This window comes from Neopelma chrysocephalum, unplaced genomic scaffold (assembly GCF_003984885.1).
Source record: "Neopelma chrysocephalum unplaced genomic scaffold, ASM398488v2 Primary Assembly neopelma1_25, whole genome shotgun sequence".
NCBI classification, from domain to species: domain Eukaryota; kingdom Metazoa; phylum Chordata; class Aves; order Passeriformes; family Pipridae; genus Neopelma; species Neopelma chrysocephalum.
In genome coordinates this window covers 10799054-10933497 of record NW_020897694.1, presented here as the reverse complement: position 1 = coordinate 10933497, position 134444 = coordinate 10799054, and the positions used below count along the sequence as shown (strand labels likewise).

Here is a 134444-nt window from a genome sequence, read left to right as displayed (position 1 = left end):
AAGAAGCAGCTCATTTGTTAACAGGTCATCAGAAAGGCTGACAAAAGTCAGTACACTGAGCATTAATGTATTTGTAATAGTGCTACAGGACAGTATCTGGATAAACAGCTTTAAACCTATCCTTGTAGTGCCTTTTTTCCTAAAAATAAATTAAAACTGTCTCCTTCAGTAACTAAAAATAGGTGCTTTCTAGGGTTTAAAAATCTAGTATTGACCTAGACAGTCCAAACACAAGAAAAAGTCAATACTGAGAGGGTCCCAGAGCAAAATCTCAAAGGTAAATAACTCCAGTTTTAAGGAAGTTCTAACTCTGGTTCATACAGATGTGTCACATAAGAGGGAGGTGCTCTCTGAGCTTCCTTTGTCCTGAGGACTTTGATAGTCCTGCCAACAATGACATGCAGGTTGCACTTATATAACAGGGAACTTTCCCAGGCACGGAATCTCAATCACCTACACCACAAGGATGGTTTCTGGCTTGCTTTTAACTCAGTATCCAGCCCTCAGGCTGGCTCAAGAGCTGTCTGTGTTGTGAAGGTCCCTTAATAGGAAAGAAGAGTACTGCTCCTAGGGGTGACCTTGCATGGCATGCACCTGTGTGTGTCCCCCACCCATCTGTCACTGCAGAAAAGAGCTCCATGATGTGAAGACTTGCTCAGACCTCCCAATCACTTGCAGCCTCAATGCTCATTTCAGCCTCCATCATCTCCTGTTGTTGCTGCTGCTTCTTTGGAGGAGTGTGGAAGATGTCAACACTCATGTATGAAAACAAAACTTACTTTATGTTGCATAGTAGCCTATTGACATGGAACAGCACAGTAAGCTTTCTTGCTGATAAATAAAAATCATTGGTTTAACTGATTGTTGTATATTCATCATTCTTGATACCTGGCAAACATTCTGGTTGTCAAGCAGGTAATATCTGATGCATCTGCCTTGTTGTTTATCTCTCAGGCTATACTAACTCAAGCACTTCATCCTTGTCTTCATTCTTTGCCCACTCTCTCAAAAGGCCTGATTTAAAGTATGGCTATATTTGCATATTTTTGAATGTACTTTTTAAAATTCTGACAGTACTAGGCTAATAGTGGACTTTTGAAAGTTTATAAAAACTGCAGCGTACACTTAGTACCATTGTTAAATCCAACCATTTGCTACCTGCTAATATTATGAACACTCGCTTAGGGCTATTTTCAAACTACTCAAAATAGCCCCTAACACTCTAACTGTGAAGCCAAAGCTCAGGGGAACAGGAATAGTTTGGCTTGGCTTCCCACAGAGCCTGTGGAGACAAATAGTCACAGTGTCCACATTAGGCACTTCATAAGTACTGGTTAGAAAACACAACCCCTACATCTCTGTTGGCTGGACAAAAAGCCAGCCCTGTAGCCCTGGGTAGCAAGCAGCTTGTTCAGCTCCCTGCTATCTTGAACTTACAATTTGTAATTGACACGTAAGCACAATTTGTGTGAGCCTCTCTAAAAGGCAGACAGGATGCTGCTTGAAGGGTCACATTCAGACAGAGTAGAAGTTTAGGCAATTTTGTGTCTAGAATCAGTGAAGTAAGTCAGGCACTCACAAAACGTTTTCAGAGCAATTTAGAGAACTTACTCAAGGTGCTGAGGGCAATCTTGCTATGTTACTGACATAGATTCAGAACGTAAACAGTTCTTGCATCATCATGACCACTTCTGATCGATTAAACTATATTCTTTACGTCTAAAAGTAAGTGAAACCTGCCTCTGATCCCAGCTTTCAGTTTTCACAATCAACAAGGACAAAACTGTGGTTCTTCACCCTTCAATCAGGATTTAATAAATTTTCTTTTGGAACTATTAAAAGCAAGAACAGCAACTGAAATATCAACCCTATAAGAAGATCGGTTTACCCTAATTACTTTAGCAGCAACTGTAAAGAACACATACAAAACCAGAGATCTTTCATTCTGGGGCTCAGAGTCCCAAAATTGATGCAATACCACATAATTTTTCCTGGGATCATTAGTTTTCCCTGATCTTTCCTCAAAATTGGCACAACGTATAACATTACCCCAACCTAAATATGGAAAGAAAGAGACAGAGGAGAATCCTGACATTTTTGAGTGATGAGTTGCATCAATCCACAAGCAGCAGGGCTGCAGGATAGGCAAGAATAGAGTAGACAGGGTTGTAGGACCAAGTGGAGATAGATAGCCCATGCTTCTCCCTGCAGAGGGAAGGCTTTGGGTAATGGTGCAGGAGAAACAGTATTGCAAATTTCATTACATAAGTAGCAACTCTTGTGCTATGCGATGCTTCACTGACCATGTAGCCCCTGCCTCTGACATGGATGATTTCTGCCAGCAGAAAACATACAGATGTGCATCCCTTTGCAACCAAAGGGATTGTTCATGTCAGGCAGCTGTTCTGCACAAACCTCACACTACACTGGGATCCTGGGTCCTTGCTTACAGCTTGGCCAGATGGGTACAGATCACAAGGAACCCAGGGAATCTGTGTAGCATTGGAACCCGTGCTTGGTGGGAAACCCTACCCCCTCAAGCAAAGGGGAGAATCGATTGTTTTCTCCACTGTAAAAAGTCCTGCTCTTTTCCTTGCAAGGCTATATCAAAAGTTCCCATGTCTTGATGACCGAAATGAACAAGATCAAGACACAGTACCTAGAAGTGTGTAGAAAAATAGGAGGGACAAATGGGAAGAAGTGAATGACAAAAAAAGCCTGAGACTAGAGAAAGAGAGAGGGAAACCCCTCCTTTTTCACAGCTGACTATTAAATGGATGGCTGAAGGAAAGCCAATGAACAACCTGACAAAGACCCATGTTGCACATGAGAACTGGGCCTAACTGGGCAGATTCACACTGTGCAAAACTCTGACATCAGACAAGCAGTCCAGAAGGAGATCAGCCCATGGAGCTAATCTGGAGAGATGATCAGAATGACAGAAGGGAAGTACTCATCAGCAAAGAGAAACTGATAACAAAATGAAAGTGCTACAGTGCCAAGTGGGAATCATAGAATTGTTTGAGTTGGAAGGGACCTTAAAAATCATCTTGTTCCAACTCCCCTGCCATGAACAGGAATACCTTCCACTCCACCAGGTTGGTTCCAGTCAAAACCAACTGGGGAACTTGCAGTGAGAAGTCATTAGAGGACCTGCTGAATGAGGAAACTAGAATTTGACATAGGAGAGCTGAAGGTGCTGGAATGAAGCTGGCTGGTTGTGGAGAAAAAGATTGGAACAAGCAGCCAGATTTGGCACAAGATGAGGCAGAAGGATGTGTTGATCCTGTACACTGAAGTAAGCAATGCTTCGAAGCCCTCTATCAGGAAATTAAAGACTATGCCAGGAAATTGACATAGAAAATCATTATTAAGTTAACAATCCAGAAAGCGCCTTCACTCTTCGTCTAATTTGCAAGAGCTGAATTTTGCAGACTTGGAGTTCTTGGAACATGCTTTCTCCATGTATGTGTTTGTACTTTGGAGCAGAGGAGGGGTTCAGTCTATTCCATGCCAGAAGCCAAGAGTGAGAAAGTAGGGCTTTCCTTCTTTGTGATTTACCACTTCTGACTCTTCAGCTGGAAAAGCTCATTGGCCTGTCTTGTTTGTGCTTCACAATACAGTACCTAATCTAACATCCGATCAGTTGTCAGACAGGGTTCATCAGAGCTGTCTCATCTCCATTACATGTCCCCCATCCCAGTTTTTCAAGCTTACTAATCCACCAGCTTCTCCTTTCTGTGGGAGGAGAGACCTTACATCACCTCTAGAGGACTGGCTTATTTTTACCTACATTGAATTTCATTGTGCTATGTTTTCCACATATTTTAAACACTGATATATCTCCTACTTATTGTTTTTCTTTACTCAGATCATCAGTTTAATTTACTCTGGAGATGTCACCTTCAGTCATGAGTCATCATTCAGCAGAATTCTTAGCAGGCCACTGCTTGGGTGTGCAGCTCTCGGAGGCCACCGGATAGCCAGGTACTACTGAAGTGCCAGGATAACAGACCTGACAACAGTACTAAGAGGAGGGTAACGGCCCCAGCTTTCCAGTCCTGCTTCACAAGCAAGACCAAGCTTCTTGTACAGCACCCAGTGGCGTGCAGTCAAATCCCAGACTGAGCAGAGCACTTTCCCTGGGGCTCCAAGCAATTCCACACAGGCCTAGCTATGGATAAGGGGTAGCTGAGTAGACTCAATATTGCCATCAAAATGCTCATGGGATAACAGCCTTTTCTTCTCTCCTGCCTATTCCAGTGGAAGCCCTCTTCTTACCCTACTTCAAATGCCAACTCCCCAAGCCAAGATCCCCAGCCCATACCTAACAGGATTTCTGATTCCCTCATTTCCCAAACCACATACTGCTCCACACACAAGCCTCAGTGATTCAATTTCTGTTTCCCAGCTCTTCCTACAATTACTTCACAGGTGGAGCACTCACTGCGGCTTGCTTCCTTAATCCATGCCCATAGCGCCTTTTCCTTATTTTCTGAGCCCATCCCTCTCCCACATCTTCATCTGAAAACATTGGCTCCAACATTTTCTAAATTCCCCACCAAAGTTCTCCAAGGATGGTTACACAGATATCAGAGCCAAACCTGCCATGTTATACAAGATCAAACTGATCCTTGCTCAGCCATAAGAGCTCCTTCGCTCACCCACATCAATGAGGTACAAGAATTTCTTCTTTATTGTTACCTTAACGTTGCTAAAGTCCATGCAGTCCTAGGAGACTAGGCAGGAGCAGCTGATATCTCCCAGCCACCTCAAAACTAAGACATATGGAGAGAATTGCTGATGAATTTTGAGATCTATCATGTGACAGGTGCTTTTGGCTCTGATTGTCTGAAATGAGGGGGAAGAAGTGAAAAGGGTCTCAGATGGATAGTTTTCTAGTGGAGGTTTAAATATGCCTATCCATGAATCATTCTTGTCTGTGATGACCACAGAGCATCACATCTGTTGTTTTTATGGTCAAAAAAATAAAAAAAGAAAATGACTAATACATCCTTATATAGACAAGCCACTTGGGTCAAGCCTAAAGTGGAGTCTGCTAATTGGACAAAACTGTGGCTCATAATAGCATTTTAATATTTTTCCTGCTTAATGTTTGTCTTTTGGTTAGTTACTGAAGGGTGTTAACCTAGGAGTGATCACCATGAGGGTTTGAAGTTACAGTAACCCCCCATTAAGCAGTACATGGCAAATTCACTTCACACTTGGCTTGCCAGTGGTAGCATTTCACACTCAGAAGGCTTCCAGCCAAGCTAAACAGCAGCACAGGCATCCATGCAATGACTGACAGTTTTACAGCCAGGAAAGCAGGCAACATAGTTCCATCTTTTGAAAAAAGCATGGGGGGGTTAAGGCACAGACTGTAAATTGACCATGTCCATATCTGCAGCTTAGATAGGTCTTCTTTGTCGGCACTCACTGTACAGAAATATGCACACGTGCTCCACGGTGGGCATAGCTGGTGCATGTGACAAGAAAAGCATCTTCATACACTGTAAGGAGCTCAGTGCATAGAACCATATCCCAGAGGTGATAAAAACGCAGGATAAAAGCACACAGAACACTGAAGCTGCAGCAATAGATCAAGTGAAAGTGTTGGCTTGTAGGACTCAACCTTGCCTTCCTTTGCTTCCTTTGTCACCAAGTTAGAGTCTATGAGGTTTCAGTCATGCTCTAGGTAATGCTTCTGTGCACTCCAGAACAATCTTCATGGCTAGGACTTTAGTTTTCAGTCCTCTTTGCCCTTATTACCTACTGATACACTTGACAGATTAAACCACTCTGGCCTCAAATCTCCTCTGCTGTCATTCAACCAGTAAACATATAACAAGGGAGAAAAACATATTTCTGTACTCCTGTAGTTCCCCAGGCTATGCTCCCAAACTTCTTCTGAAATCATGCCAGTTGCTTTACATAGGTGCTATTCATGTTTTTATTTATGTATGAAAATTTATTTAACCTACAGGGTGGGGTTAGCTTCTTGTCCACCAAATAGTGCCATCTTCAAACATGCAAATTTGATCTGTTTGCAGCATCCAAAATAGAAATTGCACTAACAGTAATTAGACCAGAGTTTAAAAGGATCAGATCCTCATTAAGGCTTTTCCTCAAAGACTTTACAAGCTTAGAGCTTGAAGCTAAACTTCAGTGTCAGCTGAAAGGGAAGCTGGGGGGTTGACAGAGGGGAACAACAAACATAACTTGCATTGATTGCTGTTACTGAAAAGAAACAAGGGGTTAGTGCTGCAAATAGTTAAATCCATAAGATCCTTGAGGGAAAGCCACAGCCTGGAGACTCTCCTAAGAATCCTTGCTTTCAACAAGACCTTGGTGTACTGTAAGGAAAAAAGCTGTACTGCTGAGTGCCCTGACTTTCCCACCCTCCCTAATCCCTCCAAAGCAGCTGACACTGCTTGGGCATGTGGAATATCTTTGGGGAAAAATTTAATAATGAGGGTGCCAAACCAGCCAGATTTCCTCTGGCCTGCCTTAATTTAGTCTATCAGGATCTTCATTCGCTCTCTTTTTTCTCTCCGTTTAATCTTGGTTGTTTCTTCCCTTCTTCCTGCCACACTGGTGACCCTTCTTACACATCGTATTTCTAAATAGCACAAAGGAGTCACAAAATACCCTGGTGAGTTAGCAATTGTTTTATCATCCATGTTTTCTAGATAGAAAAGTGAGGGACAGAAATATTATGTACCTGACCAAATAATTTCTAAAAACTGTCGGGGCACAGACCCAACCTACCAAACCACCTTTCCTGTCTCTATCCATTCATTCACATACAACCCTTACACAATGTGTTTCTTGTTTGCTGTCCTTGCAACCAACTTTCTTTCCTCACCTCCCAGCAAAATCTTCAGTTTCATTACATCTCTGCTTCGTAATGTTCTTATTTACTTCTTGATCTTTTACTACAGTCCTCAGTTCCATAGGGCTTTATTGGTACCCCAAAACATCCTCTTAGCAGAGTTCAGTAGATTGTGTCAAAGCTTTGCACGTCCCAGAAAAGCCTTACATTTAAAAAGTATGAAAGGCAGCAAGAAACTTCATAGGCAATGGCAGATTTGTTTCAAACTATAGGGATGGATTTAGGATACAACTGATTCTTAGGGCCCGGCTTTTAATATGGAAGATGAGATGGAAGAATTAATCCTATTGATCTAAGCCTTAAATATGGCCCAGGTCTGCCTGTAAATTAAAAGCAATAATTATGCATAACCTATAAAAGCATTTGATTTCATTTTAATTGCCTTTGCAAATTGCATTACCGGATCATTTGTTTACAAAGGTAACAGATTTAAAAGATCTATCACCTCTTACTCCCATTATCACATTGAGTATGACAAGTTGTGCAGGATATAAAACTGAGTGGAAATATATTCATATGCTTGACAATTATGAACTTCAAATTTCCGTCACGTGCAAAGAATGTCTGTTACCTCTTTAGTACCCAAGATCTTGATGATCTAAATCTTCCAGTATTAAGAATTGCATTTGTACCAGAGGAATGATGTCAAAATGCTGGTTCACAATGAACTGATTATAAAGATTCATAAGATAAACTACAGTCTATAACTAGGGGACACTGGTCTACTATTGTCATGGTTTGAGAGCCCCAAAAATCCAATTCCCTAGTTCTAGCCCCCCTCCCACATCTCAACACAGTGTGAGATGGGTTTTCCAGACACCACACGAGACTCAGAATGGGGGGAAGGGTTATATTACAATGACTGTACAACAAATAAATATTATAATACATCACACACAATCTCAACTATCTCTACTAAGATAAAGCAGTATTTACAATGGATCAAATCTCTTCTCCCTCCAAAACAAAAGTCCAAGAGGGAAGAAGGAAGAGATCCTTTTCTCTCTTTGAGCAGCAATCCCTAGGGCAGCAGTTTCTCTCTGTCTTCCATGCAGCAGCTGTAGCTGGATCTCTACCAGTACACACGAGGGGAGTATCCAAGCCCCTCTCGGCCCCTCGACGCAGGCAAAGGGTCTTCTGTGGGCTGCATTCACCCAGACAAAGGTCACTCCACCGCGGTCATATCACAAAACGCAGGGGTCTTTGCAACGGTCTGTATCTTCAGGGGATTCAAGCCCTTTGCAGAGCTTTCCGTGCTTTGCCTCAAAACTGCCAGCTTGGCAGCAGCAGGGGGGAAAACCCTCCTCCGCATTCCATCAGCTGTCCCCATCCAGCTCCAGGACGCCTCGAGCTTCTCAGCTCTTCTCTTTGCAGTGCTGTAGCACTCAGACTCTTCTCAAGCAAGAGTCCATCTCCCTCCTCCTAGGAGGGGTCTCAAAGGGAGTTTGTGGCATTGGTTCAGTTCTTACCCAAAACTCTCTCTCTCGTCAGACAACTCTGTGTCTCTCTGCGTAGCTGTGTGCTTGTTTGCTGCTTCTTCGGTTCTTATCTGTTGGTTCTCTGCCACCTTCCTTGGTCAGTGCTGTTCTTGTTGCCGCTTCTGCTGCTCACGGTGGAGAAACATCCCCCAGCTCTCGGCTACAGGCACTTAGCCCAGTCTATCACTGTTCCAAGTCCCTGCAGCCCCCAGCCAAGGGGCTGGGGGGGGGCAGAGCCCCCAAGGGGCTCCTGCCCCTTCCTCGTGGCTTAGAACATGGCCACCTCTCCTCCAACAACTACTACAACTCCAACTACAACCCTTCTCTTCCAGTCTTAGTGATATGTTTATATTTTGCAGGAGCGTTCATTGGCTCGACCCCAAAGGGTCACCACCCCCTCGGGGGTTACCACTTTTCTTAGCTCCGGGGGGGGAAACCTGTTTCCCCCCACCACAACTATGAAGTCAGGATCAGAGCACTGTGCTAATGAGCCTGGAAGTACTTGTGATCTCACCCCTTGTCTTAGCTCTTGACACCCCTCAAATAAGAGGGAAGAATCTAAAATATTTTTTCAGTGTTGCAACAGTGCTTCTTCTGCATTACACTTTACTTCCATTTATTAAGATGGGTTATCCACTTCATGCTAAACTCTGACATCTGTTTAGTCACCAATCAGTTAAATTCCCACCGGACCTTCTGCTACACAGTTCTGAGATTTGTGTAATCAGTTAGGCCTGGCCTAATCAGAGTGGTTTCATTGTACAATCAGACCTCAAAGGTATAAAAACACATGAAAGGATAAGAAAGGAAAAATAGAGTGTTACCTCATATTGATTTCAGTGAGTCAATGGGATGTCTCAATAAAGACCGGGTAAGAGCCAAGGAAAGAACATGATACATCAGTACAATACAGAAGAAATTGTCAGTTTGTAGAAATTCTATTTCAATAAATAAAAAGAGGGCCACCAGCACTCTGAAGAAATATTTTAAGGTCCTCCAACTTAACAGAAGCAACAAATAAAAATATTATGCATTCTGTACAGAAAGCAAAACCACAGTGAAGAATTCTCTAGTTTAGTGGTCCTCATAATGGAGAAGAAGGGGAAAGAAGAGCAGATTATCCAGACCTCATTCCCCACCCCTCTTTCCCTCTCTCTGATAGCCCTCTGAGGATCATAGAATCATAGAATATCATGAGTTGGAAGAGACACATAAGGATCACTGAAGTTCAATTCCTGACCCTGAACAGGACAACCTGAAAAATCACATCATGTGCCTGAGAGCATTTTCATAATATCTAACCTAAACATCCCCTGATGCAGATTCTTGTTGTTCCCTCAAGTCCTGTTGCTGGCCACTGGAGAGAAGAGATCAGAATCTGCCCATCCACTTCCCCTCTGAAGGAAACTGTAGTCCAAATGAGGTCTCCCCTCAGCCTTCTCTTCTCCAGGCTGAACAGATCAAGTGACCTCAGCTGCTCCTCATATGGCTTCCCCTCAAGGCCCTTCACCATCTTCGTAGCTTTCCTGTGGATGGTCTCTAACAGCTTAATAAGTTTCCTATATTGTGGTGCCCCAAACTGCACACAGTATTCAAGGTGAGGCTGCACCAGTGCAGAGCAGAGCGGGACAATCCCCTCCCTTGACCAGCTGACAATGCTTTGCCTGATGCCCCCCAGGGTTGGGGACACGGTTGGCCCTCCTGGCTGCCAGGGCACCGCTGACTCATTTTCAATTTTCCATTGACCAGGATACCCAAGGTCCTTTTCCAAGATGCTACTCTCCAGATCTTGTTCCACATTCTGTTTGTACATCCATGTTTGGGCTGTCCCAGGTGCAGATTCAGTCACTTGCCCTTGTTAAACTTGATACAGTTGGTGATTGCTCAGCCCTCTAATTTGTCAGGGTCTCTCTGCTGGGCGTCTCTTTGAGGGAGACAAGAGCTCCTCCCAGTTTATTATCATCAGGATTACCTGAACCTTGGGGAGCCAGAGGCAAGCAGAATGTTCATGCTGCACCCAGACCATGTACCAATCCAATCTCCCACTTTCCTATGAGGTCTGGAGCCAGACCCACATAGAGGTTTGGGCCGAGGCCCTCATAGGGATTTGCCAGTGTCTCTGCAGTGGGAGAAGGCAGTGCATGTAGACAGTACTGACTGTTGCACTCAGAGAAAGATAGAAAGTTTAGAGGAGGGGTTAGTTAGGCAGAGTAGAGGTTATGTACCTGGGAAGATAGGGACTGTAGGGGGGTAAGAGGAAGGAGGAAAAAAATCACCGAAATGAAAATAATTATCCAATTAAACTATCACTGAATTGAAATAAATTCAGGTGGGTTGTTCTGTTGGGTTTTTTCAATTACTGAAATCTGTGTTGAGAAGCAGAAAAGAGGAAAACATGACTGGGAATTGCTGGTCTGCCTTACAGATGTGCCATTATACCTGCTGAGTGAAACCAAAGGGAATAGGACCATCACCACATTCAAGACAAAAAGATGCACCTGTTAAGTGAAATGTTCTGCTCACACATCTGAGCTAGGGCTCTAGGCTCAGATCCAACCAGAAACAGAAATAATAACTTCTGTTTTGCTTCTGAATTCTTATTTCACTTTTAAATTATGAACAAAGGTTTATGCCTTTGGTTTGGTCATGAATCTGGCCCCTCCAAAATGGGCCTTTTAGATTCAAAAACTTTTGAAATTTACACCAAAAGAAGAGAAAGCAGTGTTGTGAAAAAGGATGAAGAATCCATGCAGTGAGACACCATCATCTCAGAAATGCTAACAGAGAGCTTTTTGCCCATGCTAATGAGTAGCAAACCAGATTATGCTCCTATCTGCACTAGAATTGGGGTATTTTGTTCAAATCTTTTCTGCTTGTAAAAAAAAAAATAACAGCAGTAGGGATGAAAGAGGCAAAGAAGTCTCATAGGCCAATATCTGCTTTCTAAAGCAAACAATGGCTCACCTGGACTTCCATCAGACTCCTGAGAAACATCTTAACTCAGGCTGTGACTACAAGTGAGCACTGTACTCAACATAAATATATCATCCAGTTAGAATGAGAGAGAAACTTTTTGCATGGCAAAAAATATTTTGCAACTGAACAGAAATATACCGGTATCATGACCATCTTTCATTAATCATGCAGATCCCCTCGATGAGCATGAGAAGATGGTTGAAAGAAGTTGGATTTTACCTTTCTCTCCTCATGAAGTTTTGCCATCTTACTTCCCCACCCACAGACACAGAATTTCATCCCTATTCTGGTTTGCTTGAGTGCAGCCATCCTGACACCCAAACATCTCTTCAGCATCCTACTGCTGTGGCCTTCACACAAAACAAGCAACAACAGCAGCTACTTAAAAAAAAAATGAACAAATTTTCCTCCTGAATGATGAAGACGCATGTATTACACACACACCACAAACTAGTGTTTAGCAAATGACTGTCCTTCACTTTGTCTTCTCTTTACATCATTTACACCCATATGTTTCAACCCTGCTGCTGGATCAGCCTAGGAAGACATACACAAATGAGGAGCCCCAGGGACAAAAGTAAGGAGGCCTGGCTCAGGAATGGGAAAGCTGTCCTGAGAGTGTGCAACCTATTTCTAGCATCCTTGTGACATGTGGATTTGTGCTTTGCATTGGGGCAAAAGTCCTCCTGAGGTGAGTCAGGAAAAGGAGAGATGAGTGAGAAGAAGCAGGACAAAAACATTCTAGTCACAGCTAACAATTTTAGTGATGCAAGAAACATAACCATTTTTAACATCAGTTTTAAGTTTGAAAACCTTTTATGTAGAGTTTACAAAAACATACATTTACAGATGGTAGAACGTAGCAAAAGTGAAAAATCCCTAAGCCAGGGAGTGCTTTCTGCTTGTTCATGACAGAAAAGATCTGCACCTCCAAATTGCCTCAGTCTATTTTGGAGGTGTAACCTGCTCTGCAGGAGAGAAAGTGATGGGGATGGGCATACACCTATGCCTTCTCCACCTTTGTACTGCCATACACTCACTCCCGAGCACCCATACCATGCTGCCCCACTGGCAGGAGTCCACATGGCTCTGAGCTGGGTCAATTCTTGAGTTGCTCAGGACCCCCTTCCATTCAGGTGCTGCAATTTCCATTGGGCACTGTTTAAAAGGCAGACGGCCACACTTAGGACCAAGTGCCTTAAGTGTTCCATGACCCTCTGCTTGGGTGACCTGCAGGAGTGTGGTGAGTTGACCATGGCCAGCTGTCAAATATCCCCAGCCACTCTGTCACTCCCCTTCCACAATAGGATCAGGGGAGAAAATAAGATGAAAAGCTTGTGGATCAAGTGATCAAGACAGGGAGATTACTTATCAATTACCATCATGCACAAAACAGACTTGACTTGAGGAAAATTAATTCAATTTATTGCCATGTTAAAATAGTCTTGGGTGAGGAGAAACAAAGGCAAACACGGGAAAAAGAAAAAAAGAAAGATAGAAAGAGATGGAAAGGGGAAAGGAAGGAAAGATGAAAGGGAAAGGAGAAAGAAAGAAACAAAAGAAAATGGAAAATAGAGACAAAAGGAAAAGAGAAAAAATAAAAGAAGGAGGGTAAGGGAAGAAAATTATGAATCAAGACTAGCTGTTGTTCCCAAATACACTGCAGGTGGAGACAGGTCAGTCCAGGGAAGGACCAGGAGCTTAAGCTCATTTGGAGGTCTATTCCTCAGATAAGAGAAGAAATCTAATTCACTCTAAAGATTGTCATGCATTTTTTCTAGCATAAATGCAGTAATCTGTGAAGATCTTCACCAGTTAAACAACCAGCATCAATTCTGGCTGTAGTATTAGTCCAGTGGTTGATGTTTATTACAAAAAACACTTTATGAATATAGCATCCTGGAAACATGTTCACCATATTCCTGAACAAGACTTTAAGCACACTGTCAGATACCTTAGACATGCATGTGAGGGACACACATGGTCAGTCTGCAGTCAAAGCTCTGCTGCAACGAGGCAAAGTTAAGAGCCATCCTATGCCCTGGGACCTGGTGAGGAACATAGTCTATCACAAGCTCCCTGGTTTTCTGCACAAGGTGAATTTTACCTCAACTGCCACATAAACAATCTCAGTTCTATATTTTAATATCACACTTTGGTGCCCTTGGGTTGTCAGAGCCCCTTGGGATGCATTATGTTTTATTTTATTCACATGTTTTGAATAAAAAGCTCCTATATAGGAAGCTGTGAAATAAATTTCTGACTCCATCATGTTCTATCTTAAACCATGGGTCTAAGGCTCTGGAACATTTAGCCCTCTGTATCTGGAAGGTCTGGGTAAGAGGTGAAGGGCAGGTATCCTTGTGTAACCTAAATATACTTCAACAGACCATCTCGAAATACATTCTCCGAGACATATTTCTCCCTTAAGCCCTATAAATGAAATCTCTTAACAGTTATTAGGCTTTCTCCAGTTGGTTTTTTTGGGTTGTTTTCTTCTGGAATGAGGATTCTCCACATTTGCACCTAACTTCCTAGGTCTGTATCTTTATAGACATCTCTCTAATGATTTTTTTTTTTTTCCAAACAAAGTGTCATATACGAAGTGTGCTTTTTATTCTATTTGTACTTTTAATTCTTACACAAACAAAATATTTGTTCCAATTCCCTTGTAATTTCTTGTTGATTGGTTCATTGTTCAGCTATAAGATCACAGATCAAAATATTCAGAGGAGAGGGCTTTCAGGAGGTCATCTAGTGGTGCCCAAAGGCAGAGTTGACTATACATCAGCTGTTCTTGGCAGCGACTTGTCTAACCGGTTCTCAAAAACCTCCAGTGATGGAGATTTCATCATTTCCCTAGGCAACCTGTGCCAGAGCATAACTATCCTTATCATTAGAAAGTTTTTCTTCCCAGAAAGTAGGATCATCTACTGGAAGACATATCGATCACTGAGAAATGCTTTGAGATAATGTTGCGCTGTCATCCAAATCCACTAGGTGCTTACTTAGGCTTAGCGTTTGGTAAGGAGTATGCCATCCTTGAAAGATACAGAAATGTTTTTGAGCCACTCCCAAGACAACAACTGATAGCAACTGATTCAGATTCAATTAGCTGTTGGATCCTTAGTGGCAATAAATATCTCACTGTCTGCTCCTGGATGTCCTCCACACAATGAATGAGTGAACTGGGAACAACACTTCTCCAAAATACTTAATTCTTAAAGAATAGCCATTAAGGGAAAAAAACATTGCCTGGATCAAATACAGAGAGCATCCAGCCCATGATGAGATCCAGATGGCATTGTGAAACAGATCAGATTAGGCTGGATTAAGCCAAATATATATTCCAAGTTGTTTTGCCAACGAGCAAAAAGAAGAAGCTTCCAAGAACGCCTACCAAGTTTGCAATTTAAACTGGCACTCCATGCAACATAATCAAACCACTTTAGTGACAGGCAGCCTTGTGAATGTGTGGCTTATTTCATGTGTGGCTGTTCTAAAGAAAAATAGAGCAGTTGTTTAAGGGCATTTTCAATGGTGTTCTGATTAGCAGCTTTTATTTGCTCTGCACATTTCCAGAAGGAAAATGGAGGCCAGGAGGAATCAATCCATTTCGGCTAATTCAATTTTCCATGCCTGGGATTTTTGACTTTAAAAAGAAAGAGACAGAGATGCATCTTATTTCTTTATTAACTTTTGTAAGAAAAATACTGAAGCTGTTCTCCAGCTCTATTGAAAAAGCTTTCCATGGAAACAAGATAATGAAGGTTAAAATAGAAAAAGAAATAGATAAAAAAAACAAGCAGAAACTCCAAATCTCAATCACAAACCCTCCATTAAAATTTTATTTTATTCAGATCCTAGCATTCACTTGGTCCCCACCCAAATGATACCTGAGAGATGCTGCTGAGTCACCTACTTTTTTCCTCCATTATCTGTCAAGAAAATCAGCAAGCTCTGTGCTAGTGTGGAGGCTCAAACACATGCAGGGAGGCTATGTACAAGGAAATCCTACAACCCCAAGAATGAACCAGACAGCATATGAAACACTACAGGTGTGAAAGCAGATGAACATTATGGTGGTTTTCAGTGGCCCCATTCTGGACTTCCAGGGCACCTGTGCTTGAATTCACCCCCTCTAACTCAGGCATGTAATTGAAGTGCCTCTTCACCCTTGGTGACCTCATTAGTCAGTGGAGGGAGATAGAGATTTCCAGCCCACCCAAGCCTTGTGTTGCTCTCAGAGATCTCACTCTTACGTTATTGCTGACAGTAGAACTTTGGAGCATCCAGTTCCTAAATTAGATGCTTCCTTTAAGAGGCAAAAATTAGATAAGAATGCAACCAGAGTTTACAGCACAGTGGAATGCAACAGGGCATCTTAGCTAGGCAATTTCATGCCTTTTGCAACGTATGGTGGAATCTGGGGGACGCATGAACCTATGAAAGAGTGGGGATGCCTGTAAGCTGTTCTAAGAAATAACCTCTAGAAAGTTTAGAGCTTGACTCCAGAATGCAGAAAGGGCTTTTCACTCCTTTGAGATTCTCCAGGACATGGACAACATGACAATCCTGAGACTCAGTTGGAGAAAGGCAGTGCAAGAAACCCCTGACCAGACTACTCCTTGTTAACACCTAACAAGGACTCCATGGCAAGCCCTCCTCCTGCCTGAGGGCATTTCAGATCATTTCCCCTACAAAAACAGCTGTAATCACAAAGGCATGGAGCACCCAGAGGAGCTCCATTCGATTTTGGTCATGTAGCCCCCATCTTGGCAGGCAAGGTGATCATTTCTGTAGCTGTGATTAGAATATGTCAACAGGGTAGGTCCTAGAGCAAAGCTGAAGCAATACCTAGCTGAGGGTCTACTTTCTGACCCTCTGTGGATTTGCACACATAGGCATGTCTGCATTTCCCTGTGGATTCCTCACCAAGGACCTGAAAAGCTGAAGTTGAGACTGTCCCAAAATAACGTATCCTAGGTTTTAAATCAAACCTCTCATTTTCTGGCAGTAGGAACTTAGTCAGCATTCTGTTAGTGTTCACACATTGCAGACATGATCATTAAAAAAGGCTTAGGGTTGTCTGCAGTCAAGACTCCCTGTTAGACCCCTTCATCTTGCAGTACTGAGGTTGTGTCCTGGAGAGACTGGCAGCATCCCCTAATCCTTTAAACTCAACTGTTCCAGACCACCAAGGACAAACAGGAATGGCTATGGTTCAGCCTGTGCTTTTTCAGTTGCATGTTAGACTACCTTGTTTTCACTGTCCCCAGCCCAAGACTGATATTTTAGGCTGCAGCAGCTCTGGTGTTTATCTTGCAGAGGGGGCTGCCAGAAGGGCAGCCACTGTCTTGCCCTGGAGCAGTGTGGCCTGACAGGAAGCAGCAGAGCCACTCTCTCCTACAGCCCTGAAGGAGCAGTCCCTGCCTGTCTGGGGAGCAAGCACCTGACTGAGCCAAAGGGCTTTCACCCCTCAGGCACTGTGGTAGACCTGTTCCAGTAGGTCTGGGAGCACTTTACCTGTCATCTCCATCCTTCATCCCAAAACAGTCAACTTTTTGAAGCACAAAAAAGAATAGCAACTAGGCATGAACACAGGGAAAGCAGGGTGTCCTCACCTCTCCACAGATTTATTTTCCCCAAACTATACAGTCTGTAAGAAGAAGAAAAATCATAACAGTTCTTTAATCTTAGTTTGGGCATGACTAATAATGAAGATAAGTGTTTTATGACCAATCCTTACATTGTCACGAGATTTAATTTCTCGGTGATGAACAGAACTAGAAATTATGCTTCAAAGAGATATTGAATTTTATTGATGAAAATCTAACTAAATATAATATAACTAATATATAAGCCTAGAGTTGTCAATTGGCCTGTTTTCCATGTATTGAACAACAAAAACTGCCCTGGCACTAATGCCTGGGAAAAGAAGAAAAAGAAATTACTCACATTGTCTCTCTTTTTCCTTCCCACCATGAAGTCACCCAGAGCCAGTTCCTTATCCTAACATGGGCTAGTTAATAACTCACTTTGGAAAGAATAAGTATATACACTTTAATCTTGTGCCATGATTACTTGTTAATGATAAAAATAAATCTGATCAGGCAGGAACGTAGGAGAGTTTAGGGTGGCCAAAAAAGTCATAATTTCTTCAACTGAACAACGGACATTGAGGTATTTTCCTAAATCCTGTGTGAAAACCAGCCAGTTGCAGGTCTGACACTTTGAGGTGGTCCAAGCTCTGTGGTCCACTATGAGTTAAGACACATACAAATTATAAAAGGTACATCCAAAGGGAAGCCAGTCAAGTGGGAACTCAAAGATTAATTAACAGATCTGGTAACTCTTAGCCTCCAGATTCCTGTCCTGCAGATACAAAACCTGTACAAAGCAAAAATTCACCTCAGTATTTCATTCTCCCTTTGCTCCTCAATGAAGACAGTCAGTCCATATAAGACTGATTTCTTGTTTGATGTTATTTCAGTGACACTGAATCAGGGATTCGTATTAAACATTCATTGCCATGATGATCTTGACTCAAATCTGCAGGGGTAGTTTTTCTTTACAGTTCCAATTAAAAATTGAGGTGCCTTTATGAAAAGGATCTCTCAGCAATGAAATACAAATGTCATAAACTTTGATGAGTTGGGAACTTCCACCATTCTCTGCTCTGAAGTTTGAAAGGACAGTGGGTTCCTGACGAAAATATATTCAAGCAGGTACAGTATTCAAGCTAAGATTGGCTTTCGGGTACTATAAAAAGTTTTATTCCTTGGCGATCAAACTGTTGTTGTGATTGGCTGGAATTTGTGTGTTTCCAAAATAAATGACTGGCTACAGGAGATGCTCTAATGGGCAGAGGCTGGTATCCAATCATAACAGAGTATCCATTTTTACATAAAATTATATACTTGTAATTGCACTTTGGCTCTTATTCCCAATGGACCAAACCACAATAATTCTCAATAAGAAATTCAACTGTCAACTACTGAGCCTCCAAAACTTTGGATCTCCAACTAAATTTACCCTGAAGAATAAAGCTCAGGAGATCACTTCTGCTAAGACACAATTCTATTAAAATGTTTCAAAATACAAACACTGGGACATAAATTCAGCTTTGGGGCAATCTGACAAGCAGGCTTTACTTTCAAAGCCTCACTTCCACTTGCCAAGCCAGAGAGTGTCTGATTTGGTGTAGATGTCGCAGTTTATGCAACATCATCCAGCAGAAAACCAAAATGCACGTGCCCCAGACTGACTCAGCAGAACACTATTACAGGGATGTGGTCTGATGAGGAGGGATCATGCACAAGCTCAGGTCACTGGTTCCCCCTTCGTGGCCTTCCTCCTCCCAGGCAAACAGTCCGTGAGCTGGCAGCTACTCAGGGTGCCATGTAGCCTACAGACAGGGCAGCACAGCAGATGTATGGGTATTCAGTCACTACTGACCCCAAAATACATGCATAGGTGTGGGACCAACAGCCCAGACACCAGAAACCCTCTTTGTGAGCTCAGGGATGCTGATGCATGTGAATCATATCATTTTCCTTCCTTCTTTCTGGGTTATTCCTCCCCTCTTCCAAAACCACTGTCCCTCTGCTTTCCCCCTGCACCCTGCTCCCACCAGACCTACAGCAAGAATGGAATTTCTTAATCCTTTCTCATAGCCCCACTCCCTGCACTCTGAGCTATGAGCTGTAATGTGTGAGGGCCAACTTTGACATTTCTAGTGTGTTTTGAATTCATGCTTTTCTCTGCCTGAACTTGAGCTCAAAACTCAGCTGGTGGGGAAAATTGTCCTCTTTCTTTTTTCTTTTCAGTTACTTGCTGAGGGACCACGCTTCAAGTTTGACTCACCACTTCATAGAAAGACCCAGAAGGAGTGAACTTCCTTGTCACCCTGCTTTAAGGTTTCCTGCTTTGATACTGCAGAGATTCTTCATATCAAATGAATAAGAGAAGGCAGAGGGGGGTGAAGCCCTTCTAGTTGTAACACCTGGTCACAATCTGCTTGCATGAATAAAAATTACACTCCTCTCTCTTGACTTGAAAATAATCAGGACTATTTCCCTGCAACTAGAATTAAATAAGCATACAGCCAGGCTGAGAGGGGAATGAGGAACTGCACATCAGTCAGTGTCTGAAGTACAAGCTGCTATTGGCTTCAGCAGCTCTGCCTGTACGCTGCAGTGGGAGGGATGTACAGACCAGCCCACATTCACGATTCTTTGGGACTAACCCTTTGACGGCAGAGAGGTTATATCTGTATTATATAGCACATGGCCCTGGATCTCTGTCACTGTGGTCCCCTATAAGAGTACCAGACTCATAGAATCATAGAATATCTTGAGCTGGTAAGGAACCATAAGGATCATCGAGTCCAACTCCTTCCTCCTCACAAGACTACCTAAAGCTAAACCACATGACTAAAAGTGTCTTCCAGATGGTCCTTGAACTCTTGACAGGCTTGGTGCCATGCTGATTTCTCTGGGCAGCCCGCTCCAGTGATTATTATTATTTTTCATGCATTTCTTAACTAAAATTTTCTGAAGTAATGAGGACTTTGCTCCAGCCCAAGCGTACAGTGTCATGGCACCAAGAGTCCATGTTGCATACTCTTGGGGTGACAAGAAGGTGTGCAGGCATTTTTGAGGACACACAGCCCTCTGAGATAGCGCTGCATGTCTGCGCGGGGCATGCACACCTGGTGCCCTCCTGGTGGACAATATGAGCTGTTCCAAGTAATCTGCTGGGACTGTGTCTTGGACTCAGCTCACTGAAAGATTTCAAAAGAGAGCCAGAGAATGAGTTAAGCTGTAGAGTCAGCCACGACTTCAGTGCCCACAATTCTTTCTCTGCCTTTTCTACTTAACACTATGGACATACCTGATGTGGCTGAGGGTGTGGAGTGCTCATGCACAGACACACCTTTCTGGGAAAGTCCACAATGGCATGCCTGCAAGGCTTTTGTCACTGGGAAACTGGACCTAGCAAGGATATAGGATCCACTTAACTCAAATGAGCCAATCCACGTCTGTTAGGTATAAGTCTGCTGTCTGTCAATGCAAAAAGGGCCTGTTTAAACCACAGTAACAAGGGGTTAAACTGGGTCAGATTTCCTCCCATGTGCCAAAGAGTAGGAGCATGCACTCAGTTACTGCACCCCAGCTGCTAGTCAATGTATTTATTGTGCTACAATATGCTGATCATAAGTCTGAGCCTCAAGAAATGATTAACATTTCTGGTTTGATTAAGTGAAGGTCCCTTTTGAAGCTTCAAATGATGCCACTACAATCTATCAAGCAAATATGTATTTATGAATATTTAAAAATGCTAGTTATGTAAATGTGCACTTAGGGAATTTAAAAATACATGTAATTAATCTCTTTGGGGTTGCTGTGATCTGTTGAGTGAATATATATCCAAGGAGAATAATCAAGTCAATAAGCCAACAATGACTATTGCAGAAGGATATTCAGCTGTACCTCCCTTCTCCACAGACGATGGTAACACACAGTGGTTCTGGAGTAGATAGTTATGTCTTCAATCATTTCTCTGCTAGGCTAATGAAACAATCCCTGCCACAGCCATACTTAATCAGGGCATTAAGACTCTCAACAAAATCATTGATGCAAAAAAGAAAAAGGGTATAAATAATTTTTTCTAGACTAAATGTTTGTGTTCACATCCTTCATTCCACCATTCATTTCAGACAAAGTCCTCAAAGTATGCAATGCTTATTTTTGTGATATGTGACCCCACAACACCCCACTCTCTTGTGAAATCCTCATCCTCAAGCACATGCAACGCCCAAGGAGTGTGGATTGTCTAAAGGAAGAAATCCTGGAAAACCAGCCAGGTTGGGATTCACTTAAGCTAGCAAAGACATAAAGGAAAGAGATGGTGCTTAAAATATATAAGGGTTGTTTCCCTTATCTAATAGCTTACTTTCCATGCTTACTCCTGCATCTTGGTCCTCTTGCACCTATCCTCCATCTGTATTACTTCACACCTAGGATCTCTTTTGTAGAAGTCAACAAGATAAAACACCAATACAGTAATAGCAGGGTAGACTTAGCCTAAGAGGCTGAATGTATCAGCAGCGCCTGTCTCTGATCACCTAGCATTCCCACACACTAGCTGCCCAGCTGCTCTCTTATGACTCGCACCTAAGCCTATGACTCTGTCCTTGTGGAGCAAACAAACAGCTCTAGGAGCCACACATGGTCTCCGGGCTATACAGTGTAAAGGACCATTGGAGAAATTTTGTATCTTTGAGACTTCTTTCTGTTTGCTTAATTTGACTGAAATTAGATAAAGCATTTAAAATTTATTGGGGGCTGGGGCAGGGGGAAGAGCTAGCAAGAACATACGTGCAGAATGTATTCTCAGAAGACTTTCGTATCATTTTCTCAGAAGACAGCATTTTAAAAAGTATGTTTGCACATTAGTCTCCTTGGTTACTTACCCGGTGAGTAAATAAGAATCTGAGATTCTTCTACCTGAGTTGGAGTGGACCAAACACATCTCCTCTTAACTTTTCAGACATTCTGGGGTGAGCTTCCAGCTAGATCTATTTCACTTCTTCCCTTATCCATGTCAATTGGTAATTGGCTTCATATTCTGTTAAGTAAGGCTTTCATCTGAGGTACAAGAGATTGAGGATCAGATCCTTCTCATAAGCCATTTGAACAGTGTTCAACAGCCAAGATTAAGAAAGCCTCACACCATAAGTCTCCACAGACAACAGTTCACCTTGTTATTTAGATCAAAGAGAAGAATTTGAACCTGATAGAAGAAGCTTTTGACTGTCCATGTTCCATTCTTTCTGCCTGCTGGGCAAATAGCCTTCACTAAGACATGGTCTGAGCGCACACTTTAGGTTTGACTGGAGACCATCTGCCCCAATGACTGGAGCCAGCACAGCACCCATTCTGTGTGCATGCTCAGCATTTGATTTTCCAGATTTGGTAGCCATAATTTTCAAGACACCAAGAGAACTTCATTGAAATATCTTTAGATGAGGCAGTGCCTCATGCATAACGGCAGTAATGGTGGAAAAGTACTGTTCTCCTGCCTCCATGGTTTTCATGCCACGCTTTGCCTGCTTATTGAGTGATAGAGCTTAAGTCCTTATAGGTCTTGTCCTTGGAATAGTCTCACATGGAAACATATCCTTTCCACAGCTTGCAGAGAATTCAGTGTGCAGCAGGCCAGTATTGAATACTGGGGGGCACTGGCATCTACTGCTGGCCTGTCCTTGAAGCCCATCAGCCCGTACTGCCCACATGCTTGAGCAGTTAGGCTCCAGGACAGGAATCCAAGAAACAGAACAACTCTTTAGTCCTCACAGTCAGAGGATAACACTAAGCCCCAAATATTACACACTGACCGCTCTGTATAAGCAGCATAGATAATTTTTTATTTATTTCACATATCAAATAAGACAAGCAGTCAACTTCCACCTCCAGACTTGCCAGAGTAAACAGAAAGCATGAAAGAACCAGTTAAATTTTCAGTGACAAAAATAAGAATGAAGTAAAGGTATTTAAAAATAATTGCTTTGAAAACATGGGAGCTTGATCGATTCTTTCTGAAAGTGAAAGGTATATCAGGATCCTCCAAAAGGCATTGAACAGGCTACAGACCTGGGATACAGAGAGTAAGGGCAAAATTGACTCTTGTGAAGATGTCTGCAGTAAATTTGGGCTGTACTGAAGCCTACAGTCCACGTAGTCCTAAGTACCCTCCATCACACGCATCGTAACACAAACTTTCTGCACTTACAGTAGCCACCCGACACAGGAGCAGTGCTGGTCCCAGAGCAGGTTTAGGAAATGTAAGGGCAACTGGGTACTAATACAATGCAGCAGATGATACAGTGGATGGTTACATTGACTTAGCAATTCCTTTCCAAAAGCATGTAAAGGCAGCACAGTCTTTCACAAAACTGGTGGTGAAATCTAGACCTAGGGCCAGGCTTGTACAGAGAGGTGAAGTTCAGCCTTTAGGGAACAGCATTAGTTTAGTAGGTACCTTTATTAGTTACATCAGAATCCATCACTACCACACTCGTGACCAAAGGAGTAGCAAATGTACCTTTAAACCCTACATGGAAATCTGATCAGTGTGAAAGGGACCAATGAACCTCAGCACAGTTCAGCAGACTGACTGAAGTTTAAGAATTGACAGCCTGTTTCTAATTTCAGATGTCTGTGAGAAAAAGGCAAAATCAGGACCATCATATTCAGCAGTGCACAGACTGGCATTTTCATATGCTAAGTTTCAGTAACAAAACCACTTACCTCTAGTGGAAATATTGACACAAATACAAACAGTGACACCAAATACTTTTAGAAAGGCATTTTATTTCTGAGCTTATGACTTACTGTTTCAAGCGGCCATGACTAGTAGATCTCTTAAGCAAATTAAGTCCAATTAGCTGATGTCTAAATTAGAATCTTCTCCCTCCTCAGCTCCATTTGCAGTAATTTTTAGCACAAGAGCAATAACAGTTACACACACTTTCCTAATTATAGATAATGATCTTTATAAAGAGCTGCTAGAATATGCTAAGCATCTTAGCATAAACATACTCATTCATTCCTACAGGAAGATTATGGTAAAGCCTAGTGATTGCGGCACAGAGTATCCCCGTGGAAGCTCAGTACAAAATACTGTGTTAGTCAAATGACCTATATCCTCCCTTTCTTACATCCCATCAACTGCAGGTGATCATTCCCAGGTCAGAGAGAAGATCTCAGTCCTTCCCTCACGCCAACAGTTTTGTGGAAAGCATCTTTTATTGCTTCTGATTTGTGACACTGTCTCTTACTGCTGCCATGAGGCAGGCCAGTTTGAAGATCCTATTTTGTCCCAGACCCCACACTGCTCACACTGTTAGATAAAAATTAACGACTGAATTCTTCTACTAGGGCAGATTAAAGTCACCACTTGTCACAAAAGGGCCAAATTTCTACAGTATGATTGGGACAGTCAACATAATAGACCTCCATTTCTCTCTACTACTACTCCTTCCCTTCCTTAATCTTTGTAGTCTGATTCTGATGTCACATAAAAATAATATATGAAGAAATCTTTTGGCACCAAATGATTGTGGATGAAACTATAGCTGCACTGTATCCCATACACTGAAATTTAACCTGCACATTATAGATTTTTCCTCACTGAAGTGTTCTTTCTACTAGGTACAGTTCAAAGAAAGAGATCTCCTATCCACTTGTAAAACAGAAGCTTGAGCCCAAATGTGGCACTTGTGGACTTGTGGAAGGCTATGGTTACATGAGGAAAAGCCCTACCTCCAAGCAGCTCTTGTCCCAACAGTGATCAAGGCACAGCCCTATATCCCTGTGATGTCCAGGACCCCTCAGCTACTGCTGCTCTCCAACCCACAGCAACCCTGCAGGTAAAGCAAAAGACTCCTCAGCAATAGTAAGCTTTCCAGATAACTTCAGGGAGCTGGAAAGGGAGAGGATAAATACATTATAAATACAGATTCCCCAACACCTTGGCAGTGGAGCAACATCAAGATCATGCCTTTGCCTCTCCCGACATTGCATCCCAGGAGCTCGGGAGCAAATGCTGCTGATTGCTAAGATGGTCTGTGCCACACTTTCCAGCCCTCCCTGCATGACAAGACCAGTTTCATCTCACTGGAAAGACAACATCTCCTCCTGCCACCATGAACTCCCATTGTCACGTCTCTGAAAAACATATATGCTGCTAACAGAGAGCTAAAAGGAACTGAAACACAGCTCCTGTGTGAGCAGGAGCAGCTGCTGAGGTCCTGGGATAGTCCTTTGTGAGGTTTTGATGCACCCAGATCTTAACATGCTGTCTAGAGCACACACACATTTTTATGTCTGAGGACCACATCTGCAAGATCTAGGGAAGCAGGCAGAGCAGCAAGTGCATTTCCTCCCCTTGCTGCCAGTAGGCCTGAAAAACCACAAATCATGGGGCTGGGAGGGACTGTGGGAGCAACCTCTTCACCAGAAAGTGGTCTAGCATCTGCACCTGACACAAGGGCCTACCACAAAAGATTGTACTACTCAAAAAGTTTTGCCAGAGTGGTCTGTGCTCTTGTAGCTTTGATACCACTGGACTCACCTCCTTAAGAAATTATTCCTGCTTTGTATCCCAATGAAATAACAAAAGAGAAGAAGCCTAGTGCAGATCTTGGTTCACAGTTCTGTGCTCCCATTCAACAAACTGCCAGCAGCTGCCTCAGGGTTTTATGCAATGAGGGTATGACAGCAGCCTGCAGCAGAAAATTTTGCTACCCTCATCATCTAGTAGAAAGAGAAATTCCTGCACAGGACCTTGTGAGAAGCACCACGTGGGACACTTAAAAGATGTGTTTCCATGAGTTGTTGAGAACATAAATAACCCACTTGTGTCAGGAGAAATACGCAAGGAAAGCACCTTTGCTGCTGTCAGGAACAAGAAGAGATGCAGCAATAACAGAAAATTAGTAAATGACCCCATTAAGGCCTCAGTTGTTCAATGCTGCTAAATTATAAGGTCAACTCCGAGAACAGCATAATGCTGAAACAAAACTGCTTTGAGAGGCCAAACCCATGCTTGGGAGAAGCAGTAGAGATGAGGGTCTTACAAAAGAAGTATGTTTGGTGAAGGACCTGCTTCTACGTGTGGTACTCCGTCTGTGTGAATATCAGCTCCTATGCCAACTCGTATGACAAGTCACTGTGCAAAACCTTTCGTAACATAGAGGTGAGGTTGCAAGACTGCTAACCTCACCATCACAAACCTCAACACTGTGGGTAAACCCATCTCGTGGCTGTTCCTTGCAGCCTACAGCCAGACCTTCCCCACCATCTCTGTACAAAGCAACCGTGCAATGTGTTTTAGGAAACTCACACTAATAGTGTGCAGAACGGATGAGCGTGTAGCCGGTGTGCTGGGTTATGAAGACTTCCTGCCTCTTACCCAGGAAGGGCATGGTCTGCAGGTGTCATCTGGGGTGAAAAATAAAGTGCAGTGACTTATTCCTAGTTACTGCTTTGACTTTCAAGGTTTGCACTGAGAGAAACCTTGTGTTTATATGGAAATATAAATGTCTAGAGTAGATGCGATAGTAGGGAAAAGAAGTACCATACTATTTTGGGCAGACAGAGTGCAATTGCAGCTACACATACACAAAACTCCACTACTTGCAGTGATAGAAGAATGGACAGGCCTGTTTCCAGCACTTGAAGATGTGTCTGCAGTGCCTTTGCTGATCAAAAAGTAGAGATCCCACAATTCAGGGAGAGTTTCCAGCTAAGCCATCTGCACCATAGCAGCTCTGTTAGAATCACCCAAGAACAGCCTCAGCTGGGTGGATTTAACTGTCAAGAAAACAGGCATTTCCTGCTGGTATGAGCAACAGCACTAACTCTTTCCTGCTCAGAAATTTTTTTGTCCCATTTTACTTATTAAGAAATTAAGAAAAAGAAAAGGGCTGTGACTCACCTGGCCTAGAGTCAGGCCTAGGACTCATCTGCATTGGTGAAGAGATTGTACTATCTGTTCCTGATTCAAGACTTTCTCTTCAAAGCAACACACCAGCAGAATCAATATTAATAGCATCAGTCCGGAGCTATTCTCTGGTGAGTGCACACAGATGCACATTTTTCAGTACCTGAAACTGCAGATTTTCTCCCAAATGAGCTCTGAAAAGTGATCTGAAATACTCAATCAAATACAATCTTGATTAAATGAAGCTTTTCATAAAATAGTTCCTTTGCATAACTAGGAAATGTGAAGGGCATGTTCTCTTCTGTGTACACAGGCCTCCTGCTGCACAGGTCCAATAGGCTTTAACAATCCCACTGTTGAAAACTACTTGCCATAGACCTAATCTGGAACAATAATTCCAGCAACTTCCTTGAATAGTTTCATCTCATTTATTACAAAGCTCATTCTTTACTTTCAATTGCTAATCTCTTTTTCTTCAGCTAGTCCTACACTTTGCAGAAAAGATGGTGTGCCTAATTTATGTTATTACTGCAAGCATTTATTAAAATGGTGCTTTAAGGATATCAAGGCACAGTGGGTCAGGTTTCCACTTCCAAGGCCAGGGCTGCAGAGCACAATAACATCTGTTTTACTAAGCAAAATCTAAGCTAGCAAGATGACCTGGAAGCATTGTGAATGGGCATGAGGCATTTTCTTTCTCTTATCCTGCCTTTTTCAAAAGAAAAGCAAACCCAACATGCTCTTCTAACTAGCTGAAAGAATAAGGAAGTTGTTCTATAGTGGGACACATCAAGGGGCACCATATTTCACCAAGGGACAGCAGAGAATTTGACTTGATTACAACATTATCAGTGGACAGGACAAAATCCTTTTATCTGCTTCTAAGCACAGTTTTCATCTCTCTTAGACAATGGATTAAAAGGAAGTAAAGAAGCAGAACCCACAGTGATTTACAGACTGATGATGATATCAAATGCCATTGTTCAGAGCAAGAAGGTCTCCCTGGCTGTGCTGAACTTTCCTGTTATGATGCGCCCAGCACCCTTCAGGCCTCATTCCCTGGTGACAACCTATTTACCCAGTCTCTGGAGATTCCTCAGACAGGCAATGAGAAGCAAAATGAGCATTTCTTTTGCTACACTAAGTGGGAAAGTTTGCAAGCACTGTTCTCTCATTTTATGCTCTCAGGTCATGTCTGCCCTCACACAGGCATGTCCAACAGAGAGGTAGAGCCAAGAAAGACCACACAAAGCTGTGCAGCATACTGCACAGTGACGCATGAATATCTTGTAGCCCTGGAACTCCATTGCCTTCAGGCCTACACAAAGTATCTTTAGCACAAGGAAAACAGGATCATGGCGGACCTACATTTTGAATATTGTGGCATATTTTGGCCCCATCATTTCAAAAAGTATATAGCAGAATTGAAAAGAGTAGAGTGAAGGACCGATACAAACTCAAAAACTTGAAGCTACTTCTGTGTAAGCAATAGTCAAGGATACAAAAACACTTCAGTTCAGAAATTATTTGGATTTGTGTGAAACAGGACATCCTTGTCTCTAGACTGGAGAGACATGGATTTGACAGATCAACCACTCAGTGGATAAGGAATTGGCTTGATGGTTGCACTCCATAGTTGCGGTCAAAGGTGCAATATTCAGGCAGAGGCCAGTCATGAGTGTCATTCCTCTACGGTCGGTACCAGGACCAGCGCTGTTTAACGTCTTTGTTGGCAACATGGACAGTGGGATGGAGTGCACCCTCAGAAAGTTTGCAGGTGAAACTGAGCTGTGTGGTGTGGTGTGGTTGATGTGCTGGAGGGAAAGGATGCTACCCAGAGGGAGCTGGGCAGGCTTGAGAGGTGGACCTGTGTGAACCTCATGAAGTTCAATAAGGCCAAGTGCAAGGTCCTGCACCTGGGATGGGGCAATCCTAAGCACAAATACAGGCTGGGTGAAGAATGATTTGAGATCAGACCTGAAGAGAAGGACATGGGGTTGTTGGTTGGTGAGAAACTCAACATAAGCTGACAGTATGAACTTGCAGCCCATAAAACCAACCATACCCTGGGTTGCATCAAAAGCATTGTGGCCAACAGGTCAAGGGAGGTGATTCTGCCTCTCTACGCTGTTCTCATGAGACCCCACCTGGAGTACTGCAACCATATCTGGGGCTCCCAACATAAAAACATGGACCTGTTGGAGGAAGTCCAGAAGAAGACCATGAAGATGATCAGAGGGATGGAACACCTCTCTTGTGAAAACAGGCTGAAAGAGTTTGGGCTGTTCAGCCTGGAGAAGAGCAAGTTCCAAGGAGACCTTGGAGTAGCCCTCCAGCACCTGAAGAAGAGCTAGAAGGCTGGAGAGGGACTTTTTACAAGGGCATGCAGTGATAGAACAAGGGGTAATGGAACTGACTGAGGCTGGGTTTAGATTAGATATTAGGAAGAAATTCTTTACTGTGAGGGTGGTGAGACACTGGCACAGGTTGCCCAGTGAAGGTGTGGATGCCCTGTCCCTGGAAGTGTTCAAGGCTACATTAGATGGGACTGTGAGAACCTGGTGAAGTGGAAGGTGTCTCTGCTCGTGGCAAGGGTGGGTTAGAACCACATGACCTTTAAGGTCCCTTCCAAGCCAAGCCATCCTGTGATTCTATGAAAAACAGGGACTGAGGGGGAACATGACATTACATATATATCGAATATGCATGTATCAAATACATGTATCAAATGTGTACATGTGTATCAAATACACATGTATACAATACATACATGTATCAAATACACATGTATCAAATACAGGTATTAAATACACATGTATCATATCTTGAGAGATATGGAGGAAACGGGAAACTTTTCTACCTTTGTCTCCTCATATGCAAAGAATTAGGGAGCATTTTATAAAATTAGCAGATGGCAGATTCCAAACAAATGAAAAGACACATTTCACACAAAGTCCAGCTGTGCTCCTCACAACTGACTACTGTGTATGTTAAACAGTTTAAAAAGCAATCCTACAAGTTCACAAAATTTGTGAAAACTTTGAGAGCCTGGGAAAAAGAAATAATCTATTGACAGATATTAAACACAAGGCAATACCCCTTCCTCCCAACTGAGGAAGTGCCTAGAAGGATAACTCTTGGAAGTCGGGTAAAATTTCCCAGAAAAAGGTGTCCACTTTCCCTTTGTAGCCTCATCCTTAGGTACCCACTGAGGAGGGGAGAGGAGGAAAGGGGAGGGGAGCATGTTGACAGACTGCATCCGTTCCTAAAGTTTTCCATTTAATTACTAATTGTCTTGATGCGTAAACCTTATGTATTACCTTACATGTAAGATTTAGTTTTGCACCTGCTTGCAAAGCCTGTTTCCATTAGATGTTGCTTCCCTCTGAGGTGCTGAGCTTCATCCACTTTCATCCACTTAGGAGCTGAGCTGCGTTTCACAATGAGAATGAGCTGGAGGTGATGTCAACTGCATAAACATCAGGAAGAGTGTGTTTTCTCTCCAGCACAAATCACTTCACTTGACTGGGTCTCTGTCAGCCTCATTTATAGAGGTGAATATATTTACCCTCTTTGGAAATCTACAAACACAAAAGCATGAGGTAAGTGTTAAGTATTAGCTGCGGGATGGTAACACTACAAAGAGACATTGCCACCAGCTGCAACTTCCTTTAGCAATAAGTAAAAGAATTGCTGTGAGTAGAGAAGGAAAATAAAATTCCTTCTTATTCTACTCACCTAAAGTATAATTGTAAATCATCCTTGACCAGATGACATGAGAGGAAGAAATGCTGTTTCTAAACTTGCTTAGAAATCAGTGTCACTAGCACCAAAGGTTCCAAACAGGGACAGTAAAACTACAGTCCTTGCCATGCATACTAGCAATGACAGATGACAGATAATGTAGCTAAACAGCTTCTATTCTGCAAATTAAATGCAAGTGTTCTCAAAGGGATGTGTTTGTATTCATTTGTATTCACTCAACGAACAGCCACAGGGCAAATGATTACTGAGCGTACACAGCAGAAAAATTATCTTTCTTTGCAGGTAGGTGATTTAAACTATAGACCCTGCACTGCTACTAGAAGGTGCACATCCTAAGACCTGTAGCCTTCTGTCCATTTATGCCAATGGGAAGTCTATCCAATTACAATCAATGTACACATCATTGTTCAAGTCTCTGTAAAACACACACACATACCACAGGTTGGAGGAAATCACAAGTGAGCCATTATAATGATTAAGTAACCGAGCAACCTCCTGAGAAGTTCCAAGTAATTTAGTTTTCCCTGGGGCCACACTGCTAAGTCCATAGAGAGAGCAGTGCAGCAAGACAGTGAGGAGCTGGCTGGGAGGGCAGCCATCCTGCAGCTCTGCTTGTGCGTGCAAACAGCGTTTCTTGAACATTCACCTCCTTAACCACTCATCCACCAAGTACACTTTTCAAAGCTACAACTATGTTACATGCTTCTAGCAAAAACACAGCTGACATATGATGAAATTTTAAAGAATTTCATTTGCTGTCTGACTACAGTTCTTGACTGGCCCCACATCACTTCTCTTGGCAACTTCGTACAAAGACAATTTTTCTTTGGCCAGTTTCTGTAAATAAGAACTGGGGGAGTGAGCACTTGGATGGCAGATCCTAGGTCTGCCAACTTTCTTCCTTTAGAACACTGATTTTCAAGAAACAGGGAACATTCTGCTGAAACAAAGAGAGACACTGACTTCATTATATTTAAAGTACTTATTAGTCCAGTCTAGGTGATTTAGAAATGAAATCTTAGAGATTGGTTGCAATTTAGCTAGGAGCAACTCCACAGGAGAGGCACATGGAAATGAACATCCAGAAAAACCCGGCTTAGCATCTGGAAGTGCCTACACTGCTGTGGTCCTCTGAAACAAACCCATAAAGTGTGGGCACGCAAGTGGCACTACTCCATGTACACAGAAATAACTGCACAAGACCTACACACAGACCTATTAGACAATTTCAAATGTCTCTACAACACAGAGAAGTATCTAAAAGGCTGGAAGGAAATGGGCATCCATGCACAGGAGGTGTTCCCTGCTCAGTGAAATCAGGTCCCTGGAACCATCATCTCCAACACGCAAATGCATCTTCAGGTGCTAGATACTTCTGCAACTCCAATCCAAAACAAGCTTCAGTCACTGGGGAATCTCCACAAGTGCTGTCCTCATCTTCATCTGCAAAATAATCAGGTTCTGGTCACCCTTCTTTTGAGGGTCACATGTTCTCAAAAATATCTCTAAACTTGCCAGAATATAGCAACAGCCCTGTAATTTACCTCACATTACATGGAAAAATATCAACGAAATAGCAAAACCTTATGACTTTAACCACAGACCGTCAATTACTGTTCAGAAGCAATGAAGTCTTAACCAAAGGTGATAAGTGTCACTTTGTCATTTTTCTAAATGAGACAGAAGTGAAAACCAAAATTTGAAACTAATACAGTTTTCCATCTATTTCATGAAAGAAAACAAATATTTGGCTATGAAAGTAGATTTGCTCTTTCAAAAAAAGACCTGAATGGCATTTTTTGTTATATTAATGTTAGTCCATCACCATCATCACTGAAGTCAATGGCATGGGGAAACAGCAGATGATTTTGGTAGAGCAAGGTTAAACTAGTGTTACCTGTCTTTAAAGACCCAGACCCTGCCCAGAAGGTCCTCCACATGCACAGGTTGTGAAAAATCAGGGCCCAAATAACAGAACTTCAAGTGAGAAGGAAGTAGGTAAAGAAGAGACTGTAGTGAGTTTTGATGAAAGGGGAACTATCAGTCTGCAGAGAGGCTACTAATAGAAATATTCAGAGAGCAGCCTTGGCTCCATTTTCTTTAATGTTTTTGCTAGTGAACATGACATGCAAAGTGAGTATGCTGCTGGTATTTGCTCATAGCATAAAGAAGACAGGTCCCATTTTTGTAGGAGAGGTTTCCAAAGCCAAGAACTGGAGGATCAAGGTAACTGGAGACAGAAAAATGGGATGAAATTCAAAGCTACTCAACAAATGATCACGTATTTGTGGAGTAATGGTGAGAACTGCTACCATAAGCTCAGAGCTCATTAAATGGAGATGACTGAGGAGGAGAAGAAGCAGGGAGCATTAGGTAATTATAGGATGACTTAAGCTACCAGGTGATGCAACTATGAGAAAAAGCAAATGTGATCCTACAATATGTCAGCCAAGATATTTCCAGAGAAGACACATAGTGGTTGTCATGACATAAAGCAGTGGTGCAGCATGGAATGGTAATAACATACAAATGGCTGTACTAATTCAGATCAAGAGTCCTCTTAGCCCACTACCATTTCTTCAGCTGTGGCCAGAGTAAGAACAGGAAGAATAAGAATAGGACAAGCACATTTAAGACTTCCTTCTGATACTCTCACAGCCTTGAAACGTTTTCAGCTCAGGGGATTTCCTTCGTTAGGAGGGTGGTTTGACTATTAAGCAACCCACAATGGTTTTTTCTTCCAAATTATTTTCAATCTACTTGTGAGCCAGTGTAAATTACTTGAATATACTGTGTCCTTCTGCAAGGACTTCCTCACATTTACCGCTTATCACATGGAGAATTACTCCCTTACTTTTCCTTTTGACCTTAGTTCCAAAGTTTCATAATGTGCCCACTAATTCTTGTTCAGGACGAAACAACGAAAAGTCAATCCCCATCAACCTTTTCCCAAATTTTGTAATCTTCTATCGTATGTTCCCAAGTGGGCTCTCTTCCAGGCCAAACAGGTCCCATGTCTTCAGTCAGTCCATACCCCTGATCATTCCCGCTGCCCTACTCTCAGTTTAAATAGACCGTTTCTGAGCTAAGGAGAGCAGGACAGATTTCAGTAGTGTCATAAAGATGTTATGTTCTCTTTCTGCTCCTAATAGTTCCTATATTTGATATGGATGGGGATTTGTCTTTTGCTTTCTGATGAGTATAAATCTAATGTTTGTATGTCTAATCCACTCATCCATGCCCAAGAAATGTTAGCTTCACCTTGAAGAGGAACGGAAGTACAAAATCAAGCTAAGATAATGAGTGACATGAAGATTTCATCATATGTGTTGAGTTAAAAAGAAAAGTTATGACTCCTCTCTGTATATATCACTGAAAGTACCAGGCAAGGAGCAGAGTTATTGGGAATGAAAGGCAGTGTTAGGACAAAGATGTAAACTGGGTTTAGATGTAAATGAAGCTTGGATATAGTCAGATTGGTGATTAGAACAGAGCCTGGAGACTGGGAGACTCTGGAACAGCCTCTCAACAGAAAAGGGTGTAAAAAATTAAATTAGTTACAGGATGGGGCAGAGTCAGTTTGTGAAAGGATGGTTACCTACAGTACCGGGAGATTCATAACACAGGAAGGCCCCACCTAGGTATGCATTTAATAACATAGGAGGTACTTCACACCAGCTCTCTTTATGGTTGTGTTTAGGCCTTCCCAAGGACAATGCTGCTTGCTTGCCTTGTAGGACAGAGTACAATTCTTTGCACGTAGATATCCAGAGATCTACTGAAAGCATTCACAAAGAAGTAAAGGTAGAAAAAGGCCGTAGAGCTTGCTGCTGGTTAGGGTTACAAACCATTACAAGACAAAGAATTAGCATGGGAAGATTCATGAGAGTAAGAAACCTACATTAATCCTACTGCAGAGCAATGTGGTGGGAGGAGCAGGCTACATAATCCCTAACTATTTAAATAATACAGTACTTATTAAAGAGTTAAATCATTTAAGCAATTATTTATGGATTGACTAATCCCCTCATTTATTGTTCCTTGTATAGACAATCTCAGAGTAACCATTACTTCAAATACCCGAGTTTATAATAGGTCAGGTGACAGGAGTGTGTAAGTAGGTACTGGATGGACAAAGAAACTGATTTGGTTTGGGATAAGGGGCTTTTTGGTAGAGTTTGGTTTTTTGGGGTTTTTTGGGGGATTGGTTGGTTGGTTGGTTGGTTTTTTTTTTTTACCAACCTCAGCATTTATAAAACCTCAGACTACTACCACATTAAAGAGAAAAAAAAAAAAGACAGTTGCCAGATGTCTTCAGGATCATTGTTTTCCTTATCACTTGATATATGATTAAAACACTAGAGGATACATGCTGGAAAGCTAACTAGTTGAAGGCATTATTGTATACACTGGAATAAAACAGGCACATTTCAGAGAAGTGTAAAGCAACTTTAAGACATTTATTTCTCTTGGGAAGTCAGAAAACTTGGAGGATCATTTCCGTATGCTCAAAGAGATCCTGTCTCATGGGCAAGAAGATTAAAAGTCTTCCTTACTAAATTACCAGTAGAGATGGCAACCCCGATTCAAAAGTGTGAGATTAGTCCTGTAAAACTCTCTTTACCTCAGCTGTCAAACAACTGCTCTTTAATGTCAAAAGATTCAGCCTAGTGACATTGGTTGTAATGGGTCATAATGCTATGTTTTCGTGCCAAAGTCACCCAGGCAAAACTAGCGACTAGAAGGACAAAGATTTAGAGCTGATAGATCTGGTTAAATAAACTTAAACATGAAAATATGAAATGTGAAAAAATAATGTCACTTTTCTATAAGGTACTTGGAAAAAAAGCATGTAAAGGTTGTTGAAAATGATTTATTTCATTACTTGGTGTATATATAGGCAGTGCACAAATTATTCTTTTCTCAACAAAAATATACATTGCCTCTCCTAGAAACACACAAATGTGAGTCTAATGATTGCCCTCTCTATTGTTCTTTAAAGAGTAGAGGAGGGGTGTATCACAAAAGCAGCTGCAGAATTTTGGAGGTAAATATTCACTTCATCCAGCTATTGACACCTCACAAAGAAGCTCCAGCTTGCACATGCATAGAGATCAGCAGAGTACAATAAAACCTCTCTAAAACACAGTCCCAGTAAATCAAAATTCTTGAAATCTTGTTTCAAAAACAAACAAACAAACAAAAAAAACCAACCAAACAAAACCAAAACAACAAAACCCCCAAACAAACAAACAAACAAACAAAACACACAAAAAAAAGGGGGGGAGAAAATAAAAAAAAACAAAACCCCTCACAATTTCTGTTCTATTCCCACTGGGATTGTGTCATCTCATCATCAAGAATAACAATAAAATCAATTCATTATGTTTCATTGAAGGCAGCCTCAGGAGACAGATCAAAGAATGAGAGGAAATGAAAGCTGACTGACTTTATCACCTTTGGAGCCAGTCCCAAAGATCTCAAATTAATTTAGATTGGTGGGGCAGTGCATAAAAGCTGGCAAGCCCTTTACCAGTGCAGAGTCTCTATACAAACCAGTGAAGTGCTGTTGTCTCTGGGGTCTTTCAGTAAGCAAAACCTTTTTGTGAGTGCTAAGAACTTTTTCCTTTGGTCATTTCAAGTTTATTATTGGATACAGGGGGAATACTTTCATATTTTCCTCTCGAATTCTGCAGGGAGCCATCTCTCTCTCCTGAAAGACCCAGCTGTGACATTTCTGCGTGAAAAACTAACTGTGAAGGGGGCCGTCGGCCCTTTCTGCTCCCAGCAGCAGCCCTGACTGGCCAGCGACCCTGGGAGAGCATCCCAAGCAGACAATGGAGCCCGCAGGAACTGGGGGCTACCCGCAACAAGGCTTTCTCTCTGCTCGAGAGAGCAAAGCAACTCCCCAAAGCTGCAAGTCACAGGGAGCTTGCCAGGGTTGCTGCAGTGCAAAAACTCTCTGTGGGACACTGTGACCCGAGGGTGCTGCTCACATGGGGAGCAGGGATACCCCTCCACCAACTACAGTAGGCAGCACAAAACCCCAACCTCCCTTCCCTCATTCACAACAGGTCCTGGAGATCCCTCACCCCGCTCTTTATTTTTGTCCCTTTCCTATAAATTTGATTTCAGATGCTTGAGAACAGCCCTCTGAGTACTAGTTTTCCCTCCGGACTTTCCTTGCAATGCCTTATTGTGTTTCATTTTCAAATCAGGTCACTATTTCCTTTTTAGCCTTTGATTTATTACCCAGGCCTTAGACAACTAGACATGAGACTGGCTCTGTGCAACTGCCCTGCCTTATCCCAGGCCAAATTTCACAGCATCTGTGGTACCACATGCCAGAGAGAGAGAGACAGAGAGAAGATCCTGGCAGATACCTTCCCTTCCCTCCCCTCACTTCCTTGGCAAATAGCTGCTTCTTGGAAACACTCAGTTAGTCAGGGGATCCCATTTACTCCAGTGATTCAAAGCAGTGCCATCTGCAGCTGCAGACAGGCGCTACCTTTTTCCCCTCCACTGCCAGCAACTCTCTGAATGGCATGAAAGTATTAAGCATCTCTGACCTGATTTCTTAGCAGCCCGCTACATGGAGTCTAAGCCTACAACGCTGGAGCATCTCCCTCAAAATAAGATGTGCTTGATACCTTAATACCTTCTACATGAGCTAAAGGATGCTTCGAACTGCATGTTTCAGAGAGCCTTCCAGGTAGCTACGCATTCCTCACCATGTGATAGAGCCTCACCACTAAACCCAGGGCCCTATGAAAGGATTCTTTTTCATCTACTCACCAAACATTCAACAAAAGTTGAATTCCTTCATTCAGTCCCAGTTCTACATTCAGTAAGAGGTAAAACCTCATGAAAAAAATGTATTTTATGGAATAGTTCCTGAATTCCAACTTAACTTACCACCTGAGGACTCCCACAAGGAGCCCCACAGAGACTGTACAAAGTTTACATATCCTACTGCATCAGCCAATTTTGAAGGCTCAGCCATGAAAGAAAGCTGCTAAAGAGTTAAGAAAAGATGTATTTGTTGCCATCAAAAATCTTTATTCTTCACAACGAGCTTGAAAACCAACACTTTCTTTTGCTAGTCCCCTCACCATGTTGCCTCACTGGAGAGTAGCTAATATTTGTGGAGGGTCTCCTTGACTGTTATTCCCAAAGTGTAGTGGAAATACATCATGAATAATCCTTGTCATGAGCTGTGTCCTCCCGAAAGAGAAACTCTCTCCTGAGTCCATCTCTTGATCCACAGGCATTCAAATTTATGTGCAAATAAAAAAAATAATATTTGAGACTTTTTTTTTAACTGTCTGACAGCTGTTCCTTGACTTGAATGTGAGGAGGAGTCACTTGTCTCAGAGTAGCTCCTGATGGATATATGCGCATGATCAAAACCACTTCTAAAAGCAAAGAGTACTCAGGCTGCTGGCAAGCTCAGAGGACAGAAGGGAAGAGAGACAGAAGGACTTTTCAGCTGCTTTTCCTGGTGGTCAGCTGAGTGTCAAAGTACAGTGACAGTCTAAAGCAGAGATGCTGTCACTGGCACTTGCCTGCCTTGCCTGTAGATAAATAAAAGGCATCATTTTCCTCTGCAATGAATCTGGCACTTTTCACCAACATTAAATTGATTTAAAACCTTCCAAAGGAAAAGCCTCAATGTTTAATTTCTCTGGCTAGCCTTAGATTCTTGGCCCTACTTTTATTTTCCATAACATCCAGTTTATTTCTTTTGACATTTGTTATCCTTCAAAAATGCTATTGTAATTAGATCATGACACTCTACAACTATCTCCAAACTTAAATATTCCCTTTCAAGACACTTCATGTGTAAATTTCATGAGATTTTGAACAATGTTATCTTGAAAGTACACTGTGTTCAGAGCCAGGGTGAAAGGAAAATAAACTCATAGAAAATAAAAAGCAATTCAAACTTCTGCCCCAAAACTCAAACTCTTTTGATCCTCCAGAATAATTTACTTGATTTTATTTATTTTCCCATTCTTCTTTGCTTCCTCTGTTCAGACTGGGAGGGAAACACTGAAATATGGCATGAAAAAAAATATTTTTTACTGTATTTTCAGCTCAGTAAGGACTGGAAAATTAAAGGGAAAGCAGTGTGACCTGAAAGTAATCTCCATTCATTCACCTCAGGAAAGTTGTCTGACTAAGGGCTGTTATGTAATAAATTATCTGAAATATGGATCTGTCCATTTCAAACTGGTGTGATTCCACAGACTCACCTAAGGTCAGTGGCTGGTACTGCCAAACTCATTCCTCCCCAAATTACTTTGAGTTCAGCCTCACATACTTCAGCATCAAATAGTTCTCTTTTTTCCAGAGTGGCTGTGGCCTAAAACCAGAAGGCTGCTTTCTTTTCCCAATTAAATTAATCTGCTAAGGAAATCTCTTCAAAAGCAAGCAAACTAAATTGGCTATTTTTGAAAGATGAAAGATTCATGGTCAGCCTCTGTTTGTCTCCAAGTGCACACGACTGCTTGGAAGTTTGGCTGGAACCTCTCTCTAACTGCTAGCTATCAGCCTTGAGGGCCCCTTTCCACACTAGCTTTCAGGGGTGCATCCATAAATTTCCCCTTGAGTTTATGTATGGGCCAGAAGCAGGTGCTGGCCTTGACTTGGCAAAGCTGCATGACCAGTCACATAAATACACCTTCAAAACACTGAATACAGTAGCAAACAAATGAACGCAGGGAGAGGAATTTCTGAGCTTCTTTCAGGCCAGGTGAAAGAAGGAAGATGCAGAAAAGAAAAAAAAAAGGCATTCAAGAAAAAATACTGGAACCATGTCCAATAATGTTCCCACTGCCTTTGTATACTACTGGCACCAAATTTCTGCAAACTAGTGACCCACCAAAACAAAGAATGATGTTATGGGTAGGGTTATACAAAGATCCCAAAGCCTCAAGACAAGCAACAGAGTCCTAGAGGTGGTTCCTTTTACCACAGACACATTATGGGATCCAACCACAATAACCAACAGACTACCTGACCTACTTGATCCTGATGCTACACAGCAGCCCACTGTGCTGGACAGGACTCAGATTTTATGTTCATGCTCTGGGTATACAATCTCTACCTAACCTGCTCAAACTGCCATTTAAATCACAGGCTTGCCATGTAGGCTTGATTTCCATGAAGTTTCTGACTACACTCAGGCTCCCAACTCTCCCACCCAACCCTTGGAAACAAACCCACTCCATGACATGGTATCTAGAAATTAGCATTTCTAGAGCCTAGAAGGATACCAAGCACATTTCTTAACATGCTAAGGAGAGAAGAGACCTCTCTTTACCATTGATGTGCTCAGCTTTTAGGAGCCCAAACTGAGCTCCTAAAATTTAAGGCACTTGGCTTTGGAGCAATTGCCACAGAAATCTGGTAATATGGTGATTTGTTTCATGTTGATTGGTAGGTTTCAAAGCAGATGAAGGTACCTTTCTGGCATATTTTGTATGTGAAAAGCGTATTTCTTGGGCCTGCCAAGAAATCCTTCCCCTTCCAAAGCTGACTGCCTTTAACAGCTGGACTTCATTGCCCAGACCATGAGCTGTTCCTCTGAAATTGTTTCTTCTCTCTGTAAAACTTCTTATAGTATATTAAAAAAAATAAAATCCTCAAGCATCTTAAGTAATCAGTTCAGAATCATTAGGATAAATCTGTCACTGAAACCCACAGGCGTTTTGTCTCAAAGGTCAAAAGGAGTGACCATTACTAGGTTCTTCTGAAGGCTTCCCCTTTAAAACCTCTTTGTCATAGTCCAGTCTTGTCCCTAGGAGCAAACACATGGTAATAGCATTAATCCCTTTCTCTGCCAAACAGGTTTGTTTCCTTCCTCCGCTGATATGCAGTACAACTCCCAACATCAATTCACCACTAGAAGGAAAGGTTGTGAATGAGCAGCAGCGTCAGAGGTTTCAGCTCCTCTCACCTTTCAAGGCACTGGGGTACTCTTCAAAACATAGTTCTACACCTCCCAGTTTGAGTGCCATCAGAGAGTATCCTACCTCCTCTCTTACTTTTCCTCTTCTGAAAAAAAACCCAGTTCATACTGGGAGGAAATTCATTCAGGCTTAACACCCTCAGTGTAAAACTTGATAACACTTTGGGTGTTCTACGAACAGATCAGAGGGACTAAAAGTGTACCTTGTACAATTCAACTAAGTGCAATTCAAATTTTAAAAATGTGTGGAAACAATAGAAGTGCAAGGTTCCTGGGATAAAACTGGCCTCTTTCTTCTGCTGTTAAAGGAGTTAAAGGGGTTGTTCTTTCCAATTAACAATGGTAACACACTCAGTGTGTCCTAGGGTCAAAATTCTCCTTCAGTTTCTGCAAGTAGAAGATGGAAAGAATTTCATGAGACATTATCAGAAAGAATTCACAGTGAGATAAACACTTACTTCTTCTATTTGTTTTCATTCAGGCTTGACTTGTCACCAGTAATTATGACAGAGGATGTGATAAATGTCCGCTCAACATTCGTAAGAACAATATGCTTTACCCAAACAAGAGAACAGACAGGAAAAAAAGGCTAATCATAAGCTAATTATTTCTTTCACTAATTGTTACTGTTCTGAGTCACCGTTTCTACGAATTGCCTCACTTTTTTTTTCCTTCAGGAATGAAGCAAAGGAATATTTCAATCTTCCTGTGTTCCTTGCCTTGCATCTTTTTCTTTTAATGATATGTATTTTATTTCTCCTTGTCAAGAGTTTGTTGATGTTCCAAAACCTACATTTGAGTTTTACAGCCTTCAAAAATCTATTTAATGGCCAAGAAAAGTGAAAATACCAAAAAGCTGTGTTTTCTTTCATCCAAAATGTCACTCCTGGGAGCTACACTCTTTTCATGGGCTTGGATGGAGCTTGAATGACAATTTAGACCTTTAATTTAGATGTTTTACTCCTCTTTCACCTGCCACTTTTCCAGGGGTGGAAAAGCTCTTTTGACATAGGATAAGACCTGTTCTTATTTTGGGCCTCTGCTTTGCATTCATACCCTAACAATAGGTGAAACATCTTGAGCAGGCCACTTTCTTACCGTTTCTGAATGAAAAATAAATATGATAGTTTTAAAGTCTTGACACTTCCTGCTTCCAGGAGAATGAAAGTCATACCAACAGCCTTGGAGAGCAGGTGCCATAGGTAGGTGGTGAGGAAAATGACACAGGTTCTGTTGGAAGATTACAATTGTTGAACCAAATGCATTTAGAAAAGTTGACATTTCACTGAGTTGAATATTTCCTTCAGGAACTGTTGTGGTTCTTTCATCAAAGTAACTGTGTAAAATAGCAAAACTGAACAAACATTTTGGGGTCTTGTAATTGCCAAGACAGTTTTACGGACACTGATACTTGCCCTTCTTCTAGGCACATTCTGTGGAGCCTATGTGGACTCTCAAACCCACCACCACGCTGTCCAGAAATGGAACCAGGTATGCTGCTGGACATCTCCAGGGTTTTGTGCTGCTAAGCAGGTTTTCTACGTACCTTATTATTTCTTCTTAAATGACAAAGTCTAGATTCTGCAACTAACTCTATAGCTCCTGTGCTACTGAGGGCTCTCACCTTCTCTTGGCTTCCTAAGAAATGCAGGATTTGCTTTACGGTGGATTCTCAGCAACCCGCTCGATTTACTCCTCAATAAAAATATAGGAAAGTCAGGTCTGTCGTTTACTTAACGTTTGAGAGATGTGAGAGGTTCTGGATAGTCCACAATCTCCGGGGAAAAGAAAAAAAACACCAACCATCAACAAATGAACCGGGGAAAAATTAACATATTAGAAGCTTCACAGACTGACAGTTACATAGCAATTTGGAGTTATTATCAACAACCCTATCACCTTGGAGACTGGCTGACGCTGCACAGAAATATTAGATGGGAAATAAGGTTAACAAAGGGTTTCCTACTGTTGTTCCTAGTTATATAAGCACTTTACACAGCAGTTCTAATTCTGTTGAACTGAGAGAAAGGAAATGGGAGAAGAAAATTTAAACAGGGACCACCGATTAAAATTAGAGGTATCTCATCCTCAAAAGACTCACTTTCCCACCAGAAAATCACAGCTGCAGCCTTAGTTTACCTTGGTTGACTCCTTCAGAGGCAGTCTTTTGATTGCAATTGCTTTAAAGTTCCATGATTTTGCCATTAACCCAAGTTCAATAGCTGTTCTTCAGCAAGGTCTTGATTCTGTGCAGGTAGAAACATGATATGGCAATGCCCTCAAAGACAGGACAAATTGTTTATCCAACAGCTGTGTCAGGCCTGATGCTGAGAGGCAATTGCAAGCCTGACAAGCGGTGCTATTGATGCAATGCTGTCTCAGCACTGCTCATCACAGTGTACATCAAATGTTCCAACTGAATATGAACTCAAGTCTCTTGATAACAGCTGTGTTGTGTTTTGCTTTCCAGCGAGACTCTGATGTGAATCGAGTGAAAGATGAAAATTCCCATTTCTCATACATATATATGCATCAGCACTAATAAAAATATTTCAAGAGATCTAGGAATTCATTTCCAGTTAGACTGTCTTTTCTGCTGTTTTCTCAAAGTACTGTAATGTTGCCATCTTGCACTGAGAAACCCTCAGGTGTTCAGAGATAATACTGCCAAATCCACACTAATATGATTCTCCATGTTCTCACATGCTTGGGAAAAAAAGTTGGTTATTTTGAAGTAGAAGTAGCACAGCATGCCTGCTTAGTGCATCTTTCATCAGGACCCTAAGATGGAGCAAACATTTCCCAGGTCAGAATCCTGTCCAAAGAGAAAATCCTTTCAGTCTTCTCCTCATTTACATGGAGAAGAGCACGTCCAACCTTGGACACTGAACGTTCCTAAGGCACCTGGGCCAAATGGACCTCAAATACCAAGTCTTAAGTTCTGCTCTCACTCAAAGACTCATGGCCATCCTGAGAGTGCTGTTAGCTGCACTCTCAGGGATAAAGATGTTTGCAGAAAATCAGGACAGGGAAAAACAAAACCATATTTGGCCTGTGAAACCTCTGTCATCCCTGGGTGCAGTCGCTGCTGACATGTAGTTTCCCGATCCTTTTTGTTGTATTAGCCTCTCACTTCATTTTACCTTTGGATTGAAAGAAATTTGGAGATGGATCCATCTATTTGTACAGTATAGCATATGCCGGGTAGAGAATTACACACAATAAACTTTCAGATAACATCATTATAACTTAGAATTCATGATACTGCAAGTCTGAAATTTTTTAGCACTTTTACTTCTTTTGAACAGTATAAACCTGCTTTAAAAGAACTGTGACAGAATGGAAATCATGCAGACTGGATAGCACAATGATCTGCCAGTAGCAAGAGAGCTGATAAAATTCAGGCATTCTTGATACAGACCTACAGCAGGTTTGTATTCCTTACCCCTGTCTCAAGCTACATCATGTTCAGCTACCTAGTCCATGCCTCTGCATCCTGGTCTATATTCCAGACCTCCTCCCTCCACTTGACTCCAGTTTTCCTTGTTCAGTCAGTTCCAGCCTCCCCTTCTCTTCAGTCACATACCTGATTCTAGCTGCCTTCCCATCTACCTCCTTCTTTGCTAAATCCTTCATCCACTTAAACTGAATTTATCCCCATTTAACCTTTCAACACTGTTTCTCTTCCCTCTTAGGACCTTTACCTGCTGAGGTCCTTATAAACCTCCCCATTATTGGATAAGACAGCTTTCTCCTCCATGCTACAGGGGCATCAGGAAAAGATCATGTGCTGAAGAGCTGTTCTCCATTTTGTTCTCACTTCCAGCAGCTGCCCACAGCAGTTCAAAACACAGTCACAGGAGTTGCTTTCCAGCCCACCACAGACTCAGATGTTCTGCAGGGGGATGGAGCATGCACATCAAACGAGACCATTAAAAAAATCGCTATAGTGATAATAAATTTTAATTATTTTTTTTTATCTTGAATTCTTCTTTGGGTAAAAAAAAAAAATTTAAAAATCCATTCCGGCATCATTTGCCTGTTATAGTTACCTTATGGCAATATACTGCTTTGAAAATTTCAACCTACATGGTTGAGAACGTGAGCAATAATTAAAAACAGAATATTGAGCTGCTAGACATCACATGATAATAATAATATAATGATAACCAAAGCTACCAGCCCCACCTGTAATCACATCTTTAAAAGAATAGAAATGAACCAGCCATTTCTAACATCTTTGTGTTCATTATTACTACACCTTTATTTTTTTCCCATCTGCCACTCATCTCCAGCTCCTCCCATCCCAGCCTGAGTACATTGTGAAAAGACCAGTCATAGCCTGTGGGCTATGATTGTTTTCTAGGACATGTACACAAAGGATTTCACTACATCTGGCCATTTAATGCTACAGCACATTGTAAAATAACATCATCATATTTTCAAGCAACTGTGTAATGCTCTGCTCTTTCTGAATCAGTCAAGAGTTTCATTATCTAAATCCATGTGAGAACACAGGAAGCTGTGTTTCCCCACCTCCTGAAATATCTGCCGCAGGAAGGAAGGTATATTGTCTTTTTGATGCCCTTGTTTTGCCTGTGAGGTGGTTCTGTGTGCCTGTTTTGCAACAGCACTACAAAAGCAAACCAAATCAAATCTGCTATGGAAATGTCATGTTTGCTAGACACAGTTTGCATCCTTTTAACTCAAGGGTGACTGGATCTTGAGCATATCTTTAACGTTATCAAAACGTCTATGATTTGAGGAGCTCCAAAGTGTGATCATTTGAACTGCAGTGGGAAATGAAAAATATGAAAATTATACCCTGCATTTCAATCACCCCTTGTTTTTGTTTTAAGAGAAGGAAACATACTTCCTGAAAGTCTTTTGCTAAGTCTAGGACAAAAAAAAAATACTTTAATCTTTCCTTTTACTGTGTGAAAAATAATATCTGTGGCAAGGGATGATTTTTATGACCTCTGAAGGCATGAAAGCAGAGCTGAAATAACAATGATTATCCAGACTTCAATCTTCCTCATTCTTTGCCTACACAAATCCTACTCCAGGCACCAGGATTTTGATCTAACTAATAAAAAGTAAAGATATAGAGATTCAGCACAGTGAGGAGAGTAATACGAAGCAAGTGCAAGTCGCTGACATGATAAATCTCAATTCACAAGTGCAAATCATCAAAATATCTCTGTGAAGTTTAATTTCTTGGACTTAAAAGAAGACTAGCTTTATAAGGCTTCAAAATATTTTTCGAAAATTATCCTCTTTTTTCTACTCTCTACTCTTCCCTCCCTATGAACAAGATACATGATTCAGAGAAGCACTTACACATGCATGTACAATGAGACACCATCAAGTCCCGCCATCAAGTCCCGCTATCAAGTCCCACTACTGTCAACTGGGAAATGAATTCGAATTTGCACGACTCTAAACTACCCCTTTGACTGTTTCTCTTGCAGCATTCTGTCCTTACTGACCATCCATGTCCACTCCTTAGGCCTTGACCTGCATATGCTTCAGTTTAGCTGCAGGAATAAACAAAGAGATATAGATAGATAGATAGATAGATAGATAGATAGATAGATAGATAGATAGATAGACAGATAGATAGACAGATTTATTTCTGCAGCTAAACTGCAGTAGGGATGGATATAGAAAATATATAAAATATAAGGCTCACAGGCTACTACTGGCTGCAGAAGCTGTGGGTTTAGACCTGGGAAGAGTGCTACTATTAACTACCACAAATGCAGGCAGAGACAAGCAAACTTTGAGAGAGTTGTCATAAAAGGCTGGCAACTCCCCTTCTGGGAGTCGCTTTGGTCACTAGGGAGTAGCAAGAAGTGCCCAAGAAATAGGACAGAGCAGGTAACTGAGTCCACCAAGGAGATCTCTCCCATGACAAAGTGGGATGTGGTCAGAAAAAAGTCAATAGTCAGGAAGAATCTTTACACAAGGAAAAGGAGCACTGGAGATCCCGAGCCATACTGCAGCCTGCCATACAGATTGGCACTTATTCTTGTGATGAGAACACAAGACAGTTGTAAGCAACAGCTTAGACTTGTGCTCACCAGTAATTCAGGAAATTTCATACCACATTTACTGTTCTCATATTTATTGGTCTAGCAGAGCTGGCATATTCTAGCAAGGCTAGTGGGAAAGCATAATGCCAGAAAAAAAGGTGAAGGGGGGGGTTCTTCTTGGGCTAATAAAAGAATATTTTTAGAAAGGCAAGTTGTTACTTAAATTTACAGGATAACTTTTCCCCCCACTATTCATTAGATTGGATAAACATTTCACGGCAAGAAAATAAAGCCTAGAAATTGACCCAATGGGCTCTGGTGGTCCATACCACTTGTTATTCTCTCTCTCTCAGCTTACAGAGACAACTTGATTTTTTTTTCATTTCACATATCCATCTTCATACACAGTCAACATTGGTCTACTGGTATAAAATAGGGCAAAAAAATCTGAAAGTTTAAAAACAGTGGTTTTGGGTCATGTATATTATTGACTCAGAAATCTTCCCCACAACAATCTATAGTAAGAAAGGAAGAACAAAAAAACCACAAAAGGTTGCTGAATAAGATAGAACATTCATTCAGGACTCCGTAATATATTCTCCCATGGATATAGTTGTACTTTATAATTCGGTTTCTCCACTGTCCAATTATCTACAGACAATTTAGTCTTGGGTGGATTATAATAGGTTCTGCTTCAGTTCAGCCAAGACAGAATCATAGATGGTTGGTACAAGGCCAGCAGCAAAGGAGTAGAAGATTGCAGAAGTATTTTCAGGGTCACTTCTTATTCTGAGCTTCCTACAGTGTGTCCAAGCATATTGTAATTTTAGCTTTTTATATTCAGCACATATCCAGCTATGAGGTAGAAGTTTTTACTTTCCCGCTTAATTCAAATGTCTTTGAGATGTGAATAATCACCAGCTCACCTCTTGTGCAGGGTCCAGATATAGCCTGCCTTCCCACTCTCTGTTCTTCTAACATCACTGTTGCTCTCATTTTTTCAAGATTAAATGCTAAATACAATGCTTTCTACTGACCAGCATATCTGATGTACAATTAAGCATAAGAGCTTAGTTTTGATTATTTTGCTTCAACCTTTTTACTTGAGGAGGACTGGAACTTGAGGAAAAATTCTCTTTAAGTGCTTTTTAAAATTACAAGTCTACACTCCACAGTGTGACCAGTGTTATACTGCATGTGCCTCTGAATATACTGAAAGAGGGATAAACTGAATGCTATGAGACCTCAGTTATTACACTGCATTAATACCACAGGCCTTAACTTCTGTGTGATTCTCACATGCAGCTTCCTGTAATGTTATAAAGTCCCTATTGTCTTGTACAGAACAGAGTCTGGTACTTTCCTCCTTCCTATATCATTGACATTTATAATACCATCAAAAGCTTTGAGGTTTTCTGACAAAAGCTCTCAAACCCTTGCTTCCTGTTCTGATCTACAGGCAGATGTAAAATTCACAACAGAGCAGTATGTGCACGAGCAAGCTCTTGGTTTCAAAAGTGTTTGTGTGTTTTAGGTTTGTTTTTTTTTTTCATTTTGCCTCTCCCAACATGCACTATTGGCTGATACTCTATCTGAAAATCAGCATCAAGGTGGTCTTAAGCCCCTCTGTGAGTGAAGGTAAGCTTTCAAAGTATTATCTGCCAGACATCAACACACACTTCAAAGCAGATTTTTGGAGGCCCTGTACAACCTTTCCATCGCCCGGTTTGCTTTTTCCATCATCTCTTCATCAGAGCTAGAATCTGCTTTGGGGTGTTGATGTGGCAATCAACACTCCACAATGTGAGCTGGAAGAGACCCAGGTGGTACAAGTTCTTACCCCAAGCCCATAGGCTCTCCCTGCTAACCCTCGATCTTTCTGCCAAACCATGGGAGCAGTCCACCTGATTCATGTACACAACACAAGTCCGACTTCAGTGGCTTCACTCTAGACTTGGAGTCCCCAGCTGGGAAGAACATCCTGCTGTGTAGGTGTTCAGGGTGACGAGCTTTAGATCCTGCCAGCAGAGACACGCCTGGATCCTCCCACAGAGAGCACCCAAGCTGTTCACAAATAACTATCCTGGAGAGCAAATGTTCCATTCCATCTACAGGTTTCTCAACATTTCTGAATTTCCTATTGTTCCCAGAGAAGCAACTCCTGGATTATAACCTTGCTTTGTTAGGAGGTAGGAATATGTTGATTACATGGATAATAGAAGTACCTTGGCAATAGCTTCCACCATTTCCTCCCACTAAGCAACTCCATTCCCATCAAAAAATACGCTTAGAAGGATATTTTACATTTAGATAGTCGTGCTGCCTCCAAGATCAATCAGTCAGACAGGTCAATAGGTTTATTCCTTTTTCTGAAAAATCTTTTTAGCCTGATATATCCTCATAACCCAAAGGCACAACTAAAAAGCCAATATCCACAACATCATTAAATCCTTTGCAAAGGATTTAAGTTCAAGACAATAAACTAATATCAATGGGCCAGCAGTCAATGGGCCAGCATAAGCTTGGTTGGTTTCACTATCTAGCTTCTGGCAGCAACTCTGCCCAACTCTGCCAAATTTATTTGAACTGTTTACATTGTAGATGGCCTCTTAATTATGTCTCAAAAAATCTAGCAGCTCATCTTGGTCCACACCTTTTTTTTATAGCAAGCAGCAATGCCTTTCAATGCCCATGAGTGACTGTTCTGTAATAATGAAGCCTGTTTTGCAGGAGAATCTGGGCTGCAAACAGCTAAGGAACACTCAACTCATTCCTCTCAAGAGCTCATCCCCAGGTCGGAGAACAACCCCCAAGCAGCTCTTCTCGGTTCCTGGGCATTTTTTCTTGTGGAGTATTTCATAGCCATGAGGAGTATAGTAGCAGATTCCATCATATCCAGTGATCTGAGAGGTACGTCAGAGAAGAAATTACTGTGCTGTGATCCTTTGCACAAGGGGAGATTGTGGTCAAAGAGGCTGAAAAAGGAGGGCTACTCCCAGTGTGCACAGAAGTCAAGACATCCCATTGCAAGTGGCAAATCTGATGTGCTAGTGAAATACAAAGTGTTCTTACCATGGTCTTAGAGATTATTAAGATCTACAAACTGCAGCTTAAAAACCACTAACTTTAATAATACAGACAGTCCAAAAATTGCTTAAATTTTTGTCAAAACTATTCGTCTTTACGGGTCTGCAGACAACTTTTCTTGCCATCATTACTCATGTTCTAAAGCCTGGTTTCCAGTGTTCCCATCCAACATTTTCAGGTTACCAAAGGAAGAAAATAACACTATAACTCTTAAGCAACAACGTTTGTTGAGTAAGAAAATCAAGATAGACCAAATGCTTATATTTCTGATTCCTTTGTACCACAACTTCTATGTGACTACACTCAGAATATTAGTGCTTTGCTAGGCAAGTAATGAGGCAAGCTGAAGACAGACATGCATCAGGACTTCAAAAACCCTCAGCATTCAGGGATGGAAGAAAACTGGAAAAGAGGAAGAGCATGGACAAATTGTAATATCATATTAGGAGCCCAGGCTAATGGATAAATAAATAGGTCAACTCCATTCTATCACTCTGACACTGAACCTAGTAAAATGATTGACAAAAGGATTGAGAACTATGTAGAATTTTATATAGAAAATGATAATCACCATATATTTATGGAAAATAAATCCTATCAAATTAAATTGGTGTCCTAACATGACAGTTTTTCATACCAGTAATAGGCATGGTAGAACAGCTTAAATATATAAAAAGGATTTTGGTGGGCACTGACATTTGCACCAGAAAGACAGAAGATGAAGAAGTCAATAAAATGTGCAATAAGTTTAATCAAAACTGTATTGACAAAATGTCAATGGCAATAGTCATCAAACAACAGTCTTAAGGGATGCTCCATAGGCAGAGATTCCCCTCAGGCATCCATGACTCTCACTGACCATGGGTCATGATTTGATAGCAAACTTGCGGTGCTGAACTTTGGCCAAAACACAAATGCAATCTTTGGATGTTTGAACAGATCCGTACTAAATCCATTGTGGGAATCATAGGAATAATTCTGTGTCAGTGTACCCATCTTTGATATCAAGAGGAACACTGGAAATCAGAGAGGAACTCAAAGAATGGCTAAAGAGTTTTAAAGATGTGCCTTATGAAGATTCCAGCCAATCACTCTAATTTGTTCCTCAAAAAGATTAAGAGATAAAACTTTATCAGAGAGTAGAAATTCACCCACTCTATCAGAAAACATGAGGACAAGATTCACAGGCTGAAGGCAGAGGTTAGGCAACCAGCACAGTGTCTTCAGCAGGGTTGGTAACTTTGGACTCCATTTATAGTCAACAGACAAAAATAGGGTGTTATGGGGTGCAGTTCATCTACATCTATTTTAGATGCCTAACTTCAGATGAGATACATCATACCCCAAAAGTGCCTATACCTCTTTGCTTACCAGAGAGAGAAACTGGAGTGGAGTGAAATAACTCCTTCTGCAGAGATCTGAAGCTGGGAGTGAGATAACCCACACAGCCTAACAGATTCACTTTTGACAGCACTGGGACCACGTGTCAGTAGTCAGAATAGATTTCCTTTAGCAATGGCATCTAAGTCAGGGTCAAAAGGTGCATTGCTGTTATGACAAGTCCCCTGGCTTGCATTATGCAGGCGGTCAGGCAGTGCTATTGCAGTGTTTCCTTCTGGCCTTCCATCAATCTACACTTGGCTAATTGCTTGAGAGGTGGCTTGAATTCTTCACATGAGCAATTCCATTTATGTAAACCATCAGTCTTTTTTCACTGCATATTGCCAGGTAACAATGGCTATACTATGCAGGCTTAAATAAACATTATGTGTACGCTTGTGTACACCTACATAAATAGATAACACGTGTGTATGTATACAAACAGAATTTTTAGTTTTATGTCTGGATCTTGACCCAGCAACGAGCAAGCTAGAGATACCTGTTCACTACAGTAGACTTGGATCTAGGCTGTTGGTGCCTTTCTGACATTTTCTTTGGTGACCAGCAGGTCAAGGGAGGTGATTCTTGCCCGCTACTCTTCTGTAGTGAGATCCAACCTGGAGTACTACAACCAAGTCTGGGGCCCCCAACAAAAGAAGAACATGGACCTGCTGGAGCAAGTGCAGAGGAGGGCCATGAAGATGATCAGAGGGACAGAGCACCTCTCCTATGAAGACAGACTGAGATAGTTTTGATACCAAGACCCTCAAGATTTAAATAGTGGTTTGAGTCAAACTTTGCAATTTTTTTTAGTTGTTAGACAGTTATGATTAAGGCATTGCATTGTGGACATCGTATACTTGGCTAATCTTTTGTTTTAAGGGAAAGGGAAGGCAATCCCAAGATGAATAAATAGGCTGTCTGGACAAGAGCCACCAGGTGTGAAGTCAGAAGGACTGAGCAGTAACTGGAGAAACTGGCTCATTCAGACAATGGGAGATCGTGACCACCAACTCATTGACCAACTACTCAAAACAGACCCCAGACCCAAATGGAGGGACGAACTGCACATGAGGGCTAATTAGCATGAGAAGCAAGAGATACAACTACGAATAGGGGATTGAGTAATAATAATTAAAAAGTTATGCGATATGTAACCAACGAATGCTGATATGTTTGTTAAAATGTATAAATGGTGTAAAGTTTTGATGATCGGGGAGCCAGCCTTTTGTGGGTTACCACCAGCTCCCTACTTTGCAAAAACTAGGATAAAAAATTGAAATACCTTGCCTCGGTGTGTGAGTCAGCACTGTGCCCCAGGTAATGAACCCATGTTCAGGACAACATTTTGGGCTGTTCAGCCTAGAAAAACTCAGGGAGTCTTACAGCAGACCTTACAGTACCTAAAGGGGGGCTAGAAGGAGGCTGGAGAAGGACTTCTGACAAGGGCATGTAGCAATAGAACAAGGGGGAATGCTTTAAACTGAAAGAGGCTATGTTTGGATTAGATATTAAGAAGAAATTTTTTACTTCTGAAGGTGGTGAGACACTGGCACATGTAGCCCAGAGAAGTTGTGGATGCCCCATCACTGGAAGAGTTCAAGGCCAGGTTGAATGGGGCTCTGAGCAACCTGGTCCAGCGGAAGGTGTCTCTGCCCATGGCAGGGGGTTTAGAACTTTTATATCTTTAAGGTCCTTTCCAACCTAAACCATTCTATAATTCAATGACTCTATGATTCACTAAGCAGAACCCTGCTTTAGCACAGTAGAAGTTTCCATCTAGACACAGTGGTGAAGAGTCACCAGTTTGTCAACATACAGTATAAAAAAAAATAGGCAAGGTTAGTTGATACTGTTGATACAGTTGATACTGATCTTCTGTGAAGCAGTGACCATTTTCCTTAATCCAGAGGGAAATGAGCAACAGCAGAAACATATGAAAGAAGACTATTTAAATTGCTTCACTCAGTAACTAGACATAATGTCTTGCCAGTAGTTCTTCTTGGTTGGTCCATGCTACTGGTAAAAATGGAGATTTTTTAAGAAGATACCTACAAATGCCATCCTAGCATCTCTACTAACAGCATTCATACCTCTCACTTGTTTTTCTGCTCTTCAAGTTCTGCCTTGGTGAGAAGCAGAGGCCAAACGAAAGGCAGGAGTTAGGTAGGCCAGTTCACATCTTGTGTTGCAACTTTGTGGGAGGGAACGCTTTCTCTCCCTATTGTAAATTAAGGAGAATAATTCCCTCATCTCTGTCTGGGGTGGAGCTGCCACAGAATTGCATACCTTTGCTTTCTGAAATCCAGCCAAGGGCTATTATAGTTCCACATGTGACCAAGAAGCAAGCAATCAGCTTAACCTGTCCATGCTAGTTTGGGTCTGGGACTCTCACTGTCCTGACAGCCCTAGGAACAATGATAATAAAGCAATGGGAGAAGAAATAGAAAATGACATGGCTATTTTCAAACTATCAAGTGAAATCTGTCCTTTAGTACAGCACATAGCTCAGTTTTGTCGGGTCACTGTTAAACCAAATAAGAACAGCTGCCTAACAAGAATCCAATCCACTGACAAATGGTCAAGCTAACACACGGAGAGAGGATAGTGTTACTAAGAAAAGTTGCTCAGAGTAGAGGGCGTCTGGTCACTTTCTGTAGTACCAGGTGACCAAAAAACAAAAAAGATTGCAAGATGAGGAGTTTTTCAGGCACTTTTTAAACCATGTTTGTGCTGAGTCCAAAACTCCAAGTTAGCTCAAACACCTGCTGTTTGTGGAACTGTCAGCTCAGTTCCTCAGAAATATTAGGGGATGGCCAAGGGCTCCTCCCGTTTTCCTGTGCAAGGCCCTTGTACACACAGACCCCTTTACAGTGTGCACAACGGTGAGAAGGAAGCTCTAGCCTAAGTAAACAGCCTCTGTAGGAACATTTAGGTGTTCATATGTATTTTCATCTGAAGAACTCAAAATATTTATAAACTGTCATTAACTACCTTCTTAAAATCCCCTGTGAAATAGGTAGGTAGCCCCATGGGTTTGGGGACATGGTATAGAAGCTCTGGAGTAATTTTTTCTTTTATTTTTATTAAATTTTACCAGACCATTTCAGCTAAGTGAGATAGCTAGAAGCTAAACAAATACTGAAGCTGAAACCTTAAAACTGGAACACATTTTTGGATTCAGCAGCTTAAATTTTCCAACAAATGCAGGGTTTTTTTTCCAATGCTGAACATCTCAGACATAAAGACATCAGGCTTAACCTATGCTTAAAGGTCCCTCAGCACCTGATAGACTTCACAGCTGCTGAGTTTTATTGCTAGAACCAGACAGTTCAAACTGGGGACATCAGCCAGTTTAATAAAAGCACAGCAAAATATCTCAACAATGACCTATTCCACGTATCATGTGTTATGGGCATGCTCGTGCCTTATCACAAAGTCATGTTTGAACAGAGTGTTGGACTGGAAACAGCAGCTTGCTACACCTGGTTGTGGAGCGCTTGTCAATTACAAGGAGAAGCTGAACTCCCTGGAAGTAAAATCCACTGTATACCAACCACAGGCTCTGAAGGAACTAACACCACTACATAGTCCAAAAACAAAGGAAAGGAATAGGAGAAGGAAAAAGCCTGTCTCCTCCTCCAGACTTTTTTCTTCAAAATAATTATGAGATGAGAGTAAATTTGAGCATTGGAATATGTACATATAGTCTTCTTTTGCACAGATCCATCCATGTCTAAAAGTAAAGGGCCTCCTAGAAATCCTTCTATACTGCAAATTATGCATATGTCGGTTTCTGCTAGTTTCTCTAGGGGCTTAAACCACAAACGAGAGCCACCAGAGAGTGGGAGAGTGGATGGAGAAGACATGTCAATTGTTGAGTTCTCTCATATAAGTGGGAATATGGTGGCTAGCACCATAAATTGGGCTAGACTTCTCAACCAGAACTGAAAGAAGAAGCAGCACTAGGGAATTTTCACACCAGAAGTAAGTTTAGGCCCCAGGTCAGACAGGCCTTTACTGCATTTGTTGGAAAATTTAAGTTGCTAAATCCACAATCATATTCCAGCTTTAAGGTTTCTGTTTCAGCATTTGTTTATCTTCCAGCCAGCTCACTTTCAACTGAAATAGGTTTGTAACGGGATAAAAAGAAGAAATTATTCCAAAGTTTCTACGCCAGAAGCACTGTTTGGAGTTCTGTTAATCAAATGGACCTGGCTTTGCAGAGAAAAAAAATGTAGCTGGTATGAACAAAATAATATTTAAAGCATGGTCCTTCAGGGCTTTCTCAAAAGTGAAAGCTTTCTTGCTTGGCCAGTGCTGTCTGTCACTTGTGTTCATAAGCACAGTCAGTGGTGTAGGTCTCAGCACCTGCCTTTTAGGCTTGATAGTAGTGCCTGGATTTCCCTGGGCCTTGCTTTGGAGGAAATGCTGACCTAGCATAGTTCCATCTCTTAGCTACAGCCGCTAACTCCGTAATTTCTAAGATCTCTTTTCTGGCAAGTTATTTTTTGGCTGAATCAGCTCCCTGAGCCGGTTCCTTGAGCAGCCACCCTGCATGTTCAGCAAAAGGATCGGGACAAGTAGTCAGAGTCTCTGAGTCTCTGCAGTCACTAACATGTGGAGTTGCAAATGGTGTTGGGTTTGGCTGGAGCTGAAAGGTGTGTCTCAGCTATTTGTTTTTGCAGGTGACTGCTGGTTTGCAGAGACAACTAATAGCCCCATCCCAAAACTCAGCCCTTGGTGAGATGAATCCCATTTCCAGTTTCCCTAAAGATGGGCAGAAAACCAGCCCCACATATAGCCTTGGCAACAGGTGTGCATGCATCCACCATTTTCTTGAAGCTGCCTGCCTAGACATCACAAATCCATCTGCTTCAGCTCAATCCTGTGACCAAATAGGTGATAGATTTAGAAGCTGATATAGTAACCAAAGATGTATTTAGCAAAAGCTGAGAACAGATTTGATGTCTTGGAAACAAAGCCCAAGGTATATCCCCGCTTGTAGCCCTAGAGGTTCAGGCAACATTTTGTCTTTTGAAGACTCCTTTCGATTCTGAAAAATCTCCATTTCCATTGCCATCTGCCTCATCTGGATTCCACTGCTACCAAGCTTGCACTGACAATGGCTCTACCTGGTGACAGGCTGTCCCAGTGACTGACAGTGTGTTCATTTTATGGGTCACACCTGGGCAGCCATACAAATTCCATTAACTGCTCCTCCTGGAGCTGAAAGTCCATGGTTCCCAGCAGCCTGGTGGCCTAGTCTAGACCATATGTAGTCTAGACTATTAATTTTATACAGGATTTAAAATACACTCCATAATATTACATACGTATTCATTCAGCTATCAATACCTCCATTAAGCTCATTGCTTTGACTTACTTCATCAGCTTTGGCAGAAAGAGCATACACAGTCACACAGCACAAACTGGCTGAGAAGCTGCCTGGACATGTGACGGAGAACATGCTCCCCAGCAATGTTTGCTGGCTCTGCACCACAGTGACTCTCAGACCAGGTACATCCTGCCCAGCCACTGGATCAAATGACTGGTAACTCCTCCCTGTCTCTCTGCTCTGCACTGAGCAGCAACTGAGTCTTCTCTTTGTCATTTCTTTCTCCACCTGGCCCTCCCCTCTCATCCCCAATCCCCTTTCATTTACCTCCCTTCCTTTTCGCAACTCCTGTCCTCTAGGTTTTCCTTCCCCTTACTTCTTTCTTGCTAAACCCATCAAAAAGACTTGGATCATAATACTGGTTGCCAGCACGCTATTCAATCCATTTTTTGTTTTCCCTTTTCCCACCCTGTTTCCCTTTTCACAACAAAGACCATAGAGGCTGCAAATCAGAGATGACTTCCTGGAGAAGATTTTTCCAACACCCAACCCAACAGGACCCCATTCTGCCATATACAATGCTGATAAATAGGAGTATAAATCTCTTTGAAGAGCAGAGGACCATATAAATGTAATAAAAAACAGGTACCCAGAAGCTTCTTCACCCTCCATTTCCATCATCTGTCAAGGAGTTTGTTTATCTCTATGCTCCACATTATTGGATTTCTTTCAGACTGTGTCTTCTTGAAACCAAATCAATTATTTCTCCACACAAACCCAGTAACTAAGATATGCCTTGTTCAAATGTATAGATGAAAGGTGTTTCAGTATTGTCTATAACCTAAAAGAGCATGAAGGAATAGAGACTATTTTTTTTTATTTAAATTCACTGATCAGAGACATTTTTGCCTTGCCTTTAAAAAAAAAAAGTCAAAATAAGTCATTAAACATGTTCCTATTGGTATATCAGAATCCTTTCTCAACTGAGCAATAAGTAGATAATTTTCAAATACGGTTAATATATCTTAACCTTAAAAAAGTCACACTTAGGAATTCTTAAAACAGTACTACTAAAAAAAATGACAGTCCCCTAGAGAAGTGGGTCATTTTTTCAACAGATAGAAAGCACACCAAGTAAGCACAGATGCTGTTTTCAAATGGTTTCCAGTGTCACTGAAGTTAGAATCTGCTCTTGCAGCTGCTGAGTGCAATTTATTATGTCTGCACCACTAAAGCCTCTAAGAACCTGAACACGCAGAATCACAGATCACCCTCTCTACATCCTGCCTTTGATGAGTGTTTTCCAACTGGGTAAACCAAATCCTTAAAAAAAACCCAGAAAATCATTGCCATTGTGAGCCCCACAAGGACCGCTCCCTTCATGCAGGGAGGGCTCAGGACTCTCAGTGGGTAGCCCACAAGTACTTGCAATGCAGCAGTGACTCACCTAAGCAGAGCAGCCTTCAGAGTTGGGGGCAGCCATGGGCTTGGCAGTGGGCTAGGCAAGCCTTCCTTGGCCAGGGTTCATGTTCTCCCCTTGTGCCGTGGGTAGGAATCGCATTCAGCAATTAGCACAGCAGCCCCAGGAACGCAGAGCGTGCAGGGCTGGCTGAGACCCTATGCCAGCTGGATTTCATCCCCTTGGCTGCCAGAAACAGCTTTGTATCATCACTCAGTTAACTAATGCGCAAAAGGCAACTGTGATGTTGGTATGTAATTGCCTCTTAAATTATGGAATTATGAGGCCTTCCTCAGTCAGATTATGAGGACGCACAGTAACACAGTGAATAAAGGAGTTGTCATGGTCACCTATGTTGTGTGTTCTCTTTACCCAGCCAAAGGTGCAACAAGTCATAACTTCTCCACAAAGTTGCAGTAACTGACCGTGTAAGTACCATCACATCATTGCACACGAGGGAGAAAAAACAAATAAAAAGAAATAGGGAAAAAAAGAAATTAAAGAAAAAAATTAAAAATTAAAAAAAAAAGTTGATACAAATCACCTCCAAATTAAGTTTATTCAGAGGGAGTAGGCTTACATGTTTCACTTTGCATTTGTAATAGCTTCAGAGTGTCTGCACAGCTTTTGGAGTGGGTGGCAGAGAGCTTCCTGAAGTTCTCATAATGACCTTAACACATCTTAATGTTGCAAATGGCTAATGCAGTCAAAACAGGGTTCAGGACAAACTAGGAAACTTTGAGGAGAGACATGGAAGCCTTCAGAACCGGTCATACAAAACTATTCCTTACTACAAATTGTCAGTTGCAAGTTTTTTCAGAAATAGCATTATTTTCATCATTTTTGGAAAGTGCTACACACCTTGAGAACACTGCTAATCAAAGCAGGCAAAAGAAAAGCTGCTAAATAATAGCAGATGCCAATATAAACAGGAAGGAACTCTGAATGCCCAGTTTCGGACATTGCACACATGATTTGGGTGTCACTAAACCATTGCCAAACCTATTACCAACGATAAGGTGGGTGAGAAAAGACAAGGAAGAGAGAATGGATCTGCTTGATAATAAAGCCTAACCAGTGCTTTATAAAATGCATAGTTCTCTATTATCCAATTTGAAATACATTAAAAAGTCCAGGTTTCAGTCAGTTGAGGTACCAAACATTAAGTTAATTTAAACACCTTACAGTTTGCATTTATGGAGGTTTAGATATCTCCATTTTCTTTTAATAGTGGAAATTTAGAGAAAATAACCATGCAGTTTTGAAGAGGAACATACAGAGGTGACAGCTTTCTTAAAAATTCTTTTTGAATGTTTTGAGAAGAGTCAGTGTTGATCAGACTTCACATTTCAAAGCTTCACAGAGGAAGCAGCTTTGGACACAGATCTAAAGAAAGAAAGCGACGTTTGCAATGCATACGGTAGTCTATTAGCATTATATTTTCAACACGTGAGTGAAGTCTGTGATTTCCTGCATGTTAACTGGTGAGCTACAGCATAAATTCACTCTCACATGGTATTTATAGCTGCTGGCATTGAAGACTCAGTTGCAATGTCTACTCACTGTCTCTTCACATGAAGTCCCATAATGGGCTGATTTAAGCTCCAGGCAGGATGAAACTTACCTTTCCTTCTCCTTTAGGTCAGCATTTCTTAATCAGTTACTGTGAGTTAACAAGCCTGGTGTCATTCTGTTAACATCCGAAGGAAAGAGTTCAAAGATCTGGCAAGAAAATGCTGTTTTGTCCTCCACTGGAATTCCATTATACATCATTAAAATATTTAAAAAGCAATAAAACTGTATATTTGACACACATTTCTCTTCTGGCTGACCCTGGCTATCAGCACTGGAGAAGCTCCTACCACTGACACACCATTACTTCTGGACCAGTACTGCTAGGCTCACTGTCCAGTACCACTGTTGAATATCTTTGAAAGGCTTTCACATGCCCACATGGATAACCTTAACCCCTTATGTAATGGTCTGGTTTTTAGGCCTTCCTTGGTGACCAGCTCGAAACCAAGGAAGTGCCTCTGTCTCAGTATTCCCTCCTATTTTTTATGTAAGTAAGGGTATAAATAAGAAAGAAAGGGGGGGTTCTCCCCTCTTCTCTTCCGGTGGACTCGAGAACAGTAGGTCTCTGTGGCTGGTCTCGCTCATCTGGGAGATGAGGCCCTGCAGGGCCTGTTGTTTCTGCTGATCCAGGAGGCGGAGGGTGGTAGGGGCATTTGGCACGATTCTGCTTTCTCAAGGGGGAGTATTAAGATTTTCTTTTGCTACTTCTTTATTGATTGTGTATTCCTGTTTTGGGGGTTTTTTTGGTTTTGTCCCTTTTTACTTTTCCCTTTGAGGGGTGTTTGGGGTTCTCTTTTTATATGTACATAGTATAGTAACTGTATATAACTGTGATATATGTAAATATATATATTTTGCTATAGTTCTGCTATTTCAGGTTTTTCATAGTTTTTTTCCTCTCGCTCTTTGCTGGAGAAGGGGCAGGGCGAAGGAGGCTTTTCACTGGGTCCTGGGGACTTGGCGGGGAGCCAAATCAAAACTAAGACACCTTACCAGCCAAGAAAATAAAAAAAAAGCAGTGCTTTAGTTATGGGTGTGGGAGGAGGCATGGGATTTCTAACACATTGTCTTATCCTTGCCCTGAGCACAGCTTCCATACAGCTGCTACAGAGGAGCTGCTTGGGATGAACAGAGATTTTGTTTCTCCGTGCTCCGTCTTCCTCTGACATATTTCTGCGCATTTTTTTCTGCTCTAAAAGCTTAAAAAATCTTACCGGCTATTTTGCATTTGTTACATCGTAGTTTATTATGGTGAGAACATAATCCCAGTTGATGCCTTCCAGTGAAAGGTATCCGGTAAGACTCCCAACACAATATCCATGATCACTGACAGAGAATTGGAAAGGGACACGTGGATGTTTGAAACCTCTTCATGGACGGATGTCAGGCAACTGTTTCTGATTGTACCTATTCCCAGCATAACTAAGACTGAAGACAACTCTTGTAAGGTCAGATCAAAAGGTCCGCCTACAACAATGTCCAGTCACTGATAGTGGCCAGCAGCGGATGCATAGGAGAAAAGAGCACAAGGGACTGGCCACAAACCGAGTAATCCCTTCCCTGGTATATGCTCCAAGCTTCCAGCAACTGGCCATTTAGAGACCTCCTGAGCTATGGGCCGCATTTGGACCACTGTATTTAATTGGATGGATATATCTTCTATTAATTTTTATAATCTTTTTTTAATCCATTTATACTTTTGGCCTTCACTACATCCCATGGCAATGAGTTTCAAATTTTAATTATGTACTATGTGAAGAAGCACTTCCTCTTGTTTGTTTTAAACCTGCTGCCTGATCATTTCATTGGGTACCTACAATTGTGTCACAAGAAATACTGATTAATCACTTCCTATTCACCTTCTCCACAGCATCCACAATTTTACAAACCCCTATCACCTCACTCATCTATACCTACCCTCCCTCATCCTTTCTCCTATTTAGTCTCTGCTATGAACTCTGCTAGTCCTACTATTATTTCTACTGTGGGTTTTTTTGTCCACAGCTAATTGTGAGCTGAGATCTAGAAGAAATACTTTCAATGATTCCAAGATCTTTCTCATGGTGGTAACACCTCATCCAGAGTTCACTCTTCCCTCCTCCCCTGTGCATTATTCCACATTTTTCAACCCTTAATAATATCTGCTGGTTTATCAGCGTGTCACAAAACATGCTGAAACCCTTCCACAGCTCTTGGCACATCCTGACATTTCACTGTTCTATATAGCTGTGCCCTCAGTGATTTAGGTTATCAACTGCTTTTGCTGATTGTTCAAACTCATTGAACAACACAGGTCCTTGAGGAAAGGTCAGGTTCCCTAGTATGGAAAAGCCAAGTATTACTCACGTTTGGATGATCAACCCTTTAAATAGGTAGGCACCGAGGACTTCCATTATATCCCAATTGTCTGAGGAACCTAAATGAGGAAAATTCTGAAGCAACTGAAAATCCAAACAGGTCACATTGATCACTCATGTTCCCATGCTTGCTGACTTAGACACATTTGTGAAGCACAGCTTCCTCCAGCAGGAACATGGCTGCTGTTTTCCCCTAGTCACTCCACACAGCTACTGAGTCAGTGTCACATGTTCTTTGAAGATATCCCACTTGGAAGTCAAGCACAGCTCCTATGATTGTGCTAGCTCTCCTTTCGAAGACCATCACCATCATCATTTTTTTAACTTAATTTATCTGGTATGAAGTCCTATTTAAGTAACAGATCACCCAGTAGTTATGTTGGAGTCTAGCATATTCAATATCATTATATTATTATTCAATGCTATTTTTGGAGTAAATACTAGCCCCATCTGCCTGGCATTCCTCTCAGTCATCAGCAGACTCTTAGCATTGTGTACCTACCACACCAGGACCACTGAGATGAGGACAACCAGCTGCTCAAAGAATCTGTAGGCAAGAGGGCCATACTTATTTTTTGCTGAAAATAAACTTCCAGACAGATGTGCTTATACTAGCAGCATTTACCTGTGGCAGAACAGGACATGGAAACCCTACTGAGAAAGCCCTCTTCAGAAAGCCTTGCCTTGAAGACCAACAAGGGTGTGAGGGTTAAAGGACACTGAGGCTGGGTGAGACAGGGCCAGTAGAGGAACAATTGAATGGCTCCAAGGCAAGTCCCTTTCCCAGGCCTCCCCTGTCATCCCAGGCTATTTTCAATTCAGAAGCCTCCCAGCAGGAGAGTCACAGCAGAAAAAACTTCCCACCTCAAAGGGCTCCTGGTGTTATCCACTGAGTGAATCAACTTTGGCTTTGGGGCTCATTTAGGTGTTAAATTGAGAGATCTGTTGTTATGGGCTGAGGAAGGAAGAGGCAAAGAACTTCCCTAGCACAGCTCAGCCATTGGCGATAAAAGGAGGGCACAGGGCCTTGCCTAGTCCAACTCTTCTGAGCAGAGTGGAAAGATATTTTAAAAAGAAAATACAAAAAACAAACAGGAACACTCCTCTCAAGTGCTGTAAATTGGTGGGGTGCAGGAGGAAGAGAGGGAGGAGCAGGAAGTGGTAACTTATTTGGACTCCTGAAATGAAACACCAGTTCTCACAGGGTTTCACAGCTCATCACTTGTTTTCACCTGGTCAAAAACACTCAAGCAACAATTCAGGCCCGGATTTTGTGGCATCTGTGGCTGTTACTGGACACTTCAAAATCCAACAGAAAGGAAGCTCTTTTATTTGCTGCTTTAGCCCTTGCCCCCGCGAGGTTCTTTGGCCTTCGAAGCAACCACTTAATGTGCGTCATCATCCCAGAATCTCTCACACATCCTCCCTTTCCAATGCATATACGTTTCTATAACGGGCTTTTCCATTAGCTCTTCTCATTTGGTTGAAGTTGATTGAATATTTCAGAAACAATTTAGAGAATCCTGCCAAACACAATTCCCTGAAAAAATTCTAAAATTCTTGTGCAAGGTCTGGGTAGTTGCCTGCTCAGGTAGTGTCCCTCTAGAGTACTGAGAAGGAAACGTAACCATAGAATCATAGACTAACTTAGGTTGGAAAAGACCTTTCAGACCATTAAGCCCAACCATTAACCCAGCATCGCAAAGTCCACCACTAAACCGTGTCCCTGAATGACTCAGCTACACAACTTTTAAGTACTTCCCAGGATGATGACTCAACCACTTCCCTGGACAGCCTGTTCCAATGCTTGTCAACCCGTTTAGTGAAGAAATTTTTCCTAATAACCAATCTAAACCTTCCCTGGGGCAACTTGAGGCCATTTCCTCTTTCTTCTTGTTACTTAGGAGAAGAGGCTAACATTCACTCATCTTGCATGGAAAGACCTCTTCATTTAAGGGTGGCATGAGCAACTGTAGAGGAGCAGACAGGAAGGATGTAAAATGTTGAGGTTCCAAGTTATGAACAAACTCTTTGTCTGCTTCTTCACTCTACAGCCTATTATACCCATCAGAAGCTTCCTGTAATGCTCCTCCAGTTGTACTGCCCGAAGCCCTCATCCGTTTTCCCATCACCTCAGTGATAAACACCCACACAAGAAGTTTACTTGTAAAAAATACATGCAAAATTTCTGAATGCCCCAGGGTCCAACAGCAAGTAGAAAAATATAAAATAAGATGGGGTGCTGTCCCTGACTCCTCATTTTAGCTATCATATTGGCACATGCCAGAACATTACCCAAAGCAAAACATCACCAGGTAACAAACAGAGATTTGCATGCAATCCAGCAGTGGGCATGACCACAGGCTCTGATCACTGCAAGTTATTCCTTCCAAGGGTCTTCACAAACCACATCTTTGCACACCAGCTGCACAATAAATGGTTGCAAGATCTAATGTCATTTTTAGTTTTAATTGGATTATCAACTGGCATGACATAGTAGTTGATGTTTCTGCACAAAAACATATTTATTATAATGATGTAGAACTCACTCAGAGCACAAGTATGCTTTGAGGTTTCCGTGCTTGATCAGCAGATTCAAATCCCTTGTTGCCAGATTGGCATAAATTGCTAGCCGGTCCCTTCCCAAGAAACAAGCTTTGACTATCTCTCCTGGCAGCAGTAACCAGTCATGTACCAATTAAATGTGCATCCTTTCCAACAACAGCTTCACGAACATCCAAATAGAGTCTCTTTAGATGTTACAACCCTCTCATTCCAGAAGTTAGCCTTTTCAAAATGTCAGGGAAGATATCCTCAGCTTCCCCTAATATGAAAAAACACTTTCAAAATGTGCACTGAAGAAAGAATGGCGAAGCTAAAATAAAGATGGAACTGCAAAGTACAAGTAGAAATTATTTTTTTAGCTATCTTTAAAAAATTCTATTTTTATGTGCAATGTGTTCTTTCATGCTCTTTAGGTCTATCTCTGCTCACTTTAAGATCAAACTGGCTTTTTTGCCAGCAATTCACTTAAAGCCTGCTTTCTGCCACCACTCTCCCTCCCCACCTGCAGGCAAGCAGGAATCTGGGCCTCAAAAGACAACTGTGGCGTGGGTGTTATTGGCTGTCTGTTTTGGCAGCCTCTCATCCTTTCTTCCAGCTCTGTTTTGAAATACAATCTAAATTTAAAAAAAACCAGAAAAATTAGACATTCCTGCTCTCTCTACTCACATCAGCAGTGCTCCCACTGCCACAGTGTAAAGCATGGCTGCCAAAGGAGCGGCACCGTGCAAGTTGGCCTATGTATAACAAATGTTCGACAAAGAAAACACATACTCTGAGAAAAGGTACATACTTCAGGAGGGGCAGAGGAAGGCAAGAGGTGAAAAACAGGGCAAAGAGGGCCAAGAGGGCTTTGTGGACTGCCTTGCTTTAACAGGGGGAGCAGAGGGAAGAGAAAAATCTCGCTCCAGAGCCGACTCTCTCCCACATTTAATAGCATTAGGTTCTAACATGTAATTTGCACTCAAAGACTAATTCTTTCCTGTGGTTTGATGGATGCTAGCATCCCTTTTTTTTCTTCTTTAATAATGTATTACATAACATTCTGATACACTAATTACCATCTCATGTCATAGCAATTTTATTAAGAGCTTATACTTACAAATACCCATTCTGAAAGGATTTCAGGACTTTTTTGTAATTTTCTCTGAACTACTCTTGTTGAAGCATTGGCAACATGGTCTGATGCCACCTAATGCAGCTTCCAGTAACAAATGACACATCTCTACACAAAGATCTCATGAGCCCTAGGAGTTAGGCATGGATTCTTCTTGCGTTTAGTCTCAAAGACTTGTAAACAAGTTACTTTTAGCACACTAGGTTGTGATAGAACACTGGTAACACAGTCCTGTTAAGTTCCTGTACCTGCTACAGTTCCAATTCCAGAAGCAATGACAAAAAAGAAAAATTCCTTTATACCAAGTAATGGAAAATTTGTTAACTATTCTGCAGTTAGTGTTTGCTCATTAATATGTTATCATCTCACCAGGCAAAACTTGGTACCATGAGGTATTTTTCTGTATAAAATTGCTAATGCCATCAGGATTGTCCAAATGGGATCATCATCATTAAAAAGATTACATGGTAAGGAAAGTGGTTACAATAAAGTCTGAGTAGAAGGATTACTAATCACAAGTAGAACACTGGTACAAATCTCATTCTCTGTATACAAGAAAGGACACAAAACCTTTTAAACATAATTTATATACATTTATGGCTTTATACAACAAATTGTCAGGGATTGTTCTCATGTGTCTGTAGAAGTACATCAGGCACTTTTTCTGAAAATATCCACATATGAATTTTAATTTTCAATGTGACTAAGTCAGAGCAGTGAAGCGTTGAAGAGCTGTCACACCACTCACAAATAGAACTAGCAGTATGTACATGCCAATCTTTCATAATATTGCTGGTTTCTGGAACACCTTCAAAAAAGAGGCCAGTTTTAATGTCGAAAAATTTGCTTTTTGCTTGCATAAACCATGCTGCATCTTACATTATGATTACCATAATAATAATAATAATAATGAGAATACCTTATTTAAAATCAGTCATAAATTAAGAATCCTAGCAATTTCATAATGAAAATAGGAATTTCAAATCAGTAAAAAAATAAAAAATACTAACATACATCCAGTGGTTTAACAAGTGCAATTTTTATACTGTTTCATAATTGGTCCAATTTTAACTTCTCAGGGATGCTCTGTTGACTTACGCCAATAATAAGCAATACGATTTTTGCTTATAAGTGTAGGCAAACTGTCAGTTTATCAAAGCAGAGCTTTCCAATTAATGCATCTACTACCTAAACATATATCATATAGCTATATTATGGAAACAATACATCTTTATATTTAAAATATCTGAACAGCTCTATAATACAATAAACTTTTAATAACAGTACAAACCAGAGAAAAGTCAAAAACAAGGCTGCATAGGTAAGATCATCTGCACAACTCACAAACCAATCATTTACAACAATTCTGACAATTACTCCAGAAACTTGGTACTTTTACTGAAAAAGGATTTATTACTAGAGGTCACATAATGTTTGTTTTCAAGGCAGACAACATGCTCCTTCACCAAACTTCACAGTATTCCAGAATTACAATTGCAAAATAATAGAATGGCACCACCAAAAAAAAAAATTGATCACACATCCAAACCTCTGATTACCTACAACTGTTTTCTCACAATAATTAAAAGGGCTTCCTACAGACTGTTGCAATTAAGGAACGGCTACATTTATGTTATTCATAATTATAAAAGGAAATGAATAAAATATATGTTTACTGGAAGTTATACAGTAGCAGTTAATAATAAAAAGGAGGTATATTGTTAAATGTAGCATGTTCAGCTCCATCCCCATAGAGTACTGCTTTCTTTGCATGCAGACGTGAATTTTATGACTACTTTGGCCTATGTGTATCAGCGCCTATTTGGGAGCAAACATTTTTGCACACACAGCAGAAAGAAGGATCTTCAGAAACCTACATGTGAGACTTTCACTTGCTTCACTGCCGGTACTTACCATCACATTTCAGGGACTATGAATTTGATGGTGAAGATCCTACTAGAGATATTTGCCTGTAAAAGCAGGTGGCTTCATTGAGGCTTTGGCACTAAGAACATTTGATTTTGCTCAAAACAAGTTCAAAGACTGATTTCACGCTGGGGGAGATCCTGTATCACAGGACAGCTTAACATTAGCCTCTGGAACTGCTGACAACCATAATAGTATATCTAAAAAAGTAGGACCAGCTGTAATTAGTAGTGATTTAGGCCAACAGGGAGCTAAATGCTAGCACATCAATAAATACATTGCAGAGCCCTAGGAAAGTCATAACAGGGTCATTAAATATATGGCTTGTTACCAAACTTCATTTACTTGGCACATCCTGTTTCTTTCTGCACTATACACCATCACTACAGGGAAGATAAATTTCAATTAGAACGTTTTCCAGTTATGAGCCATTTAGACAAAAGAAAATTCAGTGTAAAAATATTTGATTCTCCCCTTCATAAAAGCCAGCCCTAGCACAAAAGCTGTTCATCCTGTCAGTGCAAAAAAAAGCTTCAAGGATTTCTATAACACAAATGTTGCGTAGCGACCAGTGAAAAGACAAGTGAGGCCTGTTATCCACACATCCATAAAAACTGCATTGTGCAATTACAAAAAATCAGAAGTCATGTATCCCAAGACCCGCTCCTGAAAATGCTCTGGTAGCTGTCAGTGTGCCTACTCCAACAAGAGCAAGTTTTTCCACAGAAACAAGATCTCTCTCATTAATGCTTTCCCCTACCCTAAAGCTCATGCATTTGTATAAGTTTGCCACTTACTTTATCTTTCTTATTAAAAAAAAAAAAAGACAATGTAATGTTTCGTCTTGCAATAAGGCATCATGGAAAATTTAGCCTCCCACTCAAAGGTAGCATTCTTTCCTCTTCAAATGTACTACTTTACAACAGAAACACTGATGAATCCCAAAACTAGTGCTAATTATGACAAATGACAATTTTGTCGTTAATTTTACTACAATTATGAATTTTCCACAAAAAGGTCCTGCTCTTGGGTGCACAAACATTATGAGACCTCCATGAAATAAATATAAATGTGAAGCATTGTACAAGCATTTTAACAATGAATACTTAACGCTTTGTGGTAGTCAGAGTGAAAATGATAATAAAAGCAGATGACATTTCTAAAACTGCATATATAAAACTGATTAAATACTTCCTAAACATAAAGTTGTCTATATTTATACATCACACAACAAAAAAGGGATTGCAAAACAGAAATGTTTTGTATTCAAGATCCTTATTAAGCTTTTTCTTTATTAGCACTCCCAAGTGCTACGGAAATTTATAAAAACATGTACTTAATCCAGTTAAAATACTGTACAAAATTAAGAGATTATGAATGCTGCCAGACCTCAGATTTATTTTTTTTTAAGTTGCCTATGTAACAAAAGTAGATTTTAATTATAAGAAAAATAGCTTGGAAAGTATTCCAAAAATTATCCTAAGCCCAACAATAAAGTCATTAGTCTGACAATGAAATATATTCTTGCATAAATTTACACGAATACAGATAACTTACCAAATGGCATTTAACCTACTGTTTGCCTTGAAAAGTCAGTGAGTTCAGTAGGATCATATTTAACAGGCTATTCTATTCCCATATGAAATGTGTGGCAATTTGGAGTAAAATAATGTAGTTCATACTGCTGCAAGGCAAGTCCACAGTTATCTCAATTCATCAAAACACAGGTAACATCAACAAAGGTTAAACTCACTTAGGGCATGAGATCATCACAGTATTCTTACGAAAGTTTATAAATTTTTCTTGGACCAAAACAGATAGTCTTAGAAAACGATTCTTCTTCTATAGATCATACTGTACAAAACTGAAAGCACGACATGATGTAAGTAAGAGTCTTTGCTGTGATTATATGGTGTAGTGAATTTGGCACTTCAGAGTAATGAAATTTCCAATGGCACAGTTCTTATCTACAGCAGCACATAACCTGCAAACCTTGGGCAAACATCCTGTACAGGAAAACACTCTCTCTGCTGCCAACTCTGACGAAAGGAAGAAAAAAGAAAAAAAAGACCCCCCCCACAAAGTCAGTGCATGCGCACAGCTTTGTCAAGAAAATTAAAAAGAAAGGTGAAGGACATCTTTGTACTGCTTTTCTCAGTTCCTGCTGTCAGACAAGTCTGGAGAATTTAACCATAGCCTAGGAAGAAAGAAAAAACAACAAAAAGAACAAATTAACATTCACACTAGAAGATTAAATCTATTAAAATACGCTCAAACTATATTTAAGATACCTTAAACAGGGGAAAAAAAATTATTCATTACTGGCTAGTTACCAGCAAGTTTTTGTTTAAAACATCAATGACAAAATGTAAGTGCTCCACAAGAAGTAACAGAAGTTGGTACACAACAATCATAATGCACCAGGCAAACCTGATTTTCAAACTAACAAAGAACTGGAAAGTGACTGACTGTTATAGAGGCAGTTCACATGCCAACACAGAAGACCTCCCAGATTTTAAGCATTTTGACATCTTTTTTCCCTTTAGCTCTTTTGCAGATTTATCAGAAAAAGCACAGCTTACCTCCTACTACATCCTAGCCTGACACCCAACTGTGTGTGGTTGTCTTTACGCTGTGCTGAAAACTTTGGTTAGGCAATACACTGTCAAAGTTAAAATCTAATGTTTCTCCATCCATAAGGTCATTACGGATAATCGACTCCATGTCACAATCCAACCGTTCAATTAACATGTCATCCAAGTCACTGGGAAGCTTCTCCTGGTGGAGGGAAACAATTCCCACCCTTCCGTAGCCGTTGCAACTGTTAACGGGGGCATACGGATTCATAGCATTCATCTGCATTGGGTGACTCATAGGCACTTGTAATGAAGTCTTCACTGTTGACAAGCGATTTAGACCTGAAGTGTGTGACATGGTGTTCACTGTGTGTGACAAGGCACGGCCATTAACTGCAGGTGTTGGCTGGTTATGTCCTTGTTGAGGGCGGGCATTAGGGTTCATCATTTTGCTGTGGGGTGGTTGGCTGCCATAAGTTGGCATCACCGAGTTAGTGACCATCAGCACACTTTGGCCCAGCACCCTGCCACCAGCCTGGGAAACACCAGCATCTACTGATGCCAAGATATCATTGTGCGGTGGAGAATCGGAAGTCAGTAACTCCTTCAAAAGTCCAGGATAGTTATATTGGCTCATCGATCCATAGCTTGATTTACTGTCTTGGAGAGTCTGCATAGGAATCTGGGACAAAGAGTTCATGCTAGCTTGAGCATAAGTAAATTTCCTGTAGTCTGGATTTGGTGAACCTATACTTGTGGTTGAGGACGCAAATGAGTAACCCGGTGTTTGCTGCATCAGGGTAGCAGATGAAGACTGGGTTGACACAGTCATTGATGTATTAGGTGACAAGAGATTAAGATTATCCAAAAGATTTTCCATGTTCTCAGAATTACTCATCTCTGAAAGGCTGGGTAGAGTAGAAGTCATTTTGGTGGCTGATGATGGGTATACCACGGAGTGCACATCCCCATCTCCAAGATCATCTTGCTCCGGCAAAATAGGAGAAAGTCTTCCGCTAATTGTACTAGCATTAGAGCTAGTTCTAGGTCGAAATGTACTCCAGTTATCAAAGTCATCGTTACTGTGAGAGCTGGGACTTGCAGGCCACTTTGAGAATTGTGATCCAGGGCTGTCACCATTTCCCTCTTGACCAGACTGAAGGGCTGCTTTTTTCTTGGCAGCTCTGCCTCTGCTCTTGGCAAACTTGCTGTTGTTATCCATGGACGCTGCTCGCCTCCTAGGAGATTTGCCACTCTTTCCTCCTTCAGGATTGAGCATCCACCAGGAACTCTTCCCTGTTCCCTCATTCTGCACTCTGATGAACTTGCTGTGCAGAGACAGGTTGTGACGGATTGAATTCTGAAAAACAGAATAACATGTAAGAAAAAGAGAAAATATGCATCTTTTATGGCATACTAATATTTGCTTTTGTAAACATATTCTCATTTTGTTAGAAACACAACGGTAATCATAAAATAAGAAAACATGCCAGTATGGAAACATCTTTTATCAGCTCACCACCCTGAACTGGCTGAAACAAGCTTACAAAGAGTCGTCATGTCAATTCGTCTGTCATCTGGCCTGATTACATCTGACATTATAAAAAGTCAAATAAAACTGTTCTGAAATAAAAATTCCTCATAAAGGAGACAAAATAAACCAGAAGACCAAGAAGATGACTGAAGATCTCATTATCAGCTTCACCCTAATGAATTGAACCTGACTGCATTTATGGATTTTTTTAATTACTATTTTACACTATGTTCAGGAATGCTAAATCCTGTTCTATGGTCCTTATAATGGATTCTCATCCTGCACATCACTAAATCCTGCAAACCTGCAACATGCAAACTGTGACTATTGCCACTGAGCATTAGTGAGGTTTATATTACCTGTGTTATATGAGAAAATACATATAGAAAACCAGTTGAGGATTAAGTTCTAATTTTTGTAAATAAACATCACAACTTGTCTAAGAAATCATAAGAGAGGAAGGAACGCAAAGAGCACAGACATGTAAACATGAAAACCTCAGTCTTCAAACCATCTTTTTCTTTTTAAATCAACATTTTAAATATGCAAAATTGACTCTTCTAATACCTGAGGGCATCAGATACCTTGTGCCAAGAATGACCAGAGCTTTTTGTTACCTCCTCAGCTATAAGTAATGTTTCACATTTTATTCTTAAATACAAAAAAAAAGAATAAAAAAATAAATAATCCAAAATGGAAACCCACAGGTTGACCTGTTAATAAGAGACTAATCTGTGCTTTACCAGGCTGTAGATGAACATATTTTTCCTCATATAATTTTCTGCTGAGCACATGCAAAAAACATTGTATCAACAGAAAAACTTTCCTATATCTTGACACTGTGCCTAAAAAGGCCACAAGTTCACAGAGTGCTGAAACAGGCAGCCATGGATATTGGTAGAAGGGTGGGACAGTAGCATGGTCTACATGGAGATCCACCTAGATGGTCTGTGCTAGGACAGTGATTCATGCAGAACAAGTACAAGGGAACCACAAAACAACACATGAAATGTAGAAACAAGAAATTAGACCTCAATGGCAGAGAAATCAGTGATTCGCTACTTACCTTCCATCCATAGTAATTTTTAGCAACTTCTCCAAAGAAACTTTTGGGAGAGCCAAAATGGAAAGACTGTGTCTAGAAAGCACTAGAGTAAGGTTGATCTTCACCAAAAGCTCAGTAGACCAATTATGTCAAAACAGTAAATGGCTGCCAGACCTACAAACACCCTGTTCTGTATCTTCTGTTTTCCTATCTATCTATTAACTCCCATCTATCTTCTCCTAAGTTTTTAACCTGACACCCAACACCCATTACAACACCAAACCATGAGGATGATACAGCTCATGGACCTTTGTATGCCTTGTGAGGCAAATCAGAGGATGAGGGACACAGCCACTGCTCTGGTCTCTGGCTGCTTTTGCTGAATTTTCCAGACCAAAGTGCTGGCTATGATAGTAGCATCTTCAAAAATGTCTTCCTACATCTACTTTCTCAAAGATGCATATCTTTCCCCATACATCTGGCTGACAGAAGAAAGGAGCAAAGACCATAAGTAAGCATGCCAGATGAGAACAGTTATCTCATGGGCCCTGGCTCAAATCAGAGACAACAGGTTCAAATTCCCTGCAAGACACATGATATGTTTTGGACCACAGAAAACCAACCACCCAAAGCAGGACTGGCCACCTGCAGAGCTCAACAGCAGCGATTATTCTAAGGTCAAAGATGAAACCTTCAATAGGTGAGGGCAGCAAGGAGGTCTTACAGTCCTGCAACACCTCACAGGCACCAGTGTCTTGTGACTACCCCCCCAAAATGTGCAGCTTCACCCCAAACTGGGACACAAGACATTCCCTGACAGCAGATGATGGCAGAGCATGGCCTCAAGGCTGGCTGTTCAACCAGCACAGCAATGAGTTAAACCATGTACCTAGACTCAGAAGCATTTCCAACTTCTCCTCCAAAGAACCCTCTTTAACAATTTATCCCAGTTAAACAAACACCAGAGACAATTCCCCTTCCCTGGTAGTGTTCAAGGCCAGGCGGGATGGGGCTTGGAGCAACCTGGTCGAGTGGAAAGTGTGCCTGCCCATGATAGGAGAATTTGGAACTAGATGATCTTTCAGGACACCCAAACCACTCTACGACTCCATGATGATTCTATGATTTGAGCGTTTCCTCACTCAATTTCAAAAGGAAGCCATTCTCCTACAAATTATCAAGTAGGACTGAATCTCCTCCCTGCAGGTAACTCTGCACTCAAAATATCATCCTCAATCTAGCAACAGGGTGTTAGGGAAGGCCTTGGAATTTTATTTGCACCAGGTGCAGCTAACACATGGTGAGGGTAAGCCTGAAAATCCATCTTTGGACTTGCCCACAGCCCCAGAGACTGGCTGAGAAGCCTTGTGAGGCTGGCCTGACGCAGCCTGTTGTTTTCACTCAAAGGGCTACAGTCAAATCCCTGGCTGACACAAGTCCAACTCTAGAAATGTCGCAAGAAAGTTGTTCTGCACGGCTGTTGATTAAAAAACCTCCTGTGCCAGTTCATTTTTGTACTGTATTTTGTAAACATACCCAGTTGGCTCAGGATCACTGTTTACTATCAAAATAGGCATATCAAACACACGAAACATCGGGCAGGGAAAACACCGTGATGAGGTTCAGCTCCCTTTGCTCTGCAACACAAGTGTTAAATATTTAAGATGCTATTCCTTAGTCATCAAAAATGTTATAATCTGGTATTATTGTACCGAGGACATTTGAGGTCGCTCTTTGAGTAACAGAGCTGTCTCCTAACTCTGCCAGCAACGAAAAAAATTTTCCTAACAGGAAAAGGTTTGCGGCCCAGAGCTTGTTACATAAATTCCTGTTTTTCACGCAGCCAGCAGGACATTAGAGAAGCTATGATTTACTAACTTGGAAAAAGTGTTGAAGAGGTAAATCTTGTGAAAATATGCACTGCTGTTAATGATGTTGTGTCTACAAATCTTTGCCAGATGTAAACACAACCTGATAAAAAAGTATAGTTTCAGCAGTGGATCTTGGCCGCCAGAGGAACAGCGTGTCTGTCAGTGGCTGGGGCACACGGTGGCACCATCAGCTCCAGCACACTGCAAGATGCCCTCAACCATGACTTTCAGTTGGACTTTGAAGCAAAGTCTCCCAAAACCTGGCCTGAATGACTCCAAAAGCAACCATCTGCATTTTGAGGTGGGTCTCTGCGCAGCAGTGATGCATGACAGATCACACTGAGAACAACCATGCTGGAATTTTATCCAAATCTGGGTCAGGATGGCAGCAGGGCTGCTGCCACCTGTGGAGGGCTTCCTGGGATTGAGTTTCCACCTCTGGGATAAAGTGAACTTACTTCATGCCATACTTCAGCATTCAGACCAGAAACTGCGGATATGCTTATTGTTACTTGCTGATTTAAGATTCCAAATATGCAAAACCAGTATCTGCTACGTGAAACGTGATGAGCCCATACCAGCTAATAAAACTTGTGAAGCCAAGAAAATTATTCCTTGAATCTACACATTTATATCATTCATCTCCATTTACAACATTTCCAACAGCCCTACTGATATCTAATACTGCCTTTAAACCCAATATTAATACTAAAACATGCAAATTAAGTTTAACTTAACTAATTGCTGAAAAAAATTATATCCCTATCACAATTGAAGTTAAGGTATTTATTTACTTTTTTAGTAAATTGTTTTGGATGTTTTACTAAACATCCAAAAACTTTTTTACACTTGAAAACATTGTACTTACTGAAATGAGACCATACAGTCACACTGACCATCTTTCCTTCACACCAGCCCTTGGAGCACCCAAAGGAGAGGGAAGCAGAGCAGTGTTCTGCTGCAGAGCTCCTCTTTAACCCCTCTGCAAACCTCTCAAGCAGGATCTTACTGTGAGGATCTGTGAGTATCTGGGGAGCTTCAAGACCCAACATTGACTTGTAAAAGCACCTGTAAGTGCTCATGGTCTCTCCCACCCTCTCACCCATGGGCATAGGCAGCACCCGTTCATCCACAGTGCCATGATTGCCACCAAAAGGGAGAGTGAAGAATGGATGCATCAGTCAATACACTTTAGAAAAACAAGTGGATTTGCTATCAAGGTGCGTGTGCTGACAGCATTGCAATAAAGCATGCCATGGCATCTCAGAAAGAGATCGAATAGTAGTTAGTAACAAAGGCAGGAGTTGGTCTCCGGAGGCAGATGTAGTCATAACAAACTGGGAGGCCATAGGAGCAATACTGCTTCCATAACACATAGGTCAAGGATTTCTATTAAAATTAAGTCTAATGACTGCCCACTAAGTTTTCATTTAGAAGACATCACAGCAGTCCACTGCTTCCTACACCCCATCCAAGGGGGTAGTCTACAGAAGTTGCCAGTCAGTTTATTTTACCATCAGCTGAAATGACTTCAAATACAGATTGGGTCACAAGACTTGACTGTGGTTCTCAGATCTCTTCAAACAATATCTGAAACAGATTTGGAGGTTGAAGAGAAACTTTCAGGGAACACGATACTCAAGACTGCTTCTGCAGAAGAGGGGAGGCTGCTTATTTATTTATTTCAACTGATAGCTGGAGGATACTGCAATAGGAACATGCTCAGGAAAGAAAGTCAGGGTTGAGGACAGGTAGGAGAGAAGGTCAGAGATCCACCAGCTAACATCATCACTGTTGAGATGTGTTTGCTGTGATCAGTGGTGACTGGCACATGAACCAGCTGTCCTGATGCTGATGTCCTGATATTGACAGCTTACAGCAGGATTCCAAACCAGCAGAATCTCCCCGTGGAGACACCACCAAAGCAAAAGCTTTGCAGCAGAGAAGTGAAGACCTCAGGATTTCCATATGCTATTACAGAAGACACCAGACCTGTCTCTAGGTCTTTGTGTGGGGGCTCTATAGTCAAATGCTAAAATCATACGCTTCTTGGAGCCTCAGTGGCAAGCACCACTCCAAAAAAGAAGTCATTAAAACTTATAGGAAAGTGTGCAAAGGACAGGAAGTTGTCTAGCACACTTTCTCTGGATTTGTTCAGCATTAAGAGCCAGACAGCAGCAGCAAGGGCTAACCATGGCAAGTAGCACCATGTAGCATCTATCCAAGGCTAAGTTAGACCGTGCCTGGCAAAACAGGTAGGTCTGCCTGCACCCTTTTTGCTGTGGTTTCCAACTATTCTGCCCAGTTTGCAGGGGCTAGGTGAAGAGGCCAAGGAGGAAAGAGAACATTGGTAACTCCAGACCTACCAGAATTCCCTTTGGTACAAGAGTCTGATGTAAGGCAGTCCTGTTTGTCTTATCTAATGACAATGAAATACAAGAAGTTCAGATGCAGATACTGCACATGAAGCTTGGATTTCCCTCAGAGCTGGTGTTGGACACTCAACAGTGATTCGTCAACAGACAGCACATAACATGTTCATAAATCAGCCGTAGTCACATTTCTCTTGCAGAAGGGTTCCTGATACTACAATGTTCACCAACACAACCACACATTGGCTGCAGTGTCAGAGGCTTCAAACGCTAAGGAAGTAGCTAATTTTGCCACCCAGTTGTGGCATACTGTGATTACCACTCAAAAACCTTCTCTGTTGTCCGATAAGAGCATGGACAGAAAGTACGATGCTTAGCTTCAGGTCAAAGAGTTGTATTTAGAAAGATGCTGGAAATTTGCCACCTGCAGCTGCATGCAGGTGGAAGGGCAGGATTTCCTCCCAAACAGGTCATGCTTTTTTGGGTCCTTTGTTCTTGTGGAGGTGCTTTTTTTTTACTTCATTTTTTCTCCTGCACTGTTATATGGTAAAGAAGTATCAGCTGGAAATGTGAAGAAATACTTCTGTCTTACTAGAGGGACCTTGCACTGTTTCTATGTGTTTTCCATTACAGATGGTGGCATAGTGAGAGTCTTTCCCAGACCACCACCCATGAAACATCATCTCCAATGACAGATATACTTCCATAAACTGTTTCATGTGATAAGATTTTAGCAATGCATCCCTTATTTCATGTATGAATGTACAAGAACAGGACAGATTGCATCTTATCACTATATGGTTGCTATACATGTCTCCAGCACAGAGAGGGGCTTCCTATGACCACATGTCAGTGGCATTAAGATAAGTCCTGTACATTCTGCAATCAAGTCCACAGATTTATACTATCCCACATTTCCTTCTCATAGCTGCCAAAGACTAAAAAACTTTGAACGCTGAAGATGCTTGGCCATCCTCCAGGTTGCATCCTGCTGCCACATATGGCACCAGGGACACAATTACTGGAGTTTTCTCCAATGGAGCATGGTATGTAGTAACAGAAAATACATGCCCAGTTGCAGATGCTAATGTTTAAGAGACTTGGCTATGCATTCCTACACGTCAGAACTGGCAACTCTATTAACATGCATTTGAGTAATTTCCAATTTCTATCCTCAGATATCCTCCTCCTCATTCTAGGTAGACTCTTTGGAAGCACTTTTTCATAATGGCAGTTTGGACATTTCTAATGAGATGGTAACACCTGCCTACTTTCTCTACACAGGCATTTAGAAAGAATGAATGTAAAAACCATGAACAACGTTTGTAGTATGAGAAGTATGCACACAGGGCAAGCACACTCCTGAATAGTGTTCCACATATGATGACACCAACCAAAACTTCTCATGACCACTCTTATGTTTTCTGTACCTCTGAAAGAGACAGAGCACAACCAGGCTAACAATGTCCTATGTCTGTGCCAATACTATGTTTTATAACTATATTTATTTCTATGACCACAATATAGGTGTGGTATATTATCAACACAGTGTACATCAAATATATAAACATTTGCTAGAATTTCAAAGCCAAGGAAACTAAGTGACATTGACTAAGAAAAACAGCAGATAAAAATGCACACGAATATCTGAGGGTTGTTGGATGGACCTTCCTCCCTCTGGTAATATCATCTGGGAAGCCAAGACAGCCAACAGGTTTGTCTAAAATCTATCCATTTTCAAGTGAAAGAAGGGAACAATAAGAAGGAAACATAGTGTTATTTAAAAAAAAGTAAATAGCAATCAGGATAAATGATAGCTTCATTTATCAACTTCATTTTTCACAATTTTAAAAGTTGTGAAGTGTAAAATATCAGGGAAGAAATAAATATCAGATAAGAAAATTTAAATCTAGCAGGAATAACTGTATTTGGTGATCCAGACAAATCCTAATACTGCCTTTACAAAACTGATGCTGTAACCTTTCTATTCCAACAGACGGAAAACAAGTGTTTGACAAATATAATAGTTCCATATTTGTAAATAAACATTTATGTTTTCCACAAATATAGAACATATATATATGCATATGTACATATCTATCTTATGACAAAGAAGCACTTCTCAAGTTCATTAGTGACACAGGGCCTCACTGAAGAGGAACGTTTCAAAGTCAAGATACCCTTATAACTGGGGCTTCTTCTCCTCTCTCTTTAAGCACTCCCAGACCTCTGGCCTTCACAAGCAGCCATACAATTACGTCAGTAATGCAAAAACAGCAAAGCAGGAGGACATATGCATAACCTGACTGACTGCAGTCCCAGGTCCTATCATAGAAAAACTGGTAAAGGATTCAATTAATAAAACATCAGAGGTCAGGGAAATAATTAGTCTTTCAAAACAGTCACATGGAATACAGGCCATTGCATGTACAAAAAACTATCTTTTGTTCAAGAAAGGTAAACGAGGGAACACCCGCAGTTATGCCAATGTCACACTGAATGAATGACAGGGCAGGCAAGATTGGCACCATGCACCACTGCTAAGGTGTGCTCATCAAAGGAATTAAGAGCATTAGAAGTATCTGCAGTGCAGTAAGCCATGAGGAAGGCTGCTGTGATTCATGACAGCCAGGTAGCCCTCTCACAATTATTCACCACGGGCTCTAACACAGTGACCAGGAATGCAACTCTACAGGGATGCAGGCACCACAGCAGTCATAACAATTTGAGGCAAAGCTGTCCTGAAATGCAGAGCACAAGCAGGTTATTGCAAGGAAAACATTATTCACAATTATAAGTGAAGTTTATTAAAATTATTTGAAAAAAAATTTGGAGGAATAAAGTAGCAGTTTATCCATACAATGTCAGAATGACTAATAGCTTAAAATTTTATTATGGGACTAGAGCAAAGAGAGACTAAGGGGTATTTATTTTTTTTTCAGCCAGTGGGAATAATTATGATCAGTAGGACAAAAAATGTTAATCACTCGTTTCCTGTTTAACAGAAAGCCTGTTTCACCTCTGCCACTCTTCACCGTTACACCCAATCTATCACAAAGACTACAGCACTGTTTATAGAAAGCTTCACCCTCCACCCCCCCTTTTGTCTTTCTAAAGCCAAGCTGCCTTTTATTGACTTTTGATAGTTCTAATGAAGAGGTACAAGTGTGTATACATGCTAAATATATCAATACCAATTAGACCAGCAGATCATCTTAAAACGAGCACTGGAAACATGTTTTCACCAGTAAGAAGCAATAAGTTGAGAAATAGGCCAAGGTCTCAGTGCAAATCACAGAGGTGAAAAACATCACAGGACTCATTTTTTTGCATTGGCCTTTGTGGACACACAGAGAACTTCCAAATGAAACAAACAAACAAACAAACAAACAAAAAAAACAAACCAAAAAGAACGGGGAAAAAAACCAAGACACCCAGATATGATTACTCCAAAAGTTTTAATAGGATAAGTGAAATAACTAGGAAGATCCCTGCCTGAGAAGTCACATAAGGTTTACATGCTAAAATCCCTGCATAATGACCAAAGCAGTCCTTTGCCACTTGTCTAGGTAAACGCACAAGCAAAACCTGGCCCTAAATGTTTGGTTTCAGTTGGATACTGTACTAGGGAGCCACATACCTCTTCATTTTCATGGATTAAGACTATTTGCTTTCACAAATCACTGATAACCTAAAGGGTTGGAGTGATTGTCATGAGCTGACGGATTTACAAACAACGTGCTACCCACAACAGTTGAAAATAAGTTAAAACTGAGGCAGGTAAAGCAAAGCAGGGGTGTGCTGGAGACATGGGCTATGTCCATGACACTTGCGCATTCTCCGTACTGCCTTATGGGCTAGCCACCATTGGAGAAGCTTGAGGACTTATTGACCTGCAACAATGCCTACTGCCTGACCATAGACCTCTCCTTAGAGACACGGTGAAGGAGCAGATGCCAATTTGCAGTCATGGTTCTGCAGACAGAGCCAAGGGTGCCTGCAGTGCACCCACAGCTCCTACAACGCACACTCATCTGACAAGGGCAGTAGAGATATGTTTAGGAAAGGCATTAAGCCTGTCTGTATTTCTTACCTTGGGAAGCAATATACAGGGTGATGTACAGATCCAATAATATAAAAAGTTGTGTTGACTGAGCCTTTGCATAGATTGAAAAAAAAAACAAAACAAAGAAACAAGGAAATATATGTCCTTATTATCCTTATTACACCTGTATTACCTTAGAAGAGGAAGTTTTTTCCTTTAGCAAACAAAACACCAAAGCACTCAAATTCTCTGGACATGGATGCTACTGAATACTAGTTTTTCAAAACCAAAGAGTCAATGAAAGCAGCAAGCTTCTTTTGCAGCAGGGTTAACTGTGCCCCACAGGAAATCCCTGGCTTGAGGAAACTGCAAGTCTTGTAAAAAGAAGAGCAAAGCCTTTCATTTACAGGCTGAATGATATCTTACGCTACATCTCACTGTGCATTTGATCTTTATTTTGACTGCAGCAAGGGAAAGGATAGACTATCAAAATTTTAGTATAGTCCCCAAAACTACAAAAAGAATACTAAAACAGTTCAGTGGAACTTTTTGTTTGGTTTAGGGCATCTTTAGAAACTGTTTAGTGCATCTAGTGGTTAAGATGCTGAAGTTTTCACATTTGTAAGGGAACGGTGTCAGCTTAAAAATAAGAACCACCCTATGGATTTCACCTAATGTTGTAAATATCTGATATTGATGTAGTAGCCAAGAGAAACTTAGGAAAGAAGAGATAGACATTCCTATATCCTTTAGTTTCTTTTGTATGTGAACACAGTCTAGTGTATAAGGCACTGTTTTACTATTTATTTTTTCCTCTAGCCAATTCATCCTTTATCTGTCTTATACATAAAAAGAAAATAAAATAAAATTTTCTTGTTAACAAAATATTAGCATGAAAAAATAGATTTCTTAAGTTTTTATTAAAATAGCTTAAACAGGATCATACTTAAGTTCTCTTTAAACTCCTACATATCTACCAATCTGTAGAGGATGCTGCCTTATGCAGTCAACATTTGTTCATTTTCTTTGTGTTCTGTTCTTTTACTTGTTCTTTACTGCAAAGTTACATGAAGCAATTATATATTTTTAATTACTCCTCTTTGTACATCCCATAGAGGCACCACATAGACTAGGTATTGTGTTTTTCCTCACTTCTTTGAATGCAGTTTGCCCTGGTACTTTTCTCCCCCACCACAGAAGCAAGTCAGACCACCAGTGCACTCTGGGAGAGCACTTTTCAATTCAAGTCTGCTCCCACAGCCTAACAGATTTTATGTAACATGATTTACTACTCCAATGACAACAAAAAACCCTTATCCAAATTTCAATAAAGCCTTGGGCTATATTCTAGTGTGCATTGCCCCTCTCCACTGTCTGGCCAGTTGCAGCCACCCTCTTTCAAAAGGTGTGGTTTACTTAAAGGGATTTTAGTTGATTTTCTAAGGACTCCAAGGACTTGTGACAGGTGGTTGCACTGTTCATGCCAGAGTCTTCCTCTCAAATGCTGCTTTCTGTGACGTTCTTCAGGCTGCAGTTTCAAGAAATGCTGGCGCTCATCACTGGTTTTTAAGACATCTGTTCAGTATTATAAAGCCAGAGTCGTCCAATCTTGCAAAACATGTAGCACCAACCCTGAACAATTACCCCTGGACACAGTCACAACTTTCAGCAGCCTATGGGAGGCAGAGTACTATTTCTCAAAGCAAGATGGGCAAACAGAAAAGGAAAATCTAAAGGGCAATTTCTCCCCTCACACCCATTTTGGAAGCATTCCTATTCCCTCACTACTGGTAGGCTGTGTTCTGTACTTAACAGACCCTTATTAAATCAAAGGACTATTTACAATCTACATACTGGCAATTCTACATTCCCATAGAATGTCATCTGGCAACAGTGACTTAAACCATCAGCTCTTTTTATTTGCTTTCCTCCTTCCCAAGCAAGAAAAGTAAAAAGGACAAGAAAAAGCCATGTTTTTAATGACATGAACAGAATTAAAAGAGTAAAGCCCAAGAGTTCTGGTGCACTCATCACAACACCCAAACATGAGGTTTTTTTAAGCAGTAAAATATTACAATGGGGACAATGAAAAGGAAGATTAGCAATACCATTGTGGCTTGAGATCTTTTACATTCACACCTGCTGCTAGAGGTGCAGGACCATGCTGGACACAAAATAGGACAGCTTCCAGAGTGGGACACTATCATGCAAAAATGAGCTTTTTTAGGCATTTTGGGTGCTAGTTTTCTTGTGACAACTAGGTCTAATTATTCTCCTCTCTTTACTGTTTCCCTCCATTTGATATATGCAAGGAAACTGGCCTCACCATGGCTGCTTGGAGACCAGACCTCATTCATTCTCCCATTCCCCTGAACAGAGACTGACACAAGGAAACTCTGGGTTTAAGGTGCCCATTGCCAAGTACAATAGGAGATGTCCCATGAAGGACATTGCTATCACTCTCATCAGTTCAGAAAACACTGCTTTTGAAAAGCCTCCCCTCCTCTTTCCTAATCCCTTGAACTCAAAAAGCTCTTATCAATTTCAGATTAGGCTCCCTCCTCCTGGAACTCACAGCCTTCATTGGTGCAAACTTTGCCATCATCGCTCCCATCCCCCTATCAATGAAAATCCCATGTGTAACTGGGCAGCCTGAGCCTGCTGGCCTACTTATTCACATTTAAGAGCTGCAACAGCCAACTTCATAATCACAAAGCCTGCCACAGGCCTCCCATCCCTCCCATTCTCTTGCCCAAAGATGAGGAAGGTGAAGGAGCTTCCCTCCAGTTTTCTCCAGATATGCATTAGAACGCTATGGCAAAAGCACAGCTGACACAGGGAGCTAAAATGCCCTAATCGATTCAAAGGGCTGCAACAAGGAAGTCTGAAGATACTCTACAGGGACTTGCTCGGTATTTGTCTCCTTCTGACAGCTTTTGCTTCTTTCAAGTACTGCATTTTAGTTTTCCCTCCTGCAGACATTCAGAGAGAGAAGCAACACAGCACCTCATGCAGCTCCAAAGACACACAAGCCCTTTTCTTGAGCGGGTCAGAATGGGGCACTGATTTCAAAAAACAAATAAAAAAATAAAAACTACAGGACGTAAACTTACGTCAGATTAAAAACAGCAGGAATGTCAGCAGTAGGAGCTGTCATTTGTAATAGCTACCAAGACACAGGAAGTTAGTTATTCTGTGGATCACATAAAGGCTCTTTAAAAACAAGGATGAAACAGAAAAAAGAAAGCATGTTTACTGAAGCATGTTTTCCAATACTATTTATCTAGCCAATTTTGTTTATGAAGTTTTATAGTAGTTTGTCATTGATACATCTATGAGTTTCTGTCCACAGATTTGTTAAACTGCTGGCAAACTCCAGCAGACACTTCAGCCCTTGCTAGTCTTGCTTAAATTTTTTATTATTTTTAATTTTGAAGATATTGCAGGGAATGTTTTCACATTTTTGTTTGTTTTTAAAAAGAAATTAAAGTCTTCCCCCAGAAAGTCAGGTGTTTTCAAGTATTTTGTTTGGTGATTATTCATGTAGTCATAAATTATGCAGAGTATTTGGCAGGTCATGTCTTTCTCTGTTAAAACATTTGTTTTTACTTTTTCAGTTATTGTTTAGATCCTGGTCATAACATGCTTCAGGTTGTTTTGAACAGCAAAGAGGAAATAAGCAATATTTTAACTTATATCACACTGTAACAACATTAAGTGCCTACGCAGCAATATGCTGCCTATTCAGTATTTTCAACTTTCTTCCTGTCCGCTGCTGACTTTCAACAGCAAGATAATTCACAATTTTACAGTTTTGCAACCTGTAAATACAGACTCACAAGCATGCTCGGAACAAAACACAAATAAAAAGAAGCAAGAAATAGGACATCAAAAAGGGGGGCAGAATAGAAAGTAAACATATTTGCTGAAGGTTGGTTTTGAAATCACAGGAAAACCAACAAAGCTCTTCTGGAGTCAGCTCACATGTACCCAGGCACTGAAGGTAACAGAGTTGGACAAGGGAGAGCCCCAGCAAGGCACTGTTTGCCTACATTCACCCTGACACTATGGCAGAGAGTTAGAAAAGAGACTTTGAACTACATGCCATCGCTGCTGCTCATTAGGATCACGGTCTGCAGTGTATGTGGTTAATAAACCTGTCACGACTCCTACGAATATGCCCTATGAATTAGAAAAAAGAGACACCATTCCAAATGCCACACAATTCATACAAAACAGTCTCTGTGACAAAGTAGAAATTACAGAACTACATTTCAAAAATTTCTCAAGGATTTTTTCTATAGGTTTAAGTTGGACACTATATTTCAAGCATTCAATTCTCATGAAGAAGGATTTCCATCTCTCCTCTGTTAGAGAAGTCTTAGGAATTCCTCATTTACCTAGGAAGGCAAGGGAGGTGAAGAAAAGAACATCATTTCTTCCAAGACTGGCTTTGTAAAAAATCAGGTTTGGATCACTGAATGAAGGAATCTGGACTAGTACCTTGAGGATATCTAAGTACCAATTACAATTTTAATAAAGTTAGACACTCCTTTTAATGAAATTCTCAAGTCATCAGCTAAGTTCAGGACCTACCACCTAAAAACATATTCCTCAAATAATGGAAACTGGCAAAACAGCCATGGGTTCAATCCTCCTTTTTCCTCCTCAGTCAATTATTCAAGTACCCCTCATTCACTCATCCACTGCCGCCTACTTCTTTCAATGCCAGGCATTTCTGGGGCATCTGATAAGGAAGGCAGAGTTATCTTGCTCAAAGTTTGCCTAACAACAGCAGCCATCCCACACACACATATATGTTCAATGTGTTTGACTGATTTTTCAAGGAGAGTAGTAGCTGAGTAATTTTTGACAAGAAAAAATACAAATCTCTGTGTTCTACAGCTCTGTTAAAAAAATAAATCATATTTTAAACTGAAAAGATTAATTTTTTTTTTTGAATTCTCACCTATTTCTGTCCGTCTTTGTGTTAAGTTTTTAAATGTGAAAACATTCAAGACGGAGCATAATCAAGCAAAACATTAAGATACGCATTCACCTCAAAGGAGAATTGAAGAGAAGCCTGCGATTTGTACAAATCCCCCAGCTGCAGCGATTTCTGTGTAGTATGTTGGCAAACAAACACCACGGGAACATGTTTAAAGCAGATTTAAAGGCCTATGAAAGAACTTGTCAGAGAGCGGCAGTGACAAGGAGTTTGCTTTTTGGCACAGCTAAAGGTACACCATCAGCTTGCATGACTCCTCTACACTGCCACAGAGGCTCCCCACTTCTCAAATACCCTTAACCATACAGATTTCTATTTTTTAATCAGGTCTATTGGCAAATTCGTATGCTTTCTACTGTAGCTGTTCTCAGCCTGTAGTCCATACTCTTAGGGGCTCCAAAATACTTGCAAAATCCTTCAGAAGGCAGCCAAGAGAGGTAGTGGCAGTAAAACGCCCACTCTCTGTTTGCACTGGCTTTCCTGTAATCCTGGCTTAAACACACATGCACCACAGGAGGAAAATAGACAATTTTAAATTGCTGACTCTAGAAAAAGAGCAAGAACCATCTAAGATTAAACCTGGACCCCAGACTTTGTCAAAAGGCTGACTTAAAGGATAAGGCTAAAGAAGATTAACACAAGTATGATGTCAAAGTACACTCAAATAGCAACAGCTTCTTGACAAACACTGAGAGGTTGTAAAAACCAGAACATTTAAGAGAAGAATTCAAAATCCTGCAGTCTGTGTCTGAAGGAAAGCTCCCCCAAATCAGGTTCTGGCACCTTGTAAACTCCAGCAAATAGTTTTGGTTGCAGTGATGCAGCACAACTCACCAAGCCCATAACCAGAAATGCAGACAACCCAGATGATTTCAGAGTAAAAAAATCCTTCAAGAGACACACTGTCCAATGGAGAAGGTGACATTGCCATTCTTCCATGCTCTATGGGACCAGGCGGTTCTCCTTTCAGCTGCCAGTAGTCAGAGAGAGATGTAGTAGTGAAGAAGCGCACAGTTCAGCAGGGGACATCCGCAAACCCATCAGCAATGTTAGCAAAGTACAGGGAAAGAGGTGGATTCTTTGGTTGCCTCCTCTCATTCCTGCTATGAGGGGCAAGAGGCTTTCGGATAACTCTTACAGAAAGACCTTTCATCTCCTCACACACAGAGACCAAACAAGAGCAGGTCACAAGTTAAAAAACTGTACCAGTTTGTGGTTGACATCCCAAAAGAGTGAAAAGACATGACAGGAATAACCGGCACTAACAGCATTAACAGAGAAGGTTTTAAAGACCATGACTCGTATTGTACAGCAGTTTCATCATAACTGCTCAATCAGCCACAGTAGATACCAGTCACTCAAGTGACAGTGAGGGAAGGAGTACTGACTCCTGAAACAGGGAATACTTCCCTGAACACTTTGGGTTGTTCAGCTCCTCTGAGGCAGTCATAGGACTGCAAGGTGGTAGAAGCACCTTCCTCTGGTAGGGGATCTGTCACTCAAGTTTTTTCTACTTCAAATGAAATCAGAAACCTGCAACCTCAGCAGCAGCTTCAAAATAGGAAAGCTGCTGCTTCAAATACACAACCAGAGAGCACCTCTACAAGAGCTTCAGCCAAACACAATACTGATTCCCAAGCACCACCCACTAAGAAACAAGTTTCTTGTCAATGCAATGACAGTTTCCCCATACAGAAGATACTTCTCCACACCTCAGCTGCCATCCCCTGAATCTGCATGTTACTGGACCCAAGCCTGTCACCAAACTTTTCTTTCTCCTCCTGCCCACACCAAATTTAGCTTATTTCTACTGGAATGATGACATCTCCAGCATCAGGACTGAACACTGGCACTTTCCCCAGTAAAAGAACCAATACCCCCACCCCAATTCCCAGTAGCAAAAGCTGCCAGTAAACAGGTTTCAGTGATTCAATATGCAGACAAAACTTATCCTACTCCAGTCCACAGAAACTTACCATTTATTCCTCTATGCCCAACACGTTTTTCTATCGATGACATTAAAATACTAAAATTAACATTGCTAGTTACAGAAGGCTCCAGGGAGGCCTCATTGCAGCATTTCAGTACTTAAACGGAGCTTATAAGAAAAGTGGAGAGTGGCACTTTACAGGGGCTGATAGTGGTAAGACAAGGGGGAACAGTTTTAAACTTAGAGGAGAGATTTAGATTAGATGTTAGGAGGAAATTCTTTACCCAGAGGGTAGTAAGGCTCTACAACAGGTTGCACAGAAAAATTGTGGATGTCCTATCCCCGGAAGTGTTCAAGGCCAGATTGGATGGTGCCCTGGGCAATCAGATCTAGCAGGTGGCATCCCTGCCTATGGTGGGGTGGTTGGACCTATATGATAGTTACGGAAGGTTGGAACTAGACGATCATTAAGGTCCCTTTCAACTCAAGATATTCCACAATTCTATGATAGTTCTACCACATGAAGATCTGCTCTGCTTTGGTGCTATTTTTCCTTTGCCTACATTATGTTCATTATGCTTAAATCTTGTTGTTTCCTTTTTTTTCTTTTTTTTTTAATCCATTTATTATCCATTCCACGAGTCCCAAGGTAGGAGAAAAGGCAGTAAAGGCAGTATAAAGAGTACCTGTGAAGATTAAAGACCATAATGACAATGACAAGTCACACACACAGAAGAGGCTGACACCCTCACTGGTATTCTGGTTGTTTACTCTCTTAATCGCTTTCCAAAAGTCTGACAGACCAATAACAAGCAGCCATGAAAAATAACTTTCCCTCCCAGATGCAGCTCTTCCCAATGGGTCGAGACACAAAAACCTGTGACACACAATAAGCTGACCTCCCTTATCTACAGCACCATCGCAAAAAGGCACTCCTGCCAGCCTGGTGCCTGCTTGAGTGTGGAAAGGTGGAAGGAGAAGAGGAGGGAGACAAAATGGTGCTTGGCACCTTTGTCAGACGTTTCAGAAAACACCATTTTCTCTAGGGCAGAGAAGGAAGCAAACAGCAAGCACTGCAAGCACCATCCCTCAGCCATGGCAGCACGCACGCACATGCACACGCACTTCCTCCGGCTTCAGGAAAACAATGAAGTGTGGGGAGGCCGGCTCTTATATAAAGTACATGCTGGCTATATATAAAATAAGGAAAGCAGCTGCTTCAAAAGCTCAGTCACCCTTTTATCATCAACAAGGCTTTAATTAGTACCCATCTGCTTCCTGTTTTATACTACAGAACTGACTTTCACCTGTTTCAGCAAAACACCCCTTCCCCCAAATGGAAGTGTGTGTACACACACGAACACGCACAAGATGTTAACAAACACCTTACGCTTAAGTAATTAATATCTGAAATCCTTATTCTGAGTATGTGGGCTATATATTTGCTTTTTTTAAAAAATTAAGCCTTGCACGATCTATCAAATGTCGCAGCTCACACCTTTAAATCATGCACATTATATGCTTCACTACTAACTCATTGGCACTCAGGGACCCAAAGGAGACTGGAGCCGTGTTGTATTGGCGTTGTACTACAGACAGGCTGCCCAGAGTACTCACAATGGAAGTGTGGGTTTTTCCTGAGGTCCGTCACACACATGAAAGGATTTAAATAAACAATGGCAAGGCTGATAGTTTGAATCCATTCTTAACTCACCCCATTGTTTGAAGAGAAGAAACAACATGTAGAAGAAAAATATTACTGAGGGAGGAAATAGCTTCACCTTTGAATTTCCTGACATTTTTCCTCCCACGCTTTTCCCCTTCACACATCAATTATTTATTTATTTTGCAGGGAGAAGACAAGTGAAAGTCAAGTACACCAGCAAAGCTACGTGCTGTCAGACCTGCCCACCTCTCCTGCAAGAAGGAGCTACCAGCACTTGAAAGCTTGCCAGGCACAAGGTATCCAGAGAGCAAAACAAGAGGAAGCGAAGCACTAGGAAAAAGAATTGCTTGGCAATGACTGAGCAAGGAGCACCACTTGCCCGCTCCTAGGCCCAGCTGTAGAAATGGGAAGAGGGGCAAGTGTCAAAAGAAGCAGAACTCATAAGGGCTCTACATGAATTTTGTGAGTATGCAAAGCCTTCTCAAACTTAAAGTCACTCATCACGGAAAGGAGCTTTTCTTAGCACACCTTTAGCATCAGCCACTACCTACAATGCCTATTCTGCCAAAATAAACCTAGCAACCACTCCACTCTAGCTCCAGTTTTGGAGTAGGAGGAGATCTTTCTCTCTTTACATTTAGAAACCTCATCTGCAACAGCTTTCCCAGATGCACAAAGCTGACCTAACTCAAATAAGACTTTTCTTCCATAGCATCTTGGAACTCCTTCCCAAGATTTTGGATCTGCCTGTCTGCAAGGTTCATTAGATTCACGTGCAGAAAGATATTTCGGAAAACTGAGATTTGTTTTTTGTTTTCCATTCATTTGAAATCTTAAATAATTTGCTAGGTTGAGTATTTAACTTTTAAGAGATTGCCAACAAAGCAGGAGAGCCATGAGAACAGGTAAACATATACACTCCAGTATCAACCATGGCAAGTATATTTATTCCTCTTTCTTTCCCCCACAGTGACAAAACCCCAATTCTCCTGACATCTTCCTTATTAGGGAACTTTTCCATTTCATTTTATGGGGTTGGAAGAAAAAGAGAGGGATAATTCAAACATCCAAAGACTGAAAAAAGAAGGAAAAAAAATAGTCATTCCAGTAAACAGAATCACAGCAGTTACCCCTTTGATGTGGCTACTCACAGTGCTAGCATGAGTAACCAGCACACAATATCCTCCTGTGCCCCCTACACAATCAGCCAAGGGGAGATCACATTGTTGGCACCACCAGAAGGGTCAACACTAACAACACAACATTGTTGGCTGTAAGACTCATTATTCAAGGAAGCCTACAAGAAAGATGGAGAGAGACTAAGGGCATGTAGTGGCAGGACAAGGGGGAATGGCTTCAAACTGAACGAAAGTAGGTTTTAATAAGATATTAGAAAACAATTCTTTACTGTGAGAGTGGCGATGCACTGGAACAGGTTGCCCAGAGAAGTTGTGGATGCCCCATCCCTGGAAGTGTTTTAAGGCCAGGCTGGATGGAGCTCTGAGCAACCTCATCGAGTGAAAGGTATCGTTGCCAGTGGTGGCAGGGCGGTTGGAACTGGATGATCTTTAGAGTCCCTTCTGACCCAAACCATCCTATGAGTCTATGATTCAGACTAGGAACCCTACAAAATTTATTTGTAGCATACTGCCATTTGTTATTAAAATAGCACATCGAAGTACCATCTATCTCTGTATAGATAAAGAGACTTGTACAGTATCGCACAAATCTCATAAAGATTAATAATTGTCATTCCAAAGTAAAGATCGAACCTTGCTTTTAAATCTCCAACTTCTGAAAGTTCTCAGCAACTCTTCTGCTACATCACTATCTAGCAAAGGCAGGATTTTGTATGCACACTAAGGGAGGTACTAGTAAAGGGAATGAGCTCTGTTGCTAGAGGAAAAAAAAATCAAATGAAAAACAAACAGGCTTTCAGGCACAATGAATGCTCTGAGCATGTGAAATAGGTGACAAAGGCTGAAGCAAAATGAGCACTACAAGTGAGAACTCCATATATTTCTTGGAAAAGAAAAGGTGGCTCACTTCTAACTCAATTGCTTCAGAGACAGAAAAAATAGGTGCACTAGTCTCTTGGTGTTTGTTTTGTTTGTTTTTTTTAATGTATAGATTTTATTCACTGGTAAAACTGAATAACTAATTTTTTCCTAAAAAAAAAAGAAAAATATTTCTAACCTTGTGTTTTCACCTAGAAGATTACACCACCACTTAGATATTTTTCCGTGATATCTCAAGCAACATATTACAAAACTTCATCCAGGACTGAAACAACAGATTGTCTCAAGAGCAAATGACAAAATATTTGTACCAGAAATCCTGGCAATGTTGCATGCAGATGGGTTTCTGAAAAATGGGGTTCCAAGAATAAGTCACCCATGGTTCCAAAAATAAGAGTTAAATTCAAACAAAAACTGGATGTTCACTTTGCACGGTACTGTAGTCCCTCCCCAAGGTCCCACCCTCGCCACATTCGAGACACTTGCTAACCACAAGCCTCTGAAGTCTGAGCTTCAGCTAAACACACAAGACTGGGGAAATGTAACTAAGTCCAACATCCTGGCTGTGTAAACCAGAAAATGGCACACTATGGCGTGGTCAGCCATTTCACTGCCAATAGACTCAAAACTGAGTATCAGGGTAGTCCCAAAATTCATGGCCACCATCTACAGGGGCCTGAGCTACAGCTGGCGTGGGATCATCCTACCAAGCAGAGCCAGGAACATTTCTGCCTGCAGCTGTGGGCATGCTGGTCAGGTCTCTCAGCCTGCCAAGGCACAGCTCAGACAATCTCCACAACACTCCCAAAGCACTGGGGCAGGCACCCTGTGAACTGAGGCACAGAGACGTCATGCTTTGGTGCGGGGAGCACTGGAGCATGACTGCACCACAGCAGAAACAGATGTCTGACACTACGCTTATAAACAGGGGCGGAGAAATTTAAAACGTGTAGGTTACTTCTCCACCTCCCCTTTTAAAAGGAGAATGAGCAGCTAAGTTCATTGGACAGTACTGACCTTTTTAAAATTATTTCTGGGGTTTGGGATGCACTGCATTCAAAGCTCTGTTTGGTTTTGAGAACTTTACTCAGCCAAACAACCATGTTTACTGTATTTTTTTTGTTGTTTTTACTGCCAATAGCTACTGACCTGATAGGGAATTCCAGCATATTTTGAAACAAGAGTAAGAAAAAGGATCCTTGATTTAAAAGACATATTTAGTCAATGTTTCTGATCCCTATAATCTAGAGCCTTCAACAAACTTTTCACCACTAGCTTGTCTTCCTTAGCAATTGCCAACTTCATATATACAAACACTGTTCATAAAGGCTATGCAAAGCCAGTGATGTTTGGCAGGAGACAGGCACACGAAGAAGCTAATACAAATTTTATGAAATTCGGCACTCATCCGAGACCAAACTTTTCCGTTAAGATGACTAAACAACTGGCTTGATGTATTTTGCATAAAAGACTTTAAAAATGTAATGTGGATATGGGGGAAGGAGAAGTGAAACAAGAGTGGGATACTGACGCTTCAAGATAACAGAGAGCATTACAGTCTGGTGCACATAAGCAAACAGTGTCCTCCCTTTCCTTTCTTCCCCTCCACATTTCTCTCTATATATGAAATTAATGAAACTTTTTAAGCATAAAATTCAGAGCTTTAACTAAAAGTTTGGTCGTACTCAAGAGAGTCCAAAGGAATGTGATAAGAGGAATACAAAACAAATTCAGCATCTCATAACATCAGCAGATACAGTACACATCTATATTTTTGGTTATAATAATTACAAAGCCACACTCTGAATTTTATTCATTCATATGACATAGCATAAATTTTCAACTTAAAATCCTAAGTTTTCAAAAAAAATCAAAGCTGTTGGTGTTACCACAGCAGCCATGTAGGTTATACACAATTCTCAACATATAATTAGTTCAAATGGCAATTAGACCAAAACTTACTTTCTGAACCCCAAAAAGTCAACAATAATCCATCAAGCTGAAGACTTTAGAAATTTAACCACTTTCCAACATTTAACTGGCTCTCCATCACATTTGTCTTACTTTGACCAAATACATTTACTCACATTGGATTGTCACATGTTGTCATTGTTCCTTCAACATATTTAAGACTTACTTAAGCCACATTGCAAATTTATCTTAAAAAAAGACACACATAAAGGCTTGAATTAATGTTCATCCAATATAAATTCATTTTGAGCAGGTCAAATCAGAGGGCAGACCCTGCAGATGACCATGGAGACTACTGCTATCAAGAGATATGCCTGAATTAAGGCCTATCAGAGCAAGGCACTCTGTCACAAATACTGGGTTTAAATAAGTGTTCATTGGATCTCTTAAACAACCTGCTTACTTGGGACAAGCAGTATTATATGCCAATTCAAAGTTTTGGCAAACAAAAGTAGTCAAAACTTTCTATCACAGGTAATTTTATTGTCTTTAAAGATATTCTCTTTTATTTCTTAAAAACTTAGGTTAATGAGAAAAACAAAACATGCAGCACTGCAGAATTCAAATAAGGAATAAGGGAACTACCTACACGACCACAAGAAAACTTGCTGGGACTCAAAGACCAGCGATAAACAAACAACACAGCTCCACCTGATATTTTTTTCTTTAGAAGAGAAGAATGGGAAAGGCCATTCAGTGACAAAACACAATCAAATGACAAGTCTGCAGTCCAGCTGGACCCCCCAGAAATGCAAACTCTGCTTCAGCAGCTCTGGATTTCAAGGGAAGTGGGAAAAAGGTTCCCTCCTAAAGAGCAGAGATGGCAACATGATCAAGTCAGACCTCATTCCATACTGCTCCCTTCATATCGCACCTGGGGCCGAAGTTCAGCAAAACTGGATGAGGTTAAAAACTGGCAAACCTAAGACGATTTCCTTTGGTACAAGGAAAGGCAGAAGAAAGACCCCTGAAGCCTGCATGTGAATGCAAATACCAGCTGTAGGACACCAAGAGTTTCACACTCCTCCTGAAATCTAATGTCCATAGAGTGGCAGAAGACAAGCAAGTGAGGTCCTATATGCTTGGCTTCTAATAGGAAAAAAATCACTCTCTACCACCTTTTTTAATTTTGCATCTCGGCATTGCAGTAAGAACAAAAAAATAACAAGAATAAATACAGTTCTTAGAAATTCCTGCCTTCTAAAAATACTAAGTAAATTAAAACTAGCATTTCAGAGCCAGTGTAACATTCAGTAATCTGAATGATAAAGCACTACTAACCCTCGGTCCAGTTATTCCATCATGGGGAGTAACCCTTAAAAAGACCTCACATATTCAGAGCCAACATTTAACTGTCACTGTGTCCCTGTGACTACTAATGTATCCTGCAGTTTGATTTACTGCTAGTAAAACTCTTAAGCACAGCTGTGATGAGACATCTTTCTGCATCCAGCTATAAAGATCACATTATTTTTAAATTGATTCATTTAATTTCAGTGTCATTTACTTCTGTAGTATCTCAATTATGGCAAGAACATGCTACTGCTTTAGGCCACAGATAGATGACACGTTATAAGAAGGAAGAGAGAAAAATTAATTTTCTATATTAATGCAACAAGACCTCTCATTTTTTTAATATAGTGATGTTACCTATATGACACCTCTCAAAAGGGGGAAAAAGCATCTTCTAGAAACTTTATTACAGCAGTCACTGTACTCATAGCCACCTAATCTTGCCAACTGGTGAGTGCTTTGCTTTACAAACACAACCACAGACAATATGGTGCCCAAATTCAGCTGGTCATGTCACCAAAGCCAACAGGACCACAACAACCCATCAGCAGCTACATTACTTCTCCCTGCTTCCAACCCAACCACTGACAGCTTCTTGCCACCACAAATGCAAGGATGATTTGGGTAGTGTATTGCCCAAAAGCTAGGGATGGAGTATGCTGAAGTAGAGACACAAGGAGTTATGTCAAAATTCCCAGCAACCAAACCTGCTCTATTTTATTTTTTGTGGGCTTCATCTGGTTGATCTTCCTCGATAACCTCAATAACCCTGCCTAAACTGATGTAGAGCAGCTTTGCAAAAAATAAATCACCCCACAACTGTTCCCCTCTCACCCAAACCAAGGCCAGGTTGTTTAAAGAGTTCAGACCTCTTCATCTAACAGAGGACAACCTACAAGACTACTTAAGATGTTTCTGTTGTCCCTTTTTATATGTTGTCACTTTAGTCCTTAAACCAGACTGTACTCTTTGGACCATGAGACTCCCTGTACAAAGGAGCTGTTCATCCAAGATCACCTAACAAATCGGATCTCTACATCATAGATCCACCATAATTTTCTTTGTTGTGGATTATTCTATCAACACAGGTATTGCATCACATTCTACCAGCCCTTCTGCAGAGGAGGAAAAACAGCAGCCTCTCAGTCAGGATGCTACAACCTGAGACAGGAGAATACAGCCACAGACAACCAGTGATATGGGAGAAGTGTAACGTTGAACCCATGAGGAAACACGCATCTGGCAAGGGAACAGCATGAGCACACAAGCAGCCCAGCCTGTCACCAAGGTCTTTAAAACACTACAAAGAGTTTAATAGACTTTTGAATAAGAATAATGAAGCAGTTTTGTAGAAAGCTTCTCTCCAACAAGAGACCACCAGAATTTAGGTTTTGTACAGGTGCATCCAGAAGGCAATGGAGACAGATACTGTAGGCAAACTAGAGGCTAGTGTGAACACCACAGGAGTGAGTAAAAGTGGAAGAGAAAACAACAATAAGTTTAATGGGGACCTGAAAGTGAAGAGGAGACGCTCAGATCAGATGCGACAGACACAAGGGAGGAGGAGGTGGTTAGTTTGGCAGGATGCGGCATGGCCTAGTTAGGAATGTGAGGTGTTGACTTTGCAACCACACTGGGAATGGACACAAGCATGGTGCTTTTCTCATAGCTAGAAGTACAGTGCAAACACAGAGCAGCTTCTCACTTCTCAACAGTGATCTCCAATTTGTTTGAAATGTGCTTCAGAGTCTTTAGCAAAATAGAAAGCAGTCATCTGCTTTCATAACAGCACCACATCTGGCACTATCTCCCCTTTTGCCTAGGGGATCGCCATTTCCCTGTTTAAGGGAAAAAAAACACCTTTACTCTGATGGTGGTCAAACAGTGGGAAAAGTTGCTCAGAGAGGCTGGGAAGTCTCTACCCTTGGAGATACTAAAAATCCAGCTGGATCTGGTCCTGAGCACAGCCCTAGCAGATCCAGCTGTGGGCAAGGGGCTGAACTAGACAATCTCCCAGAGGTACATTCCTGTCTCAACTACCCTCTAATTCTGTGGTCTCTCCCTCATTCTGTCTCCACTGATGGTCTTCTTAGAGCCTGGAAACTCTACACTGCCATAGGAGGGATGGCCACATACACTGTCTTAAACAGCACTTTGATCCATGCTGCCTCTCTGCTCTCTTGACAGCTTGGCTCAGAAAAATTCCAAAGGAATTGCACTCTCGGCATTTTATGAAAAGCATAAAAGACTTTCAAATACTTAAATGAAAGATTACAAGGGGCCTCACGTTCCCAAACCATCTTGGACACTGACTCATCACTGTCTGAGCTTTCCAAAACCATGTCACTGCTGCTCCAATGTACTCACTCTATCCACCCCTTGAAACAGAGCTGGCCCAGCACACTGCTTTGGAGCAGGTTTGGGTGAGACAAAGGAATTTCCCTGCAGAATATAGTCATCAAACAATGACTTCTCCCTAGAACACAGGATGGATTGAAGAGCAGATGGGTTAAGGAGATATTACTGTTTCTGTGCTTTGGAAAACAGTGTTCAGATGCAGTCACTGCTGTATTTCAGCTACTGTATGGATAAAGTTTAAATCACCCTTAATAGACCCAGACAGCCACAAGCATGCATCTGAGGAGCTCTGCTCAGAACAGCAGAAAGCCTCTCCTTGCTCCCTCTATGCCCCAAAGGATGTCTCAGCTACAAGGCTGCTCTTAGAGGATCTGGGGTGTGTTGTCAACGGGGCTGTCCAGCTCTTTTAGCTTCAACCTGCAAGGAAGGTGTTAGGAGGCATCTGGCAGCTGGGTAACATTGTTTGTGGTACTTTGGAGATGCAGGACAGCTTTATGGTCAGAGGTTCTCATTCTGGTAAAAGAAAGACTGCAGAAAAAATAATACACAGTTCAAAAAGATAAGTCATTAGCAAAGCAACTAGTCTTTTAAGTAAAGGAAGGTAACCTAAGATTGTATCAAAGATTGCAAGTATTAATGTTATTGATGTTTATATTTTTAAACTTTTTTTTTTGCATGTGAATTTCTCCCTCCTGAAGAAATTACACAGGCAGAAAAAGCAGAATTATTACAAAGTAATATCCATCAAGAAAGACAGCCCAGCAACTTTCTTCAAATTAATTTGCATTAAGCACTCTGAAAGCATTTCTTTTTCTGAAGAAAATGTTCAGTGTAAATTCTAATTCATTTTCAGCTCATTACCTCCCGATACATTCAAATGCCATCAACAAATAAAGACAAGAGAGAAGAAATATCATCTCCCTCTTCTCTCATTTATCATTATGGAAGCTTGGTACAAAGTCTATCCTTAAAAAAAAAAAAGGAGGGGGGGAAAAGGAAGGGAAATCCAATACCACAAGCTGTAGCAGTACCCCAGATCATAATACAATTCTTAATGAAAAGAATGCAAATAGCTGTCATAGTGGACAGCTTTCACAATGGACTAATTACTTTATTTTTAAAACAAGGCCATAGGATAGAAAAAGAAAATTCAACAGTGAAATGAATCTATATATCATTTGATGAACCATAACTAAGAGTGTGTAGTATTAATACAAATTTCTGAAATAAAATTCCAAACGTTCACAAAAATCAGACTATTTTGATTTTTTGCCAGACAGGCTACCTTCCAAGAATAAAAGTGTGGGAAAAAATGCTAGTACGGTGACAGAACAACTTCCTTACTTCTCACTACTAAAAAAGAGACAAACTGAAGATAAAACGAAAAGGTTGACAACTACTGGTGGATCTTGAAGCTCATGTCTTCCAAGAACCAAGGTGTGATCACAAGTGATGTCATCTGGAGAAAGGGGATGAAAAGATGAAAAAGAGTGTCTAAAAAAGCACTAGGATTTTCCTGAGTGTTTATCAATGGCAAATACTAAAGATAATGAAATTTATTGATAAAGGCATTTTTCTATTAAATACTGGGGATTTTTTTAAATTTTTTGGGGGGGAGGCAGAGGGGGAGGGTCTGATTAATTAACTTCTCCCATTTCTTTTTCATGGACAATGAAGAGACATCTTTAATATGCAAACTATGTAGGTTCCACCAACCTGCACTATATGTTTTAAGTGTAATCAAATTAACACAGTCTCAAGCATATTAAGTCCATAAATTTTTAATACGCTATAAAGCAGGAGGCACTTAATGCAACTTTCTGTTTGTAAGGAACCGGGCAGTACTCGATGGTGTAAACACGGCCACCTGTCTCTCTCTAGAGTCTTCACGTACTGCACAAGAGCTGGCTTGAACATTTGTTCGCCTAAAACACTCGGCATATGGTTGAACTGACAATTTAATAATATCTTGATAAGGATGCTGCCAGATTTTTGGCGGGAGATAAGCATGTTTTATCATTAAATATTTGTACTGCACTAGCACCCAGAGACCTTGAGCAGAAAGGGCCTCACTGTGCCAGAAGCAGAGGGTAATCAAGTCAGTGACCCACAAAACTGACAGCCCAGGACAACCAGGCTACAAGACTGAGCAGAGTATGTACTACACGTACGACACTGGAAAAAAGTCTTCCTCCCAAATTCACCTTCGCCTACCTGTTAAGGCTTCTCCCACCAGCCATAATTGACCTGGAGACAGAAATTGGAAGGATCTACTCCACACCAACTTCCTACCACGCTGAGGAACCACAGTGACATTCATGGGGGAGAGGACTTGTTTATCTTTGAAAACCATACTTCAGAGGCAAAATCAACATGTACATTTGTTTTCTGGACATAACAACTAGAGTCTTCATTAACAGCACCACACACTGAAGCTTTGCTTCCTACACAGTTTCCTTTAAAGAGCTGTATGTGAACGTTGCTCAGTTACTGAAGATCATTCTATCTGCAAAATTTATAGCATACTCTTATTCATGTTCCAGCAGAAATACCTCTTCCTACCTTGATTTCCATAAATACTTTTTTTTTGTTATCAGAATATCTTCTATCCTTAACAACCAAGTGCAAAGTGAATAGAGGAAATGGATTATGCAGGAAATCAGGCCTTGGGATACCTTCACTCCATTCACACTGCTAAAGCTGACTTTGTGACGTAGACATTACCAGAAGAAGTTTTCCCAGGCTGTGCATTAAATCTAGTGGCAACCCTGTAAGAACAGAAAACAATCCCCTGTATACCACAGCTGTAGAAGTCTTATCCTTCAAACAATATTTCCTACACAGCTACTTCCTACAAAAATGGGCTTCATTAAACCACGTGCCAAGAGATTCAAAATAACTATGACTCGTGGTACAGAGAAAATGAGAGAAACAGGAGTTTTTATTTAAAAAGAAATGGTGTATGTGGAAACATAGCAGTAAGAGTATAACAATGAAAGACCTCATTAACAGTAGAAATTTCTCATGTCTGATTCACCTTAATCTTTAGACAACGGTATAACACGTTTGCTCCACCTTTAAAACCACGACATGAAAATAACTGCTGCAGTAACAGGATTTGAGCACATACATGATGCATGTCTCCTAAAAGTTCTGTGCAATTAAAGCATCTGCCTTTGCAGCAGCACCAATATTTGTGTATTGGCCATTCTACACAGTTCTGTTTTTTTAAATATACACACATCATACACAAATTGGCAACAGAAACACTACTTTTAAAATATATAAGTTTTATACATAGGTATGTACTATATATATATGTGTGTGTATTTCCTTATATGTGCGTGTATATATATATATAATCCTTAGATGTTAAGATGAGACAACATGCAGTCTTACATTTCACTACAGCTGGTAACACCTCCTTTTCCCGGGCTTCACTCCCAAAGGAATAAGCAGAAACAGACTCAGATAATTTACTTTCATCCAAGGCTCACTCCAACACACGTATTCTTGAATATTTTTGCCTGGCATGTGTTTTTAATTGCTTTTTCTCTATTACATTTGCTCTGACTTCATATTTAACCAAAGGTTTAACTTAAGTGACCCATAGTACTTTAATGTGCATTTACAAGCCCCGTTCACAGCTGACTAGTGAACTCTGTCCTTATTGCTATTTGCAGACATGTCTGCACATGCCTCATTCTGCCTTCTTGCTCTTAGGACTTGGGGCAGCATGCAGAAGACATAATTTCTAAGCAAGTAGTAATGGTTTTAGTGGAAGTTATTCTAAAAGATCACAGAACCTCTTTGCATTTTTTTAAGGTAGCTGAGGGGATTCACAGTTTTATTTAATATTTTTGTGATTTCTTCCTCTTAACAAGAAACGTGACTGAAAGCTTCAACAGCATCAAGAATCTTCATCAAGAAGATTCTCGGCTTGCAAAATTTAACAAGTATTTTATGCACATAAATAACAGTAATACTACATCATATTTTAGGAGCCCAATGCAACACCATTAGCATTTCTTATTCACTTAATCTAACATGATAAATTAAAAAAAAATGAAAATGTGATATTTATGAAGATACATGTGTAACTTGAAAATTCAGTGTGTTCCAGTTATCCATCTACTTTAAGTTATAAGTACATGCTTTCACCAAAATAAATTCAAAGCCCTTGCTTGAACATGAAGGTGTTTCACTGGATAGATGCATTCCTTGATCTTGAACTCTAAATACAACAGATCCCAGGCAAAGAAAAGACTGGAGCAGAAGGATCTTAGGCCTAATTCCCTAAAGGCCATTTTTATATTCTGAAATTCACTTTTAAAACATCATTTGACTGCGATCAAGTAGTGAACAGAGCCTGCAGGCAGTGATAAGTGCATTCGGATTAATTGGGTTTAATCCTGGCATTAGGTCTGATAGATCAAATATCTCCTGTTTTCCCCAGCTCCACCTCAGGGATCCCCTGCCATGGGGTACCACCTGCCTCCTCCCTGTACATCACTCCTTCCCCCAGCAGGTTAGAAAGCCAGGCACAGCTTTCCCTGGACAGACAGCAGTAGTAAGGGCGGAGAAATCCTTTTACGACTGGACCTCCTCCCCACTCATTCCTCCCTGCATTTGCTATCATTGTGCTGTAAAACAAACTGGAAGGGAGATGTCAGGATAACAATCACAGGAAGAGAGTTTGTGACAGCCTGGCCTCAGAATTATGGTGCCCCAAAACAGGAGGGCAAAGGTTCATGAAGGAAACTATGCTGAGACCAGGACCCTGCCCTGGCTGGCAAAAGGCCTCTCAGGGCTACAGGGTTTGGGAGGAGGAAATGTATTTTGCTCTTTACCATTTTAAAGAGCCACTGTACAGTACAGGATGCAGAATGTTTGCATTTACAAAAGATCTCAAGGATTTGCAGTTAGAAAAGCTCACTGTGCATGGCTCTGTGTGGCGACACAGCTCACAGCATGCTCCGCTCCGCAGCAGCTGAGCACCACGCAAGAAATCCAAGCATCAATCTCACTCGAGTTGTGAAAAATTTCAACATCTCCTCCAACAGAGGAAGGACTTCTCTGGCTCCCAAGATGACTTCCAACAGTGGCAACAAGTTAGACCATTAAAGAAAAGCATCTGCCAAACCAAAACACAGACTTGTGGTTTCCACGGGACTAGGGTGCATTTGAAAGCTGCTGCAGTTTCCAACACCATTAAACACTGACTATAACAGAAATCATGCAATAAGGAATGCACAAAAAAGTATCTTTGAAAAATAAATACATTTATTTTAGATGACTCAGAGTACTATGTGCTCTAAGTTAAAAAACTCCTTGTGAGAGGATTTCAGATTACACTAAACCAAGTCATACTAGCTTCTTTCTAGTGACTCTCCCTTCACCTTCTGCTGGAGGAGAAACAACAGCATCACATGCTGCACTGCAGGTCTGGGGTGGGATAGATGTTCATAAACACTTAGTCATGTGTCTCTCCTGTTTTCCACATTTGTAACTTCATGCTATTTATTTATATGTTTTGAAATTCCAATACAAATGTAAGTTTAGGATCCTCTAAAAGCTGCCCTTTCTGGCAATAACAAAGTTTCTAATTTGTTTCCCTAGATAGATATATATATATATAGGAATAAAAATGCAACTTTCACTCGTGTTTCTCTACCCCATTTCAGTCAATACTCCCATTTGGCCATTCACAGCAGAAACACTGGGCTTTGGCTGTGCATACTCTCATACTTCTGGTAACAGCTTCCCTTATATTTCACCGTCCCACTAGTGTGTTACTGCAGCCAGTGACTTCAAGGGTGTTCTTTGAACTCAGCCTGCCCACATAAATGCCTCTTTGAGAAGCTCTACCCTGGCACCACTTTCATGCCGATGCACGTGATAGAGACTAGAGTCTCAAAGCTGTAAAACCCAGCAAGTTCAATCACCCACACGAGCAGGAGGCACAGCATTCTGCCCACACATTGCTGTGGAAAAAAAAGCATACCCAGACGTCCTGATCCGATTAGCAATTCTGGCATCAAATCCTCACCCAGACAAAATATGTGTCTGATACTTGCCTAGGACCAGTTCAAGATTTCTCAAAAGTGTAGACAAAATTGAATCTGGTGGCATTACCAGGTTCATAGGTGGGAAGTTGAGAACGGCCCCAAAAAAGTGTTTTCCACTCCCTGCAGCATGACCCCCTCCATCCATCTACTTCATATGCATTCCCATTGCAGCAGGCCTATCCTCTATCTTCTCAAACCCAGATTCAACTAACCACATCTGTCCAAGCCTCATTCCTTCTACAAAAGCTATTAATCCTCCACCTTGTCCAGCTGCAATCCTTATTCATAGTCAGGCTGCTGCGAGAGGGAAGGAAGCACCAGGCAGGGGGTTTCTTTGCCTTGGGGAAAGGAGGCAGTGGCATTGGGCCAAACTACACGGACTGAGAGTTGGACTTTTTTCTTTTACCACAGTCCTACAAGCTGCAGTGATGACTGATGCTGCTGAAGAGGGCTTCTCTCCCACAAATATGTGGGCTGCTCCTCCCAGTGCAGCAGAGGGCTGTGTGAAAGAGAAGTCAAATAAGCCATCTGGGCACCAGTTCAGTCCTCGCAGGCTCTGGTTCAAGCAACACTGGCAGCCATCGCCCTGCCAGCTTCACACATGCCATAGTATGTTCCAACACCCTCCCATGGCACGCACAAGGGCTGCTGTTCAAGGATGCAGGGACGTGTCTTCACCCTATGTAGAAATCATCATTAGAAGGTCCATTCCTGATAGGTGTAAAGAAAAAGACGCTAGATGCAATGCAGAACCTCTTTCTGAGAGCAGCTTTTTCAGGGTGCTTATTTTATAACTGAGGGATGGTAAAAGGAATACTGTAACAAGGAAGAACAAGCCAGTTTAAAATTTAAAAAACAAAGGGTATGGGACCCTGTTGTACAAAGCAGTGGAGATTAAGAAAAGCTCTGTGTGCAGGTAACACACTTTAAAAAAAGGGGATTGTTTCCATGTCCCAGAAAGGAAGAAGACTCAAAACCACACCTAAATACTTCCCACAATGCAACAACTTAAAACCTCTTTGCTGCCTTCTCTGGTTTTCCGTGGTTATTACCTTGGGAGGCAGAGGCTTCTTGGTTGCATATTTAGTAGTTGGTTCACAGAGCAAGCAATGGCTTAGCGAAAGGAGATGACCGGAGACCCAGAGGCAATAAGGATCATACTATGGTTTATGACATGCTATGGTATAGGTTTTCTTTGCAACATGAGCTCACCATAATCTTTTAAATTAAAAAACACGCTTCCTAGAAAGACCCTTCCTATTAAATATTTGGGATAACTACCACAAATAGGGTCTAGCAAAATACTTCTCACAGAATTTGTTCAGTGTTTATGTAGAACAAATTCAAAAGTGGTCCAATAATAAATACTTGTTCTTAGAGGAAAAATTCAAATTTTTACTATGAATGTTCCCAAGTTTTCCTCAGAAATATACAGTAAAATATACACATATATCCAGCTAGAGTTTCTCAACAAAAATTCTTATCGTAAAGCAAATGATGATGGAGGCACACATACTTGAGCTTAATACAAACCTAGCTCGATAAATTGATGGTAATTCATTCTTAGCCTTAAAGTAGTCTTTGATAGTAAGTGTGAAGCTAATAATACTAAATAACTGTAGTAGAAAGATGGATGGCATATGTAAAGTAGAGTTAATCACATGTACGTTCCTGTTTTATGATTACAAAGATGCTAATTATCCAGCACTGTGCATCTAAGGGGAGATGAAACCACTGTATGTTTCTTTACTAACTTGGATTTAAGTACTTAGAATTTAGTCCTGCAACTCTCATTTTTATTTCATCACTTTTTCTCCCAAAACATGTGCTATAACATCTTTGCACATGAGTCGTTTGAAATGTAAAGGAAAATATCATGCAGAAAACTCTCTCAGCTTGATACTTGGTTTGCCTAGAAAAAGCCTTGTGGTAACAAACACCTAATGCAGTGCCACATCCAGACCAAGTAACAACAGCAGAGAATGTATTTTGACAACACAGTGATCTTACTTTAAAAACCCACCTTGTAACTCTCAAGGAACAGCTACTTATACTTTCTTTGTTGATACGCATCCAAAGGTAATTTCTTATTCTAAATTATCAGGCAGCTCTTCCTACTTACAGTCACATGACCCCAGTGAAAGCACCTACCAACTACAATTCTATCTCCAAATACTCGTTAATCCTGAGTAGCTCTCTGGTTCTGCAAACAGCATAATCGAACTCTGTTCAAAACCTGTGTTTTCCAGCTTTCCCTTCAACACAAGTTCAGGCCAAATTAGAAAAAATATATATATAATTGTTAAAGTAAATGACATTACCAACATAGTCCATGTGATAAATAAAGGGTTAATAATACAAATTCTCCCATGAACCTACATCACTTTCGTGTACTTTGTACAACATTTTCCCGTACTGTGACTTTTCAGATTATATTTGTCAGTATTTTAGCTAGAGTCTAGTATTTCCTCTCCATCTTGGAAAACCTGTGCAGACCCGTGGCACTGGTAGCTGACAAGCCTACACAAAACAGGTACAATTTTGGATCCTTGGACAATTTAAGGAGAACTACGCCAGTTACGTACTTCAATTTCTCCTACATGCAAATATGGAAAGATTATTCTTACACACACTGGAGCTCCAGCACAGGTAGTGAAAGTTCCTGGGCTCCTACGATGAACTGTTATACCTCCAATTTTGCCATTGCCAAGGAGCCTGAAGCTATCAGACTCTCTCTGCTAAGTTTTAAACCATGTGCTTTCTTGCATCCTGATTTTGGTAACACATTAAGTATCACATACTCCATAAAAATGATTTTAAAACAAAATACACAGAAAAATTTGCTATGGAAACATACCAAGCAGTTTTTGTGATCCCTTGCTCAAATCACTGCACAGCTAAGTGGGAAACCTGCATTGGTTAAGCAACCAATTATTGTGACTCCCAATAAATATCAGATTTTGCATATATCCAATATTGCAAGACAGAAATGCTGCAACACTGGTGTACTTTCTGAGCAACCGGGGAGAAAAGAGACAAAACAGTAAAATATGTGTTGAATAGAGGATTTGATGGTTAACTACAGAATTCTGTTAAGAAGCAGTCTTCAAGAAGACAATGATGAGTAGTCCTCTCATCAAGAGAAGGTGGAAATATGCAAATAAAGGGTAGCTTAAGAGTGGGTCATGCAAAGTCTAACTTCTTCAGGAGAATAAATAGCAAAAAGTTAGCTTTTATATGCACAGGAAAACTCATTGAATCTTGATTTAGTATTTGTACTCAAACCTGTACTCAGTATCTGGCAACCAAAAGATTATACAATCTCTGTAGGATGAACTCAACAGCAAACCTCAGCATAAGCTGAACTCTGAGGTTAACTTCTCCATCTTCCTCATAAAAAAGCAATTCAAACTCTTATGCACATAAGCCTCCACATAAAATCAAGGGGTCAGGATCTTCAGCCATTCTACCTGCAGTTTGTCTTTTGCAAGTAACTTTTCAATGTGCTAAATGTGGAAGGGCACATCCGAATCACATTCCATTTGTTGTTACTCACTGACAAAAACCAAGTCAGTACGAGGATCTCTCAGCTATGCAGCTCAGGGAATATATAGCCAGATATCAGATTAAACCAAAAGACCGGCAAAAACCAACCTGTAAAATCACCAGTCACTTCCTCTCTCAGAAGCACCAGACCCCAAGCCTCTGCTGTTAGAGGAAAAAGTAACGAAATATTGGCAGAGTTCTTGTATGTGGAAGGAGTTACAGTACCCACCTGCATGCAGGACTGGTCCCTCTCATTGAGCAAACCTTCCTTCCTACCAATGCCCAGAGCAGGGCACTGGCTACACTTATTTTTGAAGACACTCTCAAAGTAGACATGATTTTCTGACCTACATTTCTACTTCTCTCATCTACTCTGTATGTCTGTGATTGAGTAGAGACATCCAGCCACAGGTTGTCCACTGTGACACTTATCAAAGAGCAAGAGACCACCTAATGTGCTTAAATAGCTACATGGGAGGAGTCTTAGCTCATCCACTAATGAAGATCTCTATTCCTTTCCCAGTCATCTTTCAACATTTAGCTATCACAGGGACGTGAATTTCACAGATGCCCTAGTTATCAGTAAATGCAATAAATAGGCTATTACTGAAGAAGTGGAGGACAAGACGATGTCACACATGTCATAGGAAAAGGAGCATTTTAGGAGTTGGCTTGGGCAGTCAAACACTCGAATTCTGGTTACTTTTATTCCCAGGCCATATAGTTTGAAGTTATTTACACAAGCATCAAACACAATGGGATAGATACTTTTACAAAAGAATGAAAAGCCAGGACTTAGCATCCACAAATGCACCCAAGCATTTCTCAGGCTACACACAAATGCAAGGATAAAGCCACTCACCCGATGGTGAAATACAGTTACCTCTAAGGTGCGATAAAGCAGCGGCTCCGCTCCAACACTACAGGATTGTTTACAAGAAGGGAAATGAAGCTCAACTTCTCCAGCTGAAGCTGCAGAGGAATTCAAGGCAGGCAGAAAGTAATTATTCAGCTGGAGTTTGGCCAGGACAGTGGAGTTAGCACTGCTGTTCTCACAAACTCTGTTGGGGGACTATGCAATGACCACCAGCACCGTCTACTGAGTCATCAGTGCTACTTCCTGCAGAACCCAGGTTCTCCTTAGAAATCTCCCACTTTTGGATTGAGCAAGCCTATCCCTGGTCAGTTTGGGAACAACACTGGACAAGGAGAAAGGGCGAGAAGTATAACTATTAGTGTCACTTTCAAGAGCAGTAAATTTTACATGGATTAAAAGGATGAAATCTTTATATATAGTAAAAAAGATAATTATAATGAAGGCATCTGTCTAGCTGGCACCACCTACAGCAAGACCTGCAAGCAGTAATTGTACAATAACAACGTGGTGTTTAGTGTGAGGTTTAGGACATTCTGCCAGAAAACCTAAAGTATCCAGGTTGTAAAACACTGTAATAAGTAGGTAATCCCCAGCCTGGCGTCCAAGTTACTGCCCTAACCTGTTCCTTATGATTATAAAATGTCTCAGTGTCAGCAGGTTCACTGTGAGTCAGAGCTGAAATAATAAATGGCTTATTCTCCATCCTGATGGAGGAAATACATCACGGCGCATTGTGGCTCGCTTACTGAGGCTTTTTTTTTTAACAGGAAAATGTAAAAATAACCAAGTCATTCCGCCTTATTGCACTTATTTTTGATTAACAAAGCCCTTATTACAATCAAATTAGAAAAGAAAAAACAGCATGTTTTCAATAAGGTCTGCAAAAACAATACCTTAGGAAAAAATACAGAAGAAAAAATACTGCACAAACAGCCAAAGAATATGAAATTTGCAACAAATAGCCTCTTTGCCAAAGTGATTCCACCACTTGGCTCCTGTAAACAACAGGTTGCCTGAGCTGAGGTAAAGGTCTAGACTCTAACCTTGATGGCACTTTTGGTCCCTAAAAGCTGTCTTTAATCATGTCCCAGCGTTCACAACATGCTCACAACTCAAGTCATGCGCTTGCACACTCAGGACCTCAAGCTGTAAACTCCAGAGGAAAACTGCTATCTCTTGCTTCCTGCATTGCTAGCAAGCAAACAGTGCCCTACTTCTCTCAGGTCTGCCGCAACACTACACACAAACCACACAAAATGTACTCTTGAAAGCTATTAAGAGACCCATGAAACACCAGCACCCCAAAAATACTCATGCTTTACCTAACACAGAAATATATAATAGCAGGAGTACTGTAAGCAAGTACTGCAATCAGTTCTTACATCTTTTGTAAACTAAAAGAACAGTAACAAGTACAAGAAAATAAGTATCATTATTTTATGGACTTAGCCAAAAAGTACAGACAGCCAAAAAGATGACTATTTCAAGCTCAAATTTGGAGCACACGTATTTTTGTACACATACAGAGTGGCCTACATACATAGAACACTTAAAACAACAGAATAATATAGAAAAACCAGATCAATATAGAAAAATATATGATCAAGTTATATATAAAAGTCTTAAATAACATCCATTTTCAAAAAAGAAATAAAAATACCTCAAATAGTAGAAAACACAATTAGACAGTATTTGCACAAATTATAAATGAAAAAATCTGGGGTGAATATCATGAAGACAGCCCTGGCTGTTTCCAGGGAAATATCTGTTTGAAAGGATTGCAAGTTCTGTGACTCTGCATATTCAAAAGACACAGTAATTGACATTAGACATATAAAGAATACAAAATTCTTTGAATTAAAATAACATGCAATAAGAATATAAATTTCATGGTAGGAAAAAAAATCCTGACATCTTTTTGCATTATATGTAGAAAAACAAGTTACAAACCAATAATTTAGACTGGAGTATGAAAACCAAATGTTAATTCCCAGACTACTACTGCTAATAAACCGGTAATCAATAACTACTAAGTTATTTATGACCAATACTGTACCAAAAATGCAGATTAAAGTACAAAGTCACTTTTAAAGTGTTGTGTCTTGACTGCAAGTTTTTTAAATGTACAGTTTAATTGAATAAATTAACAATTTCCTTCTCTTGCATATCCCTTTCTGCAGCTTCTTATACATGCCTTAGTAACTCAAATTTACCATGACCTTTAAAACCTCAAGATCCTGTGGGTAACAGTGGCCAGGACTCAGAGCTACAGGACAGGCACTTTCATCCTATGCATGTTTGGCCATGCCAGAGTCTGCCTGTGAGACACACTGTAGTGTTGGTTTCCACCCCATGCTGTTTTCTAGCTGAAAACCCTGAATAATTTGAGTTCTGTTCTGGTGCTATCCATCAACCCTAATTCTTGGCAGCTACTTAAAAGGACTAATGGTCTTGCAATGGAGTCATGGGACTTTGACTCATGGTCCCAGATTCAGGTCCTGATTCCACCATCAGCCCCCACGCTGCTCCAGCCCTCTCCTCTGCCCTGTGCTCCTCCTCAGCTGCCCCACCACCACCAGTAAGGATGCCAAACCTCCTCTCCTCTTGGGCCTCTTCCTAGGCTTTAGATGATGTTTTGAAGGTTCCTGATACGTTCAAGGATGCCTTTGCTTGCAATTGCTCCTCTCAGTTGCCTTTGATAGAAATTCATGTCAAAATATGTGAAAATACTGTTGTGTGAAAGGTTGATACACTAAATCTATGCAAGCACAACAAACCATGTCATAGTTTCCTGCAGATTTACCCACATCACACCCCACACCACCATGTCCTCCACAGCTTCCCATGGGCATAACCTCAACCCCACAATCTGCACCCCTCTTCCAACTTCGCTACTTTCACTCCTTTATCTTTAGCAGCCCCCAAATACTGCAAGCCCCCAGTGAAAGCCCCCAAACTCCACAGCATCCTTAAGCCCCTCCTAAACAACACCCTTTGGCGGAGTCCACCATGTCCAGAGTTTGGACTAGCCAGCAAGTGCTATCCACCAGGAGAAAAACAGGAGATCCCAAGCATGGTTACTTAACTCTTGAACTGAACCTCTTTTTTTTTAATTATGTTTTATGACATTCATAATAATGAATATTCCAATGATGAGCACAGAAGCTTGATGAGCACAGAAGCTGGATTCATTACTGCCTTGCGACTCATTAAAGGTTTTTTCTAAACTGAGTAAAGTTTCCATATCTTTTGGGCCACATCTCATATTAGAGCTACACTTCAAAAAAGTGTTACAAATCAAACAACTTCAATGACAACACTACAAAGAAGAACAAAATACCCAGCATTTGGAATGGCAAGAAATTAGTATTTATAAATATCCCCCAGATACATTTAGAATTTTTAACGCCTTTCACACTTTGGACTTCAACCCTTAAACATACAGGAAGAATGTTTCATTTTAAGCTTCTGGACTTTTTTTTTTAAATTTATTTCCGTTTTGGCTTGTGATGTGAACAGATCTGTTCAGTGACATTACACAGCACTGCTTCTGAAAGCAAAAGTCTGCTCTTTTCAATCCTACACCAGTAAGAGAAAAAAAACTTCTTCCTTCTGACCCAAAGATCACAGAAAAGAATACATGTATCTAAAGACAAGACTTGCAGACAGTTGTCATAGCTTGTATTGAACAACAGAGCTGGAAAAAGCACACAAGCCTTGAATTACAGAAGCTTCTCCTTTAACTCTTTTCATTATTTTAATTTATGAATGGGAATATTTATTTTCTTAAATACCATTCATAACAAGTTATCTTCCTTATTAATTGTTTGCAACACTCATTTAATTCTGTATCTTTTTCTTTTATTCTCATCTGCATTTACCATGTTAGTGAAGAGTTGATGCTTCCAGGTAAAGATTGCTTTTTTGAACTGATAGGAAATCCTATAAAGTCTTACGGTTGTAGTTTTTCTCCATAACAAACCCTCCATTACGTAGCAGATTACCTACCTTTAAGATATTCCTTTTCTATGTGACACACATTATCTTCTCTTTAGAAAGCAAAACTTTCCTAACTAAGCCTCAGCAAGAGAAAGCAGGATTTTACAAAGCAAAAAACCAGAAAAACACAACTCATGGCACTCGCGATTTAACTCACATTTCAAAGAGTTCTCATTTCCTCTCTTGCCTTTTCTTATAAACACCACAACCAAAACACATTTGTTTGCTTTGGTTTTCAAAACTCTTCTACTCCAAAATATGAGAAAATTTCTCTGCAACCCACTGAGCTTACTGGCAAGTTATAGCTTTTGTTCCCATATCAAGACCTTTCAGCCTTTACAGACTTTCTAGACAGTACAAAACTTGCAGTTCAGATACACCTTACATCTGTCCTGGTAGTTGGTAAGCCCAAGGCTGATGGATGTCATGACAATCTCTGGCTCAAAGAACATATTTCACCACACAGAACTGGGACACATGGCATATTGCTGTGTATCCCCGGTCTTGCTTTCAAAATGGAAAAGGGTGACAATTCTCTTGGGCTCCATAGGCATGGAAGTTATGCTATTTATTTGAAAAAACCCACACCTACGCTGTGTGTGAATTGTGTGGTTGTGCTCAGTCTTTAAGAGCCCAGACTTCCCAGTGCTGGCAAGCAGGGAGTTAGGTGTGGGTTAAACCCCATGTATGACCGTCACCTTTCTACCTCCTTGGAAGAGCAGACTGTTGCAACCACAAGTGAAACCCATGATTTCTCTAGTGACTAGAAGATAGTTGCTTTTTAATCCTTCTTACAGAACCTTCTTCCCAGTCCTTTAGTGGCCACTGTGGTATGAGCAAGATGTCCAGAGCTTGGCTGCCAAATCAGACAAACTATAGCCTGTACAGAGAGAAACCCAGACGTTTCAATGTCTGCACAACATGGCAAACTGGGCCAGTCCCCTATGGAGTCAAAATGCAAGCCCTGAGATACCATCTTAGTCCCATGCACTCAGGACTATACCTAAACTCATGGTGTCTCCTAATTTGAGTCTAAAAGGAACTCTAGGGATGTGCACAAGGGCTGTCTCCTTTCTTGGCAGTTATTCACTGTGCCTGATGAAGTTTCGCCTTGTGAACATTTAGAACAGGAACCTATTCTCCTTCACTGACTACCAATCCCAAATAGACCAGCCTCCCAAGCTAAAAGCAGACTACATAACCCTCTTCATATCCACCTATCTTCTTCCCCTTCTACAGTTACCCAAGGGCTTTTCTTGCAACACCAACAGGTACACTTTGAATCACAAAAGTCAACAAATGGATAGGAACCACGAGACATAAATAAAGGCAACTATTAATCCTACAGTTAGGAAGGAACCTGCAGGCAACCTCACCTGTTGTTCAGAAGAGGACTGTGGTGTCCACAGGGGGCAAAGGAGAAACTTCTGTTTCTTACTTAAAAGCTTCAGTGCTGCAGAGGAACCTCAGAACCTTACTGGACTCTCACACAACTGGTTTCCATAGCAGTTACACACATGACCTTTAGGTTGCCAGTACAAAATGAAAAGTCAAATCTTAAACAGTAAGCAAGATCTGTTTTTCTTATTGGTGCAAACTATGTGAACATTAACACAAGATTTACATGGCAGGGGAAAACACATGTTAATGGGGAGAGGAAACATTCAGTACAGATATGTTTTGCTACTCTATTTCTATTCCTCATGTAATAAAATCCAGTGTAAGTGGCACTTAAGCAGATCAGCAGCACTAGCAATGAACTTGGTCAGAAGTTTCTGACAATAAAAGCATATACTATGGGGTTTTTTCCTTAAATTTGGAAGGAAGTTTAACATTTCAGTATAACTCAGTCCATGTTACAGACATTTCTATGAAAAGGCACATGTCCTACAGCAAAGCTCATTTAACAGTCACTTCCCAGCAACAAACTTAAAGCCTTTGTTGGCAATTTCAATTTCTGCTCTGCATGATTCATTTATCCTTGGGATAGGCCTGAGCAAGGGATTCTCCCAGCAAAAGACAGACTAATCAAATTATTTCAACTCAGTCAGGTATTCACTTTATGCCATCCAGCCCTGATGGCAAAATTACTTGTAATAGCAGATCTCCCAACGTTAGAGGAAAAAAAATTATCTTCACAGGCTAAACACTGGCTTAATCAGAGCCAAGAGGCAAAGCTCCAACAGTCAGAAAGACGTAAACGTTACCTCTTTCTCATTCTCATTCCTAATCTTTTACGCTGCTGGAAAGTGGCTTATATACATATACACAAAGGTCTTTTCCAACCTAAACAATCCATGTTTCTACGACATGGACCCTCATTAAAGACATGCACTAGACAGAACACAAAATTACCCCACATGCAAGGCAGCATTGCTACATTGCATCCCAGTGGCTGGCATGGAGAGGACAGATTTTTGTAAGATGCTGAAAGGTCCCAGCACAGTGGCCAGGACTGAGCAAAAAACCTGAAAAGGCTTGAGGCCTTCCACCCCTCTTTCTGGGCAAATGAGCCATCCACGTGTATCCAAACATACGTACTCCAGAAGAGCAAAATTCTCCTTTCCATTTTCCTTGGCCTCCAGCAGGGAAGGGAGGTAGGACTCAAGTTGGTCACCCCAAAATTTTATACAGGACAGCACAGTAAAGTCTCTCATGCCCATGTCCCCTGCCTTGTGTGCTGCCATTAGGCAGGGACACCAGCCACTGGGCCACCACAGGGATGCTGACCCAAGAGCCGGCTCGCGAAAACAAAGCACTGCCCTGGGCCACGGCTGCAAGTTCAGCTGGTGTGTTACTAAACCCTGTTGTTCAGGAGAACAACTGGAACAGTTTGGAAACTTCTACCTCAGAAGAAATCTCCACAGCCACAGCCCTGCCCTGGCTAGGTTAATGCAAAAGGCCTGAAGACCCTGGTGTAGTTGTATTTCATACATCCATCATTTGTTGCTACTTTTATACATCATGCCTCGCAAAAGGCACCTAACCCGGTGATTTTTTGTGTCAATTATCTCTTACCTCTGTCTAACCCTAGAAGATAATCTGAAAATTAAGAGGTTTAATGTACTTTCCCTTTAGCCTGATTACTGAAGGACAAGCTGCAGCATCAGTTCATCTGCTGGGCACCTGCACAGCATGGCATGGCGGCTGGCTAGCAATGAAAAGCAAAGGAAAAACCAGCTCTTGCCCCAGGAGTGGACAGGAAACAGGGGTAAAAGATCAAGCAATGGTGCCAATAACTATGGTGGGTTATTCTCTTCCTCCGCTCCCACCAACCCCTCTAAGCACCAACAGCTTTCATCTGCCTCCCTGAGGAAAGTCATTCAGGCCTCCACCTCCCCTGGTGCCCCTCCTCTACATCTGACAACAATGTTCTTGCTGTCATCATCTTTGAAAATGGAAATATTTCTTCTCAGCTGTACAGTTTTTGATGTTGACAGCTTTTATTTCACACATGAAGAACCTCCTGCATGCCTGAAATCTTGCCAGCCTTTTCCCATGGTTCCCTTAGCCCTAAGAAAAGGCACTGCCTCCTATAAGAGCATCATGATGCCACCATTACCACTGCTATTTCCTATGTTCTCAAATCCAATGCAGAGGGCAGTCACATGCTCCTGTTTATACATCCCATAATACAAGGCTGCTATTTATCAATAAATGCCTTGAGGTGCAGAGGAAAGCCCAAGCTAATAAAAATCTGCTGGGATAATCTGCTGGTGTTTCACATCAGCAACAGCAGTGGACAGGGAAAACTGAAGGGAAATTGTGGATGTAGCAGAGAGCGTCCAAAAAGTAAAGAGCAAAAGAAAGGGCTGCTGCAGGTATTTGAAGAATTGGGGAATGCTATAGCAGGGGCACCGATTATTAGTGGGACTAATCAGTTGCCAAATCCTCCGATTATAATTGGTATAACTATAAAAAAGATTAGTACAAAAGCATGAGCGGTAATGATCATGTTGTAGATTTGGTCACCTCCTAAGAGAGTTCCTGGTTGTCCGAGTTCTGCTCGAATGAGAAGGCTGAGGGTGGTACCAATCATGCCAGTTGGAGGAAAAGGCAGCAGAAGTAGAGGCCCAACTTTTTTTTCCCTTTTCTTTTCTTTAAACTCAAATCCAAGGCATTAAAGAATGACTTAAAAAATACATAGGCAAACAGATATACGCTATATTTTGCTCAGTAAATAACTAACCATTGGAACCCATGGCTGCAGGATAACTGCTGGAAAAATGACTTGCAGTGATTAAAAAAGGATTAAATGGGTTTTATAAGCAACAGTATCTGTTGTTAAACATGCTAAAATAAAATTACAAGAGTTAATAATCCGTTTGCTTCAGGGCATAAACTAATCCTCATCTAAGGGTAGCAGAGATCTGCTTGTATGTCAGCTCGATATCTGGTGCAACAACTCCCTTCCACAGGCAAGCAATCCTTGCTTTAAATTCCTGGCATTTAAAAATTGTCTTTCTTGCCTCAAAAAGAGAGCACGTTATTGCTCAGGCCTTCAACTGACCTCACATGATTAAGTGGCGTTTACTAGGTACACCGTTTCCTTGAGGGGCGGGGGTGAAATGCATGAAAAGGGAGGTGAACAGTTTAATTGCTCCACATTTCAATATTCTGCTCTCAGTTTCTTTAAATACAGTTGTCAGGGCACTAAAACCAAGCACAAGAGCTAAAAATATTGTAAAAAGTTTAAAAACATGAACAAAGAATTAGTACTTTCTATTAGTACTTTTCAGTGCAAACAGTTTATCAGCCAAATCATTTTGTGAGAAAATTAGATGTTTGAGACAGGCAGCAAGGGAAGATTTTTAATGTCTTAGAACAGAAGAATTTACTCTGCCTGGTAATAATTAAAGCATTATCTAATATCATAGCTTGGCTCTCAAAGATGGAATAGGGTTGACATACAAAGTCCTTGAGATTATGATTCCAGCCCTCTCCAAACCCAAATCTAAATCCATGAACCTTACTAACAGATTGGCTAGTCTCCCAGATAATTGCTTCTGGACAAAACACAAGATGGGACATGACGCGTCCAGTACTCCAATGTGGTTATGAATTTTTGGTTTCAAACACCAGTTTGCACTTTCCCATAGGTAGGACGGCTGCATGCTGGGGACACTCCTCCCCTAGCTCAGGACAGCTCCTAGTAAAACAAGTCTTGAACATCAGCCCCACCAAACTCATTCCACAACTGACCTTTCCCTCTACACCACCAGGCTACACCCACCAGTTTTATCTCTCTGTGAATGTTTTATTATCATTTTTGATTTTTAGGGGGGGTGCAAATTATAGCTGGCTCGGTTTGATAACCCAAAAGATCAACATTTGAACTGTGATTTCAAAAAAGGACTTTGCAATTAATCACTTCAAGTCACTAGCAAGTCAGATCAAGCATGTCCGGTGTGCTTCTGCAAAGTCTGGCACTGAGGAGAGCAGTATCAGTACTAGAGCCCCATGTTAAACTGATAACTAATGCAAGAAATATAAAATGTTGGGGGGGGGAACTAAAAACAAACAAACAAAAAAACTCTGAAACTTAAATTAGTTTTACAAAGAATGCAAACATACCATTTCATACCACTGTATGTATATATTCCCTCTCCTCCCCTACTGCTGAAGCAGCAAAGTATGCATGGCAAATGGCAGGATTCATCTGAAAATTACTCTAGCAGCACTCTATTAGCCTGTAAGGAGTAAGCTAGAATAAAAATATTCTGAATGTTAACTGAAAGTAGGTAGTTGTCATGAGGAGTCGTCGGGTCAGTCTTCTTGCTTAGTTTGCAGAATTTTCCTTTCAATCAGCAATAAGCACTACACATGAAGATAACATTACTTATTTGTTCTACCTATCAGGAATTAATACAGAAGCAAGAGAAGCAACTGCAAGACAAAAAGGATTGTTTTCCCACACGTAAGTAAAAACGTACTAGCCACAGTCAGGCCAAGAGCCACAGAACATAATGCTAACCATGGCCCCAGCCATTTCTGGTGAGATGGGACAGATGCAGTTTCTAGAGACTGCACATCTTAGTTAGGGGAACAACTTTCCACATGCCCAGTAGCTGAATGCAAATATGCTCAGTTGAAAACATGGAAGGGACCTCAGGAAGTCTGTCCCTGCCCCAAGACATCAACAATTATGCCCACCACCCCATATGACACACAGAGTAACTTGCCACAGAAGTGACAAAAGGCCTGCATCACATTCAGTGTCAAGGCAGTCTTACCAAGCAGCCTGCCTTAAAAATTCAGTTAGAGCACTATACTATCAGTCCCCCTGCTTCACACAAAAGACAGGAGTCAGCCGCACTGCATGTCTTCTCCCAGAGGAATTAAAAACCATAGGAAGTAAGGAATTGGGTTTCCAGACGCAAAGAATACTGAGCACTCACTCACTGACCTGTTGGACTAGCACAGGTTGCCTCCAACTGAAACAATATCACTCATTTGAAAAAGAGAAAAAAAAACACACTTAGGTGGTTCAGATTATGCTGATAATAAAAAACTCATTACAGTGCAGGATACTGCCCCATGACTGACCACTGTAATTGCCTGGACTCTGGGTCCCAAGCTAAAAATCTCCTTCCCATATAAACAGTCCAAAAGAACTGATTTCTTTTTCTGCTCCATCAACAATAATCCTCAGTAAACAGAAGCTGAGTATTTGGTGTGTTTTAATATGCAGGTTAACCAACCAGGGGGTGAAGCCAGTAACAGTTGCCCTCATCTTTGGGGAGAAGGTGGTGAAACTGTGCTTAATGTCATCTCTTCAAAAAGGTGTTTTCTACATATGTATATGCTACCACGTCAGCCTTGTTGCATAACCAAGTTGTGCAATCATTGCAAATTCATTTACAACTTCATTTTTGTTCCAGAGCTCCACAAAGGGGAAGGAGGGATCTCTGTCAAGGGATGGTGTGGACTTTGCAGAAGTCCTTGGCCACAGGAGGATGGTCTGAAGAGGGGTCGGAGGCAGTGGGAGGGCACTGGGACACCTTCACTAATGCCTCTACTGCTCACCCAGAGCAGATGTTTGGAACAGAGTTTTAGTTAGAAACCTCAAAGCAAAGAATGACTTCATAGCATCAGGGGATGACTAGCGTTGGCTTGGGCCGCAAGCAGAGAAGATTATGGTTTCTCCTTTTAATGCTTATTACTATGTCATTGCCACAGAATTGTAAAGAAGAAAATGGCAAGAGTGCAGTATCAAGTTTTCATAGACTGAACAAACTGGATTATTTAAGAGTGACTCAAGTTTCCTAACGAGCACGGAAAAGTCGGCATTAAGATAGTATCTCTTGATTTTCCCAAAATCAATTGCAACAGGCTGCACTTTTAAATTCTGCTTTAAACTCCTATCCTTGTTTGTATTTCAAGGCATTTACTGGATTTACTACATTTGTATATAAGGAGCAGACAACACATCAAAAGTACCAGAGACCAGACCCTAGATCAGCACTAAAACTCCACCAGCTGGAATATATACTCACACAATGTTGGGAGAGACACTCAGCCCTTGCAGTAAAGATAAACCCTCAGCCATAAAGATCTGACACCACAGTTTTACTTGGAGGCTGTGTATATTCATCAAGGAAAAAGGAGAAATAAGGTAAAAAAATTAATCCCCCAACTTGACCCAAAGGTGAAAGCTCCTGGTTCAACCCTATCCATCCAACTCGGAGGTTTACAGACATCGTGCCACCTGCATTTAAAATGCTGAACTGCCTTCCAGCTCTGCCTTAATTTCCAACTGAATGAGTCAGGGACAAGATACTATAACAGTTGTAAGAAAGTAAAGCTGCTCTGAGTTAAGCATGCAGCCACACTCTGGGTTTTCACATCTAACAAAAAAAAGTACACTTTTTATGGTATTGCTTCCTTCACTATAGATTTCTCGATATTAATCAAGATCTAAGTATATCTAGCTAGATAAAAAATATAGTGCATTTTTATTTACGTCTAAATTATATAACACAATTGGATCAGATCACATGTGAGGCTGCATCCTCATCCTGAATTTCAACTACCTTCTGGTTTGAGTTGCAGACCTGTCTGCTGAGCAGAGCTCAGCTTGTAGAGTCAGGGCTGAAGCAGGACAAGCGTAGCAGTGTCAACAGGCAAACAGCAACTGCAAATACCTTATCAGCCTCACCTGGCTCTGGCAACTGAACCTTCCTAAGGGTCACTATAAAGTTCATTCAAAAAAAAATAACAGTAATAACAATGAATCTAAAAAAACATAGTAGTAATAATGAATCTAATCAATAAACATTTACCTGGGAATCACGGAATCATAGAATTGGTTGGGTTGGAAGGGACCTTAAAGACCATCAAGCTCCAACTCCACCACCACAGGCAAGGACATCTTCCAGTAGACCGGGTTGCTGAAAGCCCCATCCAACCTGGCCTTGAACACTGCCAGCGATGGGTCATCCACAGCTTCTCTGGGCAACCTGTGCCAGTTTCTCATCACCGTCACAGTAAAGAATTTCTTCCTAATATCTAATATAAACCTACTCTCTTCCAGTTTAAATCTTTCACTTTAGCACAGGCATTAGTTTCCTCACCTGAACCTCCAGAGACATTGAAAGACATTACTGAGGAATAAAGCCAGCAACACAGTATCCTCCAGAGAGGCCAAGGGATATACCTTAACTGATTTAAGTAGTGAGGCATCTATTTAGTGAATCACTACAAACTTCTCTGATAACTGCAAAAGGAAATGTGATTCCTTTCCTTGACCTCCTCTTCACACCTGAGCAGCAAGCAGAAAAGTACCCACAAACGCACCTGGAAGACAGAAGCATTTCAGCAGGACTCTGCTGGCAGGCTCGGCTCCTGCACGAGGCAGCTGCCGGGTCACAACTCACTGAAATCTGCACTGCAGCACCCTGTCAGCATCGAGGCAGAACCCAGGCTCTAGGCTTTCCCAAAAAGCCTCCTGCTCACACCTCTCCACACCACCCAGTGCTTGCACATGAGAGGACAGCTGCTAGGGGCAGTTGGGAGCAGCCCTCAGCCCCACAGTGCTTGGATGCTGGAGCTTCATAGGGCAGTCCTGCAGGGGAAGGGTGCGAAGGGACGAGGAAAGAATAGAGGGACTAACCGAACAGTTACAAACTACACCTGCTAATTGCGCTTTTCCAGGCATAGACAACAACAGCAGGTATAATTCCTCTTCCCTCAGAGCACCACCAGGATGCCTTCAGGGAGCCAGATTTTCTGGAAGAAGGGGCTTGGGGGGTGGCAAATAATTATATTTAATTTGAAGGTTCACATTTGAAGAGAATATTTTTGGAAAGAGAAATCAACACATTAACAGTGAGCAGGAGCACAGAGCACATAATCCTTTCACATCGTGACAGGAGAGAACTGCGGAGGCCTGCTATGAAGCATGTCTGAATAACAGCATCTTCATTTTTTGAATATCTAATTAGGAGTTTCTATATATTGCAAAGCATTGCTATAAGATATAATTTAGTTGGCAAACACTAAAGATCTCTTAGTCTGTAAGTATGCTTTTGGCAATCAAAATTCAAATCTGGATATATATCCAAGATATGTATGGCACTGGTACTTTTTTTTTTTAATTTTAACAATTACAATCAAATTAGCAGATTACCTCAAATCAGTTTTAAGCAAATACAAGCTACAAGCAAATGAGCCTACACCACCACCAGAACAGTATATTTTTGGATTATTAGTATCCTTACTCCTGTTAGCAGCTCCAAATACATTTAACATATATTAAAAGGCAGTAAAAATCTAAGATGCCAGAACTTAGCACCAACTTGAAACTCACATATGCCAAAAAAACATTTGCAATTGCACTAATTCCCACTGTGGGAACTGAAAGGCAGATTCATACAACACAATGGGCAACAAATCCATTCCTTTAATTTCAGTCGCCAAATTTTAATTAATTTCCATCCAGGCAAACATTTCTGCTGATCTTGCAGGATGTAAGCTCATTTGCACAATAAATGCGGTCTAACAAGTCACCACATTTATAGCAAGTTGCTTCAGTCTTATCTAACTACATAGTTTGAAAAGTCAGTGATGGGTAAGTGAAACCTCACCCACGTCACAGTTTATGGAGTTAAGCACAAGAAAACTGAAGAAGTTGCTACCTTCCCATTGCTAGTGAGACCGCCAACAGTATATTGAAAATTAGAGTCCATATTCTGAATTATGTGTATACTCCTTATTCAGGAAGGGAAAAAACCATGCAGTTTGATTTTCTCCTACAAAATTAATGTCCATATTCCAATGCCCCAGAGCTCCCCTTTCAATAAATCAATCAAAATCAAAGACCCTCTGCTGTATAAATTTAAATAGGTCATCATATAAGCAAAACGGCCACAAGTTCTGCCTGTGTCAGGAGGCATATATTACTACAGCACTAAAGCAGACACCACCAGAAGGTGGATCTGCCAGCAGAATGGGTAAGTGGGGCAGCCCAGGACACAGCCTGTGCATAGCAGCTGCTGCCCATCCACACATGGCCAGCTCCAACATGGAAACTTATGGCCAGGTCCAGGCAACCAGGAGTGGTGTAGGGCCCTCCCCGACACAGTACTTTTGCTCACTTGCTATCCTCCTCCTCTGCAGCATCAACAGTGGAACAAGAGAGCGGTGCCAATAGCGCACGGCTACCGAGCTGCAGGTCAGCCTCACCAGCAAGTGGCTGCTCTCTGCTTCTCTTGTCCTTATGAACCTTCAACTTTGCCCAAAACTACAGTTTCCATGGAGAGCACAAAGGCTGCTCACACATATCACTCCATATATACACACCATTCATTTCATTAAAAAAGGTTTTAATTTCCTGATTTCCACACATGATGAATATTTCATTCTGGTAGTAGCTAAATTACAGGAGGGGTGTCTCTAACATTTTCAGAGGGAGACACTGACATGTAAGAAGCAGAGAGCAGCCCACTTCATCATTTCACATCCTGGCACAGAAGCATGGAGCCCTGGCGCTAAGCAGCCTCTGAACAATAAATATTAAAAAAAAAATTAAGATGCTAATTAAATAAGAAATCTTATATATTACAAAGCACAGCTAGAAGATATAATTTAGTCAGCAAATACTATGGGTTAAAGGCATCTCTGCTTGCAAGCACTTTTTTGGTAATCAGTCCAAATTTAAATCTGAATATGTACTATTTCAGAGACCATGTCCCCAGTACGTTCTCTCAAGTACGCATGTGCCAGGCCTCAGAACCTACACCTCTTAGACCTCTGTAACAACAGCTTTGACAAAATTAAAAAGGAGCCCCTCATGCTCACACCAACACAAGCCTAGATTGCACACACCAGTAAAGCACTTGGAGAAACATCATCATCATCGTGGCTAGGCTTCGCGAACGAAGATTTGGGAAGGGCTCTACCCACGTTTCTTGCAAGCGCGTTGGTGGCTAAAAAGGCCAATACGAGAAAGGCAAGTCCGGTTGCAAAAGACACAGCAGAAAGACTCCTTAGGTGGTATATTCTGCAAGGCTCGATTCTTTCTGCGTTGTCTTTTCTCCTCAAGGGTGATCCTGCGTGCTTTCTCAAAAGCATCAGCAGCGTTATAAATGGTTTGTCTCCAGGTCTCCCGATTGGAGGCCAGAGGACTTGGAGAAACATAGGCTACTTAGAAATGCAATCACAGCCATCCCTGGCATGCTGTCTTGAAGCAGCAACAGGACTGAATGCAATTTCAGCTGCATGGATTCCTAGCATTTCCAAAAACTAGATTTCTAAGATTAGAACAAGAGAAGACTTGTACCTTTAAGTTTAATTAACTCTAGAATAAGATGTATTTTCAAACAGAACTATAACATCATTGATACTATGCAGTGATGCAAGATGCCTTTAACAAAAGTAAGTTGTCTAAGCAAACCTAGTGTTGCCCTCCACTACTCCAGCAATTCCTAATCTCTGTCTGACACGGCAGCTGTCAGAGTCCCAGGAGGTTTTAAGTGACTACATTTTTAAAGCTAGAGCCACTTCTGGTCCCAGGTACCACAAACCAAAGCATTGCTAAACCTTTACCATTCATTACAGAAGTGCTTCAAAACTTAACACATTTGCCTCCTTAGATATCACTTTAAGCAATCTAGTAAAGACCAGTATCCACTATTGAAACCTAGCACAAGCATGAGGCCTAATGAAGTTCTTAGAAGATAATCATCAACCCAGTAAAAGCAGCTGACTTAGTTCTTTTTATTCCTCCACCTTCTACGTTAAGAACGAAGACCTACCAAGAAACCTCATGATACAGCTGCTGCACTGCTCACTTAAGACATCTGCTTATTACAAACTACACAACAGGAATAAAGCACCTTTTATGGATGAACAAAAGTGATTAATGTTTACTAAGTATATTTAGAAATAATAGTTAAATGTGAATAGCACGTGTCCTCAGAGATCAATTCAATTCATGCTGAAGCTCTCTACAGAACAGCAGAGGTGCTGTTCTAAATGTGAGTCTTCCCAGTGCACTTTATTTCTGAAGTGCAACCTGTCATCATGAAGAGCAGTGTTTCCCCAATATTTAAAACCCATTTTGGCAACCAGACTTCAAATAAAATGCTAAAAAATTCATTAAAATATTAGTATGCACTACCATATGCTTAACTATGACTAGCTGCAGTCAGCATCCGTGAATTTGAAGTTCCTTCCTCACAGGAGTTGACAATAAAGTAAATATATCCATCTTCTACATATTTCTGAAAGAGGAAAACAATAAACTATTTATCAGGTTATCTTCACTATGTCTTACTTTATTATTCATTACTCAAGGTTATGAAATCATTTCCATTAGGAATCCTTGTTTCATATATGAACTTTCTCCAAAAACAGAAGGGGCTGAGGGTTGAATCTCTGTAGCCACAGCCTTACATATTTCACAAACCTGTGGCTGCAAAATGTATCTGCATTTTTACTCCTAAAGTCAAGCACTCATTTTACAATATATTCACCAGTTGAGTAAACAGACATGAACATATTTAGATAGCATTATGCTTTGAAACTGAAAAAAGCCTGAGTAGACATCTCAAGACTACATAATTTCAGGAGCCTTATTAAAAAACCCAAAATATTGCCTATTTTGTTGTTGATCATTGTATTAAAAAAAAAACAAAAAACCACCTCGCATACCTCACCTAAACGTTTTGTATCTTGTACCACACTTCTTCCCCTTTCCATCCCAGGCAACAAAAGCTCCAGTTCCTGAAACCACCAACTTCACCAATAACTTGTAAAACCATGTAAGTGAAGCAAAAATAATGTTAATAAGGAAGCAGTTGACTGTGCCACAAAGAATACATGACAAAGAGAGCAGTTACCCCATTTTTGTATCGAAGTTCTTTAAAGTCAGGCACTTCAAGAAAATTTAGTTCATTATGTCAGTATACAAAGCCACTCGCATGTTTTGTTTTGTTTTGGTGTTTAGTCTTACTTATAATCTTACAAGTAAATGAACAGATATCACAGCAAATAGAAAATGGGCAAAGAAAATTAAGAGACAATTAACACATAATTCAAGGCCCTGATGGGAAGCTCAAAACCACTGATGAACGCTGGGGCACATTGGACCAGACGGCACAAGCCACTGGCAGTGGGCATATCTTGAGCATCCCAGCTGCTGAGAGGTGGCTCAGCCTCAGCCTGCCTGCAGGACAAGGCCAGGGAAGCCCACCCTCTGCCCCAAAACCAGGGCAGCACCATATAGGTTTGAGGCCAGAACGGACTTTTTCCTTCAAGCAAGAGCTGAGGTCAAAAGGACAAACGTAACAGAAGAAACAAAATTTAAGTTTAAAAGGAACAGTTAAGGGTTTGTTTCGATAAACATTGTGATACAGCTTAGCCATGAGTTACTCAGGCACAAGCAAGGAGAGCACCTTGCACCTGCAAAGACTAAGTTGAACTTTCATATCTGAAACTAAGCAAAGTGCAAGCTGGTGACTCACAGACAACATAGGCTGCTACAAGAGACATTTTGTTGGCAGTAAGCAGGTATGCAAGACACAAAATAGTTTTCTCCCAACAGGGTCGGCAGAGGTTGGAACTGGCGTGGCCATTTCTCTGAGCATGCCCCAGCTGAGGCCAGGTGTCGTGGCAGAGCAAACTCAACTAAAGCTTCCAGCTGTTGAGGCTATTACTAGTGCCACATGTAAAAAGGTATGACTGTAACAGCATTTACCTTGACAGAATCCATAAACAGAAAACCAAACATACACACTTGTATCTGCATATGCATGTGTGTGTGCTGCATGTATGTATAATACAATGCATGGTGCTGGGGGGGGCACAAATCACCTAGGGAAACGTCTAAAGGGACAGAGGTAAATGACTCCAGGTATGTAACCAGTACTGAGGGAATACACAGCAATTAAATGCAAACTTCAGTTCAGCTGAGCACAATTCAATTGCATTATTTCCACCTAAAAAAAAAAAAGGCATAATAAAAACCTCACAAAGATGATAGTTAAGGTCCCTTCTAATCCAAACTATTCTACGACTCCGTGATTCTATATAGTCAGTTTAAATAAATCATACAAATTTTCACAATTTAAATTGTTCATTATCTAGATCCAAAAGCTTCAAACAGCTTCATCAAAGATTATTCTTGATTTCTCAGTCTTTCTAACATTTTTTACTACATGTGGCTTTCAAATCAAATACACCACAACCCAAAATTCATTTTGCATAGAGACCAATCCACTACAGAATAGAGTGCTGACCACCAAGTACTCCTATGGTAAGGCCATCCAAAGCACCTATCCCATGCCTGTTTTGTCCTCAGGCTTTGAAACTTCCATACATTCATCCTTCTGCAGCTAGATATCTATTCTCATTCCTTCAATAATGGCAACAAATGCATTTAGGTGATCAAGTTTCCTTGGGACTAAAAGTCAAGGAGGTATACATGCTCATGTGACCTTAGCTCCTGCCACTGTGAAAAATCAACAACACATCCACCAACAGATGAATGACACCAAAACTCCATGTTTTCTGTTTAAGAAAGTTACAGGTTTTTATTTGAACCCATTTTCAAAAGCAGGCTAAAAGGATGAGACCATTCAAGGAAGCTTAACTGTGACAACACCTTTACAATAAATCCCCACACTTGCCATAAAGCAAAGACATCATGAAACGTGCACATCACAGAGATGTTTTATATATGATGATTAGCAAAAAAGCTATCAGATTTAAGTAAAGGAAGAGTTATCTACAGCTGCATTGAAGTTCTTGTCTCTTGTGTCTTAAGCCCTGTGCCTCCCACTATTACAGGAAAGGAAAAATGTTGCTTTCACTTGACTACTACTAGGAGAAAAGTTTCATTCTTCCATGCAACTTTCACAACAATTTCTTTGTTATCTCTGAAACACATCTTGTTCTTGGCTTCTGCTTTCTCTGAGCAACACCAGTCACTATCAGCACTCATTCGCTACCAACAACAAAGCAGGTCTGGCAGAGCACATCTCAAGTGCTTCATTCAAGGCAGCTACATCATGGGAGTTCATGGGGACTTTGCTCCCTTAGAGTTCATAAAGCAGAGTTTGTGACAAGAAAGTCTGGAATAAACTACTTTGTATGTATAAATGAGAACAATTTTACCTACTTAAATAAGCTACTAATAATTTTATGTTAATACCTTTAGCTTATACCCTTATTTTAAAAGTCATTTTTTAATGTTTTTATTCAGAATAAATTGGATGCTATTTCAAGCTCCTAACAGATAATGTTGACACTTCTGAACTTCTTTATTCAGTAAAAAATGAAAAAGCAGCTCAACATCAGGTAGTAAATCAGGACAGTACATATTCACAAGCATTTAGCCCTCATTTTCTAGGTGAAAGAAACACAGCCTTGCCACTATGCAGAAAGTGCACATTCTTTTTAAGTTCTTGTGTGTTCCGTATATTTTGTGTATAATTAGAAAGGTGCCTTATTGCACTCATAAATATGCAAACCCCAACAAGACCAAGTGTCTCAAAGTTCTACTTAAGGGGAAAAAAATACCGCCTCTTTCTCAGACTGCGTCACACCAGCGCACAGTGTACTCCCAGTCCTAAGTCAGTGCCAGGCTCTAACGCGAACCCGCGCTCCCTCTGTCAGCAGAAAAGTCGGTTGCTAATCTGTGCTCATCTGCCCAGCGATGTTACTCCTCTGCGGGGCCCTCCGCTGACTCAGGCTTTGCTCCCAGCCCTACGCCTGCACCTACACCAGGGTCCCCAGACCACGAGTAAACCAACAGCTCCCAAACTGCAAAAAATAAAAATAATCATTTCTCAAGATGAGTTGTGGAGAAGCAGTGATAAACAAGGCAAATGGGCTGCACGCCTCAACCAGATCGGTTATAGCATTGACACCCAGTGGCTGCTGGTAACTAAACCTGAAAGTGTGTTTCAGAAATGACACGCTTACTTAGCTTAAGTGGTAAAATCTGCAAGTATGTAACTTTCAGGGTAGCCTGGCAGTGATGCAGCCAAAGGAAGGGATGAGAGCAACATGAATCCGATGCATAACACAGTGACTATTTAATTATGGAAGGAGAGTACATTTGTATTTACCTGCCAGCAGTGGCAGGGTACGTACTGCACTGTACCAGAGGGTACTACAGCCAAAAAACATACCAGTAACAGCTCTCCCTGTCATAGCAGAGGTATGTGAGCATAGGAAGAGCTCTATCAGAATAGGAAGAGCCTAACAAGTTATACAGCTATCAGTGTTTCTTATTTGCTCGCTTGAATTTGGGAGTTCTTTTATTTTGGTTTGTTTGGCTTTTAGTTCTCTTCTACTCCTTCTGAAAAAGCACTTAAGGAGACTAAAATACTACTGGAAAAAAACCCCAGCATTTCCAAGTGACAAGTTACCTTACAATAAGTAGTCAGCTATCAATCACTTCACTCCTATTAAAGTTTTTCATGACAGATGTCTTCAGACAATTATCCTTAAAATTTTTTTAGTCAAACACATCGACAGAAACTAACAAATGACTTTTACGAGCCTTAAAAGCCTTCAGCTAAAATGAGTTACAGATCAATCTGCATTGCCTTAGCAGGATGTTGCTTACCTCTAAAAAAACCCCAGGAATTTACAAAAATCGGATGTAACAGACATTACTAGTGATGCAATTAAAAACATATAAATACAGGATTTGAGTTGACACTTTCTTTTTTCAAAAAAAGGCAAATAATACAAATACTTCAAAGCGAAGCAAAGAGTTTGGCTGGCCCTAACTGGAACTAAGTCAGGAACACAGCAGAACGCGTCGATGCCGTGCTGGGTGCGTGCACCTCACTGCCATCATTTAATCCCTCGCAGGGCGGAGGAGGCTCTGCCTGTACGCAGACGGCAAAAACTCGCTCTGACACTCTCATGCAACAGTGTCACGAAACCCTGCACTGCTTCTGCCGCACATAGGGGCACGGGTGGGTGACACGTTCTCGACAGAGGCCTCGGAGGGAGAGGATTCGTTCACGGCAGCGTTAAGACTTTTATCACCCATTGGGAATACAAAGCTGGAGGGTACCACGGGCCTGGCACTGCCACACAGCCCCACTCGAAGCTTCGCCTGGCTCGCCCCCCAACCGTATGGGGGGCAGCCGGTGCCCACGGGGCCACCAGGGACCCGGCAAACGGGTCCCCCGGGAGCCGGGGGTGGCAGCGCCGCAGCCGGCCCCACCGCCTGGCTCTGGGCAGCACCGGCCGCTCGGCTCCGGCCGGCGCGGGGCTGAGCACAAATCCCGGCCGCCAACAGGTTGCTCCCACTGGTCTGCTGCGACGGCAGGAACTGCGCTGCGGGAGGGAGGGAGAAGCTCCGTCTCACCACGTAACACGAGAAAGACGCTCCCGCAATCCAAGTTTAACAAAGCCATCACAACAAATATTGCGGCTTACTCATTAAACACACGGTATTTCTGCAACCCTTGTCCTGCCTCCGCTCTTTCCCCATCCCTGTTTGCCTCTGTCCCGCTCCGCCACCCGACGGCAAACCCCTGCCGCGCCGGTACGGACTGGGGCCGGGCAGCCCCAGGGGCCGCGGCGGTGCTCCCACGGCCACCCCCAGCACACGGGTGTTGAGCCCCGGCCCTGCCGGCCGCCCCAGGGGAGCAGGAGGCAGCGGCGCTCCCGCCGGGTTTGCCCGGGGACGGCGCCGTGACACCGCGTGAACTTTTGCTTTCGGCGGGGCAGGGCTGGCGGGGGGAGGAGGGCGGAGAGCAGAGGGGGGGGGCGGCTCCGGCCCCTCCAGCGCCCCACCGGCGGGAGGGCTAGGACGCTTTTTCTCCCTTAGGAGTTTTCCCTTTGGAAAAGTAGAAAAAGAAGTAAAAATTTAAGGTTAAAATCAAAGCGTGGAGCCGGACCACTGCAGGCTGCGCGGCGGGCAGCGTGCAGCCGGGGAAAGCGGCGTGCTCGGCCGCCTGCAGCGCTGCGGCTCTTGCCTGCGCGGCAGCGGAGCCTCCCGCGACCCTCCTCCGACGGGGCGTCCTCCACCACCCGCCTCTCACCTTCCAGCCGGCCGAGCTGTTGCTGTCGCCCTTATCCTTGAAGTAGGGGACGCTCTTGACCATCCACTCGTAGATCTGGGAGAGGGTGAGCCGCTTCTCGGGGGAGCTCTCGATGGCCTTGGTGATGAGGTCCGCGTAGGACAGGTTGCCCCAGGCGTTGCGACGCGACGAGCTGCTCTTGCGGGGCTGCCCGGCCACGGGGCCCGGTGACAGACCGGCCACGGGCGGCGGCACCGGCGGCACCGGCGGCGGTCCCGGCGGGTGGAGGCGGCAGCCGGCCTCGGGCGCCGGAAAGTCCCCGCAGCGGCAGGCGGCCGCCTCCGGGGGGGCAGCGGCGGGGGGCAGCGACGCGAAGTCCTCGCTCTCCTCTAGCAGGCTGAGGTTGCTGATGAAGTCGGCGCCCAGAGCTCCAGAGGCGGCGGCCCCGGCCGCGGCCCCGGCCGCCCCCTCGGGCTGCCCGCCGCACGACGGCGCCGGGCTGGAGGTAGCCGAGCTGGGCGGGTTGAACTCCGGCCGCGGCAGAGGCCAGGTGCAGGAGCGGGGCCGCGGCAGCGGCTCGAAGTCGGGGTCGATGTCCACCAGCTGCGGTGCTTCGGCCATGGCGGGGCCGGGGCGGGAGCGCGGCGGCAGCAGCGGCAGTGGGGTGGCTGGGGCTCAGCGTCGCCGCCCCATGCAGGCTCCGGGCGTGGATCGGCACGACCCCGACGGCGCGGCCGCCAACTCTCCTGGCCCCGCCGCCCTAAACCTCCGGCCTGACCTCCTGGCCCTGCCGCTCTAAGCGCTGCCCCTGCCCGATTCCCGGATCCCTGCCCTCCGCGGCAACTGCAAACAGAAGCGACCCGGCCGCCCGGCGCACACCGACTGGAGCGACCGCCCCGCGCGGGCCCGCCTCCAGCCTTCCTCCTCCTCCTCCTCCTTCTCCCGGCGGGGAGGGACGGCCCGCGCCGCGCCAATGGCAGCGCCGCGCCGCCCGCCCGCCTCCCGCCGCGGGGCCGGTTTGGCAGGAGGGTGCCGGTGCCCCCGTGCTGTGTCTGGATGGTTTTTGTTTTCCGGCGGCGGAGGGGAGTGAGAAGCGGCGGGCGGCGGTGCCCCCCGCGGCCGGGGCTGCCCGAAGGCAATAACTGTCCGCACGGCGAACCGCGGGGGATTGCCACGGAAAATGCCCACACGACTGTTTCTACCTCAGCCGCTGCCGGCGGGGTCCTGCCGCCCGCATCGACGGGCCCGGTGCCTGACGCCTCCGGGGATCAGCGGGGTCCGGGGAGCATCCCTCGAATGCAGCGGGGCGGCTGGGCAAGTGTACGGAAGCGGGGACGGGATGTTCCCACCAGCATCCTGGCAGCGCCGGCTCCGAGCGGAGCGCTCCTACTCCCCGTCCGCCCGCCCCGCGGGGGCCCTGGCAGCCCCCGCGCACGGGACCGGGGGCTGCGACAGCTGCCCTGGCTCCCTCCTTCGCTCGCTCCCTCCCTCCTTCCCAGGCCGGCTCCTCGCCAGAAAGTGTCTGCGCCTCACGAAGTGATAAACCTCCCCTTCGGCTAAACGTGTTTTCATACCGTGAGTCGGTGTTTTATTCTATGAGCAGCCGCGGGAGCGCGGGATAATTTCATTTTAGGTCAACTATTAAACATACTTTATATTTTTCCCGGCAAACCCCAAGGGCACACGATGTATTAAAGCTTGTACTCCTCCCTTTCAAAGAGGCAGCAGTTACAGGACACACCACCTCTACCTCCCCAGCCCATCAACATACAAAGATATATATAGAGAGAGATATATAGATATAGATAGATAGATAGATAGATAGATACATACATACATACATACATACATATATGTTCGAGGCAACTCAGAGGTGTTACTCTGTTTAAACTTAAAAAGAAGACATTTGCTTAAGCTAGGGAAATGATCCCAGGGATGAGGCACAACTCAACACCTTGTTCAAATTGGCAAACCCTACTTTTCAGAAAATCTGTTTTGTTCTCAATAGGAGGAGTGCTTTTAAAAAACATATTTCAGACATGGTTTAGTAAGTGACAAAATTCACAACCAGCCATGGCATTTGATGTTGCTTGTCAAAGAACCACCGGAGCTGGGTAACTGTCAAAGCTGAGCCAGAAAACCTGTTACTCGTCTTCCCTTCTCTATGCATCAAGGCAGAGAGTGTTAATGTTATTTAAATGCAGTTCATTGTTCATATAAAAATATTTTCTGAAAATGAGTAACAATAATGAAGGGGAGAGAGTACAAGACTGGATTTAGGCCCACAGCACGTAATTTAGTGGCAGATCATACATCTAGATACACACACTGTCTATTATGAAAACACTCTTTAAGACACACACAATGACACCCAACTATATAGTTTGTGCAAAATATGCATGAATGCATATTAACTGCTCACATTTTAAAGCACTGTTTTTGTCATGTTTATTTTACCAAATGCCAAAGGTGATTATACCTTATTATAGGTTGGCTGCTTGTCAGATTTCAGAGTTGCTTTGCCTCTAAGTCACTTCTATGTTTTGTAAATCCTTTAAAGGATTCAACCCACAAGTTTATATTGTTTAGCCCATAGGTTTTAGAAAACACCTAAACACCTTTTTTTTTCCATTTTTTTTTCAGTTAAAAAAAAAAGAAAGCAAAATAGTCCCAGTTCAAGCTAATAACTTGCATGCCATGTTCAACTTGGAACAGCTTTATGTGGCAGTGTTACACAACTCGGCTGCAGTAGTTGCCCTGCAATAGGGGAGAGCACCCTGCCTAGGAGAAGCAGAGGTTATATAATGGTGAGAAGCAGCCAGGGACGTGCAGCGAATGGATGTGTTTAAATGGGAGCCAAAACAAAAGAAGTGCTCAAGAACACAGAGCACTTTTTCTTTCCTAGGTTCCTGAAAAAAAAAGAGATCTAAGAGCCAGACTGGCACCCATCCTGCTAAAGGAAATGGATTTATTACTCGGGCTTTCTTCTAAGGACTTTTTTTTAGTCTTGTAGTCCTTGCTCTTTTATTTTGTCGAAAGTAGAGATGTTATTCCCTGAACTCAATTAGTATACATAGATGTTTAAAAAAAAAACTTTCATTTTCAGATGCCAACTGTGAAAACTGGGAAGAAAGCTACTGCTGGGGGATTTTTAGGAAGCCCTAGTGTGTCCATAGTTCAACCCAGCTCATTCTGCAGGACAGTGGTTGTACTCCCCTTTCTTGGCCCTACATGACATTGCTGTTGCTCACCTCACCTTCTTGGTGGGGCTCTGCCACATTTGTGCCTGATGTCACTGATATTCTTGCAGCTCAAAAGTTAGCAGTGTATACAGTGAGTACAGACAGCAGTTTGCAGTGAAGGGTGAGGGGCATGGAGGTAGAGAGGGTAAAACAAGAATCTTCCAAATGCTGCATTTGCTCAGCAAGTGGGTCCCCATGACTCACAACATAACAGGCAGGGCTGAGCTCTGCTGCAGGGATTTTGACTAGTGCTTGCTAACGGCTGGGACCAGGTCTGCTGAGGTTTGGAGGAAGGATGAAGGCCGATAAGACTATGATGTGCACTTTCCTGGGATGAGTAATGCTGGCAGTTTACTCTGACTTTGGCAGAACTGCCCAGATGAGTGAGTTCTTCTCCAAGGCCCCAGTCCATGCATGCATGATTCTCCACTTTTCTTTAGGATTTCTTTTCTCCATCAAGTATTTGGGGATCAAATTAACAGATTTTAGAGTCAAAGCAACAAAGTGACATGCATACAATGCACAATACAAGTGTCTAACCCTGTCTACACTGCTCTCCCAGTGCACTCCAACACTGTTGACCACACTTAGGAGACGCCACAGTGAACAAACCCACCCATTCTGCTGCTGAAGGGGAGCTTCCTGCTCCTAAAACAGCTCAGCACAGTCATGGCTCAGTATAAGAAATTTTCCTGCATCTACAAATGACAGCATTAGGTTTATCTCATCTCCCACAATGCTGAAATGCTGATGGATGCACCACAATTTATTTTCTACTCCCACCCTCCTCCTCCTACACTCCACCTTTTCATTTCTCTACTCCTACTACTGTTCCTATTTTCCACTCCTCTACAATACAATGTCTCCTATCAACCTTAGCATCAACTTGTATTTTTTTTTCAAATTTAAGACCTGAAGATTGCCTTTTATCATCACTGGAATAAAGTGGAGCCTTCTATTCATATTCTGGGTTTGAGGAAGCCAAAATAAAGGATCTGTGCTGTCTTTTTACTACTGTCTGTATAATTCACTTCCTGAGGTTTTGATCAAATTCAGCAGGAGATTACATAAAGTTGAAAGCACTCATACTCTATGTACATCTCT

General features: G+C 41.7%; 1 protein-coding gene across 1 annotated transcript; it reads right to left on the bottom strand.

Moving 5' to 3' along the window:
* Nucleotides 1–65455: 65455 nt before the first annotated feature.
* FOXO1 (forkhead box O1) lies at nt 65456–130859 on the bottom strand. Its single transcript, XM_027674460.1, has 3 exons — nt 130120–130859; nt 70016–71369; nt 65456–69630 (listed from the first exon to the last, which is right to left on the bottom strand). The coding sequence occupies exons 1-2, from the start codon at nt 130717–130719 to the stop codon at nt 70029–70031; spliced, it is 1941 nt and encodes a 646-aa protein (XP_027530261.1). The 5' UTR covers nt 130720–130859; the 3' UTR covers nt 65456–69630; nt 70016–70028.
* Between the last annotated feature and the right edge of the window lie 3585 nt (nt 130860–134444).

Coding starts and splice junctions, on each gene's coding strand:
- FOXO1 (XM_027674460.1), bottom strand. CDS start 130,719: ATGGCCGAAGCACCGCAGCTGGTGGACATCGACCCCGACTTCGAGCCG. Junction 71,370..130,119: donor ACAGCTCGGCCGGCTGGAAG/GTGAGAGGCGGG, acceptor TCTGTTTTTCAG/AATTCAATCCGTCACAACCT.